This window comes from Elephas maximus, chromosome 8 (assembly GCF_024166365.1).
Source record: "Elephas maximus indicus isolate mEleMax1 chromosome 8, mEleMax1 primary haplotype, whole genome shotgun sequence".
NCBI lineage: Eukaryota > Metazoa > Chordata > Mammalia > Proboscidea > Elephantidae > Elephas > Elephas maximus.
The window spans coordinates 82,359,720-82,481,615 of NC_064826.1; the positions used below are offsets into that span (position 1 = coordinate 82,359,720).

The 121,896-nt window shown below is 38.4% G+C and overlaps 1 protein-coding gene across 1 annotated transcript; it reads left to right on the forward strand.

The window, feature by feature from the left end:
* Positions 1 to 23,575: 23,575 nt before the first annotated feature.
* SP4 (Sp4 transcription factor) lies at positions 23,576 to 120,895 on the forward strand. Its single transcript, XM_049893522.1, has 6 exons — positions 23,576 to 23,775; positions 24,180 to 24,295; positions 24,787 to 26,341; positions 68,158 to 68,386; positions 76,772 to 76,971; positions 117,429 to 120,895. Exons 1-6 carry the CDS (start codon positions 23,769 to 23,771, stop codon positions 117,674 to 117,676), a joined length of 2,355 nt encoding a protein of 784 aa, XP_049749479.1. The 5' UTR covers positions 23,576 to 23,768; the 3' UTR covers positions 117,677 to 120,895.
* Positions 120,896 to 121,896: the final 1,001 nt, after the last annotated feature.

Genomic DNA, 121,896 nt, shown 5'->3' on the forward strand with positions numbered 1-121,896 from the left:
ACTTTGAAGGTCAGCACAATTTTGCACACAGAGCCCAGTGAAATGAAATGGTTGATGGAAGCAAGCTGAAGAGGGAAGAGAGACTATCACAAAATTATCCCTTTGATCAAGTTACTCCTTTGGTTGAAAACTTTCAATTATTTTCTAATGCCCACAGATGAAAACCCAAATTACTTATGCTGATACTCATAATTCTGCTTTAGATGTAAATTTAATTCAAAAGTACATGCACGGAACATAAATAATCCAGGCATGCGTGAAGAGCTGTGATATAGTCCTTGACCTCAAGTAGCTTATGGTCTAGCAAAGGAGACTCATAAGTAAGCGAGAAATTTCCATACAATGTAATAAATGTAAATAAGGATTAAGCATAAGATCTACGCCAGAACATAGGGCATCATACCTAGTAATTCTAGGTGAGGAGGGTTAGAAAAGGCTCCCCAGAGGCCATGACAGTTTCTGAAAAAAGATGAATAGGTAACAGTTATCCTTCAGTGGAAAGAAGTGTATCCCAGGCCTGGGAACAGATATGACAAATGCCAGCAGCAAGAGAGAGCTCAGCCTATTTGTAGGCCTCTTTAGTAAATCCAGGAACCCCTGAGTGGTGCAGAGGGTTAGTGCTCTAGGCTGCTAACCAAAAGGTTTACGGTTTAAGTCAATCCAGAGGTGCCTCAGAAAAAAGCCCTGGCAAACTAATTCTGAAAAATCACCCGTTGAAAACCCTGTGGAGCACAGTTGTACTCTGATACACATGGGGTTGCCGTGAGTCAGAATCTACTCTTTGGCAACTGGTTGGTTTCAGAAAGACTGAGGGCAGAGAGATGAGGCTTGGATTGGGTATCTGGAGACTGTACAGAGAGCAGTTTCAGTGAATAATGTGGAGTGAGGAAGTGGGCATAAAAGGAATAAAATTTTTTTTCCAATGAATTTGGCTGTGAAGAGGAAGAGAAAGATAAGGCAAGATAAGGTAGAAGGGGCTGTGAGTAGGGGAGTGTTTGAGGTTGTTTATGTGTGTGTTTTTCTCAGATAAGAGAGACCCGAACAAGTTTAAATGCTAAAGGGGAGAAGTGAGAGTCAGGAGAAATAGAGACAAATATGGAGCAAGGTGCCTAATGTGGGAGAGGGTGAGAACCAGAGCACAGGTGAAGGCATTAGTGTCATTTTTGGAAGAGGAAGAGGAAGGATGGATGTGGTGGATAAGTTGGCAGAAATTTGTTGGACTTCATTTTCAAAGCTAGTGAGGGGGTAAGCAGGAGAGCGGATGGTTTGCAGAATGTGAGGAATGTTAGGAATAATTATAATGACTATAGAAGGACTGCCAGGAAGCGTGGGTTGTTGAGTTGTTGTTGTTGTTAGGTGCCATCAAGTTGTAGTTGTTAGGTGTCATCAAGTTGTTGTTAGGTGTCATCAAGTTGTTGTTAGGTTTCATCAAGTTGTTGTTGTTAGGTGCCATCAAGTTGTTGTTGTCAGGTGTCATCAAGTTGTTGTTGTTAGGTGTCATCAAGGTAGATCCAATTATTCATAGCCACCCTATGCACAATAAAACCAAACACTGCCCGGTCCTGTGCCATCCTCAAAATTGCTGCTACATTTGATCCCATCGTTGTAGCCACTGTGTCGATTCATCTCCTCAAGGGTCTTCTTCTTTTTTGCTGATCCTCTACCAAGCATGATGTCCTTCTCCAGGGACTGGTCCTTCCTGATAACATGTCCAAAGTATGTGAGATGAAATCTCGCCATTCTTGCTTCTAAGGAAAATTCTGGCTGTACCTCCCCTAAGACAGATTTGTTCATTCTTCTGGCAGTCCATGGTATATTCAATATTCTTTGTCAACACCATAATTCAAAAGCATCAATTCTTCTTCAGTCTTCCTTATTCATTGTCCAGCTTTTGAATGCATGAAGCAATTGAAAATATCATGGCATGGCTCAGGCATACCTTAGTCCTCAAAGTAACATTTTTGCTTTTTAACACCCTAAAGAGGTCTTTTGCAGCAGATTTGCTCAATATAACACATAGTTTGACTCCTTGACTGCTGCTTCCAGAGGCATTGACTATGAAGCCAAGTCAAATGAAATCCTTGACAATTTTGATCTTTTCTCCTTTATCATGATGTTGCTTATTGGTCCAATTGTGAGGATTTTTGTTTTGTTTGTTGAGGTATAATCCAGACTGAAGTCTGTAGTCTTTAATCTTCATCAGTAAGTGCTTCAAGTCCTCTTCACTTTCAGAAAGCAAGGTTGTATTTTCTGCATATCACAGGCTGTTAATGAATCTTCCTCCGATCCTGATGCCATGTTCTTCTTCATATAGTCCAGCTTCTTGGACTAATTGCTCAGCACACAGATTGAATGAGTCTTGTGGAAAGATACAACCCTGACGCATACCTTTCTTGATTTTAAACCATGCAGTAACCCCTTGTTCTGTAAGAACAACTGCCTCTTTCTTGGTCTATGTACAGGTTCCTCATGAGCACAATGGAGTGTTCTGGAATTCCCATTCTTTGCAATGCTGTCCATAATTGCTTATGATCCACATAGTCAAATGCCTTTGCATAGTCAATAAAACACAGGTAAACATCTTTCTGATATGTTCTGCTTTCAGCCAAGATACCTCTGACATCAGCAATGATATCCCTTGTTCCATGTCCTCTTCTGAAATCAGCTTGAATTTCTGGCAGTTCCCTGTCGATGTACTGCTGCAGACACTTTTGAATGATCTTCAATAAAATTTTACTTGTGTGTGATATTAATGATATTGTTTGATAATTTCCATTCTATTGGACCACGTTTCTTTGGAATGGGCACAAATATGAATCTCTGCCAGTCATTTGGCCACGTAGCTGTCTTCCAAATCTCTTGGCATAGATGAGTGGGCAGCTCCAGTGTTGCATGTGTTTGTTGAAACATCTCAAATATAATTCCATCAATTCCAGGAGCCTTGATTTTCGCCAGTGCCTCCAGTGCAGTTCTTCCTTCTTCTTTCAGTGCTGTCGGTTCTTAATCATATGATACCTCCTGAAATGACTCGACGTCGACCAATTCTTTTTGGTACAGTGACTCTGTGTATTCCTTCCATCTTCTTTTGATGCTGCCTGTGTTGTTCAATATTTTCCCCATAGAATCCTTCAATATTGCAACTTGAGGCTTGAATTTTTCCTTCAGTTCTTTCAGCTCATGGATTCTGAAACATGTTCTACCTTTTTTCCTGCTTCATTTTCCTAACTCCAGGTCTTTGCACATTTTATTATAATACTTTGTCTTCCCCAGCAGTCCTTTGAAATCTTCTGTTCAGCTCTTTTACTTCATTGTTTCTTCCCATTTGCTTTAGCTACTGTATGTTCAAAAGCAAGTTTCAGAGTCTCTTCTGATATCCATTTTTGGTCTTTTCTTTCTTTCCCATCTTTTTAACGACCTTTTGCTTTCTTCGTGTATGATGTCCTTGATGTCATCCCACAACTCGTCTGGTCTTTGGTCATCAGTGTTCAATGGATCAAATCTATTCTTGAGATGGTCTCTAAATTCAGGTGGGATACACTCAAAGTTGTATTTTGGTTCTTTGAACTTGTTCTAATTTTCTTCAGCTTCGACTTGAATTTGCATATGAGCAGCTGACGGTCTGTTCCACAGTCGACCCTGGCCTTGTTCTGACTAATGATATTGAGCTTTTCCATCGTCTGTTTCCACAGATGTAGTCAATCTGATTCCTGTGTGTTCCGTCTAGTGAGGTCCCTGTGTATAGTTGCTGTTTTTCTTGTTGAAAAAGGTATTTGCAATGAATAGGTCATTGATCTTGCAAAATTCCATCATCTAATATCTGGCATCTTTTCTTTCATCCAGGCCATATTTTCCAACCTCAGGGTTGGAAACCCTGAATTCAGCATAATATCAATCTAAGTGGTTTCTGATTTTCTACAGTGGTATGTGTGTAAGTGAGAAGTCAAATAATTGGTTTGATGCCTGTCTAGAAATTTGCAAGGTCATTGTCACCAAAAGACAATGGGGCAAGGTAACAAAGGATTTTTGGAAAAAGGACAGTTGAAATTAAGAGTCATAAAGGTAATAAGTCAAGAAAAGGCAGGAAGGAGTTTATTAGAGAGAACAGAGAAAGAGTTTTTTTTTTTTTTCCTTCCATGAGAGGGCATGGCTAAACTAGGAGTAAATAGGTAAGAAAAAGACAGGATATTTGAGAATGGAATATGTCATTATCTCAGAAGTAGAGCAATCAAAGGTAATGATAAGATCCTGACCTAGCAATTGGACTGAGTGGCTGATTGTGAAGGTGTCAGAACTGAGGAAGTCAATGAACTGAGAAGCCAAGGAGTTGAATGGAACATCCAAGTGTGTACTAAATTCCCCTGGATGATGGCAGGTCTTTGGGAAAAGAGGAAGATTGTGAAGTAAGGGCCAAGATCTTCAATGAATGTCAGGGAATAAGTAGAGTTACGAAAGTGACTTGCTAGATTCATACTTCATACATTCCAGGTTCCAATTATTAATGGATGTTTGCAGCTGTTTCTTCCCATTTTCAGTCATGACACATCAGTGAATGAAGGTCCCGAAAACTTTATTCCATCCACGTCATTAAGGTCGACTCTAATTTGAGGAGGCAGCTCTTCCCCAGTCATCTTTTGAGTGCCTTCCAACCTAGGGGGCTCATCTTCCAGCACTATATCAGACAATGTTCTGCTGCTATTCATAAAGTTTTCACTGGCTAACGCTTTTCAGAAGTAGACTGCCGGGTCCTTCTTCCTAGTCTGTCTTAGTCCGGAAGCTTAGCTGAAACCTGTCCTCCATGGGTGACACTGCTGGTATCTGAATACCGGTGGCATAGTTTCCAGCATCCCAGCAACACACAAGCCCCCACAGTATGACAAACTGACACACACGTAGGGGAAAATTGTCAAAAATGAAATGGAATGCGTAATCGTCTATATCCTAGGCATTAGTGAACTGAAATGGACTGGTATTGACCATTTGGAATCAGACAATCATATAGTCTACTATGCTGGGAATGACACCTCGAAGAGAAATGGTGTTGTGTTCATCGTCAAAAAGAACATTTCAAGATTTATCCTGAAGTACAACCCTGTCAGTGATAGGGTAATATCCATATGCCTACAAGGAAGACCAGTTAATATGACTATTATTCAAATTTATGCACCAACCACTAGGGCCAAAGATGAAGAAATAGAAGATTTTTATCAGCTGCTGCAGTCTGAAATTGATCGAACGTGCAATCAAGATGCATTGGTAACTACTGGCGATTGGAATGAGAAAGTTGGAAACAAAGAAGAAGGATCAGTAGTTGGAAAATACGGCCTTGGTGATAGAAAAAATGCTGGAGATCGAATGATAGAATTTTGCAAGACCAACAACTTCTTCATTGCAAATACCTTCTTTCACCAACATAAACAACAACTATACACATGGACCTTGCCAGATGGAACACACAGAAATCAAAATGACTACATCTGTGGAAAGAGACGATGGAAAAGCTCAATATCATCAGTCAGAACAAGGCCAGGAACCAAATGTGGAACAGACCATCAATTGCTCATATGCAAGTTCGAACTGAAGAAAATCAGAGCAAGTCCACGAGAGCCAAAATATGACCTTGAGTATATCCCACCTCAATTTAGAGACCATTTGAAGAATAGATTTGGCCCATTGAACACTAGTGACTGAAGACCAGATGAGTTGTGCAAGGACATCATACATGAAGTAAGGAAGAGGTCATTGAAAAGACAGGAAAGAAAGAAAAGACCAAGATGGGTGTCAGAGGAGACTCTGAAACTTGCTCTCGAACGTTGAGCAGCTAAAGCAAAAGGAAGAATTGATGAAGTAAAAGAACTGAACAGAAGATTTCAAAGGGCATCTCGAGAAGACAAAGTAAAGTATTATAATGACATGTGCAAAGAGCTGGTGATAGAAAACCAAAAGCGAAGAACACGCTCGGTGTTTCTCAAGCTGAAGGAACTGAAGAAAAAATTCAAGCCTTGAGTTGCAATAGTGAAGGGTTCTATGAGGAAAATATTAAACGATGAAGGAAGCATCAAAAGAAGATGGAAGGGATACACAGAGTCATTATACCAAAAAGAATTAGTCAATGTTCAACCATTTCAAGAGGTGGCATGTGATCAGGAACCAAAGGTACTGAAGGAAGAAGTCCAAGCTGCTCTGAAGGCATTGGCGAAAACCAGGCTCCAGGAATTGATGGAATATCAATTGAGATGTTTCAACAAACAGATGCAGCACTGGAGGTACTCACTCGTCTATGCCAAGAAATATGGAAGACAGCTTCCGGGCCAACTGACTGGAAGAGATCCATATTTATGCCTATTTCCAAGAAAGGTGATCCAACTGAATGTGGAAATTATAGAACAATATCATTAATATCACACGCAAGAAAAATTTTGCTGAAGATCGTTCAAAAACAGCTGCAGCAGAAATTCAGGCTGGTTTCAGAAAAGGACGTGGAACCAGGGATATCATTGCTGATATCAGATGGATCCTGGTTGAAAGCAGAGAATACCAGAAGGATGTTTACCTGTGCTTTATTGACTATGCAAAGGCATTTGACTGTGTGGATCATAACGAATTATGGATAATGTTGTGAAGAATGGGAATTCCAGAACATTTAATAGTGCAGAAACTTTACATAGATCAAACGGCAGTTGTTCGGACAGAACAAGGGGATACTGATTGGCTTAAAGTCAGGAAAGGTGTGCGCCAAGGTTGTATTCTTTCACCATACCTATTCAATCTGTATCCTGAGCAAATAATCTGAGAAGCTGGACTATATGAAGAAGAACGGGGCATCAGGATTGGTGGAAGACTCATTAACAACCTGCGTTATGCAGATGACACAACCTTGCTTACTGAAAGTGAAGAGGGCTTGAAGCACTTGCTAATGAAAATCAAAGACCACAGCCTTCAGTATGGATTGCACCTCAACATAAAGAAAACAAAAATCCTCACAACTGGACTAATGAGCAACATCATGATAAAGATTTAAGTTGTCAAGGATTTCATTTTACTTGGATCCACAATCAACAGCCATGGAAGCCGCAGTCAAGAAATCAAATGACGCATTGCATTGGGTAAATCTGCTGCAAAGGACCTCTTTAAAGTGTTGAAGAGCAAAGATATAGCCTTCAAGGCTAAGGTGCACCTGACCCAAGCCATGGTATTTTCAATCGTGTCATGTGCATGTGAAAGCTGGACAATGAATAAGGAAGACCGGAGAAGAATTGATGCCTTTAAGTTGTGGTGCTGGCGAAGAATATTGAATATACCATGGACTGCCAAAAGAAGGAACAAATCTGTCTTAGAAGAAGTACAACCAGGATGCTTCTTAGAGGCAAGGATGGCGAGATTGCATCTTACATACTTTGGACATGTTGTCAGGAGGGATCAGTCCCTGGAGAAGGACATCATGCTTGGCAGAGTACAGGGTCAGCAGAAAAGAGGAAGACCCTCAACGAGGTGGACTGACACAGTGGTTGCAGCAATGAGCTCAAGCATAATGACGATTGTAAGGATGGCTCAGGACCAGTCAGTGCTTTGTTCTGTTGTGCATGGGGTCACTATGAGTTGGAACTGACTCAACCGCACCTAACAACAACAACATGACAGTGACAGTGAAGTGGCAAGGATGCTACAACTGGAGGGCATGGCCCTTAAAGATTCAGCTTTCCTATAAAAGAATGAAAAAATGATCCAGAACCTATCCCTCTGATTCCATTGTTTATTCCCCACACAGCCGCTGGGTTGGTTATTTGTTTTTTATTTATTTAAAATATAATTTTGACCATGTTATTTCTCTACTTGAAACCCTCCAGTGGCTTTCCACCTTCCTAGGAGTAACTCCAATAGCTTCACTGTGGCCTACAGGGCCCTGTACTATCTGGCCTGCCTGTATTTCTGGTCTGATTTCATTTCCTACCATGTTACTACTTGCCTATTCTGTTCTAGTCACACTGGCCTCCTTGCTAACATGATAAAACCCATCCCACATCAGGGCCTTTGCACTTGCTGTTCATAGTACCTGGAAGGCTCATTCTCCAGTGGCCCTCTCCCTCATTTCCTTCAGCTCTCTGCTCAAATGTCAAGTTCTCGACAAGTCCCCCTGATCTTCCCCTATGCCCACCCCCTCAAAGAAAACAAACCCGTTCCTGTCAAGTCAGTTCCTGACTCATGGCGATTCCATGTGTTTCAAAGCAGAATTGCACTCCCTAGGGTTTTCAAAGGCTGTAATCTTTTCAATGAACCACCAACCTTTAGGTTATTAGCCAAGCTCTTAACCGTTTGTGCCACCCAGGGACCTCCCACCTCCCCGGATACTCCCTATCCCACATTGCTGCTTCATTTTCCTCCATAGCACTTATCACCACCTAACTTTATATATATTTACTTTTTCCTAGCAACCCTACTGTATGCCTCCACACCTATGCTCAAACTGTTCTCTCTGTCTGGAATGCCCTTTTCCTCCATTACATCTATTCATATTTTTGGCGTTCTTCAAGATCCAACTCAGACTCAGCTTCCCTGACAAAGTTTCCCTTCAAACTCCAGCCTGAAGGGACTGCTCCTGACCTCGAACTCCTATAGCAGTTATTGACTGTAGAATTCACTTAGGGACTAATCACATACAACATTGTGACATCTCTTCAGTTATCATATTGAACTGTTATTTATACCTTCTGTCTTGTATAACTTGTCTTGTGATGGGGCTTCTCGTCTGTCCAGCTTCCCTGTAGGCTCCTTGAAGGCAGAGGCAGGTTTTGCTCGTCTCTGGAGCCCCCACATCACCTGATACGGTCCCTTACACAGAGAAGGTATTCGGAACATATAAGTTGATATGCTTTAATTTAATGATCATTAACATTCCAGGCCAACACACAGATAATAGTGCTATTGCGTGCGTGTGTGTGTGTGTGTTTTAAACATGCTGAAGACATTTATTCATAATTAACATGATATTAGTTGCCCATTAAAGTTTCGTTCACTTATTTTTCGGCTAGATCAAAGTAGTAATTTCATTTCGTCAGTTCACTTTTTTTAAAGATCATTTTCAATTCACATGCTGGTTCTAGGAAAAAGCGTGCATCACATATGGTAAAATGAACCAAAGGACCCAAGATTAAGTAACAATAGGCATTGACCATTATATAAATGATTAAAAAAAAAAATTGTTACTAAGTAGAATTATTTTCTCTAATTAATTGTTAGAGAAGGTGGCTGTTGTTTTGGAAATGAGTTGATTTCTGGAGTTGTCAATACAGGTTTAAGGCTATTTCAATGGTCACATGTGATACAAAGTTGATAGAAAGGGGAGTAGCCCAAACCTGAGCTAATTCCTCTATCTATAATAGCTTCCCATCTCTTTCAAGTTCTAGGTTCTATTTCTGTCTTAGGCTGATTTTTTTTCCCCCCATAACGGGATGGTGCCAGTAGCTGCAGGAAGGTCACAATATCAGGAGTCAAAAGTAATGGGTTCTGGGGCAGTTCTCTAGCTTATTCGTATGGTGAACTTTGGCAAACTATAAAAGGTTCATAAGTTTTAGCTTTTTAATCTTCTAATATTGACCTTGCCTCCATCCCAGGTTATTGTAAGCCCCAAAGACATAATGTAAATAAAAATTCACTGTAAGCTTGAATGTGCTATGCAAATGTAAAACATGTATTGTTAAGGCATCTTCAACCTAGTGAAACTTGAGTGTTACTTCAGGCATATGGAGACTCTGAAGTCTAGTTTATCATCAAATAATTAACATAATGGTAATATTGTAATATTTTTTCTTACTACAAACACTTTATACACTCTCCCTTTTTTATTCACAGATGCTTCCAGTAATCAATGCTGTTGATTTCATTGCTGAAAAATTTTATCTTAATTTTCCAACAAAGGCAGGAGAACTTGGTGGATAGAGAACACCTTTGTGATCGTTAAGGTTGTGTGTCAACTTGGCCGGGCCATGATTCTCAGTCATTTGGCAGTTATGATTGGTTTAGCAGTTGTACAATAATGTGATCACCTCCATGATGAGATTTGATATAATGTGATCACCTCCATGGTGGGATCTGCTGTGAGTAGCCAATCAGTTGAAGGGGAGTTTTCTTGGGCATATGGCCTGTGTCCAATATAGGTAGAGTTTCTGGCAAGGCTCATGGGCTTTTGCTCTCTCTGGATCCTGCAGCTGGCTTCCATTCCTCTGACCTCCGGTTCTTGGGACTTGAGCTTACCTACCATCTTGCCTGTCGATCTTGAGATTCATCGGTCTTTGCAGCCTGTGAACCAGAGCCCTGCTACATGAATCAGGGGAAACCTCTAGCCTGATCCACGGACTTGGGATATTCGAGCCTCTACAACCACGTGAGCTATTTCCTTCATATCAATTTCTCTATATATTTATGTGCTTTATCGGATTTTCTTCTCTGGAAAACCCAGCCTAAGATGAGCTTCTAGAACCAGATGTCCTGGTTTGAAGTGGCTCTGCCACTTCCTAGAAGGTTGAGCCCGAGCAAGTTTTTGAACTTTCCTGTACCTCAGTTACTTCATCTGCAAAATGGGGATTATCATAACACTCATCCTATAGGATTCTGGAGGGATTAAAAGAGTTATGCCTTATGAAGTTCTTAGGTCACCATTTGATGTATGGTAAAGCCCTTGATCCATACTTGTTAGCTGTTATTTCTGGGTAGCTAGAAATTTCCACAGAGTCCCTGGGTGGTGCAAAAGGCTAGCATGCTTGGCTGCTAACCAAAAGTTTGGAGATTCAAGTCTATACTACAGGCACCTCAGAAGAAAGGCCTGGGGATCTGTTTTCCAAAAAAAAAAATCAGCCATTAGAAACTCTATGGAGCACAGTTTACTCTGACACACATGGGATTGCCGTGAGTCTGAATCAAGGGCAACCGGGGAGGGGGGGAGGTGGAGAGAAATTTCCACATTAAAATTATAAGGTTCTCATACCTCTTTACACCCTGCTTTTACCAGAGAGGGACAGAGAGCAGATGGTGAAGCTAAAGTACTATGAGCTCTACTTGAGGAGACCAGCCCAATCTAAACTCTGCCATTACTTTGTGGGTTATTTTAGACAAGATACCCAACTGTTTTGAGGAGTTATAAAGATCAGGGAGTAAACACCTGTGAAAGCACTTTATAAACAGCGTCCTTGCTTTACCAAAAGCAAAGAACTATAGTTGAGAACAGGAAACAAATTTAATTGATTCCACTTTGAAAATCCGACCCTTAGGACATTTGCTTTGGGAAAAGAGTAACTCTTTGTCTCACTTTGGTTGAATTATCCTGATTAACTTCTGTGGCCTTCATTTTTTTTTTTTTTTTTTTTTAACTAGTAGTGCTGTGAGAAGTCTTTCTGGGTCTATGATATGCTTCCTTTTCTCACTTGTTAATCTGGTTGGCATACCAAACAAACAACCACATTAACCCAAGTTATACACATTTTCTGTGGTTTAAAATTTGTTGCTGCTCTTTGACAAAAGAGTGCTTTAGGAAACAGTAATGCAATTAGAATGGTCACTGTCTGGGGGAGCGGAAACACCCAAATCAGTCATCCTTCCCTTCAGGGATCCTGAGAGAAACGTCTCAGAGGCAGGCTAAAAGCTAGGTCTCTGGTGTAACACACCTGGGTTTGAGTTCCAGCTCTACCACTTATTTTCTGGTTGACCATGGAAAATTTCTTAGCCTCTTGACTGCCTCAGGTTCCATATCTGTAAAATGGGAGTAACTATAATACCTACCTTATAGGGGTTACTGGGAAACCCTGGTAGCATAGTGGTTAAGAGCTACAGCTGCTAACCAAAAGGTCGGCAGTTTGAATACATTAGGCACTCTTTGGAAACCGTATGGGACAGTTCTATTCTGTCCTATAGGATTGCTGTAAGTCGGAGTTGACTCTACGGCAGCGGGTTTGGTTTGCTTTTTCGGGGTTACTGGAGGATAAAATGAGTCCATATAGGTAAAGTGCCTATAAAAAAACAAACAAAAAAAAACCAAACCCATTGCCAACAAGTTGATTCCAACTCATACCGACCCTATATACACAGCATTAAAAAACAAAAAAACAATTCTGACTCATGGCAATCCCTATAGGACAGAGTAGGACTGCCCATTAGGTTTCCAAGGCTGTAATCTTTACAGGAGCAGACTACCACATCTTTCTCCCACGGAGCGGCTAGTGGGTTGAACCACAAACCTTTCGGTTAGCAGCCAAGCTCTTAACCACTGTGACACCAGGTCTCCTTTATAGATAAAAACCAAAAACCGAACCTGTTGCCATTGAGACATTCTGACTCATACACGTTGCTGTCGAGTGAGTCTGACTCATAGCAACCCTATAGGACACAGTAGAACTGTCCATAGAGTTTCCAAGGAGTAGAAGAGCAGGCAGGCCCGACTCCATCTCATCTCTCCAACTTCACAAAAGGAAATGCATTCCAAGAGCCCAAAGAGAGATGTGGGCAGAGGGGATGTTTACATTGTAGTTTAGATCAGCGTTTCCCAAATTTACTGTGCCTGGAATCATCTAGGGATCTTGTTAAAATACATGGCAGGGGGTGCATTTTTAACAAGCTCTCAGGTGATGATACCATCACTGCCAGACAGAGGACCTCACTTTGAGTAGCAAGAGTGTTCTAAATGAATGGTGTCCTAGACTGTGCGACTCACAGAGACTCCTGTTAAGCTACTACCCCTAGATAATATGGCCCATGTGTGTACACTTGAACTTGGCCGCTTGCTTCTTGGGAATGGAATGACAATAAGTGGTCCAATCCTGATTCTGATCCAAACTTTGAAATAGCGAAGAGAAGTGAAAGGTGCTTATCCTGGCTAACCAGTTCAGTGAGTGATTTTCCAGTCTGTTCACAAGCTAGGGTTGGCTAAAGTAATTCTAGTATGAATTCTGCCGCTTGGTGACATTTCTTGAACTCTTGGCTTATGCCTTAAGTTGGAGGATATGGAACAATGTCATTCATTATATTCATGGTCACAGATGATAATTCTAAATGGCACTTTTAAGACCGTTTTCCTTATGACTATCAAATCTTATTAGCCCTTCAATTTACGTATCATTAATTACACAGTTCTTATACACTGGTGGTTTATATACATAATTTTATTTAATTTTCTGAAGCAACACTTTAGAGATAACCACGTCCATTTTACAGATGAAGGGATGGCAGCTCAGGGGGGTTAAATAGTTTGCCCAAGTCTTCCCAGCTATAAAATGTTAAAGCAAGATCCCTAAGTCTAACTTCACTTAGACCCAGGTAGGTCTAACTTTACTTCCTCTCCTCTTTCCACCACCTCTATGCCATCCCGTGGAAAACAGAATAATTATTTTAAAAATCCAGTAGAATTATTCATCATTTAAAAATAAATCCAAATCCCATCATTGTTTGATACCAACCAATTCCTCTGAAATGAATTTACTGGGAAGCTAATGAAGCTTGTGTTTTGAAGCCCACTCACTTGTAAAAGCATCTTTCAAGGCTTTTTATCAATAACTTTTTATTCTTTTTCTTAAAAAGGGCTCCCCAGATTGTAAAAACTTTAGGGCCCACAAAACTGGACCAGCTTCTCCTGCTATCAGATACACAAGTCCTCTTTTACGAGATTCCTAATAAGTAGGTGTTCAGCCTGTGCTTGAATACCTCCAACTAGGAGGAGCTCACTACCCCAAAGGGAGTTTATTTCATTTCAGGTAGTTCTAATTCTTCACAAGTTCTTTTGATACTGTGCCAAAATCTACCTCCTGATAACTTCCACTAATTGATCTTAATTCAGCCCTCTGAAACTACGTAAAACAAATCTAACCCTTCTCCATTCACTAGGGAGTACGTGAGTGGTGCAAACAGTTAACACATTTGACTGCTAACCAAAAAGTTGGAGGTTCGAATCCACCCAGAGTTGCCTCAGAAGAAAGCCCAGGCAATTCACTTCCTAAAACTCAGTCATTGATACACACGAGGTTGCCATTAGTCAAAATCGACCTGGCAGCAGTTTTTTTTTTTTTTCCCATTCAATTGGTCTTCAACTATTTAAAGACTATTACTGTTACCCTATCCCAAATCATTCTCAACACTTAACAACCATTCTCCATCTCTTGCCATGCTGGCCCATCTTCTCTTCCAGTTGTTGAAGTCCTTAAAAAACATGCCAGGTTTGGTTCTATTGACAGAGAATAAAGTAACTCTGTTGCTATACTTGTTTGTAAAAAACTTCGCATCTGTTACTACTGAAATTTATCATTGCTATTATATTCGGCTCATTGTTTCAGTCTTCCCAATCACTTTGTACTCTAATTTTGTTTTCCAGATTCCCACTCACGAGAGATGCTTCCTTGTTTTCCTTTGGTGATGGACTTTCTCACCCATGTGATCTGTCAGGAGTTGTTAGAGGTCAGGGATTTGGCAGGATTTAGCAAGAAGGTTTCCTGGTACATTCTGGACACATGCTCTGGGAAGATGGCACAGCTACAATTGTCCCTGCATATAATACTGCCATCTCTCTACCACTTGGCAGGGGTTACTCTCTCCGTGATCATGCTCTTAACCCAGATTTTCTCAAACTACTTATCACATTTGGAAAATACGAAAGAAGTCATACCCATTGAACAGAATGATTAGGACGTTTTTTCTTTCTCTTCTTTTCGTCACATTTGCCATTTACATACTTTCGTACATCAATTCCTCTCAACCCTCCTGCCTTCTAGTTTGTTTTTATCAGTATTCCCTCTATCCTGTCTGAAAATTCCATCTTCTCTGGTGATGTATGACTTAGAGAAGCATCCCAAGCCTGTGGACTTTCTGCACTGAGTACACATGTGCAGACGACATGCCCCCTTAGAGGGAAGCCAAACAGTACCTTCCCTGCAAGTTTCAGTTTTGCTATGTCATTGCCACACTCCCTTTTCTGTACCCTAGCCCCTCTTCTCCCCCGACTTTTGTTCCACATTGCCTTACATATGCTAGGGAGTCCTGCAAATCACCCTAAAGTCTTTTCCTTTTAGTACAAACACCTCAATCAGTCTTTTAGGTAGAGGTGTTAGTCAAAGTTCAGATTCTTTTGGGGATAAGTGGAGACTCCTTTTCCCCATTAAATTTAAATTGAATTGCCTTCTGTAAGCTTTATAGAAAACTGATTTTAAAAATTAAGTACACGTAGAACCTGAAACCCAAAAAGGTCAGTGATGACCCCAGGAGCCATAATTTGCTCATGGAAAACACCTTGTACCAACTTATACTGCTCACTACATTTTAGAACTAGAAGAGTAGCAAAATTAAGACTGAGTTTTCACGAAGGATAACATAAACACTGTGAACCAGAAAGGAAAGGCATCTAAAATTAATTATCAAGTGCCTGTCATGAAGATTACCTCATTTAATTTCCTAATAACTTTATAGGGTAGGAATTATTACCAAGATTTTACATACAGAGGAGAAAGCTCAGAGAGGTGAAGTAATTTGCTAGGGGGCTGGGATGGGAGCCCTTGCTTGCCTGGCTCTGAAGCTAGCCCGAGCTCATTCTACTTGACCTTGCCAACTCGGAAATGACTATTACTCAAGCTGTGTGAACTCTACTATTGATGTTCCTAATAAATCTGCATTTTCACAGCTCCCCACACAGGAATCTGGGCAGGCAGGAAGAGTAGTGGCCTGACAAACCACGTAACAATCCTGAACAGATAAAACAAATGCAGGACATCCCCCCCGCTCCTCTTTATACAACGTCTTAAACTTTGAATTCACTCTTATGTGAATTGGGTATTTGTTCCGAGAGCCCTGCTGGGCTAGTATGCTTTAGACTAAAGATTTGGTGTTAACACAAAACAGTAGCTTCAGTGCATAACTGGTCCTGATATTAGAGAAAAAGGTGTGAAATTAAAATCTAAAATCTTGGGCATTGGCAGAAATTCTTAAGCATCTAGCTTGAGTTGACTCATTTAGTAATCTTAAGGGCGTCATTGTGAATTTGTTAAATGTCCAAAGAACCTTTTGGACAGTTTGGAACAACAAATTTACAGATTATTAGATTTTAAATTAACATTCGCTTTATTAAAGACGCAGTTTGTTTTCTCAGTCTTGCAAGTTCAATTTGCAAATCTTATTGTTCTATTTTTATGTCTAGAAGTATTTCAATAAAAAAGTACTTTCACTTGAACTTTGTTTAATGCTGTAGTAATCTCAAAATAAACACATAAACTTCCTCTAAATAGTTAATCTCATGTAGGGAATCAATTAATTCCATTAAATATTTCAAACATTCCTAAATTCAATATAATTAATGGTTCCAAGCATTGTAAATGCCTGAAATCGCAAATTCACATCTCTAGCAAGCAAGTGGCATTTGTGAAATAGCTGTTAGTCTTTGGAGCCAGGAAGAGCTTTGCTTTCTCTGAGAAACTGGGTTTTTTTTCTCTTTTCTGATAATGAGAACTGTGCAACTAATCATGCTTCTTTTTTTGCTCTGCTGCTAGGGAGCTCAGAGTCAAAACTGAAGCTCAGATAAAACATGTATGTTGATACTATCAGTGGTAATATTTTTTTCTCCTCATCATTGGACCTGATTTTCTACTTCAATTCATATTTTACTAGTTTGTTCCATATGATTTAGGTCCTTGTAAAAAGAAAGATGTTATAAATGAAAATAAATAAGAAAATAGCTGTCCTCAGGATAAGAAGCAGCCCTGGTGGTGCAGTGGTTAAGTGCTTGGCTGAACCCACCAGCCACTATGTGGGAGAAAGCTGTGGCAGTCTGCTTCTGTGAGGATTACAGCCTTGGAAACCCTATGCGGCAGTTCTACTGTGTCCTATAGGGTCGCTGTAAGCATAAATCGACTCCATGGCAATGGGTTTCTGGTCCTCAGGATAGCTGAAACAAACCCTAACCATCAGTAAAAAGCAATGCTTGCAGGTGGTAGGGAAAACAACGTTTATCATTTGGGGGGTGTTCTCTCCACCCCCACTCCCAATAAATGTCACAGTCTATGTTTTAATTCATACCTTTCCAAATAGTTTCCACATTTGATAAAAATTATTCTAGCCATTCTGCTATGGCAGAATAACCATTTTATTTGTATAGATTCTCATATACTGAAATTTAAAAATTCTTTTACTCAATGCATGGAATTTTACCATTGGCCAGGCATTTAGGATATAGTTGTGTATGGAGGCCAGATAATAATCCCTTCCTATTTTCCACGAAGAAAACAATTTTACCTAAATAATATAAAATGTACATTATCCCTCTGCTTTTAAATATATTTTAAGGAACTATGAAACGCATCCATTAACATTGGTATTATCCTTTCTGAAATAGGGTTCAAACATTATATAGACTATATGGCAAAAGACAAAACTATATAACATAAAAAGATAAATAATAGATTGGGGACATATATTAGCAACACAAATTACAAACAAGGCTTAGTATTATAATATATAATCAGCTCCTAGGAATTGATAAGAGAAAGATGAACAATACTACTATCTGAAATAAAGAAGCAAGGGTATGAACAGGCCATTTGTTGCAGTGGAAATGCACATGGAACTAAGCAAATGCAAAGGTATTCAACCTCTCTAGCAGTCAGGTAAATATATTCTTCATCCATCTGATTTGCAGTTATTTACAAGACCAGGAATAATGGGCACCAGTGAAATTACAGGGAAATGAGCATTCTCATGCATACCAGCTGGACATGTGCAATAATCCTTTTTTTTGTACAGTGATCTTGCTGTATATAATAAAATTCTAAATATGCATATACTTTGTGACTACAACCCCACTGTTGGAAATCTTTCTTTCTACTGAAATGAAAGTACCAGCATAAAAGAATACCCACGCCAATACTAGCACAACTAAGTTTATTGCAAATTATTTATGGTAGGGTGAAAACAGTAAGCAACTTGAGTGGTTATCAACAGGAGTATTTCTGCTGAATAAATTCTATTTATACTATGAACTAGTGTATTCTGTTAAAAATAACCCATTGCCACCCAGTTAATTCCAACTCATAGTGGCCGTATAGGACTGAATAGAACTACCCCATAGGGTTTCCAAGGTTGTAAATCTTTACAGAAGCAGACTGCCATATCTTTCTCCCATGGAGCAGGTGGTAGGTTTGAACCACTGACCTTTCAGCTAGCACACAAGCATTTAACCACTATGCCACTGGAGATCCTCTCTATTAAAAATAGTGATTTCTATTTTTTGACCTAGAAAGATGGCCATGATATATTAAAGTAAAAAAGCAAGTTTGTGTGTATATACGTGTGTGTGCATATGTGTGCATGCATGCATGTGTATGTAATTTTATATCAACACACTTGCGCATGCACACACACACATAAAAATTTTGTAAGCCTGGGAAAAGTGAGGAAGGATATTTCAATGGTTAGCACAGATGAATTTAGTGTTTGGAATAGAGATGGATGAAAAAAGAGAAGATTTTTACTTTTACACTTCCGTGTTTGGTTTGTTGCAACTAGCCTATTGTAGAAACAAAATTAATAATAATAGTAAAAGTGATACATAACATTTGATGATAACATTTGATGAGCATTTACCATGTGCCAGAGACTCTTCTAAGACTCTTCTCATTTGATTCTTGAAACATCACCATGGGAGATTGGTATTATTATCTTCACCATTTTATAGATGAAGGAAGAAATGAAGCTCAGAAGGGTCAAAGTCACTTGCCAAGACTATATTTTAGTAATCAGCAGACAAGAATTAAAATCCAAGTAGTCTGGTTCTACCGGAGAAGAATTAACAAAGAAGAATTCATGCCTTTGAATTGTGGTGTTGGCAAAGAATATTGAATATACTGTGGACTGCCAAAAGAACAAACAAATCTGTCTTGGGAGAAGTACAACCAGAATGATCCTTAGATGCAAGGATGGTGAAATTACATCTCACATACTTTGGATGTGTTATCAGGAGGGATCAGTCCCTGGACAAGGACATCACATTTGGTAAAGTAGAGGGTCAGTGAAAAAGAGGAAGACCCTCAAGGAGATGGATTGACACAGTGGCTGCAACAATGGGCTCAAGCATAACAATGATTGCGAGGATGGCGCAGGACCCTGCAGTGTTTTGTTCTGTTTTATATAGGGTCACTACGAGTTGGAACCGACTTGATGGCACCTAACAACAACAACAACAGTCTGATCCCAGGACTTATACTCTTTATAAAAATCCAATGAAAGATTCTTTTACTAATTAAAAATATAATATATCGAGCACATGAAATTGGAATAGTGCTTTGGAGAGTTACAACTGCAAACACCCCGGACATTTGTGCTCTATATTTTCATGATGGTCAATCACTAACTTTATATACAGTCTTAAGAAAATTAATGTCTCAACTTCCTCACTGACCAAATACTCTTTTTTGTGGCAAGAATGAGTCTCATTATATTCCTTTCAACATACAAATTGATATAAAATATTGAATACATGTTATTTATACTATGTTCCCTTAACTGACAATAGCTATTAATTTTGTTCCACTATGAATTAACAATAAATATATCTGGGCTAAAATAATAAATTTTACACATTTAAAAATTGTGGGTTAACTCTTCTGAAGTTGTACATGAACACACCATGCACGAGCTAAGGGCTTACATGGAATAGTGATGCCACCAACTTCTGCTGGACGAACATAGTAAGAATGAGAGTCTATCTTTACTTGTTATTTTTCAATGTAGTTTAAAACATTACTTATAACCCTTAAAAGGCATAGACATAGTCATCTCTTTTGCCTATTTTCATATAAATGTTCTATATTCAGGTCCCAATTAAACTTAAATTTCTAAAACTATCTTTAAGATTTTCTCTGCTTTCTGAAAACAATGTTGGTATTTAAGAAATTCATCTATTTTAAATGTAATTTTATATACTATCTGGGTTTTGTTACGGTAGGTCTCCTAGATGTACTAATGATGTAACTTGTTTTAAACAAAATATGCTCATTGAGACTGTGTCTAATTCCTGGTCAATGCACTTTGGAGCAGAGGCGGATCAGATGCTAAACTTTGGCCTTTCCCTGATTTGTGACCTTTCCAAATCTTTTCCTTTCTGCTTCCCAAAGACAAAATGAAGCAGCTTAGCAGTTATTTCAACAAGTAGCTTCCTGATAGATACACTCAAAAATGGTTCCTTTCTACTACTCAAATCACCTGTCATGTCTGGGCCTCAGTTTTTTCACCTATAATATGAAACTAAATAACCTCTAGAGAGAGCAGCTTCTATCACATTCATCCATAAGCATATTAGTCTCACCAAATGCATGCTCAGCATTGTAGGGGATTAAAAACCCTAGCCTATGTCTTCAGGGAGCTAAGGGCTTGCACTGGGGGGAGAAGTCAGCGATGGTTTCAGCACAATTATATACGGCATTCAAGACTTGTTGATTTAATGAACCGGTCAATTGAAAAATGCCAGGTCCTTGAAAGTGGGAACTAGCAGATGTTATATAACTGAAAAGGACCTGTGAAAAAGTCAGCGATGTTTTTCCCAAATGTAGACAGAGAGCTGATTTAGGTGTGCAGAGCAATGCAGAGGATATCTGCCCAGATTCAGGACTTGTTCTGCAGTGTAATTAGAAATATGAACTTTCTGCTTCTACAAAGCAGAAGGATCAACGGCAGAAGGGAAAAAGCCCACAGAACACTGTTTTTTCAAACTTTGGGTTACTACTAGAATTTTTAAACGCAATGGGTAGTAAGACAAAGTATTTTTCTTGAAGCTTTGTTTCAGTCAACATAATTGGTTGATACTCAACTGATAGTTCTTCAGATGGCTCTACAGCTGTTACCTCTTGACAAATAACTAGTCCCCAAGTCCCCTCCCCACCCCCAATGTTTGCTCTCCACTGTCCAGCAACCACAAGGGTAGTGCGTGACAGGATGCCTCTAGGACTCTGCTTAAGCTTGATGGCAATGTTTGACCTGATTGGTCAGTTCAATAATCTTCAATATTTTGCATAAAAATGCTGATCTTGGATATGTGTGCGTGTGTGCTGTGTGTACACATATTGGGTTATAATATAAAAATATTTATCCTTGTGGATCAGGATTAAAAAAAACTTTGTCAACCACTATTCTGTACAGGAAGGAATCTTTTTAGGTCAACTGCTTCCTCAGGGAATTGACCACTCTGGCAGGCCTGAAACTGAGAATTTCTTCAGTTTATACTTGCACTCATTCTCTGTGGCAAATGGTACTGATAGAAACTTCCCTTCTTGTATACACCGGGAAAAAAGGTAAATTGGTTTAAAGAAAAACATTAAGTAAATCACAGTATAAATGGCGCACGGCTTAAATTGGGAAGACACTATGAGAATGACTACGATTTTGGAAATTCCTCATCTAGCTAAACCTTCTGTTATACAAATAATAAAAAGACGATGCCTGAGAAGCGATGAATTCAAGTCACCTGCCCCAGGTTTCATGGCTCAGGCAAGGACTCGGAGCTTTTTGGTAAACCATAAAAACTAGGGCTTGTTAACTATGCCTTATCACTTATCTATAGGGCACAGAATATTTAGCGTACTTTGCAGATCTATATTGCACAGATAAGCATTATTTTTATCCTGTGATTCAGTCCCAGTGACATTACCTTTCTGAACGTTTTTTACGGTAAGGAAACTGCAAGGAAAGCCTTAATTCATGACTGTAAATGCCGTCCTTTATTCATCATGGTGAACTAGCAATAAATAAAACCTGAGGATAGGTAGTATATCTGTAAATGCAAAGAACGCTTTTGAGCATTTATATATTGTACACAGTGGGGGAAAAAAGCAGGTTAAGGATCTTAGGCTCATTTTGTAAAATGGGGGTAGACAATACTATTTAATTCCTCATCCGAATTGCTTTGTCTTGCTGCGCTGCTTTGTCATCAGCTAATGTTGCAGTTACTTTAACAAGGAAAGCAAATGCCAGGCAAGTGCAGCACCTGGGACCTCCTCACCCTTGCAACATGTCAGGCCTCAGGCAGGAGACAAAAAGGTCCAAGGCTGAGTGTGGAACCCAGGTAAAAAGGGTGGCTGTGATCCTCAGTGTGTAGGGGTGCCTTGTCACCAAGGCCAATATTTATATTAGTAATTCGCCTCCACCTTTGGTACACTTAATCAGGCGCTGATTATATTGCCTGACTTCAAGATATTGGAGGAAAGCTGGGGGCAGGAGACCGCTCCCATGCATTTGACAATAAAAAGCTTTGTGCAGCCAGATTCTACCTGCCCAGTAGCTTATACTTGAGCTTATACGTGAGCTGCGTTGACCCACATGGAGCTGGGTTTTCTTCGCCTCGATAATCTCGTGAAGCCGATCACCGTGAGAAGTCCACCAACTACGCGGGCTATTCCGCAAAATACGATGCCACCTTGTCCAAGGGGTCATTGCTCTGCTCCAACAGCCAGGCAGAGAGACAACAAATAAAATGGAAGATCCTTTTCTGTAGGAAAACAGGCCTCGCATTCGAAGCGGGGGGCCTGAGCGGGTAAGGCGAGCAAAGAAAGGAAAGACGCAGTCACTGCTCTGAGAAGCCGGGTTCATTCAAACCCTGAGGACAGCAAACCCCGCCTCTCCACGCCGCCGCCCGCTCAATCGCCGAGCGCTTCGGGTGTGAGCTCGCCCCGCGGGGAGCGGCTTGGAGCCGAGGAGGCGGTGGCAGAGGTGGTTTGGGCAGCCCCGCGCGGCGGATAGGCCCAGGCAAACAACACCCATTCCCCCTCCCCCCCGCTTAGTTCAACTCCCACTCGGCCCCGGCCACGCCCTGCCGCCACCGCCCCCTCGGGCAGCTTTCCGCTTGGCAGCCCGGCCTCGGTCGGGGGCGGGAGCGAGGCGGTGCCTTGGAGGTGCCGCCGCGGCCGCCGGAAACTACTAAGGCCGACAGGCTTTGCGGAGGCGCCCCGCCCCCTTTCTCCCACCACTCAGCGCGCGTCACCACGGGCTCAGCCAATAGGGAACAAGCCAAGGAAAAAGGGCGCCCGGGTCCGGATGCGCCTCAGGAAAGCCATGCTCCCTGCGCAGGGGCACCGGGCGTTTCACCCTCCACGCCGGGCGGTTGGCGGTCCGTGCGTCCTCACGTCCGCCCCCCTCGCTTCCCTTGAGCAAAAGCTCTACTTTTTTCTTCAGTGGCAATTCGAGGGGCATGCCGGAGCTGGTTTTTGAGGGGAGAGCGCTGGGAAATGAGTAGGGGGCGGGATATCCTGAGACAACAAGTTTGGCTGTATGGAAGGCCTACCGGCAGCGCGCCTCAGCTAGAACGCCGAGAGAAAGAGCGCGAGAGGAGCCGAAAGAGAAAAAGAAAAGCTTCTGAAAGAATCACCCCGAGAAAGGGGGTGGAGAGGAGGCGGCCCCAGCGCCCCGGCCCCCGGCAGGTCGGCGGCCAATCCGCTGGGGGAAGGGGTGGAGAGTCTGCGGCTCCGGCGGAGACAGGCCGAGGGGGGTGGGGAGTCGGCCGGGCTCGCACCGCCCTGGCCCCGCCCCCGGCCCGCGCCGCGGCTGTCAATCAAGGGCGAGTCAGCCGGGCTCGGGCGGAGAGAGGAGCTGCTACGCCACAGCCCAGCGGCGGCCATTCGCGGAAAAAGAGGCAGAGCCTGTGCCAGCTACAGCCTCCTCCGAGCCACCGCGGGCGGGCGGGACCGGCCTCTCCTCCCGCCTCGCCCCCACCCCCACCCACCTCTATCCCAGTGTCTCCATCTGAGGGTTTGTCCTGTTAATGCGGGATGAGCGGTACGTATTCTCCACCCCCCTCGGTCTCCTTCGCCACCTCCCTCCCGAGACCCTGCTCGGTTCTCCCCCCTCCCCTGGGGCCGCTGAGATGCTTTAAGGGGGGGAGGAGGAGGAGAGGGAGGGAGGGAGCGAGGGAGGGCTGTGTTTTGTCTTAATGTCTGAGAGAGAACAACCTCTTTCTGGGTGTTGCTCTGGAGCCGATGGGTCGGGTTTCAAACCACGTTTTGTGATATCCCCCTCCTCCCTTCCCTCCTTTCCCCCCACCTCCTCCCGTTTGCGTGGATCGCGGGTTTATGGAGATTAATGCTCGGGGGGGCGGGGGGGAGGGGGAGAAGAGGGGAGGGAAAGACGAATAATAATAATCCTAATAACCTGTTGTCATGTACGTGGGGGGTTTGTTGCAGACCAGAAGAAGGAGGAGGAGGAGGAGGCGGCAGCGGCAGTGGCGATGGCTACAGAAGGAGGGAAAACCTCTGAGCCAGAGAATAACAATAAAAAACCCAAAACCTCAGGCTCCCAGGTAAAAGCAAGCATATAAAAAAAATGCATTCCGAAACATTAGGGGAGAGAGTGAGTTATATCCTTTAAATGCCCAGAAGTGCAGAACAGAATAAAAATGTTTATCCACTCAAAGCATCTTCCTGAAAGTGAGGAACTTAAAAATTAAATTGTAAATTCATACAGATTTCACATATTTGAGGGTATAACATTGTTTAAAATTACATCAGGAACTCAGACTATAAGAAAACGGTTGTTATTTTCCCGAAGGCATTTTAAGTCTAGGAAAATAACACTTTAAGAAAGTTTGTTAGAAATTCCCTTTTATTTAAACTTTATGTATGGCAGATCACTTATTGCTTTTGTTCATGTATCTTTTTGATTTCTGCCCCCACCTCCTGAGTAAGTTCTGATATTTAGAGCTGTCAGAAAACAAAACATCCCAACTACTGGCTTCCACTAAATCTGCCCACTTTTTTTTCCTCCTCTCCTTTACCATCCCATTTTGGGTAGGACTCTCAGCCCTCTCCTCTGGCTTTACTGGCAGCTACTTGCAGCAAAATAGGGACTCCTGGTGAAAATCAAGCAACTGGACAACAACAAATTATTATAGATCCAAGCCAAGGACTGGTGCAGCTTCAAAATCAACCACAACAGCTAGAACTGGTAACAACACAACTTGCTGGAAACGCTTGGCAACTTGTTGCCTCCACTCCCCCTGCTTCAAAAGAAAATAATGTTTCTCAACCAGCTTCTAGTTCATCTAGTTCTTCTAGCAGTAATAATGGGAGCGCATCTCCTACAAAAACGAAATCAGGTAATTCTTCCACCCCTGGTCAGTTCCAAGTCATACAAGTACAAAATCCAAGTGGTAATGTACAATACCAAGTGATTCCGCAACTTCAGGCAGTGGAAGGCCAGCAAATCCAAATCAGTCCTCCTACTAGTTCATCTCTGCAGGATTTGCAGGGTCAAATTCAGCTCATCTCTGCAGGTAATAATCAAGCTATACTCACGGCTGCTAACAGGACAGCTTCTGGGAATATTCTTGCTCAAAACCTGGCAAATCAGACAGTTCCAGTCCAAATTAGACCTGGTGTTTCAATACCACTGCAATTACAAACCCTCCCTGGTACTCAGGCTCAAGTTGTAACGACCCTACCAATTAACATCGGAGGAGTGACTTTAGCTTTGCCAGTGATAAACAACGTGGCTGCTGGAGGAGGGACTGGACAGGTTGGCCAGCCTGCTACTACTACTGATAATGGGACTTCCAATGGAAATCAGTTAGTTTCCACACCCACCACCACCACTGCTTCTGCCAGTACTATGCCAGAATCTCCATCCTCGTCCACTACTTGCACAACCACTGCTTCAACATCTCTGACTAGTAGTGACACATTAGTGAGCTCAGCAGATACGGGCCAGTATGCAAGCACATCAGCTAGTAGTTCTGAACGCACCATTGAAGAATCTCAAACACCTGCTGCCTCTGAATCTGAAGCTCATAGCTCTAGTCAGCTTCAGTCTAATGGACTACAGAATACACAGGATCAATCAAATTCTCTTCAGCAGGTGCAAATTGTAGGCCAGCCTATTTTACAACAGATCCAGATCCAGCAGCCTCAACAACAGATTATTCAGGCCATTCCACCACAGTCATTTCAACTCCAGTCAGGGCAGACAATTCAGACCATCCAGCAGCAGCCTTTGCAGAATGTTCAACTTCAAGCAGTAAATCCGACTCAGGTGCTTATCAGGGCTCCAACTTTAACACCTTCAGGGCAAATCAGTTGGCAAACTGTACAGGTTCAGAATATTCAGAGTCTTTCAAATTTGCAAGTTCAGAATGCTGGATTATCCCAACAATTAACCATCACCCCAGTGTCTTCAAGTGGTGGCACAACTCTTGCTCAGATTGCTCCTGTGGCTGTTGCTGGTGCCCCAATAACTCTGAATACTGCCCAGCTTGCTTCAGTGCCTAATCTTCAGACAGTGAGTGTTGCCAACCTGGGTGCTGCAGGCGTTCAAGTGCAGGGAGTTCCTGTTACAATCACTAGTGTTGCAGGTAAGTTACTACATTTTTCTCTTTAAGTACCTTTTAAACAGTTTTAATAACTATTGTTGCTTTTTTTGGCTACCACTGAGATTTGTCATAGCTGTCTTAAGTAAACAGATAATTATAAGGAATAAAAAACAGTAGTATTAAACTACCAACTGTAACTCTGTAATGATCAGTGTGAATTTTTTTGTAGATTTTAGTATTGCTTTATGTGTTAAATTTGTTAGATGGACAGTTTATGAATATTATTCTTTTGTAGAACTGTCTCTGATTAGAATCATAATTGTCTTCTGAATTTAGAGGTTGTACTTGAACTTTTCAAAAAGAACCCTAGTCAAAACGATGTTTCTCTTCTTTAAGAGAAAGTAGATTTAAAATTGTATTAGTATAGATCTTTGAGTCTGTTGAAGTTTTAATTCTCCAGTGTAATAAGGTTAACTTTTTTTTTTTTTAATTGTAAGTTTCTTTTTCAGCTGAAGTATCTTGTCACCCAGGCTTTTCTGTTTTATTATACTGAGTTGTTTTAAACTAGATACTGGTGTAGTTGGGAGATAAAATTTTAAGTTGCAAATTGTTCAGTTAACTTTTATAGCTACTTTTTTTACTAGAATCAGGGTTTGCTGAGGATTTCGAATTAAAGTTATTGAAGTAGGATTGTGACATCAAAAATAGTCCTTTGTTTATAGAATTATATTTGAATAAACCTTATGGTCATTACATTGATTAGTTATAGATGTTTTAGTGTGTAGTTTTGGAAAGAAATTTTTAAAAAGATGATAAGATATCACTAATTTGAATTAATGGGGGAAAGGTCATTCTCAAATCACTTATAAAGCAGTTCTTATTTGTTAATAGGGACTTCTGAAGTACTTGGAAAATTAGTCTAATTGTTTTAATTTTTCTAGGCCACAGTCTTATTTTACCTAATATCTTGTGCTTTCTAATAATTAAACATCTCTCACTGATTCTAACCTAGTTCTGGTTTTAGCATCTTTGATATGTTCAGAACTCTCTAAATATTTGTTTTGCTAATCTGAAATGTGTAATATGGTCATTTTTGAATGACTTTTCTTGAAAGAAGTTACAGGAAAACTCGATAGGGTTCTTGTGCAGTTAATACTTAAAGAAGATGTATATATGTAAAATGGAAAATTGCCGGATAGCACCTTCTGATTCAGTAGAACCAAGGTTACATTTTTTATTAGATATCCACTATCTCGGGACCAGTGCTATCCAATAGGATGTTTTGTTGTGGTGGAAATGTTGTGTAACTGTGTTGTCCATTGTGTTAGCCACTAGCCATATCTGGATACTGAGCACTTGAAATGTGGCCACTATGACTGAGGAACTGAATTTTTTATTTTATTTTGTTTTAATTAATTTAAATAGCAACATGTAGTTAATGGCTACGGTATTGGACAGCTCAGTAATCTACTCAGTGTATTCTGAGTGTAGTACTTTTCCCCCTAAAACTATTGCGGTATGGTTGTGTGAATTTCTCTGGGTTAAAATTCTTAGCTTTCTTTGTTCCAGCTCTCTCTAAACATAGACAATAACTTGAGTATTTCAAAAAAATATCTGGTCGTTTGAATGACAGTTTGAACTGTCAAAGCAAAAGTTACGTCACTGACATTTTGTCTTGCCTATTAAGTGTTTAAGAGCGCAACTGCTAACCAAAGGTCGTCAGTTCAAATCCACCGGCTGCTCCTTGGAAACCCTGTGGGGCAGTTCTACTCTGTCCTATAGGGTCGCTGTGAGTTGGAATCACCCTGACTTAACGGGTTTGGTTTGGTTTTGGTTTTTAAGCATTAGTGAAATATGACTAAGAGAATTGAGTAACTTACAATTTAAGTTAGAAATATCAATTATTTGCCTCTCTAGTTGATATCCATTATAATCTAGAATTTTTCCTTGCCCATCGTGTGGCTAAGCCAGTTATTCAAAATATCTTCTTAATTGCCTGACTCAGATTTGCTTGAAGAGCCCATTATAAACACAGAATCCAGCATCTGGAAGTACAATTTTTTGTGGTTGGCGGTCAAGGATTTGCATTTCAAACAAATTTTCTTGGTGATTGTAAGGCTCGCTAGTCATCAGCAGTGACCAGGCTTGAACCAAAAGGCAGGATGTATAAGCAGGTGGGCATGGAGCTAGTTCGCATGTGCCTCAGAGTTCCTGTCAGTGCATGGATTTGGATGGTAAATACAACTGTATAGTTTTTATTGTACATGTGTGTATTGATTGGTGACTGTGCTAAGCTCTCCAAGATAAGCTTTTTTTTCTTTATCTTCAGGGATAATTTTTTATTTTTTTCCTTAAAGAAGTGTTTACATAGTTTGGGGGTCCACTTAAGTATGAGGACATTTGAACTTCATATAGTTGGATTTTTTTTTTTCCTGAAACTAAAAATTTTTAATTTGTTAATGTTGAAGGGGTAATGTTCTAATAGACATGCTTAAACATTTTGAGAAGACTGCTGTGAGACCAGAAAGGTACTCTGATTTAGACAAGTCAGTGCAGTTAACATGGGCCTAGTTGTTTGCAGATTTTACCATACTGCCTTGCCTAGTAGATGCTTGACAAATGTTGCCAGAGTTAAGGTATAAAAAGTGATGGAGAAGATTGCAATTTGGAATTGGGAGCAATGCCTCAAAGTGGTTTTAATGAAGCTAATTCTTTTGGCTTTGAGTTTTTAAGACATGAACCAGTGGGGCACAAGGTATTTTACTGGAGAAAGGTGAAAATGAGCATTAAGGGCCTGGGGCAGTTCTGCTTTGTCCTGTAGGGTCGCTGTGAGTCAGAATTGACTCAGTGGCAGTGGGTTTATATCTCTTACATTTGAGCCTGGAAGTTCAGATCTTTTACTTTGTGTCCCCACTGGCTTTTCAGTATTTCCTTGGTCATTTCATGTTTCCCCCTGGGAGAATGAATGGTGGTGTTTAATTTTGTTAAATTCATTGAAAAAAAAAAGTTGCTTTAAATACTTAAGATAGCTATCACCAGGGCTTGAAAAAAATTATCAGCTTTGATAGAGTGTAATGGCTAGCCTAGGAACAGGGGACTAAAACTTCTGCATCATCCTCACTTTATTCTTTGTGGAGTAGAGAAGGGCTCTGAATAATGTGGACAGAAAAGAAAAAAAAAAAGTATGTAAGACAGATCATACAAAACCAGTGCTTGAAGCCAGGGAACTTCATGCTTAGTTTTATGAAATAATGTTAGCGTCGACCTGAGGGACCTCTTTCTCTCCTTCCTTGATATGTTCAGCATGATATGTTTCTGTGTTTTGATCTCAACTGAAAATCCTTAGTTCCAGCCTTAGCATCTAGCTAAGTAACTGTAAAAAAATAAAAAATATATGTATATATTTTTTACATGTAACCCTACATTTTATTTGTTTTCTTGTTGGGATTCTGAGTTTGCCTTTGACTCAAGAAGGAGCAGAAACCCTGTTAGAAATTAAGCCCAAAGGTAACACCTAACTGTATTGCTGGTTTAGGAGCATTCTTTGTTTTAACTGAGGAAAGGGGAGGGTATTCTGCTGAAAAAGAACTACCTGTTTTTACAATACCCTCTGGTAGCCAAAGAGCCCGAGATAAGTGAACTTCAGGAGTTATACCCTCTTAGTAATTCTAAATTCTAATTAAAGAATTTAGAATTTACAGAGACCACTGATATCTAAATCTAATTAACTTGTAGTGGTCAAGAATTTGACTTGTTTGACCCTAATCACCAGATATAGTTAACACATTATACTGTAGGCCTTTTGCTTGATCAATAGATATTTGTCAGTTTTAGTGGCAATTAACATTGTTATGCTAGTTGTGTCACAAAAGAAGTTCAGACTTGTTGATAAAATGTTGTTGACCCATAAAGAACTTGATTCTTACCTTCCTTTTCTTCTCCAGGGAATTAAAGTAGGAACCCTGGGCATGTAGCAGAACCAGGAAAGGGAGAGCCAATTCTTCATTATTGGTGAAAATGTGGACCAAAGAAAATAATTGGAATTTATATTTAATCTAAAAACCTAACTTGATCCATTAGCCAGTGTCTTACTCCAAACTTTTTTCCAGATCTTCTAAAAATAGGAAATTGGGTTGTCATTTAATCCAAATGTGGTTTTCCTTCCCTTTCTGTATATGTTGTATAAATTTGGATTTCCCTAGTAGACATCTTAAAATAACATATTTGTGTATGTATATATATATATATATATAGGTTTTTTTTTTTGGTTTATATACATATACTCCTGTGTTTGGTTATTTCTTTTTACAGAGAAGTTAGGTATATCCCTGGAATTTTATTTCTTGAAAATCTTAGGGTCTTTTTTATATCGATTGAAATTCATTATGAGGAACTGACTTATTTTACCCTGTATAGGTTCTGAACTACAATGTTGGTTTTACCCATTAGATGATATATGCCATGACCTTTAAAATTTGGTGATGACCACGTGACAATATCATTGTCTTTTTTTAATTTTTTCATGGAAGATGTAAAAGTACTCAGTGTAGAGCCAGATTAATATTTGTTTTAAAGGCGTCTTTCAAACAGAATTTCAGGATAAGAGGGAGGAGCAATGAAATACAGAGCTTTAATAATCTGTTTTTCAAATTCTAGATCAGGGAATACATAACAAGTAATACTTTAGGACTATTGGGGCAGGCATAAAAGCAGGTTGAAGAGAAAGAAGGCGACATGATAAAGAAGGAAAGTAGGAAAAGGATGCTATGCATAAATCTTACAGAAATAACATGTTTTTAGTTGTCCTTGGGTCAGTTACGACTCATGGCAACTCAGGGTTTTCAAGGCTTCATAGGGTTTTCAAGGCTGTGGTCTTTTGGAAGCAGATCACCAGGCCTGTCATCTGAGGTGTCTAGGGGTGGGTTCCAACCATCAGCTTTTCCTCTAGTAGTCTAATGCTTAACCATTTGCACCACATAGGCTTCCCGAAGTATTTAAGTTGGAAGATATACAGAGAACTGCTCATCAATTGTAGCTTTTTGTGATATTGTTGCTAACGTCTCCTTATAAAGACGTTTTGTATTTTCACTGTTTTAGATGTAAGCAAGCTATTTCCTCTCTTTAGTTGTTCCATGGACCTGGTCCTGCACCCCTACATTAAGTTCTTGGAGATGATATAGTAAAGATGGACAGTAAAAGGGTAACCTAGCCTGATACCAGGCCATACATATGTATGTGCTCTTCTGATCTAGGTATGAGTTAAGATTGAATGTTCGTAATGCTGGTCATTTTGCTACCTAGTGAATGAGCAAATTGTGGCAAAGGAAAGCTGATGAATGACAAATTGCTTATATAAGTATGCGGTGACATAAAGGGTTAGTTTAGTGAAACCGTAGTTAACTCAGATAACTTAAAGATAAGCAAGCGTCTTTCCCCTTCATTTCTTCAACCTTATTTTTTTAAAGGAGGGAACTGAAAGCTTCCATGACTTGCTTGCACTTTGTGGCAAAGTAGGACTAGAATCTTGGCTTCTACTCCAGTTGTCTTTCTACTGTATTTCTGTGTTTGTCAGCAAATCTTTTGCTAGTAAGTAAATTTAGCTGAGGTTTAGGGAACACAGAAGAGCACCCAACTTGAGATTGGTTACTACCAGATAGGTTGTCCCTGTCTTTGCTGAATATTCAGCGCTGTATATAGAATATACTGTTAGTAAAAAACACAATTCTCTGGTCTCCTTAGTATTGAATTTAATGGTAGAACCCAAGTGGTATTCTGTTCTTTCCTTAAAAAGCAAATTCAGAACTGAAGAGGTTATTAAATTCTACTTGTAGGTAAGTGGTTCCTCAAAAAGTTGAGACGTCTTTGTATCTTTTCCCAAACTACAATTAGACATGAATTTATTTGTTATGAAACTGATGAATTAAAAAAACAAACATTTATTGCTTACCTATTATGTGTTGCGTGCAGATTTAGGTATTTACCTCATGTAACTCCCATAGTATTCTCATAGTATAGATATCGTTGTGCCCATTTTACAGGTAACCTTACCGAGTTTTAATTTCTTCAAGAAATTTGCCCTCCCATGAGTGGTAGAGTCATGATTTAAAGTAATCTCTGATTCTAAATTTTAGTTCTTGTGATATAAGCTACGAGGATAAGTCCACAGGTAAGGGCTATTTTTCACCCTTTTGTATCTGATTAGTTAGCATACTTAAATCCTTGAAAGGGTAAGTGATTTTGAAAAATGAAATACTGTGCAGTTAAGGCCTCTTTCTGCTAATGAACTGAAGCTAATAAAAACTAGTGTGGCTGCATAGAGACCTTTGTGTTAAGCTCAGGTTTTGGAATATTGTATTTGGACAATGAAAAGAAGGGCACAGGATTAAGAATGAATACAAAAAGCAGCATGAAAATTTCAGAGTATTGTCAAGAAAGCAGAAACTCATAAGAAAGGAAAGCTTTTATAATTATTTTAAACAACATTATGGCTTTAACTTTGAGCAAGAAAGACACCCATTGCTTGAACAAAATGGCGTAATATTAAGAGAAGTGAGAAAAGGCAGCACTTCTCCTCCCTGTTTCTCTTAACAAGCAAGGAAAATGCAGTTCCAACTGAAATGACTAGAACTGTAACTCGCTCTGAGATATTTGTTCAAGATAAGTGAGACAATAATGTTTAGTTGCTTTTCAAAGTGAAGATGATTCAGATGCTTGCTATGATAATACAGTCAGAAAGGGTTTCCAGATTTGGTTTTGGGCCAGTGTCCGTAACTCCGAAATCATGAAGCATGGAAAAAGTTCCAGAATATTGAGTATGAATAAGCACCTCAGTTTTTCAAAATATCCTAAACCACAGACAAATGAGCTTGATAACTGTCCTTAACAAAGTTCTTGAATGAATTATTGAATGATTGGCCCCTGAGCATTTATAAAAGAATTCAGGGATCATTGGGAGCCAGCGTGGGTTCACTAAAAAACTAGGTTCGTATCTTTTTCTTTAGGGTTTAGAGGTGAGTATACAAAGAAAATAACGTCAGTGCAATGTATCGGGATTTCATTGTTGATGATCATATCTTTAAGGGCTCATAGCTGATTGAACAATTGTATGAAAGTGCTAATTGATTGCCAGTCTCAATAGAGGTATCTGGTGTTATGATACAGGGTTCTATCCTTGATCTGGTCCTGATGAGCAGTTTTTTCAAATACCAGGCTGAAGGATGGTCTATTCATTGAATTCAAAGATGAGATTTTGCTAATATGATAGGGGATGGAATTGAAATTCAGAATGATCTTAGTAGGCTGGAATGCTGTTGTGTGTCATTGAGCTCACAGTGACCCTATATGACAGAATAGAACTGCGCTATAGGTTTTCCAAGGCTGTAAATCTTTACAGAAGTAGATTGCCACATCTTTCTCCTGCAGGGCGGCGGGTGGGTTCGAACCACCGACCTTTTGGTTAGCAGCCAAGCGCTTAACCACTGCACCACCAGAGCTCTTAATAGGCTGGAATACTGGGCCAGAATTAGCAGGGTAAATGTAACAGGTAAAATTCTCTATTTAAAGAGGGGTTGAGACATTGTACACATGCAAGATTAAGGGAAACCTCGCTTGGCAGCAGGGCATGTGAAAATGATTTGAGATGTATTGGCTTACTATGAACTAACAGTAGAGTAAAACTCCTACTGTACTTTATGCTAGTCAGACGACATTTGGAATACTGTGTGCAGTTCTAGGTGGCACATTTTAAATGGGTTATTGACAAACTGACAAGCGTATCATGAGGGGTTCCTAGTGTGAGGAGTGTGGAAAACATTTTGTACTAGCAATAATTGAAGAGTAGGGATTTTCTGTGTTAAAAGAAGACTAAGAGAATGTGTGACAGCTATCTTCAGATAGATGAAGGGCTGTTTTTTGGAAAATGAATTAGTTCTCTTTTGTTTGGTGGAACAGTTGAATGTGTGTGTGTATATGTATACAATAGTGGTGTCTTGGTCATCTAGTGCTGCCATAACAGAAATACCACAAGTGGATGGCTTTAAAAAGAGACATTTATTTTCTCACAGTCTAGTAGGTTACAAGTCCAAATTCAGGGCATTGGCTCCAGGGGAAGGCTTTCTCTCTGTCAGCTCTGGAGGAAAGTCCTTGTCCTCAATCTTCCCCTGGTCGAGGAGCTTCTCAGGCACAGGGACCCCATGTCCAAAGGATGTGCTCTGCTCCTGGTGCTGCTTTCTTGGTGGTATGAGGTCCCCAACTCTCTGCTTGCTTCTCTTTCCTTTTGTCTCTTAAGACATAAGAGGTGGTGTAGGCCACACCCCAGGGAAACTGCCTTTATGTGGGATCAGGGAAGTGACCTGAGTGAGGATGGTGCTACAATCCCACCCTAATCCTCTTAACATAAAATTACAATCACAAAATGGAGGACAACCACACCATACTGGGAATCATAGCCTAACCAAGTTGACACATATTCTTTGGGGGACACAATTCAATCCATGACAAGTGGAATGGTTTGTTTCATGAGGTCGTCATCTCCCTATCATTACAGCATTAGAGGCTGGCTGTCCGTCAGAGGTACGTAGAAGGTAGAAGAATTTCTTGTACTATATAGAAAGTACTAGATAAATTACGAGATTTATTTTTAAAATTTATTATTCTGTAAGTATCTGAGTACATGGTCTTATTCTCAGGTATTTCCATCCAGCATATGGTCAGAGTTCTCTATAAGTCTTAGTTGAACTTACTGATTAGTATTTAGCGTTTTTGTTGTAGAGGGGGGTTAAAGGTCACGTTTTTCTTTTCTTTAAGCTTTGATGTTCTTACATTAACCATTTTTCTTATTATAGAAGCAGCATAATTAGGGTGTATTCTATTAAGCAATAAACACAACACTTTAAAAAATTAATAGATTTTGTTCTTCATTAATTGTTAGACTCACTGTGCTTAGATGCTACTTTTTCTATGTTATTTACCCTTTTATTCGGTGAATACTACTTTTAAAACACAGCTGTGTTCAGTGTCTCATACCTCAGTGCCCCCTGAAGTTGGCGTATTTGAACTAGCCTGTGTGGTTAGGCTGTCTGACCCCAGGAGCTCTGACCGTGGTCAGGCTCCGGTGCTGTCACGTCAGGATGGACATGGGGTTCTCTTTCTCTTGAGTGGAATTAGAGGGCAGCTGGAAAATCCAGGACCCTAACGGGGACAAGCTCGGGGAAGTATCCCACAGCCTCAGATTTACTGACTTAGTCTATGAAGTAAGCACGGCTGTGTTTCTTCTTTTTTTTTTTTTTTTTGCCTCTGGATATCTAGCCCGTATGTGTTTTTTAGAGATAATTGGGACCTTTTTAAATAGAAAAATGATAATTCAGATACACGAAGGTTCCTTTTGGGGGGGATATTGATTTAACTAAGGAATAGAAAATATACTTGATCCAGAGATGTGATTCAAGTAGTCGGTTTATTGTTACTGCAAACATAAGTACTAGGAGACTTAATAGAGCAAAGGACTAAGAATTGGGACCCTTGATTCTTGCCTGGGTGCTGCCCTGATTCTGTTTCATCCTATGCAAATATAATTGGAGCTTTACTCCTTTTCTTCATTTGTAAAATAATGATATTAACTCCTTCCATTTTTCCTTCATGGAGTTGCAAAAATCAGAGGAGATGATATGTATAATAATGTTTTGAACATTGCAAAGGCAAATATATATGGAAGATGGTAACCTGGTAAAATCTCTGCATAGTGACACCCTCCAAAAGAAGGAAGTAGTAAAGTGGGAGAATGAGTAGTTTCCGGTATAGATATTAAAAAATTAGCTGGAATTAAATATCAGAAATAGAGGAGAAGGTTTATGTATAGAAGGAGTATCAGAAAGCTTGGTGAAGTGAAGTGCAGTTGAAGATAGGGAGAGAGAGATGTATACAGGCGGAAAAGAAGCAGTGTATTTCAGTGTTGTGTGCTGTCGAGTTGATTCTAACTCATAGCAAGCCTATCGGGTGGAGTAGAGCTGCCCTGTAGAGTTTCCTAGGCTGTAATCTTTACAGGAGCACATCACCAGGTTTTTTCTTCTACGGAGCCGCTGACGTTTTGGTTAGCAGCCGAGCACTTAACCATGGCGCCACCAGGACTCCTTGTATGCTGAGCCCCAGTTAGAGTCTGATCAAAGTAGTGTTGTTAGTCGTAGTTCCGACTCATGATGACCCCACATGTGCTGAGTAGAGCTGCTCCATAGGGTTTTCAAGGCTGTAGCCTTTCAAAAGCAGATTGCCAGGCCTGTCTGAGGTGTGGCTAAGTGAATTTCAGCCGTCACCCTTTCCGCTAATAGCCTAGTGCTTAACTGTTTGTGCCACCCAGAAACTCTGAAAGTACTAACCTGCCTTAAAAGGGAGAAAGGAACCCTTGTGGCACAATGATTAAAGCTCTCAGTTGTGAACCACAAGGTTGGTGGTTTGAAGCCATCAGCCACTCTGGGGGAAAGATGTGGCAGTCTGCTTCTGTAAAGATTACAGCCTTGAAAACCTTATGGGACAGTTCTTCTGTGTCCTGTAGGGTCGCTTCGAGTCGGAATCTTCTTGGTGGCAGTGGGTTTCATTTTTTGGCTGATATGTTAGAAATAATTCCTGCATACATGGGACAATTATATGCAACTGCATATGAGAGCTCATAATTAAGTACTGGGTTTGGAGGTATAGAAAACAAGTGTGAGAGCTCACAGACAGGTGAGATCAGTGGATTGGAGTAAATAAGGAACGCTTTCTCTGGTGGCGATAGGACTTGAACTAGGCCTCAAAGATTGGTTTGGAAAGTGGACATTTGGGGCTTTGAGGGTAAAGAGGTGAGGAGAGAGGATGTGTTAAGCCAAGCTACTGAACTTGGAATGATCTTGACAGAGACCAAAGATTGGAAAAGCATAAAGCCCCTCCCATGGAAGCTTATGGCTAACACAAGTAGTGGTGGTCTCTCTGTTCTGTGTTCCATAGAGGAACATAGGTGTCCCACAGAAGTAGCTCAGGGTTTGCCAAGTGAGCGTTCTTCCACTCCTGCCTTACCCATTATCAAGCTGTTTTTTAACATTTTGTTTGAGGAAAGGATTCTGCCAAAATTATAAGTGTGAAAAACCTGAATCTAGGGGATAAAAGGGATCGAATGGAAAAATTTGTGATGCAAATGATATGTTAGCATGTTTCTCTATAGATAAAACTGTGGGAAAGTTAGAAATCAGGATCCTGATAAAAAGGATGTTGTAGTAATTTAGCCATGAATTCACCGTGGCCTCTAGAAAGGCTATGGCAGTGAAGTAAATGGTTGCTTAATGTGAAAAACAAGTTGTTGCACTTCTCTTTAGTACACAAGATGGTGACATAAAAGGAATAGTAAGGGATTAGGTCAAATCACCAGTTTGCTTTTCCTTTCTACTATCCTATATCAAGCATGGCAATAGTCATTGAGGAACTAAAGATGAAGTGAGGCTTGTGTGCTACCCTCACAATATACTGTTATCACGGAAGACGCATTGTGTTTTTTTGCTTCCAAGACATACTTTTTTTTTTTTTTGTGGATATTTTAGCCTGCTTGAAATTGAAGTCCTCTGTATCATCAATGCCATGTCATAGTTTAATTAGCAGCATTTTTCCCATTAAGACTTAATGGGATATGGTGTATATATAGTTAATTAAAATACAATGTGGTGAGTGCTCAGTTTATAAAAGCTATGAACGACGTGCTGTGGAAGCTCAGAGGAAAGAAGAACTTGTTCCACTTGAAGGATTCTGGGAAGGCTTTCATTGAGGGGGTTATAGCTGAGCTGCGCCTTAAAGAACAAGTAAGAGTTTACCAGGTCAGGAGGAGGAGGAAGGCCGTTGCAGGTTATGTTGGATTTCACATCTAGTTTGGAAATTCAATTAAGGAATGTTTTATAAATATTGCAGAGTTCAGGCTTAGATCAAGGAATATTAGTATACACTAAAGTTGAACAGTAAGCCTCTTGTAGGCAGGGGCTGTGTCTTAAATTTTTTTTCTATGTTACACCTTGCTCAGTATTGAACTATGAGAAGGGGCTTAGGTGGAGAACTTTGACTTCATAGGAGAATGAGATGGATAAATGCTTGAAATAGGTGCAGAATGTACACTTGAAAAGAAGTCAGTTTACGGTCATAAAAGGATAAGAGATCAATAAAGTGAAACAAAGGGAATTTACATCTGATTGTTTCATGTTTTGGTGGACAGTTGCAGGTGAGAATCTTAGCAGTGAGGGGAATTTTGAGGAGAAATTGAAGGTGTTTAAAGTTTTCAGGTTGTTTCTGTCCTGAAGTTGTTATGTAGCTGCCTTATATAGTGGCAGATCAGAGAGGGTTTAGTACAGTTCTGTAAATAATGAGTCAAATCACCATAGCTTTTTGTTCACAGAAGCGGAGCTGCTTTTGCACAGGAGTATAGGAACCAGATAGTGATCTGTGCTGTGGTAAGTGGGTACCTGTGCCTGGTGTGGGGTTGTGGGAGGGGGTGGATCCTTGTTTGGGTGTTGTTGAGGGTGTCTAGAATAGGAATTTGAGGGAGAAGAGGGAAGAGGAAAAAACTTGATAAATATGGTGACACTAACTAGATTTATGTAGGAGAAAGAATATACCTAAAGTGATTTATAAATCCTACAAGTTTCCCCAAATATTTAAATCTCCATAGGAACCAATTTGAGACATTAACGTTGACAGATACTTTTCATAAATTCTGTAAACTATGATAATGTGCTTATTGAAGCAGAAATTTGTGATTTTATTAATATAGTTTTATAAAGTTAAAACTTAACTGCTTTTTTATTTCTAGGATTTCTCTCACCTTTTTTCATTGGTAGGATGTCAGTACTTATATTGATTTTGATGATTGGTAAATGGTTTTAGTAACCTCTTGATAGACTTTTATCTATTTTGTGGGCTCCCCACTGGCAGACTGTATTGATAAATTCAGACAACAAATAGATATTAAACATCTATATTGTGAGGCTTGATGTGTTCCCTGTAGGCTGAATAACATAGGACTGAACTCCCTCTTTCATAATGTTCTAATGGGGAAACAAATCATACAGTCATCTTTCATGAATAAAATGGTATGCATAGGGTACTCCTTTAATCCTTATGTTTAATTTTTTGCCTGATATTTACTGCGTGTTTATAATATGCCCGAAGCTGTATGTAGCACTTGATATATTAACTCATTTAATCTTTGAATACCCTGTAAGGTAAGTATTGCAGTCATTCCTGTTCGAAAACTGAGCCCCAGAGAGGTTAAGTAACCCGCCTGAGACTCACATTAAATGATGGAGCCAGAACTCCAACACATTCTGGCTCCAGAACCCTGAGCTTTAACCATTACCACTTAAAATCTCACTATACACTCCCCATACACTATGGTGTTTGTTTCCTGTGATTATTTATGGAATAATTGTAATTTTTTTTGCAAGTATTTTATTGTAATTACTGTAATATATTCCACAAGGCACTGATTCCTGTATCTTTAGGTGAGTGCTACATGGCACGTATGCCACAGAGGGAATTAGAATAAGAAAAGTATTATTACTTGCGGTAACCGGTGTGGATTGGTTGAGGCTAATAAGAACATTTTCTTAACCAAATATGTGTGCCACAAACATAATTTTGAGTGAACTCTTTAAACAGATACCAAGAATGTGAGCCATATAAGAGTATTATATCTTGTTTTCATTAATATTTGTAACTCAAAAAAGTATACACTGTATGAGGATTATATTTCATGGTTGCTTCTTGGGCAGAATGTGACGTGTCAGCAGATACAAATTTATGCTTGTTTTCTGAAGGTGACTACGTTAAGAAATGACTTTAAGAAAACCCAGAGACCATAAGAACTGTACCTTAAAGTTAGTATTCTTAAGATACACCTGCATGTCATTTTTATGTAGCATTAGTTCAGTTGACAGAGATGGTCTGTGATTTATTATTGTTTTCTGGTGGATAAATAAGAAATAAGGAATACTGGAATACCTGCCGTTGTACACCAGGCATAGTTCTAGGTGCTGAGGAAACAAAACAGACATATTCTCTAGTTATGGAGCCTGCCTTTGTCTTAGGTGAGTTATTATCACAGTATTAGATTATTGTTGTCATCTTAGAGATCAAAAGATTGAAACTCAGAAAAGTTGAGTAACTTACCCAGTGTTATAGAATTTAATACATAGGGATGTTGGGAAAAAAACCCAGATTCATCTGGCTTCAAAATTCTTTCTGCTTCATCATGCAGCCTCAGAGCCAAGGAAGTCATAGTTTCAGTGAAAGGTGTTAAGAGATCCTTTCTCATTTTTTAGTAACAAACTACAAGAAATAATTTACATTTTATAAGAGATTGATAATGATACACCAGAGTACCTTCAGAGTATATGAGAATGGAACATACATAGTTTAGTCCTGTATTTCCAAAGGGTGTCATTGGGTTCATTTTGTGTGCAGGCTTGTGTGTTTGTATACTTTTACTCACTAGAAACATAGCCACAAAAACTTACAGGAATTATGCATTATATCTATGAACCTATTCATCACCTTCCTTGTTCTCTGTATCTCACCCTATAATTAAAGCTTCCAGCCCATTTTGGGGTAATTCTAAAAAATAGCACACACCCTTACCTCCCCTTGACCACCGCAAGCCACAAAGAAACTTGATTGTTGAAGCCAAAGTATTTGGACAACTTTCAGTGCTTTTAAAAGGATTGTTTGGCAATTTTCTGAATGGTAGTGATAACTGTGTATAATTTTCAAAGTGGAAGGTAAGCATGTTTCATTCCATAAACAGTTTATGATGAGCAGAGGTCACTGTGATACATTTAAGAACAAAACTGTGCTGGGTAGCAGGTTGTCTTTGCCATTAAACAGTTGTGTGATCTTTGGAAATGAAAGCTTTGGTGTTTTTCTTTGGTATAATGAAATGTTTATTTTTTTGGAAAATGAAATATATGGGGTAAATATTTTAAAGTCCATTCCAGTGTTAAAATCCTGTCGAAGTCAAATTGAGCTTGATTTTATTTCAGTGAGCCAAGGGAAAATACCCTTTAACAATATTACTTGTTCTAAAATCAAATCTGTTACTTTTTGGAGTAAAACTGTGAATGAGGTATATTAGTATTTGTCAAAAAGCAAGGTTTTTGGAGTAAAATCTGATACGGAATCTAATGCTGTTCACCATTAAAGTTCAGTTCTCTAGGTTCGAATCATTATTAAGAATTTACAGAATTTATTTAGAAAATGATTCATCAGTGTCCTTGTAACTAAGCACATGCCCAGCCTTCAGTAATAGTAAAGGTCCCTAAACCTTTGGGCATTCCGATTGCCATCTGTGGCCTCACCTGACTACTACAAATGTCCTTGCCAGAGGATACAGCCATTTAAGATGGCTGGTTAGAGACCAGCTGCTCTTTTAATTAAGGGTGTATGACTACTTGGGCCTGAGCTTCTCAAGTTTACAATATAGCCCTATGATAGCAACTACTGCCACAGTAACTTTGCAGAGAGCTTTCTGACCCAGTGTTGCCTTCTAGCCTTTCTAGAAATTAATTCCTGCTCTTCAGGCCAAAAGATTTTACCGTAGTCCTTGCTACCTTCTTGCTTTCCAACTTTTCAGTAACCATCCCAACCTACCTAATCATTTTATTACCTTAGCACCTCATGACTTGGACTTCTAGTCAGCCTGCCCGAGGAACAATGGTGGAAAGCCTAGAAATTTAGAAATAGAAGAGTTTGGTGTTATCTCAGTCTTTGAAGGAGAAAGCTGTACTTCTTATTCTGGAAGGTGGGGAATATGACAGGCGCTTTGTAGTCTAAGAGGTATTATAAGAGCTGTGGTGTCTTCAGTTGCTGGAACTTTAGAATTTTATGCCACAGATACTAAAGTCAAGGAGATGATTTTCAGCCTTGCAGCTACTGGCACAAATAAAGTTTAAAATCTGATTCTAGCTGCTACCTTGAAAAGAAAGTGCTTCTTTAAATGCTGGTTTGCACTAAAGTCAAATTATACATTTATGGAATGGTTCCTTTGAAGAATTCTTTTGGATAAAAATAAATACAGGACTTTTAAAAGCAGTGTTTAATATTATATTTGCTTGGATTTCACGTTTTAGGCTAATCTAAATTAATAGAAACACTTTTAAAAAATACAAGTTTAATTACCTATGGTTACTAAAAAATACTGAGCTGTTTGAGAATCATATCACAGGAAGGTTATGTCAGTCTAGTACTCGATTATTGTACAGAATTGTAAAAAAGGGAATAGAAAATTGTGCTACAACCACCACCTACAAGCAAACTTAGTAAAGAATTTGTGTTCCATTGGTTATTAAGAATCCTACATGGTTTTCAACGTGACATTAGCACAAAAAAAAAAAAAAATTATTTTTTTTTGGTGCAGTATAAAGGCCATTGTAAATCCTCAGTAGTTATGAATAACTGTTTATTTGTTTCTGCATAATACTCTATAGATTTAACCTAAAATGAAGGAGGCATCATAGTACTGGTAGAAATGGACCAAGAATCAAGACCTGGGTTCAGTTCCCAGGTGTAACAGTTATCTGTGATAGGGGATGTCCTTTAGTTTTCCTGAGCTTCAATCTTAATCACTTTTAAAACAAGGATAATAACCTCACAAGGTTTTTCTAGTTATTAAGTGGGATAAAACCAAAAACCAAACCCATTGCCGTTGAGTCGATTCTGACTCATAGTGACCCTAAAGGACAGAGTAGAACTGCTCCATAGGGTTTCCAAGGAGTGCCTGGTGGATTTGAACTGCCGACCTTTTGGTTAGCAGCTATAGCTCTTAACCACTATGCCACCAGGGTTTCCATTACTGCATGTATGAAAATGTTTTGTAAATGCCAAAGTACTAAATAGACATAAGACATGATTAATTATTGCAAGTTACCTTTACCCTTTTCTTCTAAATTGTGTTTGTAGTCTTATTTTCTATTACATGGTCATTTTTATATCTGTAGCGTATAGTGCAGTGCTGGTATATAGTGAATGCTCAATAAATAGTAGAAATGAGACTTCTCAGTTACTTAGCTTAATTGGATTACTAATTTTTTTTTTAAATCTTGATAAAATACGTAAAACAAAAAGTTTGCCATTTTAACCATTTTAAGTGTACAATTCAGTTGGGCTACCGGTATTTTGCCAAAGATTCTTACCGTTAAGAAATAGTACTAAATGATGTTAGGTTTAAAGCTTTCTTTAGAAGTAACTTGAATAGAGATTCAGATGGTATTGAGACAGATATATGTGTCTATGTAGATATATATATCACTTTTTTTTTTTTAAGCTTCCAAAATCAAACCAAACCCAACCTGTTGCTGTCGAGTCGATTCCGACTCACAGCGAACCAATAGGACAGAGTAGAACTGCCCCACAGAGTTTCCAAGGAGGAACTGATGGATTCAAACTGCCGACCTTTTGATTAGCAGCCGTAGCACTTAACCACTACACCACCAGGGTTTCCTTTTTAACTTTACTGGATGACAAATCCTGGGTTCTAAACTACCTTTAGAGGTCATCTTTGGTTCAGCTGTTTTTCTACATAAATCAAAAAGCTGAGGCCCACAGTGGACATGTGGTTTCTCAAATCAGACCTTAGTTGTTGACAAAGCTGGGATAACCCAGTTCTATTCCTTGAGGCTTAGAATAGACATTCAGATGTTGTAAGCTTTTTATTAGGAAGAAAATTATAGGCAAGTTTTTCTTGTTTCTCCCCTTTCTCAAAGGAGTAAGATCTTAAAGTTAATTTTGTTTTCTCCCATCCCAAGTGGCAGGTACTTTCTTTTAAACATTTTCCAGTATTTGTAGTTATGATAAATTGGATTGAATCAAATAAAAATAATGTGAACAGAGATAATATGGGGAGGAATTGTTGACTAGAGAGCTCAGTGGATTATAGTGAACCAAAAAATAATTTAGGAATGTTAATTTTGGGGGGGGGTGGGCATCGTAAGAGGTAAATATACAAGATTCGTGGTGAAATAGCTTTCTGCTTCTCTAATCCTGGGCCCTTATATAAATATTAGGTTAAGTTTTCTCCACATTTTAGAAAAGAGAGAAAGAAATGAAAGCCTGAAAGGTGGCTTAAAAATGATCCCCCATACAGATGCTGGTGATAGTTCTCCATTACCTCTGAGAACTGAACAAAATGTAACTTAATTAAATTGGAGGTAGAAATTTAGGTTAAATTAAAGAAATATGTTCTTAGCAATACAAGTGATTAAAGAGGGTATAACTTAATGCGGAAGGGTGTTAAATCTTTGCCCATGAAACTCTCTCAAATACTACATTAGCTTGTTCTAGACTTTGATGTCAGCAGCTGCCCAGGGAGTCTATTATTTCCTAAGTAAGAGAAATTACCTTTTTTGATCATATCGAATAAAGCATTTAGCAGCTTCATTTTATAGTACAACCTTAAATCATGGGGGAATAATATAGAATAATCTGCTTCATTTGAGAAATCACAGATTCTTTTTTTAATTTTCTGTTCTCTGCCAGATTTCCCATTCGCCCTGTTCTTGCCAACTTTTATACTTGATTTGCTTGAGGTCTTGAGATACCCTTGTTGCCACAACCTTTAGGTTTTTGTAATAGAAAACAAACAGACTATGAATGAGAGCTAATTAAGTAATGGTACACTATATTATTTTTAATAGTGCCGTAATTATCTTTTTTTCCTCTAGTATACATAGACTGCCTTGCGTATGGTTAGTGCTTAATATTTGGTGAATAGAAGCAGCTCTGTTGAAAAATTTTTTTATTATTTGATTCCATTTTCTGTAAGAATATGGGCCTTTTCAAAACTTATCAGTTTTAAGGAGTAATACTTGTCTTCAGCTGTATTAAAAATACAGACAATTTGGAAATCATCTTTTGGAATGTCTTGCCTCTTTTGTTAAATGACTAAAAGGTGATCATTTTATTATTCCCCTAGCAGCATGAAAATCTCAGTATTCTGTATTACTGTGAAATGTGATTTTATTTAATGATGTGTATTTATTTTGTATTGTGTTTTATAACTGCTAATAAAAGTTATATTAAACAATTAAGTTTTTCTTGTGTTTTAGTGTTATGTAGTTCCTTTTCACGGTAAAACGTTAGATACTTATTAGGACAGCTATACTCTAGGTACTGTAAATCTGACCAAATTTTTTTTTATACAGATTAGGATTTTAAAATCATTTGCAACATTTTATTAATTAAAAAAATTTTTTAATGTGACACAAATCTAGTAGCATCCTTTGGAAGAACTCACATTAGTAATTTTTCAGGTTTCCTGACAAGCATCACTAAATAATTTTTTTATTTTGTTTTTTAAGCCATTCACTAAGTTTATAGTATTTATCAGGTCTAGAAATAACACTTGCATGTTTCTTTTCAGAATCATCAAGGGTAAACAGACAAGAGTAGTCTTTTACAGTGAGTAGATCAGTGTCTGCCCAAGCTAAATAAAGCACATTGAATTTTTCCAATGGACAATAAAATAGAACTATAAAGTTATAATTAAATCCCCCATTGTGACAAAGGGGAAAGGGGCCTGTGATCCATTGTTTTTTTCCCTCCATCAGTTCTTTTAGTATATACCATTCATTTCTTCTCCATTGCCATATATCATCGTTAAATGCATGTATAAAAATATTTTTGAGATATTTTAGCTGTAAACAATTAGTGAAATTAATCACTAGTTCTTAAAATGGTAATACAGGTCTGCAAATTCATGATCTTTTAGTGATTTATTGTAATGAAGAATTTAAAAGAACAAAATACATAAGCAAGAATTCTTATAACTATTTTGAAGAGTGATTCAAGAGATCATTTGTTTAAAAGTATTAGAATTTATCACTGCTTGATTACAATTTTATAGTGAGGTTCATTCCTTTCTTTCTCTGAATACCGCTTTAAGTTATCTCAATTAGTCTTTTCCATTGAGTGCATAAATGATTCTCCTGTCCATCTGTAAAGGTTTATTTATATAAAGTTTTTTTTTTTTTTTGGTAATTCATCAGCTTGAAGAAGTATAAAACTTTCTGTTAGTCTATGTCTAATCTTTATTTTTAAAAAATGCTAATTATGTTTATATTCAAGAAAGTCAGTATAATAAAAAATTAACCCACCTTTCCCTCCAAATATGTGCTTATACTCATCTCACTTTAACTGCAAGTGTAAAGAGATGACTAGAGCTAAGTTCAGTTGCAAGTGTAAAGAGATGACTGAGTTCCTTACAACTGAAGATAGATTTGGGTTGCAGGATGTAGGATGGCTCTTATATGGTTAGAGTGATCCCTGGTAAGAAATAAGTACAGTTTAAGCCTGTCAGACATGGGATGTATAATGATGTATAACTGGAAACTCAGCAACAGAAAGGGGGAAGGAGGAGCAAAACAGAAATAGAGTTTTAGAATGTTAATGTTATATGTTACTTGTTTGTATGCTAGAAACCCTGGTAGTGTAGTGGTTAAGTGCTGTGGGTGCTAACCAAAAGGTTAGCAGTTCAGATCCACCAGGCACTCCTTGGAAACTCTATGGGACAGTTCTACTCTGTCCTGTAGGGTTGTTACACGTCGGAATTGACTCGATGGCAATGGGTTTGGGTTTTTGGTTTGGTTCGTATGTTAAATGATGGCAGCAATCTGAAATAAGTTGCTGCAGTTGTAAGTTGTTCAATGTAATATTTGTGGTAACCACTAAGAAAACACTTAGAAAAAAATACACAGAAGGGAAGAAGGAAGAAATCAAAAAGGCTTGATAGCAAAAAAAAAAAAAAAGCCAGCAAAATAAAAAAAGAATGTGGGAATAATGGGACAAAGAAGATATGATACAAAAAACAGTTAACAAAAGTAATGAAGTAGGTGCTTCCTTTCTAGTAATCACCTTAAATGTAGATGGTCTGAACTCCCCATTCAAAAGACAGAGAATGACAGAATGGATTAAAAAAAAAAAAAAGATCCATCCTTATGCTGCCTACAAAGAGAGACACACCTTAGACACAAGGGTAAAGACAGACTGAAAGTGAAAGGATGGTAAAGAGTATTCCATGCAACTGGGTCCAAAAATGAGCAGTGGATGCTATATTGGTGTCGGATAAAATAAACTTTAAGTCAGAACCTGTTGTAAGTGATAAAGGAGGACATTGTATAATAATGAAAGGGTCAACTCATCAAGAAGACATAACAATTACAAACTTATTTGCTCTAACATCAGTGCTCCAAAATACATGAAATACTGACTGATGCAAAAGGAGTGATAGACAACTCCACAATAATTGGGGACTTCAGTGTACCACTTTCAATTCCGGACAGAATATCTAAAAAGACGATCAGTAAGGGCATAGAAAACCCGTTGCTGTCAGGCCAATTCCAACTCACAGCGACCCTGTAGCACAAAGTAGAACTGCCTCATAGGGTTTCCAAGACACTAAATCTTTATCGGAGGAGACTGCCACATCTTTCTAGCGGGTTCATTTGCTGGCTGACCTTTGGATTAGCAGCCAAGGTACCATAAACCAACTAGACCTAATGGACATATATAGAACACTCCACCGATCGTCAGAACAATAAACATTTTTCTCCTGTGCACATGGATCATATTCCAGGATAGACCATATGCTAGGTCACAAAACAAGTCTCAACAAATTTAAAAGGGCTGGAATTATACAAAGTATCTTCTCTGATTACAAAGGTATCTGATCACAAAGCTATACCATTAGAAATTAACAACAGAAGGAAAACTAGAAAAAATAAATTCATGGAAATTAAGCAACAACTTAAATAACTTTTGGGTCAAAGAAGAAATCAAGAATGAAATGAAATAAATGAAAATTCATCATACCAAAACTTACGGGATACATCGAAGGCAGTCCTCAGAGGAAAATTTATAGCAATAAACGCCTACTTTATAAAGGAGGAAAGGTCTTAAATAAATAGAATGATCCCCGCTAAGTTTTTAGAGAAAGTCTGTGTAGTTTATCTACCCTTGAAAGTAGAAAGCTAGTATTTCCTGGTTGCCTAGTTTGCTGTTTAGATGTGCAGCTTAAAATAGCCATCTATGGGCTAGACTGATCCATGACAGCTTAACAGTGTTCGTCCAGCCTCCCTTGGCCCTAAACTATGCAACTATTTTAAGCTGACCCTAAGAATTGACAGGGCATACTGTATCCACTTAGCATGGAATACCAGTTCTGTATTTCCAGGGCTGGTCAAATCAGCTGTAAACTTCCATGGAGTTAACGTATCATTCTAGTATTTGGGATTCTCATTTCTAACTGTGCAAGTTACCAGCTTGTCTTGATATGACAGATACCAGTAAAATAGATACCATTGTCCAAAAAAACCAAACCCACTGCCATCAAGTCGGTCCCGACTCATAGCGACCCTATTGGACAGAGTAGAACTGCCCTATAGAGTTTCCAAGGAGCGCCTGGTGGATTCGAACTGCCAACCTTTTGGCTAGCAGCCGTGTAACACTTAACCACTACGCCACCAGGGTTTCCAATACCGTTGTAGAAGAAAACAAAATAAAAAACCTATTTTTTATCCATTCGAATATTGCTTGTTTGGGTATACTTCCTTTGAAACAGAAGCATCCCAAGAGTCATTTGATGATCACTGTGATAACATGATTCTGTTTTTTCAGTGGCCAGTCCACTAGTGCCTGATTCTGTGATTGCCTTTGCTCTTATTTCCTACCCTCATGTCAGATTGCTTTTTCATACTCATTTCCCTTCCTCTTTTTTCCTATAATCCCCGTGTAATTGTTAGTGTCCTTGGTTGCTTACTTTTACCTGTCAGGAGACCTTAAAACAACTGATAAGATTTAATGCATGAATATAGAGAACAAAGATAATTTAAGGGTAATTCTTAAGAGTTTGAGGCTAGGTGACCATGAGAGTGATTAAAAGAAACGACATTCAGAAAAACAGCGAATACTAGAGAAAGAAGGTAATGAACCTGATACTAGGTATTTGTTAAGTGTGAACTAATAGTGAAATACTGTATTATAGATGACTAGCTTGTAGTTGGAGATTGGGTCCGAACAGAAGAATAAGATTTGACATTGTAGATTTGAAAGTCGTCTGCATAAAAGAAATAGTTAAATTATGGCATTATGTGAGCTGGATGAGGGAGATAATTTTCAGTTTGAAGTGCAGGGTGTGGTGGGGTGAGGACTGGACTTAGAATTACACCTAGCCCTTTGGGACCAAAAGGAGAAAGTGGAGTGAAGAAAAGGGATAGCGGTTAGAGATTGGAAGAGAACAGGGTGGTGTGTTATCAGCTAAGAAGAATTTCTGGGCATGTTGAATGTTGTAAAGATGACTTGGAGGAGTGTTGAGAAAAATTCTTTGGATTTTGTGATTGAATCATTCCATTAGACCTCTGAACTGGGCTATTCAGTATGGAAGCCACTAGCCATATATGGCTATTTTAAGTTAAAATAATTAAAATTAAAAATTCATTTCCCTAGTTGCAGTAACGGCATTTCAAGTGTTAGTAACCACATATGGCTAGAGGCTACTATATTGGAAGCACAGATATAGCACATTTTTATTATTACGGGAAGTTCTGTAGGATGGTGCTACTTTAGAAAGCTTAGGGAATGCTATAGCAAAACTACAAGCATTTAAATGGATGAATGAGTGGTGAAAATATTGACATAGCAAATACAGGATACACTTTGGGAAAGTTTGAAAAGGAAGAGAACAATACCTTGAGGCTTAACATTAGAAAAGCTTTTTTTTTTTTTTTTTGAAAGACTGATTATGTTCATTCGTTTAGTAAATGTTTATTGAGGGCCTCTTTTGTACCAACTACTGTGTTTTTTTTTTTTTTTTTTTACTGTATTAGGTATAGAGACCATAGTGCTAAAGGAGGCATTAAAAAACTATAAAGTGTGTAACTGGAGCAGGGATGTTGGGGATGGGGGTTGAAAATCAGATTAGTTATGGTACATCATCATAATACTTTAGATAGAAGGACCCCTCTTTTGTGAAAACATAAGTGTGGTATACAATCAAACTAGGAGATTTGCGTGGAAGACTTCCTGGAGGAGAGATGATATAGGATAGCTCAAGTAGCTTGACTAGAAATTAACCAGGTTGAAAAAGAAAGGACATTGCAGGCATAGGTCAGAGTCATGTAATATACTGTAACTGGAGAATTTGAGATAGTTTCATGTGTTTAGAGCAAGAGTGCATGTACTGTAGTCATGTAGGCAAGGGCCGAGGTCATGCAAGTTCTTCCTTTGTAAGGAATTTAAACCGTATCCTGAAAGCCACAGACAGCCTTCGAGGGACCTTAAAGAGTGGAATATCATGGTCAAACTTAAATTTTTTTATTGCACATTGTGGACATCGTACGAGAGGAGGCTAATATAGGTTCAAGGAATTTGCCATTAGAGGAAAATGGAACCCAGTGGAGAGGGAAGAGTTGCAGAGACAGTGGGGAATAAGGAAATAACTGAGCATGTTTTCTGAGGAGGTAGTAGGACATGAAATCATAAGTGGAAGTGCTTCTAAGGTGAGACAAAAAAATGAGTCAGGATTTGGAGAAATAGATGCTGGTGATAGAGACAAGGGAAGATGAAGAGGCTCATTCTGGGTGACTTTAATCTTCTCAGTAAATTAGAAGGCTGTCTTCTGATTATAAGGTACAAGGCAAAGGGAATGAGGACTTGAGGACTGAGAAGGAGTTGAAACAGCCAATAAAATACATATATACGTTACCGACGAGGGATGAATGAAAGGATACAAAGCCACAGCAGTGGCCCGGGCAGTGTTCGTTGGAATAAAATTTTAGTGGTTAAGAGCTCGGCTGCCAACCAAAAGGTCAGCAGTTCGAATCTATCAGTTGCTCCTTAGAAACCCCATGAGGCAGTCCTACTCTACCTATTTGTCACTATGAGTCGAAGTTGACTTCATGATGAGTTTTATGGATTTTTTATCAGCCCTTTTGCAGGCTGTTCCCTTTGGTGTTTGGCAATCTAAGAGTAGGAGAAAGTGAATGGTGATAATTTCCACCAGATATGGTAGAAATTCAAATAGCCAAGGGTTTAACCCAGCTGCCAAGTGAAGCTAGAGGAAGGTTCTGGGATTGGGGGTATGTGTCTAGCCACGCGAATGGAGAACACAGTAAAGATGAAGGTGAAGTGCAGAAGTGTTTGAAGTCATGGAAAATTAAATGGTAGTGGTCAGGGGAAGGGGTAGTGCTGAGCTTGAGTTCTTGGAGATGGACCATTTCTAATTGATGACAAGGTATATGAGCTGGGGTTATGCTTGTAGGAAACATCTTGAGTGCAGAGATGATTTTTCTTTCCAAATCTGCTTCTCCTCCTGGATTCCTTTGTCTTAGTTAATGGTTTAACCCTCCTCTTTAGTGTTCATACCAGAATCCTTATAGATGGATTTGATTGCCGTAACTTACTTTAACCGAAGTTTGTAGTTTTATACCTGAACGTTGGAGTTAGAGTGTGGTTCAAGTCTTTGTGTTACCACTTAAATCTTGGTCAGTTATCTGGATCTGAATGTCGTTTTCTGTAAAATGGTAGTAACAGTGTTACTTTAGTGGGATAAAATATGTAAAGTACTTTGCACAATACTTTAACACATGAAGTTTTTATTAAGCGCTAGTGTCTCTTTTTCCCACATATCTGTCAGTTTGTCATACTGCGGGTACTGTGTGTTGTTGTGATGCTGGAAGCTATGCCACCAGTGTTCAAATACCAGCATGGTCACCCATGGCAGACAGGTTTCAGCTGACCTTCCAGACTAAGACAGACTAAGAAGAAGGACTGGTGGTCTACTTCTGAAAGGAATTAGCCTAGGAAAACCTTATGAATAGTAGCAGAACATTGTTTGATATAGTGCTGGAAGGTGAGCCCCTCAGGTTGGAAGGCACTCAAAAGACAACTGGGGAAGAGCTGCCTCCTCAAAATAATGGCATGGATGGAGTCAAGTTTTTGCCTTCATTTGCTGATGTGGCAAGACTCAAAATGAGAAGAAACAGCAGCAAACATCAATTAGTAGCCAGAATGTGGAATGTACGAAGTGTGAATCTAGGCAGATTGGAAATTGTCAAAAATAAAATGGAATGCGTATAAACGTCGATATGCTAGGAATTAGTGAACTAAAATGGACTAGTATCGGCCATGTTGAATCAGACAGCAGTGTGGCCTACTATGCCCAGTGTGACAAATTGAAAAGGAATGGCATTGCATTCGTTGTCAAAAAGAACATTTCAAGATATATCCGAGATACAAGACTCTCAATGATAGAATAATATCCATACGAATACAAGAAAGACCAGTTAAAACGACTATTATTCAAATTTATATACCAACCACTAAGGTGAAAGATAAAGAAATTGAAGACTTTTACTAACTTGTGCAGTGTAAAATTGATCAAACATGGAATCAAGATGCATTGATAATTACTGGTGATTGGAATGCGAAAGATGAAAATGAAAAAGGATTGGTAGTTCGAAAATATGGCCTTGGCCATAGAAATGACATTGGAAATCTCATGAAAAAATTTTCCAAGACCAACAGCTTATTCATTACAAATACCTTTTTTCATCAACATAAATGGTGACTATACACATGGCCCTCACAAAAAGGAATACACAGGAATCAAATTGACTGTGGAAAGAGACTATGGAAAAGCTCACTATCATCAGTCAGAACAACACCAAAGGCTGATTGTGGAACAGACTATCAATTGCTCACATGCAAGTTCAAGTTGAAGCTGAAGAAAATTAGAACAAGTCCATGAGAGCCAAAGTACGACCTTGAGTATATACAACCTGAATTTTGAGACCATCTCAAGAATAGATTTGACCCATTGAACACTAATGACCTAAGACCAGATGAGTTTTGTGGAATGACCTCAAGGACATCATATATGAAGAAAGCAAGAGGTCATTAAAAAGACAGGAAAGAAAGAAAAGACCAAAAATGGATGTCAGAAGAGGCTCTGAAACTTGCTCTTGAATGTCAAGTAGCTAAAGCAAATGGAAGAAAGGATGAAGTAAAAGAGCTGAACTGAAGATTTTGAAGGGTGCTTCCTTCAGAAGTAAAGTACTATACTGACATATGCAAAGACCTGAAGATAGAAAACCAAAAGGGAAGAACATGCTTGGTATTTCTCAAGCTGAAAGAACTGAAGAAAAAAGTCAAGCCTCAAGCTGCAATATTGAAGGATTCTATGGGGAAATACTAAATGACACAAGGAGCATGAAAAAAAGATGGAGGGAATTTACGTAGTCACTGTATGAAAAAGAATTGGTTGATGTTCATCCATTTCAGGAGGTAGCATATGATCAGGAACTGATGGTACTGAGGGAAGAAATGCAAGGTGCACTGAAGGCATTAGCGCAAAACAAGGCTCCAGGAATGTACAGAATATTAATTGAGACGTTTCAACAAACAGATGCAGCACTAGACGTGATCACTGCCTATGCCAAGAAATTTGGGAGACAGCTACCTGGCCAACCCACTGAAAGAGATCCATATTTATGCCTATTCCAAAGATGACCCAACCGAATAAGGAAATTACCAAACAGTATCATCAATATCCCACACAAGTAAAATTTTGCTGAAGGTCATTCAAAAGCAGTTGCAGGAGTACATCGACAGGGAACTGCCAGAAATTTAAGTTAGATTCAGAAGAGGACGTGGAACGAAGGATATCATTGCTGATGTCAGGTGGATCCTGGCTGAAAGCAGAGAATACCAGAAGTTTATTTGTGCTTTATTGATTATACAAAGGTATTCGACTGTGTGGATCGTAACATTATGAATAACACTGCAAAGAATGGGAATTCCAGAACACTCATGAGGCACCTGTACGTAGATAATAGGCAGTCGTTAGAAAAGAACAAGGGGATACTGCATGGTTTAAAGCGAGGAAAGGTGTGCATCAGGGTTGTATCCTTTCACCATTCCTATTCAGTCTGTATGCTAAACCAGTAATCCGAGAAGCTGGACTGTATGAAGAAGAAAGGCGCATCAGGGTTGGAGGAAGACTAATTAACAACCTGTGTTATGCAGATGATGCAACCTGGCTTCCTGAAAGTGAAGAGGACTTGAAGCATTTACCGATTAAGATTAAAGACTACAGTCTTTAGTAAATTACTCTTCAACATAAAGAAAACAAAAATCCTCACAGCTGGACCACTAAGTAACATGATACATGGAGAAAAGACTGAAGTTGTCAAAGATTTCATTTTGCTTGGATCCACAATCTACACCCATAGAAGCAGCAGTCAAGAAATCGAAGAACACGTTGCATTGGGCAAATCTGCTGTAAAAGACCTCTTGAAAGTATTAAAAAGCAAAGATGTCACCTCGAAGACTAAGGTGCGCCCTAACCTATGCCGTGGTGCTTTCAATTGCCACATATGCATGTGAAAGCTGGAAAGTGAATAGGGAAGACCAAAGAAGAATTGACGCCTTTGAATTATGGTGTTGGTAAAGGATGTTGAATATTCCACAGACTGCCAGAAGAAAGAACAAGTCTGTCTTGAAAGAAGTATAGCCAGAATGCTCCTTAGAAGCAAAGATGGTGAGAGTTTGTCTCACATTCTTTGGACGTGTTATCAGGAGGCATCTGTCCTTGGAGAAGGATGGACATCATGCTTGGTGAAGTAGAGGGTCAGTGAAAAAGAGGAAGACTCTCAATGAGATGGATTGACAGTGGCTGCAACAATGGACTCAAGTATAACAACAATTGTGAGAATGGCGCAGGATCAGGCAGTGTTTCATTCTGTTTTGCATAGGGTTGCTTTTAGTTGGAACCAACCTGTTGGCACCTGACAACAATAACAACAGTGACAATTTTTATATAATAACTTCTTATATCCAGTTTTTCCTTTTCTGTTGTCATTGTTCTTTCAAGACCTCATCAAGTGGAAGGTAAAAAGCTTCTCTCTTAACTGGTTTCTCTTCCTTTAGTTTTTCACATCTCTGGTGTGTATTTGACAATCCAGAGTTTTCCTAAAACCCAGATCTGACTATGCACTCGATCTGCCTCCTCGAAAAAAAACTTTCATAGGTTTCCAATTAGACTTTTCAAGTAATTAAAACTTTAGTACACTTCATTTTTAAGAATTGATACGCTAATGCAGGATAGAATTTTGTGATAGAGGCCATACCAGTTCAGTACTACTTGTGATGACTCAGTTTACTTTGAAAGGACTGGAAGGGGCTTTAAATTTTTAAAGACTATTGAACGAATGTGGTTCAATATATAATGAATAGAATGAGGGGGGAATTAGAAGGCTAATTCAGAGTCGTGTAGTTTCTGATATTTATGGAGATTCATATAGTGTATAGTTTTTCTAGGTATCACACAAAATACCGTATTTTAGTTTTTAATATATTTGAGTTTTGGTTCTTGTTATTTATAATGGTAGGAATAAATGAGTTGAGGTATTTTAAAGATCATTTTAAGCAGGGTTTCTGAACTTCAACATGTCATGGATTGAAATGTGTCCCCCCAGAATATCTGTAAACTTGGCTAGGTCATGATTCCCAGTATTGTATGATTTTGTCATCTGATGAGATTTCCCTGGGTATTGTAAATCCTGTCACTATGATGTTATGAGGTGGATTAGTGGCAGTTATGTTGATGAGATCTACAAGATTAGATAGTGTGTTAAGCCAGTCTTTCTCTAGATATAAGAGAGAAGCAAACAGAGAGACATGGGGGCCTCATACCACCAAGAAAGCAGTGCCAGGAGCAGATCACCCCTTGGACCTGAGGTTCCTGTGCTGAGATGCTCCCAGACCAGGAGAAGGCTGATGATAAGGACCTTCCTCCAGAGCCGACAGAGAGAGAAAGCCTTCCCCTGGAGCTGATGCCCTGAATTCAGACTGGACTATGAGAGAATAAACTTCTTTTTGTTAAAGTCATCCACTTGTGGTATTTTTGTTAGAGCAGCACTAGGTGACTAAGACGGAATTTGGTAGAGAACTGCAGCAGCAGAGGACCAGCAGCAGCAGAACCAGGAGCCCAGCACGAGACAGCACCGGAGCTGACCCACAGAGCAAGAGAGCTGAGTGCCTGTGAGCAGGAGGCCTCCTGGCGGAGTGGGGTGCCTCTGGGCACTTAACAGTGGAGCTGGGCTTGCTGACCCATAGAGCAAGAGAGCTGAGTGCCTTGCAGCCGAAGTTTACCGGTGGAGTGGGGTGCCTGGTCCAGGCGCTTATGGTGGAGCTACAAAGCTTTGGAACACTTGTCCCAGCAGGGCAGATGTGGGTGTGAGGCCCAACCAAGGGGCCAAGAGGCCAAAGAACCAGAAAGCAGAAGCTGAAGAGAGAAGGAACACAGGAAGCTGAGCTGTTTCAGTCTCAAAAGGTATGGCCTTGACCTCTGGGGTTTTTAAGGGTGGAGCCATGGTCTGGTGTTTCTAAGGGTGGAGTCACCACTCAGATGGACTAGGAGAATGGTGTGTCTACAGCTGAGGGAGCAGAGTTGCCATCCCCCTGGGCCTGGAAGGTGGAGCTGAAACCCAGAACCGAAAGGTGTCCACTAAAAATCTTGAGAGTGTGGCCAACACTTAGAGTCTAGAGGGCAGGGCCATTGTGTAAATGGTCTCAGAGAACAGAGGATTATTTGCAAAGCATTGAAGGCTAATGTAATGTGTTCTGCTAACTTGTTTGGTGCTTGTTATGCCTTCTTTCCCTCCAATTTCCCCCATTTGTAATGGAAATGTCTAGCTTGTGCCTGTTCTTCCATTGTACTTTGGAAGCAGATAACTTGTATTCTTAAGATTTCACAGATGAAGAGGAATTTTTGCATTTTGGACTTGGTGTTGATTTAAGGCTTTTACTATGATACGATGAGGTGAATATGTTTTACATGTGGCAAGGACATGAATTTTGGGGGGCCAAAGGGTAGAATGTCATGAATTTTGTCTCCCAAAAATATCTCAACTTGGCTAGGTCATGATTCCCGGTATTGTATGACTTCTGTTTTGTCTTCTGATGTGATTTTCCTATGTGTTGTAAATCCTGTCACTATGATGTAATGAGATGGATTAGTGGCGGTTATATTGATGAGATCTATAAGATTAGATAGTGTGTTAAGCCAATCTCTTTTGAGATATAAAAGAGAGAAGCAATCATAGAGACAGGAGGACCTCATACCACCAAGAAAGCAGTGCCGGGAGCAGAGTGCATCCTTTGGACCTGAGGTTCCTGTGCTGAGATGCTCCCAGACCAAGGGAAGACTGATGACAGGGACCTTTCTCCAGAGCTGTCAGAGAAAGTCTTCTCTTGGAGTTAGAGCCCTGAATTTGAACTTCTAGCCTAATGGACTGTGAGAGAGTAAACTTCTCTTTCTTAAAGCCATCCACTTGTGGTATTTCTGTTACAGCAGCACTAGATGACTAAGACCGATGCCCCAGGCATTTGGAGCTGAATAATTCTTTGTTTGGGGAGGGGCTTGTCCTATTCAGTGAGGAGTCCCTGGGTGGTGCTAACAGGTAAGTGCTGGACTGCTAACTGAAAGGTTGGCAGTTTGAACACACCAGAGGCACCTCAGAAAACAGGCCTAGTAATCTGTTTTCAGAGGGAAACCTTGTACCCATTAATAGTCACTCACAGTTTCTCCTTCCCATTCCACAGGCCTACACATATCTGGTATCTTTTTTTTACAAGATCTTCTTGTTTGGTTTAAGCCAGATTATAATGCAAACTAAATCCTCTTTCCAAATTATTTTTTATTGAAAATTATTGGTAATGTAAGAAGACATTAATGTAGTCAATCCTTTCTATACCTTCAGAGCCCCTTAGGCTTTTTGTATTGTTTTTTAAGGGAGATTCCACGTTTAACCTATAAAAGAAGTAAGAATCATTTTGTTGTTGTTAGGTGCCACCCAGTCAGTTCTGACTCATAGCGACCCTATGGACAACAGAATGAAACACTGCCCAGTCCTGCACCATCCTCACAATTGTTACACTTGAGCCCATTGTTGCAGCCACTGTGTCAGTCCTTCTCATTGAGGGTCATCCTCTTTTTCACTGACCGTCTACAAAGCATGATGTACTTCTCCAGGGTCTGGTCCGTCCTGATAACATGTCCAAAGTATATGAAACGAAGTCTCACATTCTTTACTTGTAACGAGTGTTTTGGCTGTATTTCTTGCAAGACAGATTTGTTCATTCTATTTGGCAGTCCATGGTATATTCAGTATTCTTCACCAATACCATAATTCAAAGGCATAAATTCTTCGGTCTTCCTTATTCATTGTCCAGCCTTCAGATGCATATGAGGCAATTGAAAAACACCATGGCTTGGGTCAGGTGCACTTTAGTCCTTAAAGTGAAATCTTTGCTTTTTAACACTTCAAAGAGATCTGTTGCAGATTCGCCCTATGCAGTGCGTCCTTTGATTTCTTGAGTGCTGCTTCCATGGGCATTGATAGTCGATCCAAGTAAAATGACATTGTTGACGACTTCACCCTTTTCTCTGTTTATCATGATGTTGCTTATTGGTCCAGCTGTGAGGATATTTGTTTTCTTTATGTTGTGGTATAATCCATACTGAAGGCTGAAGTCTCTGACCTTCATCAGTAAGTGCTTCAAGTCCTGTTCACTTTCAGCAAGCAAAGTTGTATCCTCCGTTATGTCACAGGTTCTTAATAAGTCTTCCTCCAACCCTGATGTCCTGTTCTTCATACAGTCCAGCTTCTCAGATTATTTGTTCAGTATACAGATTGAATAAGTATGGTGAAAGGATACAACTGTGACACACACCTTTCCTAACTTTAAACCGGACAGTATCCCCTTGTTCTGTTCGAACGACCGCCTCTGTTTCTAAGTACAGGTTCCTCGTGAGCACAATTAAGTGTTCTGGAATTCCCATTCTTTGCAATGCTATCCATAGTTTGTTATAATCCGCACAGTTGAATGCCATTGCATAGTCAATAAAACATAGGTAAACATCTTTCTGGTATTTGCTGCTTTCAGCCAGGGTCCATCTGACATTAGTAGTGATATCGCTGGTTCTATGTCCTGTTCTAAATCTGGCTTGAATTTTTGGCATTTCCCCGTGAATGTACTGCTGCAACTGCTTTTGAATGATCTTAATCAAAATTTTACTTGGGTGTGATATCAGTGATATTGTTCAATAATTTCTGCATTCTGTTGGATCACCTCTCTTTGGAATAGGCAAAAATATGGATCTCTTCTAGTCTTACAGATTTCTTGGCGTAGCGCTTCCGCACTGCATCTGTTTGTTGAAACATCTTGATTGGTATTCTATCAATTCCTAAATTCTGTTTTTCTACCAGTGCTTTCAAGCGCAGCTAGGACCTCTTTCTTCATATCCTTGTTTCTTCATTGTATAGTACCTTCTGAAATGGTTGAATGCTGACCAGTTCTTTTTGGTACAATGACTGTATATTTCCTCCATCTTTGATGCTTCCTGAGGTGTTCAGTATTTTCCCTGTAGAATCCTTCAGTATTGCAACTTGAAGCTTGAATTTTCTTTTCAATTCTTTCAGCTTGAGAAATGCCAAGCGTGTTCTTCCTTTTTGATTTTATAACTCCCAATCATTGCACATGTAGTTATAATACTTTGTCTTTTGGAGTTGCCCTTTGAAGCTCTTTTACTTCGTCCTTTCTTCGATTTGCTTTAACTACTCCATGTTCAAGTGCAACTTTCAGAGTCTCTTCTGATACCCGTTTTGGTCTTTTCTTTGTTTCCTGTCTTTTTCATGACCTCTTGCTTTCTTCGTGTATGATGTCCTTGATGTCATTCCACAATTCATCTGGCCTTAGGTCATTAGTGTTTAATGGGTCAAATCTATTCTAGAGATGGTCTCAAAATTCAGGTGGTGTATAGTCAAGGTTGTACTTTGGCTTTCGTTTACTTGTTCTGATTTTCTTCATCTTCAACTTGAACTTGCATATGAGCAACTGATGGTCTGTTCCACAGTTGGCCTCTGGCCTTGTTCTGACTGTTGATAGTGAGCTTTTCCTTAGTCACTTTCCACAGATCTAGTCAGTTTAATTCCTGTGTATTCCTTCTGGTAAGGTCCATGTGTATAGTTGCCGTTTATGTTGTTGAAAAAAAGGTATTTGCAATGAATAAGTCATTGGTCTTGCAAAATTCTATCACGCGTTCTCCTCTCCTGCATCGTTTCTATCACCAAGGCCATGTTTTCCAGCCACCGATACTTCTTCTTTGTTTCCAACTTTCACGTTCCAATCCCCAGTAATTATCAATGCATCTTGATTGCATGTTTGATCAATTTCAGATTGCAGATGTTGGTGAAAATCTTAAATTTCTTCATTTTTGGCCTTGGTGGTTGGTGTGTAAATTTGAATAATAGTTGTATTAACTGGTCTCCCTTGTAGCCGTATGGATGTTATCCTATCACTGACAGCCTTAGACTTTAGAATAGATCTTGAAATGTTCTTTTTGATGATGAACGCAATGTCATTCCCCGTCAGTTTGTCATTTCCAGCATAGTAGACCATACGATTGATTCAAAACAGCCAGTAGCAGTCCATTTCAGCTCACTGATGCCTAAGGTATCGATGTTTGTGTGTCCAATTTCTTTTTTTGACAGTTCTTAATGCTAAGAAGCATTTTAGTATTATTTAAAACTAAGAAGTTCACTTCATCCATCTCTGTTGATAATGGGGTTACTTTATTTAACATTCATTGGATAGATAGTTTTTTGTTTTATTTTACTTTGTTTATTAATTTGTGGGTCTGTCTTGTGTAATAATGTTACCTACTACTCAGTATTAAAGAATTGCAAATGATTTTTTTTTTTTTTTTTTTAGTAAAAAGGAAGACCCAGTGGATTATCTTTGGTCTGTTTTCTTATGTATAAAATGGAAATATCTAACCTACTTACCTCAAAGGGTTTGTTTGAAATGCTAAAGGAATCAAATTATAACAACTGGAATTTGGCAATAAGATTGTTCCTTTATCTTATATTATTTCTAGTTTTCTACCTGTAGTCCCTTATTTTTTAATATTATTAAGGTGTCTCAATTTTTTTAATGTCAGTTATAACTGGCTTCCACCACCCATATGTCAGTTTGTCCTACTATGGTATCGTGGTGGATGTTGATGTGATGCTGAAAGTTATGCCAGCAGTATTTCAGATAGCAGCAGGGTCACCCATAGTTGACGGGTTTTATTGGAGCTTCCAGACTAAGACAGAGTAGGAAGAATGGCATGGTAATCCACTTCCCAAAGTTAGCCAATGACGACCTTATTGATCACAACAGAACATTATCTAATTGATTTCTTTGGACATGTCATCAGGAGGGCTCAGTTGCTCACAGAGGCCATCATGTTTGGTGAATTGGAGGGTCAACAAGGGCATGGAAGACACTCTGTGAGATGAATTAGCACAGTAGCATGATCATGGATGTGAATATGCTGACGATTGTGAGGATGATGCAAGACTGGGCAGTGTTTTGTTCATAAGGTCGTCATGAGTTAGAGTCAATTGGACAGCAACTAACAACAATAAAAATAGCTGACCTTGCAGAGATTGAACAAGCCACATTTCCTTTAGTTTTAGTGTATAGTTAAATTTTACACAGCATATAAAATATTTGCAACTATAAGACAAAGGTTCCTTAATATGTAGAGCTTCACAAAGGGTAAGACCTCCTCCCCCCGACCCCCCGTCACCAAATGTAAATGGGCAGAGTTCACAAACATATAATTCAGAAAGAACATTCGAACAGCCAGTAAACGTTAGGAAATTTCAGCTTCGTTAGGAATCAAGTAAATGCAAATAAAAGCAATAATGAAATGATGTATTTGGTCTACTAAATTACCAAAGCTTCCCCCTCCCCACCCCTTTTAAGTTTTTCCTTTTATTTAAAAAACTAGTTGCCATTGAGTGGACTCTCACTTATGGTGACCCCATGTGTGTCAGTGGAAATGTGCTCCGTAGCGTCTTCACTGATTTTTCACATCTTGGGGATCTAGATGTACTGAAATTCAAGTAAGTAATATTGGTGAAGGCTTAGGCCTCCTGTATTAAAATTCAGAGAATGAGTCCCTTTTACTAGTTAGGCTTGTTTTCTCTTCTTCCTCTAATCTTAAACTCAAGTCTCAGGTTTTATCATTGTAGGGAGATAAAAGACCACGCTAGCTGATGCTAAAGAAAAATATTAAACGGTGTGTCCAAAATATCCTTTCTAGACATTTTTGAATATCTGACAACATTAGTCTTGCTACCTGCCAACCACCTGCCCCCAGGTCCAGTTACCCTTGGCTAAACTTCTATATACAAGAAAGAGAACAGATCAAAAAACAAAAGGGAACAAGAAAGATGACTTGGCTGTTCTGTCAGCTTTCGAGTGCTTTTACCTCTGACAGCACTAAAGGAAGGGAAAAGTGTCATCCTTAATCTGTTCCACCGTAATGCATAGTTACACTCCCAAGAATTTTGAGTTATTTTAAAAATTGTGTTATAAAATAGTTGATTCAGTGATAAGAAAGGGGGTAGAGACTAGAGTTTCAGAAGAGGAGTAATAAATTACTTTTTTCCTTTAGATACTTCAATAATTATCTTTTATAGCTACAAATATATAGTTTTTGCTTCTTACTGACTTGCCCTTCCCCCTTATCACCAGTGCTGTCATTGGCACAGCTTCTTATATTTTTTAATGTCTTGGTCATTGGTTGTTACTTGCTAAATTGAATGCAGAGGCATTCAGCAAGCCAGACATTTTTCTTATACAACAGCTTTTTTCTATGCTTGTTTTTTATTACAGTCCCAATTAACATATAACTAGTTGTGGCCCCGTAAATGATAAGTCATGCTGTATCCAACTCATCCTATAAATAGTCACACATTAGGAGAAATTTCTGTACCTACTGTTATTCAACACAGTGACAGCATACACTAGCGCATGAGCCAGTTATTTGTTCCTAAGCCTAACCCACCCAAGCAGTGTATTTTTGAGAAATGGAGAACTAAGGGAGGCATATTGAGCTTCCCAAAGACCAACAATTTATGATTTAGTTGAAAAAAACAAAACAGATGTTTACAATGTACATTTACCATTTAATTTTCACAGTGTCATGATAAAATTAGGCATATGATATAATGGGAAAACAAGAAAAAGAGATAATCTGATGCAGATTCAGAGGGGGACTTACCAGGAAGACTTCCCACAGGGGATGATACATGAGCTAAGTTCTGTAAGATGAATGGGCATTTGCCAGATGGAGGGAGATGGAGGGAGATTTGAGGTGGGAGAACGTATTGGATACCAGCTATATTGTTCAAAGCCCCAGAGAAAATCAATCATGGAATGTTAGAGGAAATAGTTGTAGGTAGGAGTGGAAGAGGAATGCCAAGCAATGAAGCTATGAAAGAATGTAAAAGCTAGATTATGAAGAGCTTTATGTACCATGCTTAGAAATACTGACCTCATTGGAAATACATGGAGGGCCCATTGACTTTTTGGAGAGAACCAGATTTATATTTGGAGTATGGAAAATGAATTGGAAGGGGAAAAACTGGTCTAATGGTGATAAGGGTCTGCACTAATACATAGGCAGTAGTGATGAAGAAAAATGGACAAATTTGAGATATCTTGGAGAGGTAGACTCAACGGGGATTAGTGATCAACAGAGATAATATATATGGTGGAAAGAACAAAGCCTTTGGAATTAGCCCTCAGTTTAAATCTCAACTCTGTTTTGTGACTTTACCTGTTTTGTGACCTTAGACATTTTACTACGTATTTCTTAGAACTTGAGTTTCCTCATCATAAAATTGGGACAGTAATACTCAGCCCATAGGGATGTGAGGAGTAAGTGAAATGATAAATGTAAAGCATCCAGTAAAGTGCCTTGCCATACAATAGTGTATAAACTAATAGATGCTGTTATTGTGGGGTATGAAAGAGATTGAGAGGAGTCAAAAGCGATTTCCAGGTTTCCAGGTTGCACGATGAGAAAGAGCTAGTTCAGGAGAGTGGGGTTTGGGGTTAGTTCTTTGATTCTAAAGTTGCTGGTGAGAAAGCTGGGTGGAATTGTCCCCTGACAACTGACAACAAGAGTATGGTACTTATGAGAGCTATTTGAGCAGGAGGTATAGATTTGGGAGTTACCATCTTACACGTGGTAGTAAAAGTTATGAAAGTGAATGAGATCATCCAGGGAGAGGGTTGGAACGAGAAGTTAGAACTCTGAAGAGTAGCTAGGAATAGTGGAGGGAGAGAAGCCTGGGAAGGACACTGAAGTGCAGGTGGTTAAAGAAGGAGTAACACCAGTGATGAGTAGTATCAGTGAAGTACAAGGAGGAAAGAATTTCGAGAGTGGGACTAGCAGCTCCAGGTGTTCCAGAGTGGTAAGAAAAGATCAAGAGGAAGAGGTATCTTTGGGTTTAGCAGTAAAGAAGTTATTAGTTACTTCTGTCATGATTTTAGGGAGTGATAGGATGGACACCTAGTTTCAGTGGTATGAGAAGAGAATGAGAGATGAGTAAAGACAATTAGTATATGTAATTGTTTTAAGACGCACAAGTAAAGTGTATGTTTAAATACTGATAAGAAAGAGCCAACAGGAAGGCGTTTCTGAGGATGTAGGGAGTTAGCTTAGAAAGTGAAGTTTTAAGGAGAATGGAGTACTCAGTGATGTCAAATGTAGCAGATCAGTGCTGTCACGATGAATGAGAACATATCCATTGGATTCGGCCATTGGGAGGAAGTCTGTGAATCAGGAGCCAAGTCCTTCTGGTGAAGGATGAGTACTTTCAGTGCCAACCTTTTGCCAGTGGGGGAATGATGGGAAGTTATCGAGCATGGAAGTGATTGGAGAAGGGAGTTAAGAGGCCATTTAGTCTGGTAGAAGCATGAAGTTACAGGGGCCTATGGTCCTGGCAAAAGAAGGTAAGATGAATACAAGAGCTGTTACCTGTATTGCAAAGCACCTGTGTAACTTGGCAACAACTGATGTAATGAGTAAAGAAGTAGCCTAAAAGTTGACTTTATGGTTTTTGAGTGTGAATAAGAAGAAGAACGTTAGTAGTGCTTACAGAAATGGGGATGTTAGTCGAAGCACAATTTGAAGATGAGTTCATTTCTAAACCTTCATTCAGTTATTCAGCCTGTATTAAGTGCCTGCTGTGTGTTGGGCACTGTTACAGATGCTTGAGATGTTAACAGTGAGCATAATAGGCAAGATCCCTCCTCTTGTGGCACTTTCATTCAGATGTGAGGCCAAGACAGAAAGAAATAACAAACGAACAAGACAATTTAAGACAAATAAGGCAATAAAACTAGATGATAATATAAAGATGGACTGAGGGAAACCACTCATGTGGTCAGGAGTGACATTTCTAAAGAAGAGACATCAGATTATTACTAAAGAGTCAGCTATGCAAAGATCTGGGTGCAAGTCCTGTTGCCCAGACTGAAGAGTATGTACAAAAGCCCTACGAAAGCAATGATCTTGATTTGTTTGAGGGCCAGAAGAAAGTCCAGTGGGTCAGGTGCGGAGTGAGCAAGGGAGAGGCTTAATACAAGATGAAGGCAGAGAGGTGGATGGGGTAAACTTAAGCAGGGCCTTGGAGGCCTTAGTAAGGAATTTGATGGCTTATTCTCAGTTGGTAGCAGTGGAGATGAAAGAAAAATAGTGTTGGTCCTATATTTGAGCTGTGAGACATTGCAGCAAAAAATTGAGACTTATCAGGCTTAAGTTTATAAATATAAATATGATTTTCTTATTACTGTTTATAAAGATAATTTGCCAAGTCATTTAGGCATTGAACAAATAAGTGTTCATAATCTGGAGGCTTGTGAAACCAGCCTGTCAAGAAAATCGTCAAGGAAACAGGTAATGCTCAGCCAGCAACCAGGGATCTGTAGCAGTTCTTTGATCTCATGGAGGGCATCTTAAATATCATTGCAACCTGAAAGGAATGACCAACAGTTATATGAAGTAGTTGGAAAAATTATGACCAGATACTTCTCATGACTTCTGGGAATTTAAAGAATACTTGACAACTTAAAATACCTGTATCTCTAGAGGGACCATGCTGTAAAGACTGTTCTGATTCAGATTGAATTCTCATTCACAGAAGTGCATTTGTTACGGTAAGCAGGATATATGTATATCACTGTACTTCTAGGTGCACAAAGCAGTTTGGATAGTTTGCCTAGCCAAGGGATCAGCATCTGTTGAATATGTAAAGCTTACATTTACTGAAGAACTGTAGTGTGCAAGCCTGTGTGCTTGAAACATACATGGAGGCATAATACACTTTACAGTTATGTAGACAGTCAGTTGGCGCTTTAAAAACAACTCCTTGAGGTGGATAACCAGTTGCTGTTAAGTTGATTCTGACTCATGGCAACCCCTTGTGTATCAGAGTAGAACTGTGCTCCACAGGGTTTTCAGTGACTGATTTTTGGGGCATAGATCTCCAGACCTTTCTTCTGAGGCACTTCTGGGTGGACTCAAACCTCCAACCTTCTGGTTAGCAGCCAAGTGCGTTAACTGCACCACTCAGGAACTCTTGAGGTGGATAGGGAACTGGAATTCTTTGGGGTCAGCGTTATTATTTTAAAGATGAAGAAACTGAGACTCTCCAAGTGCCCTGTCACAGACTTCATTTGCATTACTTTTCCTATCACACCTTGCTAATTCAAAGGTGAACAAAAATTTAGACTTCAGTAGAAGAGGTATAGTATGTATTCTTACTAAAACAATGGCAAAAAACATCGTATTTTTATTTGTTTTATAGTTAAGGATGCTACCAAAGGTTTCAGAGTGCTGAGAGTACACATAGGAAGGAAGGTGGGATTTACTTTGGTTGGGAGAGTCAGAGGTTTGAATTTGTTTAGAAAATGTGTGCTGTTTTCTTACTTGATAATTTTTATTATTTTTTGTTGTCCTTACTCCATATGTTTAAAGTACTACATATGCAACTTTACAATGAGTCCTTTTATTTTGTTTCTGCTAGCATATTTTTTTTTTGTATTGCCACCTAACTCAGAGGTGGGAGTATTGTTTTCTGTCCATTCACGTATTTACTATTCTTACACTTGATGGAGAAAGTAGAACCTTGTTTAAAAAGGCATCTCCAGGTGTCCTTCAGGATAAAGTCAAGCTGTATGTAAATAGGTACACTTTTTGTCATATTATGCATTATTTATCATATTTTTCCATAATTAAAAAAGCCAAACTGGTATATGTACTAACCTCAGAGGTGAAGCCTGAGATACATGAGTGAAGAGGATGATAATGTACTAAATGTCTTTTTTATGATTATAGTGACTGTATGTAATAATCATGGATGGTTTTACATTTAAATAAAACATTTCATGTATACTAGAAAAATAACTCATCAGTGAAGAGGTGTTTGTGTAATTTAAACTATTTAGAAATAAGAAATGACCATATTTTCTCAGAATGTATATGTTGCTTACTGTGGAAATAGTAATGATAATACTTTGTATTTATATAGCATCTTTCCTCTAGGGTCTCAGAGTGCTTTTCATGTAATGTTCATGAATCCTCACCACACTTTGGTGAGGTAAGTAGGTGGCAAGTATTACTACCTTCATTTTACAAATGGAGGAATTAAGCCACAAAGAGTTAAAGGCTGTATGTATAGTCACACAAACTAGACATAGAGGCAACCTGAGCTGCTAAAGTAAGACTATTATATTTCAGAGAGATTGGCATAGGATAAGTCATTAACTCCTTTTGCTTTTACACATTACATGTATCTTTTAGAACAAATACGTTAGCTTTAAAATGTCCACAGGGACATATTTTTTATCCTTTCTTGAGGAATAGAACTTATTGTAATACTCTTTTCCGCCCTTTTCAGGTCAGCAGCAAGGACAGGATGGAGTAAAAGTCCAACAAGCTACTATAGCTCCTGTAACCGTAGCAGTTGGAGGAATTGCTAATGCAACAATAGGTGCTGTTAGTCCTGACCAACTCACTCAAGTGCATTTGCAGCAGGGCCAGCAAACTTCTGATCAAGAGGTGCAGCCTGGCAAGAGGCTTCGAAGAGTTGCGTGCTCCTGTCCTAATTGTAGGGAAGGAGAAGGAAGGTAAATGCACTGTTATCAAGTCTATCTCTCTGGAAAGCATACAATAGTAGTTAAAACCAAGTCATTGGCTGGGTATTTTGAACACTAGAAACTCACCGACATTATTGCCTAGAAGTTGAGTTAGACTCTACATATATATTTGTTATGAATAAGGTTTAGGTGGGCTATCCTAGGAACGGGATTTGAATGGTCCTCTGCCTTGTTTCTTCTTATAATTTTCTTTTTTCATTTATTATGGAAATTTTTAAAACAATTTGAGATATATTCACATCCATAATTAACCCATTTATACTGTAAAATTAAAAAGTTTTTAAATGTATTCACTGAATTATGCAGCCATCACCACAGTTTTAGAACATCTTTATCACCTAAAAAAAAAAAACTCTAGTACCCTTTAGCTACCAGCCTTCTATCTCCTCATCTTCCCCCAAGCCTTAAAAATTACTCGTCTACTCTCTGTCTCTCTAGATTTTCCTACTCTGGACGTGTATTGTAAACAGAATCATATAATATGTGGTCTTTTATGTCTGGTTTCTTTGACTTAGCACATTTTCAAGGTTGTAGCATGTATCAGGACTTCATTTCTTTTTATGGCCAAATAATATTCCCTTGTACAGGTAATATATTTTTTAATCCATCAGTTGGTGGACATTTGAGTTCTTCCCACCTTTTGGCTATTATGAATAATGCGGTTGTAAACACATGTAAGCTTTTACACGGTCATATGTTTTCACTTCTCTCAGATAGACGCAGAGGAATGGACTTGTAGGATCATATGGTAACTCTGTGTTTAACTGAGTGACTGCCAGACTGTTTTCCAAAGTGGCTGCAACATTTTACATTCCCACCAGCAGGTTGTGAGGGTTGTAATTTTCCACCTTGTCACCAACACTTATTATCTGACTTTTTGCTTATCACTATCTTAGTGTGTGAGAAGTAGTGTCACTTTGTGGTTTGGATTGCCATTTTTCTGGTGACTTTTAATGATAGTGAGCATCTTCTGTTCATGTGCTTATTGGCTCTTTGTAGATTTGGGGGAATGTCTACTGAAATACTTAGCTCATTTTTTTAATTAAATTTTTTGTTATTGTGGTACAAATGTGTATAACAAAGCGTTTGCTAATTCAGTAATTTTTACATGTACAATTCAGTGACATTGATTATAGTTGTCATATTGTGCAGTCATTATCATTGTCCTTTTTCCAGATAGTTCCACTACCATTAACGGAAATTCATGGCCCCAAGTAAAGATTCTCTGTGTTCCCCTTTCTCATACCCCCACTAGTCACTAACAAGCTTTAGTCTCTATAATAATTTACCTATTTCATGTCAGTGGGATCATACAGTATGCCTTCTTATGACTTAGTTCACTCAGTGTGTTTTCAGGGTTCACCCATGGTGTAGCATATATTTAAGACTTTGTTTCTCTTTATGACTGAGTAATATTCCATTGTATGTATAGACTGTCTTTTGCTCATCTATTCATAGACCTTTGTTCATTATTAAATTGGGTTATTTATCTTTTTATTATAGTTGTAAGACTGCTTCTCAGCCTTTGGTTAAGATCAAGTATAGTTAGTTGCAAGAGTTCTTTATATATTCTAAACACAAGTCCCTTTTCAGATACATGATTTGCAAATACTTTCTCCCATTCCATGGGTTGTCTTTTCACTTTCTTAACAGTTCCCTTTGAAGCACAAAAGTCTTTAGTTTTGATGTAGCCTAATTCATTCTTCTTTTTTTTTCCCTTGCTCATGTTTTTGTTGTTATGTCTAGGAATCCATTGCCAAATGGTCGTGATGATTCCATGTTTTTTTTTTCTGAGAAATTTATTGTTTTTGCTCTTACATTTGTCTTTGATTCCTTTTGAGTTAATTTTTGTATATGATGTGAGGTAAGGGTCCAACTTGTGAATGTAGCTATCCAGTTTTCCCAGTACCGCTTGAAAATACTCTTTTTTTCTCTATTGTATGGTCTTTTGACAACCCTTGTCAAAAATCATTTCATCATAGACACATGGGTTTATCTCAGGACTCTCAGTTCTATTCTATTAATTTATATCTATCCTTATACCAGTACCAGAAAAAGAAATAAAAGGCATCCAGATTGGAAAAGATGATGTAAAATGATATTTTTAGATAACCTGTATATAGGAAACCCTAAGGGATCCAACTGGATGAATGGACATGAGGAACCCAGGGTAGAAAGGGAGAGAGTGCTGATACATTGTGGGAATTGCATCCAGTGTCACAAAATGCTTTGTGTATAAAGTTTTGAATGAGAAACTAATTGACGCTATAAACTTTCGCCTTGTGAAATCAATTGTATTTTTTATACTTGCAACAAACAACCTGAAACTGAGATAAAGAAAATGTATTTCAAAAGCATCAAAAAGAATCAAACACTGAGGAATAAATTTAACAAAATAAATGTAAAACAGCATTGTTTAAAAAAAAAATAAAAATCTACATGGAAAACATTTAATGTTCATGGATCGGAAGACTCGATATTGTTAAATGGCAGTACACCTCAAATTAATATACAAATTAAACACAATCTCTATCAGATTTCAGGCTGACTTCTTTGTAGAAATTGACAAGCTGGCTCTAAAATTTATGTGGAATTACAAGTGTCCTAGAAAAGAAAAACTGTCTTGAAAAAGAACAAAGTTGGAGTACTCGATTCAAAAGTTAATACAAAGCAAAAGTAGTTAAGACAGTGTGGTACTGGCATAAGTGTTTTCATCACGGAACAATGTTGGATTTTGTCAAATGCTTTCTCTGTGTCTACTGACATGATCGTGTGGGGGTTTTATTTTGGTTTTTATTCCACTAATATGATGTGTTACTTTAATTGGTTTTCATATATTAAACCATCTTTGCATTCCTGGGATAAAGCTCACTTGGTCATGATGTAGAATTATTTTAAATGTTGTTGGATTCACTTTGCTTAATATTTTGCTGAGGAATTTTTTTTAATCCATATTCATAACAGATATTCATCCATAGTTTACTTGTGATGTCTTTATCTGTAGTTTTTTGGTATCAGGGCAATACCGGCCTCATAGAATGAGTTTCACTATGAGTCGGAATTGACTCGACTGCAGTGGGATGGGTAGAATGAGTTGGGAAGTGTTCCTTTCTGTATTATTTTTTGGAAAAGGTTGTGAAGAATTAGTTTTAAGTCTTTAAATGTTTGGAAGAATTCACCAAGAAGCTTCTCTTCGTGGGTAAAATTTTGATTACTAATTTAATCTCTTTGCTTGTTATAGGCATATTCAGATTTTATATTTCTTCTTGTGTCAGTTCGATAGATTGTCCATTTCATCTAAGTTATCTAATTTATTGTCATATAGTTGGTCATAGTATTCCTTTATAGTCCTTTTGATTTCAGTAAGGTCAGTAATCTTCTCTTTCATTTTTTATTCTAGTAATTTGAGGTTTTTTTAATTTTTTTCTTTTTCCCTCTTTTATCATTATAAAATGTCCCCCTTTATCTCTAGTAACATTTTTTGTTTAAAGTCTGTTTTGTCTGATGTTAATATAGCCACCCCAGCCTTCTTCTGGTTGCTATTTACATGCTATTTCTTTTTCCATTCTTTTACTTTCAATCTGTTTGTATCTTTGAATCTAAAGTGTGTTACCTGTAACCAAAAAAAAAAAAAAAATGACCAAACCGATTGCCATTGAGTCAATTTTGACTCATAGCAACCCTATGAATACTTTTGAACGTTACGACTATGTTATACCCCTGCTTTCTAAGCTCCGTTGTTGTTGATGTGAAGTCAGCTGTTCATGTTACTGGAGTTCAGTTGTAATTCTGAGTCATTTTTCTCTTGCTGCTTTCAACATTTTCTTCTTGTCTTTGGTGTTTAGGATTTTAAATGATAGGTCTAGATGTAGATTTCTTTGCATTTATCTTGCTTGGAGTTCATTGAACATCCTGGATTTGTCGATTAATGCTGTAAGTAAATTTGGGACGCTTTCAGCCATTATTTCTTCAGATATTTTTTCTGCTCCTTCCTTCTCTCTGCTGCTTCTGGTACTCTCATTATGCATATATTGGTGCACTTAATGGTGTCGCACATTTCTCTGAGGGTCTGTTCTTTTTTTTTCATCCTTCTGCTCTGTTTTTAGATTGTATACTCTGTTGATCTATTCACAGTTTATCCTTTGGTTGAGCCCCTCTAGTGAAATTTTGTTCGGTTACTGTACTTTTCTACTCCAGAATTTTCATTTTCTTTTTTATAATTTCTGTATCTTTATTGATATTCTCAACATTGTCGTCATACCTTTCTTTGCTTTTTAAGTTGATTTCCTTTAATTTTTAACATGTTTTTAATGGTTACTTTAAGTCTTTGTTAAATCTAACATGTGGTCACTTTTTTTCTTTTTTAATATCTTACTGTATTTAAGGTGAGATTTTACATGGGAAATTGGGTTCCCATTTAACAATTTCTACACAAATTTTCAGTGACATTGGTTACAGTCTTCACAATGTGCTACCATTCTCAATCATTCCATTCTGGTTGTACCACTTCTGGTACTCTAGTTTCCTTGCCCCTCTAACCTTCTCACCTTTGCCCTAGAGTGATTTTTGACCATTAGGTCTCCTATAGTTGATTTTTTTTCCCTAAAGAAGCTCATTACTCATGGGTGATATTCTTTATTTTATGATCCAGTTTGTTATTTAGCTAGCAGGTGACCTCAAGGGATAATTTTAGTTCAAGGTCTGAAGTGTTGATGAGTGATATCACTCATCAACACTTCAGACCTTGAACCAAAATTATCCCTTGAGGTCACCTGTAGTCTCAACCAGTCTCAAGAGGAATTCCTGTAGTCTCAACCAGTCCATTAAGTCTGGGTTTTTTAAGAATTTGAGTTCTGTTTCACGTTTTCATCCCATTCTTTGAGGACCCATCTTCTGTGGCCCTGATCAGAATGGTTGGTAGTGGTAGCCGAGCACCATCTAGTTCTCCTGTTCTCAGGGTGGATGAGGTTGTGGTTCATGTCAACTATTAGTCCTGTAGTCCTTTCTTCCATGAGTCTTTGGTTTTCTTCTTTCTCTTTTGTTCCAGACAAGCAGAGACCAATAGTTGTATTTCACATGGCCGCTTGCAAGCTTTTAAGACCCCAGAAACCACTCACCACATTGGAATGTAGAGCACTTAATAATATAGTACACTTTGTGAACTGTATTATGCTAATTAACTGAGTTGTCCCATGAGACTGTGGGCCTAGGTCTTCAAACCCTGAATACCAGTCTTCCCAGGTGTTTGATTATGTCTAGGAAGTGTCCGTACCTGTGTCCCTTATGTGTTTTATTATGTATATGGATATCCATGCATACACTTACATACCTGTATATACATATGCCTGTAGATACATATGTACCCACATATTCATACTCAAATACTTATTTGTATAACCACACTTTTATTTTTTTGGTTGTTGGTGTTGTTTCCAAATTATATGTGTCATTTCCTTTACCAAAGACATTCTTTTCGCTTGTGCTCTTCATAGTGACCTTGTTTGCCTTGGCCAAGCTGTGTGCACTTCACCCATATTTGATGGTGTCTTTCCCATCACCAGAACTAAGAAATGTCTAATATCTTGTCCCTGCTCCCCACTTATTCACCCCCACCCCATCTCTGGCAGCCACCAATGAGCATTTGTCTCTGTATGTATATCTATTCTTGCCTTCTTGTGAAAGCGTGATCATTCAATATTTGCCCTTTTGTGATTGACTTATTTCACTCAGCATAATGTCCTCCAGATTCATCCATGTTATACAGTGTTTCGAGGACTCATCATTATTCTTTATGGCTGCATAGTATTCCATTGTATGTACATACCACATTTTATTTATCCATTCATCTCTTGATGGGCACTTAGGTTGTTTCCGTCTTTTTGCTATCGTGTGAATAATGCTGCAACAAACATAGGCGTGCATACGTCTATTCGTGTCAGTGGTATTAGATCTACGGTATATACCTAGAAGTGAGATTGCTGGATCATATGGTATTTCTGTTCCTAGCTTTCTGAGAAAGTGCCACACCGTTCTCCATAGTGGTTGTACCATGTGATCACTTTCATAGGCAGTTTCTTCTGCCTGCCTTTTATTCCAGTGTATGAGTCATACTTTTCTGTTTTTTTTTTTTAATATCTCACAATTTTTTGTTGGAAACTGGACATTTTGGGTAATATAGCTACTCTGGGTACTGGTTTCCCTCTACCCATCCCCCCAGCCCTCTGGCTTGTTATTTTTATGTGGTTGTTCATTTGTTTAGTGACTAGCTAGATTAATGAAATTCATTCACACACACAACAGTGCGAAGCATCTGATGTTGCTCTTCAAGGGGTACAACTTTAGGTATACTCACAGCTTCCCTGGAATGACAGTGGTTTTGGCAGTACTCTCTTTGACAGACTCTTTCCCTGACCACATCCCGCTCTTATGCTCCAGGAATTATTAGCTGATTGCTCGGTTGCTTTCAGCAGTCCACTGCTGAGGCATACATTGCTCCACAGGTTAAAACAATCAAACTGTCAAATTAGACCAGTAAAATTCAGGCTCTTTTTAAGGGATAATTTCTGAAGTCAGTGTTTAAGATTTGTTCTGACCCTAGGCTGGGCTTATCACAGTTATCTCCCTCTGGGTTTCTCTGGCAAACTAGGCAGCTTAGAGTTTAGCCTATCTCTCCAATGAATCTATCAATCTCCTCCTAATTGCCTTTCACCACAGTACCCACATGTTTTGGAGAGAAACTTTAGGTTTGTACTTCCTCATATTCTGATGCAAATGAAGTCAGTTCCTTTGGGAAGAGATTTGGACCTCACTGTTTTATGGTCTGTTTCTCCCCCTAGGCAAAATCTAAGCATGGTTTTGGAGCCGGGGATTGGATTAATGATGCATTTCTCTGAGTGACACCCAGTTTTAGGAGCTGAGTGCCTGGTAGAGGTGGGGAGGCAGATGCCTCAGGTGCTCTTGGCTTGCCTCTCCTGGCTTGGAATCTCTGATTTATGAACTACTAATGAGCAGGAGGAAACCCCGGTGGTGTAGTGGTTAAGTGCTACAGCTGCTAACCATGAGGTCAGCAGTTCAAATCCACCAGGCGCTTCTTGGAATTCTATGGGGCAGTTCTGCTCTGTCCTGTAGGGCTGCTATGAGTCGGAGTTGACTCGACAGCAGTGGGTTTTTTTGGGTTTAATGAGCAGGAAGGGAACCTAGTGGTAAAGTGTTCAGCTGTTATCTGAAAGGCAGTGACCCTATAGAACAGAGTAGAACTGCCCTATAAGGTTTCCAAGGAATGGCTGGTGGATTTGAACTACCATTTTGGTTAGCAGGCAAAGGCTTAACCACCATGCCACCAGGGCCCCATCTGAAAGTGGGTAGTTCAGATCCACCAGCTGCTCTGCAAGAGAAAAGACCTGATGATCTGCCTAGGAAACCTTATGGGGAAATACTCCTCTGTCCTTTAGGGTCGCTGCGAGTCAGAATTGCCTCAGTGGCACACAGCAGCAACAATGAGCCAGAGCAAGGGCCATCTAGGCTCCAGTATTCTCAGCGTACCTCATCCAAGATAGAGCTTCCTTCCCACAAGTGGGGCTAGATGGAAGAAAGGAACCACCACTTCTCAGCTTCACTGCCCCAGAACTTCACCTCAGGAGCAGGTAGCTAGGGTTAGGGGGAAGAACTGCTAATGTTTTGCCCCTCTTGGAATGGTAACTCTCCGACTGGGAGGTTGGCAGAGACCGAGCCCAGTATTCTTGACTGCACCAGTCTGGAGTGCAGTTTCTGTCGTAGGAAGCTGGGAGGAGGAAAGGAGGGAGAGGGCCTTGGTTCAAATACTACAGACTTGCTATTTTTACTAAATTTTATTAGATTTTTTTATTTTAATAAGTGTGTCTTTGCTGCGTGCCTTTAAGACCATTTCCAGAGACTTTAAATGGTTCTTTTCACCAGTTTCTGTGGATAGCAGGTTCACAGATGTTCTCAGACTGGTATGCCAGAAGTAAAACTTTACACCTTGAACTTTTAACTGGGAATTACGGTCCTTTTGGAGTTTCAGAGGAGAATTTTTATTGTGTTGAATAACTTAAAGAAATTCTTTCCCAGAGGCAGAGCCTACTGGGGAAGGAACTTGACTTACAGGGTAGATTGTAAACCCTGAGATTAACACATTTTCACGATAGTTTTGTGTTTAGTGTACAGTCCTGTTTTGTTTTATTACTGAAATGTTTCTTATTTACAGTTGTGGCATCCTGATTTTACAAAACCTATTCAGAAACGCATCTTTTAGTTACCTTGATTCCCTTTTATTTTTCCGTAGTTATAGCTTGGTGTTTGGGAGTGTAATTAATGTTTGGTTTTGGTTTTTGTTAGAGGCAGTAATGAACCAGGAAAAAAGAAACAACACATCTGTCATATTGAAGGATGTGGAAAAGTGTATGGCAAAACATCTCACCTACGAGCACACCTTCGCTGGCATACTGGAGAAAGACCTTTTGTATGCAACTGGATGTTTTGTGGAAAAAGATTCACGAGGAGCGATGAGCTTCAGAGACATAGAAGAACCCATACAGGTTAGTTGGTTTATTTTAGGAGATGTACTTTTTATTTACTTATTCAGTGTTTTAGCTTATCTTATTGGCAATAGGCAAATGAAGTGGGAAGAATTCACTTCAGTGGTCATATGGAAGATGTTTAAGATAAAAAACTTTTTAACTCATTTCTAAGTGGCATTTTATTCTACATTTTGTAAGTTATTTCACTATACTTAATATGAACTGGAATTTATTCCATGTGCTTACATTGTAGTCTTAGCATGTTGAACTCCTATGTTATTTTTTTTTTTGTCAGTATTTGAATAAGGAAAAGTGTTATGATCTTTATTAGTCCTTTTTTGTTCTTACCTTTTAGTAAAACAAACACTGGTAAATTTGGCATTCTCTCTGTCCTCCTATTTGTCAAAGACAGCAGCTGCCATAAATTTAATGTGTATGTTTTTAGTACATTTTTAATACTCTTGCATATGTTGTTCATGGATATATGTAAAGTATCTTGTGTGTATTATTATATAACTGATACATTACAGTCTCACAGTTTCACCCATCATGATGTTTTGATATCTGTCCAAGTTGATGTGTATGTATATATGCATATGTGTATTTCTTTTAATTGCTATATAGTATTTTATCATAACACTACCACATTGTATTATTCATTTACCAAACCCTTTAGGTTATTGCAGGTTTTTTGGCTATCACAGACTTTGCTGCTATAAACATAATGCTGAACATATATGAGAAGTGGAGTTATTAGATAATAGAGGAAGTACATGTTTGTTTTTCCTAGATAATGGCCAAGTAGTCCCTAAACTGGTTGTTACAATCTTTACTCTGTAGCAGGGATTGAGAGTTTCCATTTCGCTGCGTGCTCACCAACACTCAGTAGTGTCAGACTTAGAACATTTTTATCAATCTAAAATGGTATTGAGTTGCAGTATTTGAAGGATTCTGTGGGCAGAAAATTTCCATGAGCAAGAAACATCAAAAGAAGATGGAAGGAGGAATACACAGAGTCAGGTACGAAAAAGAATTGGTTGATGTTTAGCCATTTCATTTCAGGAGGTAGCATATGATCAAGAACGAACGCTGTTGAAGGAAGAAGTCTGAGCTGCACTGCAGACATTGGCGAAAAACAAGCCTCCAGGAATTGATAGACTACCAATAGAGATGTTTGTACAAACACATGCAATGCTGGAAGCACTTACTCGTCTGTGCTAAGATATTTGGAAGACAGCTACCTGGCCAACGGACTGGAAGAGATACACATTCGTACCCATTCCAAAGAGAGGTGATCCAACCGAATGTGGAAATTATTAAACAGTATCATTAATATCACACAAAAATAAAATTTTGCTGAAGATTATTCAAAAGGTTGCAGCAGTACGTGGACAGGACACTGCCAGAAGTTCAAGCCGGATTCAGAAGAGGATGCGGAACAAGGGATATTGCTGATATCAAATGGATCTTAACTGAAAGCAGAGAATACCAGAAAGATGTTTACCTGTGATTTATGGATTATGCAGAGGCATTCAACTGTGGGTCATAACAAATTATGGATGACGTTGGGAAGAATGGGAAGTCTGGAACACTTAATTGTGCCCATGTAGAACCTGTACCTGGACCAAGAGGCAGTCGTTCAAAAAGAGTAAGGGGATACTGTGTGGTTTAAAATCAGGAAAGGTGTGTGTCAGGGTTGTATCCGTTCACCATACTTATTCAATCTGTATGCTAAGCAAATAATCCGAGAAGCTGGACTCTACGAAGAAGAACACAGTGTCAGGATTGAAGAAAGACTCATTAAAGCTTGTGATATGCAGATGTTTGGTGAAAGTGAAGAGGACTTGAAGCATTTACTGATGAGGATCAAAGACTACCGCCTTCAGTATGGCTCCCACCTCAATATAAAGAACATAAAAATCTTTACAACTGGACCAATAAGAAACATCATAATAAACAGTGAAAATATTGAAATTGTTAATGATTTCATTTTACTTTAAATCCACTATCAAAGCCCATGGAAGCAGCATTCAAGAAGTCAGTTGATGTTTTGCATTGGGCAAATCTACTGCAAAAGACCTCTTTAAAGTGTTTAAAAAAAAAAAAAAAAAGGTCACCTTGAGGACTAAGGTGCATCTGACCCAAGCCGTGGTATTTTCAGTCGCCTCATATGTGTGCCAAAGCTGGACAGTGACTAAGGAAGACCAAAGAAGAACTGTTGCCTTTGAATTATGGTGTTGGCAAAGAATATTGAACATACCGTGGATTGCCATAAGAATGAACAAATTTGTCTTAGAAAAAGTACAGCCAGAATACCCCTTTGAAGCCAGGATGAGGAGACGTGCAGGGCTGAAGGAGAAATAAACTGGCATTTATTGATCAGCTGTCATGTATCAGATGCTTCAAATATATTATCTCATTAGATTCTGACAACACTGAGATAAAAATTAGATCTGTTTTAATGAGGAGAAAATGATCCCAGAGAAGAAAAAATTGTTGGTAAATCTATCAAATGTGATAAATATGAAGTTACTTTGTTTGATATACACATAATTAGTAACACAACTGCATATTGGCATACTGTCTGAAACCTCAAAAGAGTTAGCATCATGTTGAAACTAATATTTAAAGAAGTATTTTTAAGCTTTCTATATTAGGTATTGGAAAACCTGATAGCTTAGTGGTTAAGAACTATGGCTGCTAACCAAAAGGTCAGTAGTTAGAATCCACTAGGTGCTCCTTGGAAACCATATGGGGCACTTCTACTCTGTGCCATAGGGTTGCTATGAGTTGGAACCGACTCGACAGTAATGGGTTTTTTGATATATTAGGTATTGCACTGGATATGCTGATGCCACCTCATCAGTGATATTTTGGCAAATATAATGTGGTCATAAATTAATCCCCTTAACAATGTTGATGTCTATGTTAGAAAAATACTCTGCTGCTTATGTCAGTGTTAAGAGAATGCAGTATTTCTCTCCACCTAGATTGGCAGTGGGACAGGTTAGGGAAGCCCAGAAAAACTGCTGTTTTCCCTTAATTAGAACCTCATATTTGGATTTCATTTTGTTTGAGAAACAATGAGTTTCTAAAGTCTCTGTCACTCACCCACGTGTATACATATATACAATACAAATTTATTATTTAAAAGATTCATATACACGTATACTCGTGTCACCTTGAAAACTAAGGTGCGCCTAACTCAAGCCATGATATTTTCAGTCCACTCATACTCATGCGAAAGCTAGACAGTGGTTAAGGAAGAACAGAGAAGAACTGATGCATTTGATTTATGGTGTTGGTGAAGAATATTGAATATACCGTGGACTACCAGAAGAAAGAATAAATCTGTCTTGGAGGAATACAGCCAGAATTCTGCTTATAAGCAAGGGTGGGGAGACTTTGTCTCACATACTTTGGACATGTTATCAGTAGGGACCAATCCCTGGAGAAGGACATCATGATTGGTAAAGTAGAGGGTCAGCATAAAAGAAGAAGAGCCTCAGTGAGATGATTGATACAGTGGGTGCAGCAGTGGACTCAAAGATACTAACAATTGTAAGGGTGGTACAGGACCCAGCAGTGTTTCGTTCTGTTGTTGTACATAGGGTTGCTGTGAGTTGGAACCAACTTGATGGTACCTAACAAAAACAGTACTTCAAAACCAGATGTTAATGATTTGGGGCATATCTTTTTTTTTTTTTTTAATGATCCACATCATTATCATCTTTTCCTTGGCTCAGTGAAGTCCTTGGGTTGTACACACAGTTAACACACTTGGCTGCTAACCTAAAGGTTGGAGGTTCAAGTCTACCCCCAGGAACCTTGGAAGAAAGGCCTGGTGACCTACCAAAAAAATCAGCCATTGAAAATTCTGTGACACACAATTCTGTACTGGCAAACATCAGCTCACCTTGAGTTGGAATCAACTCAGCTACAACTTGACAACTAGCTTGAATAATTCAGAGTTGAGTAGACTTCAAACTTATTCCAGTGTTTCAAACATTTTGAATACTTATGTAAAATTATTTAATTAAAACATGTTTAGCTGAAAAAAACTTAATGTCAGTATAATTATAAATGATACTTTTAAAGAATTGACATACTGACTTCTGAAGATTTACTAAAGTTGTAGAAAATAATATGAAACCAAATATCTTTTGAAATAAGTAAGCATTGATTAAACATATAATATGCTAAGTTGAAAGCTTTGGCCCTTCACAGCAAGGACCGTGTTTTTATTCAATGCTCAAGCACTACACTTAGAACTCAGTGACTTACTGACCTGCTGCAATCAAGTCAGTTCTGACTCATAGCGACCCTATAGGACAGAGTAGAACTGCCCCATGGTTTCCAAGGCTATACATCTTTAGGGGAGTAGATGGCCACATCTTTCTCCTGTGGAGCAGCTGGTGGGTTTGAACCGCCTTTTGGTTAGCAGCCGAGCTCTTTAACTACTGTGCCACCAGGTTTCTTAATTGACTTACTGTGAATGAATAAATAAGATATTTTTATTTACTAGTGAAAATAGTGAAGATTTATTTGCTGTTTAAAAAATAAATTTTGAAAAGTTTTCAAAATGATGCCTGCATACGATACTTAAAAATCATATCATATGGAAGTGCTTACAGTGTTAAAAGAGTGGCACTTTGCCCCAGCCTCTGTTCTCCCCAGAATCATATTTAATCTTTTAATATTCCTGCATTGTTATTCTTCTTTTGAGAACTGCCATATATCTAAAAATATGCTTATACTGTTATTTATCAGTTTATTAAGTTTAGACACGGTTAACTTACGAGTCAGAATCAACTCAATGGCAACAGGTTGTTTTGGTTTTATCAACTTCTTATATTAAGAGTTGAGGATTTTAGTATAAACTGAGAAGAACATATTCTTTTGTGGTTATAAGGCGGGGAGGGAGGCAGGGTGGCAGAGGGTTATTTACTGAGTAGTTAGTAGATAAGAACTACTTTAGGTGAAGGAAAGGACAATTCAATACAGGGAAGGTCAGCTCAACTGGACTGGACCAAAAGCAAAGAAGTTTCTGGGATAAACTGAATGCTTCAAAGGTCAGCGGAGCAAGGGCGGGGTTTTGGGGACTATGGCTTAAGGGGACTTGTAAGTCAATTGGCATAATAAACTCTATTATGAAAACATTCTGCATCCCACTTTGAAGTGTGGCATCTGGGGTCTTAAATGCTAACAGGCGGCCATCTAAGATGCATCAATTGGTCTCAACCCATCTGGTTCAAAGGAGAATGAAGAACACCAAGGTCACATGATAACTATGAGCCTGAGACAGAAAGGGCCACATGAACTAGAGACTTACATCATCCTGAGACCAGAAGAACTAGATGGTGCCTGGCCACAACTGATGACTGCCCTGACAGGGAATACAACAGAGAACTCCTGAGGGAGCAGGAGAACAGTGGGATGCAGACCCCAGAGTCTCATAAAAAGACCAGACTTAATGGTCTGACTGAGACTAGAAGAATCCCAGCAGTCATGGTCCCCAAACCTTCTGTTGGACCAGGACAGGAACCATTCCTGAAGACTCCTCATCAGACATGGAAGGGACTGGACAATGGGCTGGAGAGAGATGCTGATGAAGAGTGAGCTACTTGTATCAGGTGGACACTTGAGACTGTATTGGCATTTCCTGTCTGGAGGGGAGATCGGAGGGTAGAGAGGGTTAGAAACTGGCAAAACGGTCACGAAAGGAGAGACTGGAAGAAGGGAGCGGGCTGACTCATTAGGGGGAGAGTAAATGGGAGTATGTAGTAAGGGGTATATAAGCTTATATGTGACAGACTGACTTGATTTGTAAACTTAAAGCACAGTAAAAATTATTTTTAAAAAAAAGAGGAGTTGAGGATTTAGCTCACTTTGAACCATTTAAAGACCGAGTTTTTTTTTTTTTTTTTTTAAAAACTATGTACAGGCCAGACATTATTTCTTGACTCACCACTCTATGATACAGATATTACAATGTCTACCATTCATACCCTGTCCCCTTTACCTCTCAACTTCTCTTGCCTAAATTTTACTGTCTTCTCTTTTTCATGAGGTTACTATTACTTACATTCTCTTCAGTAAACAGTAAGTCTCCTCTTTATGGCTTAGTTCTTAAAGTGGAAATTAGTAAGTAATACTTATATTATGATTATGTAATATACTGTGATAACATGTCCTTTCATGTATGGTTTTTGTTTTTTATTGAATTGTCTGATTACCTTGTTTTTTTTTTTTTGCATAGCATTGAAGTAAGTCACTGAGTTTAGTCCAAACTCATGAGGAGGGGAATTAAATTCCACCTCCTGGAGAAAGAAGTATCAAATAATTTGTGGGCATTTTTTAAAGCCACCACCAAAACAACACACTGCCATCGAGTCAATTCCAACTCACAGTGACCCTATAGGACAGAGTACAACTGCCCCCATAGGGTTTCCAAGGCTGTATATCATTTTATATCTTTAGGGAAGCAGACCGCAACATCTTTCTCCTGCAGAGTGGCTGGTGGCTTTGAACCTCTAACCTATCAGTTGGCAGCTGAGCACTTAACCACTGCTCTACCAGGGCTCCTAAAGCCACCACCAAACCAAAAACCAAACCCATTGCTGTTGAGTTGATTCCAGCTTATAGCGACCCTATCCACAGTCATTAGTAAATGTTTTGGGGGAGATTCTTTGAGTCTATACAGATATCTTGTTTCTCCTTAAAGAAGAATGTTCAAGGTTCACTTTTAGCATTCCTCAGTGACTCTGGCCTGCAGCAGTTATTACTGTGGTGGTCTAAAGGTCATTTTCTATTTTCATTCCCTCTACGTTTTTCATTTGGAATTCTTGTGTAAAAAAGATTTATACCTTCTTCCCAACTTACTTATTCAGTCATTTACATTTGAATGGGTATTTATTTTGTTCTTTGGGTAATAATCCAATACTATTATTTATTTTTTTTATTATTAGTATGTATTTTCTTGCTCGAATTTTTCTCTCTTTGGCCACTGGGAGTTGTTTTACCTTGGCTCCTGTGCCCTTTTGACATGTCTCCATTACTTTTTTTTTCCCTTTGAACTATAAGAGCTTCCTTTAATCCTTGGTATTCTATTAATTTCATAATAAGGTATCTAGATATTCATTTTCATTTACTGTATTGGCTGTTTGAACTCTTCCACTCTAAGTTATATTCTCTCTGCCTGCCTGCCTCTCTCTCTCCCTATCTTTTTAATTAATATGCTTCCCTTTTCTTTTTTTCTCTATTCTTTCTGGATTATTAGATGTATGTTGAACTAGACATATATTGGACTCCCTAGATTGATCTTCTATATGTCACAGCTTTTATCTCTTTTGTCTTTTTATTTTTTAGTGAGATTTCTTAATTTTATCTTCACTTTTTTTTTTTTTATTTTTAAGAGTGCTTTTTTCGCTGTTTTTTTTTTTATTGCATCCTGCTCTCAATAGTATGGATGTTAAGAGCTTCCTGAAAATCTGAGTTTTCCGTTTTTTCCCTGTTTCTTCCTGGATATTTCTTTTTTCTGTATCTTGCTTTTTCTGATGTTGTAAGCTTTCCTGAATTATCCAGTGATCCTTGGCTTTTGTTCAGATGATGGTGATGATGATTGAGGAATATGTTTAATAAAGGAATAAGAAACGATTTGGAAGTTTTGTATATCTAGAAGACACTTGTCAGCTGATGAGTTTCATTTGAGGACAATTAGGTGGGGCACTGTTTGTTACACTGGAAGATATGTTATTGCCGGAGTACAGTAATTTGTTGTGGGACCATGTTTCTTTAGAACAAATCTTCAACTATTTTGCTCACATTTTTTTGATGGTAGGCTTGATATTCCATGTACAGCTTTAATTCCCTGTTTTTGCTTCATGTCTTCTTAACATTTTGAGTCCCACATTTCTATAGGGTTCTGCAGAAGACATTTGCTCTTTTCTGGAACATATCACCTTCCTTGATAATCTATTCTGGTTTCCAGAATTCATTACAAGCACTGTTTTGCTAATGGCTTTCCTTTCCATTCTTTTTCTTATTGTGGATTTAACCCTTTATATGCCTTTATGGTTATCTTAATGGATGTCTCAGGAGGGAGAAGAAATAAGTAGGTATGATCAGGCTGCTATTGTGAACTGTAAAGATTTACATGTTTTTCATAGTAACTGAGAAATATTAAAATGTAAGTGAAGAATGTATATAACAAGGATGTTATTAGATGTACACATTTGATATGTTTATTAATAAAGTTTACCTTTGTGAATGTTTTGTAGATATTTTATATACTTAATGTGCTGTTTCATTTTATTTGCCATTCATACTCCGCTGAACAATAGGTATTCTAGGGATGATTTCTACTAACTAATTTTGTGGGGCGTTCACATCTTCAGCCATACTTCTAATTATTTTTCACCTGCTAAGAAAATATCTAAAAGTTCTCTAAAGTGTTCCTTACAACTGCAGTATGGGTTCTTCATAATATATGACAACCTTAATTATTTTGTCCAAGACAGAATTTCATATACATTTATATGTATTTGTAATTATATTAATAATTTTACACTTTAAATAGAAATGAAACAGATAGTGTAAAGGTTTGGACTGAAACTTCTACTTCTTTTATAAACTAAGGAAATTCTGTATAAAGAAGGATAAAGCAGAAAACTCCCATCAGTTACACTGAATTACTCCCCCAGAATTTTTTATATGGATGCTTCAATTAGTATATGAAATGATCAAAGCCCTTGCCTTTGTTTCTGGTGCCAGCGAAGATAGATTAAGCTCCCTATAGCCTGTGCCCTCTACTGATTACATTAGAACACTGGAAAGAATTTTGTTTTTAAATCATCTAAATGAGAACCCTGAAAAGTAAACAATAGCAAGCAACTGAGGACTGAAGTAACAATGTATATAGCCCAGGTGAGTTTCAGAGGTTTTTTTTTTTCCTCCTTTGTCTTCCAGCTTTGACCCGAGGGCAGGCTGCTCCAGGTTTGACCCTGTAGCACAGCAAAGCATCAGACACTCTAGGAGAATTCTCCTATATCTATCTAGAAATCCACAGCCGGCCCCATTCAGATTGCAATGCAGCAGTGGCTGCTGAAGCACCTGAAACCTGAGAAAATACCTGTATCTTTGGACAGAGAAATCAGGAAATGGGACCCTTGTTCTCTGTAGAGTGTGAAGGGAATCACACTCTTTTCTCTTACCACTGCACTCTGATGGTAGTCTGAGTCACGGTGGAAATGTAGGACAGTACAGAAGGCCATAACCCTCAGAGAAACTAGATTTTCTGGCCAAAGGATACAATAAAAGGGGCCGACGGGGTTGGGCGTGGGGGAGATACTGGAGAAAATCCTTAATTCTCTGTGAACAAAATAAATCTTAGGCTCACCCCTGAGCTGCACATGAATAGAACAGACTCAAAGAATTGTTAACAATGGCCTCGAGAATTAAAGTGTGATATGAACTTCTGCCCATTTCCGAGCATGTACTGGGCAGACCCATGTGTTGTAAACAGATGCTTTGAAAGGTGAACTAATATGGAACTACCACCCAAAGAAGGCAGGACAAAACTTTTAATCTTAACCTAAATGGGTTGATTGCCTGCTAAGACAAAAAAAAATAAATATTCTCCGGAGCATTTTTAACAGGATGCAGAGTTTCCATAGCATAATATCCAATGTTTAGGATTTAATCTGGAATTACTCAAGATACTATGAGTCAGGTGAATCTCAAGGAAAAGACACAACAGATGTCAAGATGATCCATATGTTGGAATTATCAGAAAAAGACCTTAAAAGCAGCTAACATAACCTTTATCAATGGAGTCAAGGATAGAAGTTCTCAGTAGAGAAATTGAAACTTTTTTTTTTTAATGAAAATTTTAGAACTGGAAAAATACAGTATCCAAAGTAAAACTTTTTCTGAATATGTGCAGTTGCTAAGTGAAAATAATAAAGAAAAGATTGAAGTTAGACCAATAGAAATTATACAGCCGGAATGAGAGAGAAAGAAAATATTGGGGAAAAGAAACTGTGCCTCAGGGACCTGTGGAACAAAATTAAAACATCTAAAATGTTTGTCATTGGAGTCCCAGAAGGAGAGGAAAAAGATTGATGTAGAAAAAAGTTGAAGAAATAATGGCTGAAACGTTCTATATTAGGTGATAGGCATAAGGTGTGAAAGTGATTGATTCGAGAAGTTTATTGAATCCCAAACAGGAACTGAAAGAAAATCATGACAAGACGCACCATAATCAATGTGCTGAAAATCAATGATAAAGAAAAAATCTTGAAAAGGAGCCAGAAAACATACAGGGTTACAACATTTCAAATGGTGGCAGATTTCTCCTCAGAAGTTACGGAGGCCAGGAAATACTAGAACACAATCTCTAAAGTGCTAAAAATAAAGAACTGTCAACTCAAAATTTTGTATCTAATGAAAATATCCTTCAGCAAAAAGGCAAAATATATTCTAAGATAAAGGAAAACTAAGAGAATTTGTTGCCAGAAGATTAATGGCAAAATAAACACTAAAGGAAGTTCTTCAGGCTGAAAGGAAATGATACCAAAGAAAAACTTTGAATTAAGAATAAAGAGCAACAGAAATGGTAAATACCCAGATAAATACAGCAAACTCTTGTTCCTCCACTTAAATTCTTTAAAATATGTTAGATTCTTTAAAAATTTTAACACTGGTGGGTTTTCAGTGCATATAGATAATACGTGTGGCAGCCACAACACAGAGTATGGAGGGTAGAGAAACCTATATGGCCAAAAAACTTACTCATTTCATTGTGAAAATATGGCAGTCGTTTTATACATATATATACACATATATATGTGTATATATATATATATATATATATATATATAGTGAAAAGTTAGGTATGTATTGTAATCCCTAGATCATCTACTAAAAATAATACTACAAAAGACTCCAGGGGGAGGGGAGAGGGAAAATTGAAATAGAATACTATAAAGTATTTAAAGAATACAAAAGAAAAAAGAAAGGGAAAACAGGAGAATGGAAATTAAGGCACGAACAATAAAATGATAGACTTAAACCCAGTCAAATCCATAATTACCTTAAATGCCAATGTTCTAAACAAAAGTTAAAGATTGTCAGATTATATCATAAAAAAGACTCACCTGTACACTGTCTCTAAAACTTTAAATATAATCTAATGGATACGTTAAAAGAAAAAGAATTAATTTATATCATACAAAGACTAACCAAAGGAAAGCTGTAATTGCTATTATTAATAACAGACAAAATAGACATCAGAAAACCAAGGAAATCATCAGGGATAGTGGAACAATCCATGATGATGAAAGGGTCAGTTCACCAATATGACATAATAATCCTAGTCTAGATCACCTGACAACAGAGCTCTAAAATATGTAAAGTAAAAACCGATAGAACTGAAAGGAGAAATTGGCAAATCCACAATTATATTTGGAGACTTAAACACTCTTCTCTCAGTAATTGATAGAATAAGAAGAAAATCAGAAAGAATATAGAAGATCTGAAACACATTATCAACTTGTTCTAATTGACATTTATAGTGTACGCCAGCCAATTGCAGCAGAATACTATTAAGGAGCACGTGGAACATTGACAAAGATATACCCTATTTCTCGGCCATGAAACACTCCTTAAGAAATTTAAGAGAATAGAAATCATATAATTTATGTTTTCATACCATATGTTATTAAAGTAGAAATTAATAATAAAAATATATGAAAAATCCTTGTATATTTGGAAATTAAACACACACTTCTAAATGTTGTGCCAAGAGTCCCATGCCATGGGTCAAGAGGACATCTAAAGAGAAATTAGAAAATATTTGGAACTGAATGAATTTATATACCAAAATTTGTGAAATACAGGTAAAGAAGTGCTTAGAGGGAATTTATAGATTAAATGCTTTTATTAGTAAAGAAGAAAGGTCTCAAGCCAATAACCTAAGCTTCTACCTTTGCAAACTATAAAATGAGCAGCAAATTAAACCAAAAGTAAACCAAAGGACAGAAATAATGAAGAGTAGAAATCAATTAAATTGGAAATGGAAAGGGAAAAAAAAGAAAAATCAAACCAAAAGCTGGTTCTTTGAAAAAATAAAATTGATATACTTTTAGACAGACTGGCCAAGAAAATTTACCAATGTCAGCAATAGAAAGGAATATCAGTATTGGTCTTAAAAACATTAGAAGCCTAATAAAGGAATGCTGTGCATAATTCTGGAGTCCCTGTTTGGTGCAGTGGTTAACAATCTTGGCTGCTAAGCAAAAGGTTGGCAGTTTGTGCCCACCCAGAGGCACCTAGGGAGAAAGGCATGACGATCTACTTTCAGATATTAACAATTTGAAAACTCAATGGGGTACAGTTCTACTCTGACATATGTTGGGATTGCCATGAGTGAGATTTGACCTGATGGCAACTTTTTTTTTTTTTTTTTAGCATATTATGAAGAATTATATGCCCATAAATTGGTGAATTGAGATGAAATGAAACAATTCCTTAAAAGACACAAACTACCAATATTCATTGAAAAAGAAATACATAATCTGAATAGTATTTTACCTGTTTAATAAATAGAATTTGTAGTTAAAAACTTGTGACATTGAAAACCTCAGGCGCAGATGCTTTCATTGGCAAATTCTACTATTTATAAGCGTAATACGTCGTAGCTACTTAGGAATTATCCAAGAATGAAAGGCTGGCTGAACATTAAAATATCAATAAATGCAATTCGCTATATTAACAGACAAAAGAAAAATCACGTGATCATCTCAGTAGATGCAAAAAAAAATATTTGACAAAATTCTTCATACATATTGATAAAAACTCTCAGAAAACTAAGAATTGACAGGAATATCTTTGACCAGATGAAGACATTTACAAAAAACCTGCAGTTAGCATCATACTTAATGAAGAAGGACCTAATGCTTCCTTATAGGATAAGGAACGAGGCATATGTGTCTTCGCTTATCATTGTATTCTCCATAGTACTGAAAATCCTGTTGTTAGATGCCATCGAGTTGGTTCCGACCCACAGCAACCCTGTGTACAAAAGAATGAAACACTGCCTGGCCCTGCACCATCCTCAAAGTCAATGTTATGCTTAAACCCATTGTTGGCAGTCACTGTGTCAATCCATCTCGTTGAGGGTCTTCCTCATTGAGGGTCCTACCCAGTGCATTAAAGCAGGAAAATATCATAAAAGACAGACTAATTTGAATGGAAGAGATAAAACTGCCTTTATTTGTAGCCAGTCTGGTTGTCTGTATAAAAAATCCCATGGACTCTTCCAAAAAAAAAAGCTCTGAGAACTAATAAGTGAGTTTGGCAAGGTTGCATGATACAAAGTATACAATAATAAATTGTGTTTTTGCATACTAGCAATGAACCAGAATGCTCCGTAGAAGCAAGGATGGTGAAACTATGTCTCACATATTTTGGATACGTTATCAGGAGGGGTCAGTCCCTGGAGAAAAACATCATGCTTGGTAAAGTAGAGGGTCAGTGAAAGAGAGGAAGACACTCAACGAGATGGATTGACACAGTGGCTGTAACAATGGGCTCAAGTATAACAATGATTGTGAGGATAGCACAGGATCAGGCGGTGTTTCATTCTGTGGTACATAGGGTTGCTATGAGTCGGAACTGACTTAATGGCACTGAACAACAGCAACAACAGCAATGAACAACCGGAAACGCGAAGTTAAAAATGGTCCTCTAAAATAGCATGAAAAAAATGAAAGACAGCCATAAATTTAACAAAATATATGCAAGATCTACAAGCTGAAGACTCTAAAACACTGATGGAAGAAATCAAAGAGGACCCAAACTCATGGAGAGAGAAACCATATTCATGAATTGGTTGGCCCAATAATGTTTAGATATCAATTTTCTCCAAGTATATCTGCAGATTCAATGCAATCCCACTCAGAATTGCAGCAGCATTTTTCAGATATCAGCAAGTTGATTCTAAAATGTGTATGGAAAGGCAAAGCAGTTAGAATAGCCAGAACAGTTTTGAAAAGAAGAACGAAGTTGGTCTATTCACATACTACGTGGCTTCAAGACTTCCTGTAAAGCTACAGTAATCAAGACAGTGTTTCTTTTTGTGTTTTTTTTTTATTGTAACTCACATGAAGGCTTACACAGCAAACTAGTTTCTCATTAAACAATTAATATATACACTATTTGGTGATACTGGTTGCCAACCCCACAGCATGTCAACACTCTCCCCTTCTCCACCTTGGTTTACCCATTACGAGCTTTCCTGTCCCCTCCTGCCTTCTCATCCTAGTGTGTCTGTTTAGTCTCATTTTGTTTTACGGGCCTGTCTAATTTTTGGCTGAAGGGTGAACCTTAGGAGTGACTTCAATACTGCACTATAAGGGTATCCGGGAGCCATACTCTCAGGGTTTCTCCAGTCTCTGTCAGACCAGTAAGTCTGGTTTTCTTTGTTTTTGTGAGTTAGAATTTTGTTCTACATTTTTCTCCAGTTCTCTCCGGGACCCTCTATTGTGATCCTGTCAGAGCAGTCAGTGGTGGTAGCTGGACATTATCTAGTTGCACTGGACTCAGTCTGGTGGAGGCAGTGGTAGTTGTGGTCCACTAGTCCTTTGGACTAAACATTCCCTTATGTCTTTGGTTTTCTTCATTCTCCCTTGGTCCAGACAGGGTGAGACCAGTGGAGTATTTTAGATGGCCACTCACAGTCTTTTAAGACCCCAGATGCTACTCACCAAAATAGAGTGTAGAACATTTTCTTTATAAACTATGTCACGTCAGTTGAGCTAGATGTTCCCCAAGACCGTGGTCCCCAGAGCCTTCAGCCCAGTAATTGGGTCCCTCAGGGAGTTTGGATGTGTCTGTGGAGTTTCTGTGACCTTGCCTTGGACATGTTGTGCTAGCTTTCCCAGTATTATGTACTGTCTTACCCTTCACCGAAGTTACCACTTATCTATTGTCTATTTAGTGTTTTTCCATCCCCACACCTCCTCTCCCTTGTAACCATCGAAGATTATTTCTTTTTGTGTGTAAACCTTTTCATGAGTTTTTATAGTAGTGGTCTCATACAATATTTGTCCTTTTGTGATTGACTTTTTTCACTCAGCATGATGCCCTGCAGATCCATCTGTATCGTGAGGTGTTTTACAGATTCTTTGTTGTTCTTTATCATTGTGTAGTATTCCATTGTGTCTATGTACCATAGTTTGTTTATCCATTCATCTGTTAATGGGCACGTGGGTTGTTTCCATCTTTTTTGCTGCTTTGGACAATTCTGCAATGAATGTGGGTGTGCATATGTCTGTTCGTGTGATGGCTCTTATCTCTCTAGGATATATTTCAAGACAGTGTAGTTTTAAGAAGAACATGTAGAGCAGTAGGATAGAATAGAATACAGAAATTGACCCACACAAATATGGGACAAAGGAAATTCAATGGAGAAATAGTAGTTTTTTCCACAGAAAAGGTATAGGAATTGAACAGCCATATGCAAAAAAGAACCTTGGCCTATATACCTCGTATCTTATACAGAAATTAACTCAGTAGAACTTTTACTACAATGCAAAAAGCACAATCGATATAAGAGAAATTAGTTACACACACTTCGTGAAAACTAAAATGTTTTGCTCTATGAAAGATCCTGTGAAGAGAATGAAAATACAAGACACAGAGGGGGAGAAAATATTTTCAAATTACGTATCTAAGTACTTGTATCCAGAATATATAAAGGATCGTCAAAACTTACTGATGAGTAAGCAAAGAGCCCAGTTTTTTAAAAAATGGGCAAAGGACTTAAACGGACACTTCCCCAAAGAAGGCATACTTGTGACAGATAAGCACAGGAAGAAATGCTCAACATCATACAGCTATAATTTATTTTCTTATTAGGGTTTTAATTTTTTTTTTTCCTGATACATTTACAATAAAACATGTTATGGGAAAGCAGTCTATTTCTGGTCCCTCTTGTGAAGATACCAGGGATGAGTATTGTAACATCATATCTGATTATTTTATTGTACTTTAGATGAAGGTTTACAGAACAAATGAGCTCCTCATTAAACAGAACACATATTGTTATATGACATTGGTTAACAACCCCACAACGCATTACCACTCTCCCTTCTCAACCTTCAGCACTCGCCCTTCTCGACCTTGGGTTCCATATTATAAGCTTTACTTTCCCCTCCTGCTTTCTAGTCCTTGCCCCTGGGTTGGTGTGCACCTCTAGTCTCGTTTTGTTTTATGGGCCTGCCTAATCCTTGGCTGAAGGGTGAGCCTCAGGAGTGACTTCATTACTGAGCTAAAAGGGGGACCAGGGGCCATACCCTGGGAGTTTCTCCAGCTCTGTCGGGGGACCTTCTGTTGCAATCCCTGTCAGAGCAGTCAGTGGTGGTAGCCAGGCACCATCTAGTTGTGCTGGACTCATTCTGGTAGAGGCCATGATAGATGTAGTCAGTTAGTTCTTTGGACTAATCTTTCCTTATATCTTTAGTTTTCGTTATTCTCCCTTGTTCTCGAAGGGGTGAGTATCTTAGATGTCCACTCAGGTTTTTGAAGACCCCAGACGCTACTTGCAAAAGTAGAATGTAGAACATTTTCTTTATATACTGTATTATGCCAGTTGAGCTGGATGTTCCCCGAGACTATGGTTCCCACAGCCTTCAGCCCAGCAATTCAGTCCCTTGGGGAGTTTGGATGTGTCTGTGGAGTGTCCATGACCATACGTTGTACAAGTTGTGCTGGCTTCCCCAGTATTGTGTAGTGTCTTAGAGGTTTTTAACTTTTTTAGGGTTCTGTCTTACATAACTGTATTGGTTTTCTGTTGCTGCCTTGGGTAAACTTGGCTGCGACTTCTGTTTAGGGTGTCATGAACCCAAAATCAAGGTGTCAGTGGGGCTTTGTTCCTTATTGAAGATTCTGGAAAAGAATCTGCTTCCATGCGCATTGAGATTGTGGGTCAAGTTCAGGTCCTTGCAGTTGTAGGACATAGGTCCCTGTTTCCTTGCTGGCTGTCAGCTAAGGACCAGTCTTGCTGCCCTCATTCTTTCCCATATTTTCCGTGTGGCCCCCTCAGGCAGTAGCAGGTCAGATCTCTTAACACTTGTAGTCTCCCTAACTTCCTCTTTCCCTTGCATCTCTCTGACTCCAGCCAAAGAAAGGTCACTGCTTGTAAAGATTCCTGTGATTAGATTGGGCCCACTTGGATAACTCAGAATAGTCTCTCTATATTAAGGTTCGTAGCTTTAGTTATATCTGCAAAGTTCTTTTTTCCGTGTAATGTAACAAATTAGGGTGTAGACCTCTTTATGTTGCCATTTTTCTTGCCATAGTAACTAATATCTACAGTGTGATAATTGTGAATCTTGTGGATAATTACGAAAATAATTCAAATAGTTATAAATATAAAAAAGATATACATGGTTAGTTCAAGCACTCTGTACCTTCTTGAGATAAAGTATAATAATCATGTTTGGTAAAGATAGAAAATTAGATCTGTCTGACAGACAACACTTCATAGTAGAAGAGGGTAATAAACTGGCATGCATTATTAGTCTTTCAATAAAAATTTAATTATATAACACAATTTACTCATTTTGAGATTCTAGTTTTTTTTTTTTTTTTAGTCAGCTTTTATTGCTGGAAATTAACTGAATACCACCACCACTTAGGAGTAGACAGAATAAAGTCCGAACACACACACTATGTCTATATCATCTTCCAGTTTGCCCCTGAGTAGCTGGGGACTTGATTTATTTTTTTTCTTAATTAGTACTGTTTGCTCTCCATGGTTGAAAATGGCTTTCTCGAGAGAATGTAAGCTCTTTTAAAGTCAGGGGCTCTCACTTGTTCATTGTTACACCATTAGTGTCTGGCACATTGCAGATGTGCAGCAAATATTTGTTGGAAAATTACTGACTTCAAGAACATCAAAATTAACAAATATTTATTAAGTGGACACAGTGTACAGATTGGTCACCCAGCTGTGTAGTTGATCAGTGATTCCATGTCTTCAAGCTGTCACTACCAGAGTTCCTTTTTTTTTTTTTTTTTAATTGTGCTTTAAGTAAAAGTAATTTTTACTTTTACTTAAAAGTGAAAACCCTGGTGGCGTAGTGGTTAAGTGCTACAGCTGCTAACCAAAGGGTGGGCAGTTGAAATCCACCAGGCGCTCCTGGAAACTCTATGGGGCAGTTCTATTCTGTCCTATAGGGTCGCTATGAGTTGGAATCGACTCGACGGCACTGGGTTTTTGGGGTTAAGTAAAAGTTTACAGAGCAGGTTAGTTTCTCATTAACCAATTAATGCACAAATTGTTTTGTGACTTTGCTTGCCAACCCCTCGATGTGTCAGTGATTTTTCCTTCTCAACCTTGAGTGCCCCATCTCCATGCATACAGTTTTTCCGCTCCTTCCTTCTTGCCCTTGGTTTTGGACCGGTGTGCCCATCTAGTCTCACGTACATGGTTGTTGAACTATGTGTGTTATTGTTTGTTTTATAGGCTTGTCTAATGGCTAAAGAGTGAGCTTCAGGAGTGACTTCAATATTGAGTTAAAAGGATGTCTGGGGGCCATACTCTTGGGGTTTCTCCAGTGTCTGTCAGACCAGTAAGTGTGGTGTTTTATTGCGAGTTTGAATTTTGTTCTGTATTTTACTCCTGCTGTGTCTGGGACCCTTTGTTGTGATCACTCTCAGAGAAGTCAGTTGTAGTCCATTAGTCCTTGGGACTGATCTTTCCCTTTTGTCTCTGGCTTTCTTCATTCTTCTTTGCTCCAGACAGGGTGGGACCAGTAGATGTATCTTACATGGCTGCTCACAAGCTTTTAAGACCCCAGATGCTACTCATCAAAGTAGGATGTAGAACATTTATTAACTAGGTTATGCCAACTGAACTAGATGTCCCCTGAGACCATGGTCCCCAGCCCTCAGCCCAGTGACTTGGTCCCTCAGAAAATTTGGATGTGCCTGTGAAGCTCCAAGGAAGACCAGTTAATACAACTATTATTTAAGTTTACGCACCAGCCACTAAGCCCAAAGGTGAAGTAGAAGATTTTTAATGACTTCTGCAGTTGGAAAATGATCAAACATGCAATTAGGGTGCATTGATAATTACCGGTGATTGAAATGCAAAAGATGAAAACAAAGTTGGATTCGTAATTGGAAAGTATGTCCTTGGTGATAGAAATGACGCCAGAGAGCACACGATAGAATTTTGCAAGACCAACAACTTCTTCATTGCAAGTACCTTTTTTCAACAACGTAAATGTTGACTATATACGTGGACCCTGCCAGATGGAACACACAGGAATCAAATCGCCTACATCTGTAGAAAGAGACGATGGAAAGGCTCAATGTCATCAGTTAGAACAAGGCCAGGGGCCAACTGTGGAACACATCTTCCGTTGTTCATAGGCAAGTTCAAGTTGAAGCTGAAGAAAATTAGAACAAGTCCAAGAGAACCAAAGTATGACCTTGAGTATATCCCACCTGAATTAGAGACCATCTCAATAATAGATTTGACGCATTGAACACTAATGACTGAAGACCGGGCGAGTCGTGGAATGACATCAAGGACATCATAATGAAGACAGCAGGAGATCGTTAAAAAGACAGCAAAGAAAGAAAAGAGCAAAATGTATGACAGAAAAGAGTCAAACTTGCTCTTGAATGTAGAGTAGCTAAACCAAATGGAAGATATGATGGAAGTAAAAGAGCTGAACAGGAGATTTCAAAGGGTGGCTTGAGAAGACATCATAAAATGTTACAATGACATCTGGAGTTAGACAACCAAAAAGGATGAACACATTCAGCATTTCTCAAGCTGAAGGAACTGAAGAAAAAATTTAAGCATCGAGTTCAAATATTGAAGGATTCTGTGGGGAAAACATTAAACAGTGGAGGAAGCAGAAGCATAAAAAGATGGAAGGAAAACACAGAGTTGCTATACCAAAAAGAATTGGTCGACATTTAGCCATTTCAGGAGGTAGCTTATGATCAGGAACCAGTGGTACTGAAGGAAGCGGCCCAAGCTGACTGAAGACAATGGTGCAAAACAAGACCCCAGGAATTGACAGAATACCAGTTGAGATGTTTCAACGAACAGATGCAGCGCTGGAAACACTCACTCGTCTATGCCAAGAAACTTGGAAGACAACTACCTAGCCAACCGAATGGAAGAGATCCATATTTATGCCTATTCCAAAGAAAGGTGATCCAACAGAATGCAGAAATTATGGAACAATATCATTATTATCACACACAAATAAAATTTTGCTGAAGATCACGCAAAAGCATTTGTAGCAGTACATGCACAAGGAACTGCCAGAAATTCAGGGCAGATTCAGAAAGGGACATGGAACAAGGGATATAATTGTTGATGTCAGATGGATCCTGGCTGAAAGCAGAGAATAGCAGAAAAGGTGTTTACCTGGTTTTATTGATTATGCAAAGGCATTCGTCTGTGTGGATCATAACAAATTACAGATAACATTGAGAAGAATGGGAATTGTGGAACACTTCTTTGTGCTCGTGAGGAACTGTACATAGATTAAGAGGCAGTCGTTTGAAAACAACTGGTTTAAAGTAGGGAAATGTGTGCATCAGGGTTGTATCCTTTCAACATACTTATTCAGTCTGTATGCTGAGTAAATACTCTGAGAATCTGGACTGTATGAAGAAGAATGGAGCATCAGAATTGGAGGAAGACTCATTAACAACCTGCATTATGCGGATGACACGACCTTGCTTGCTGAAAGCAAAGAGAACTTGAAGCATTACTGATGAAGATCAGAGACCTTCAGTATGGATTACACCTCAACATAAAGAAAACAGAAATCCTCACAACTGGACCAATAAGCAACATCATAATAAACAGAGAAAAGATTGAAATTGTCAAGGATATCATTTTACTTGGATCCACAGTCAACACCCATGGAAGCAGTTGTCAAGAAATCAAATGTTGCGTTGAATTGGGCAGATCTGTTGCAAAGTATCTCTTTAAAGTGTTAAAAAGCAAAGATACCATCTTAAAGACTAGGGTGCACCTGACCCAAGCCATGGTGTTTTCAGTAGCCTCATATGCATGCCAAAGCTGGACAACGAAAAAGGAGGCTGAAGAAGAATTGAAGCCTTTGAACTGTATTGACAAGGAATATTGACTATACCATGAACTGCTAAAAGAACGGACAAACCTGTCTTGGAAGAAGTACAGCCAAAATGCTCCTTAGAAACAAGCATGTTGAGACTATATCTCACATACCTTGAACATGTTATCGAGGGGGTCAGTCCCTGGAGGACATCATGTTTGGTAAAATAGAGAGTCATTGAAAATGAAGAAGACCCTCAATGAGATGGATTGACAGTGGCTACAACAGTGGGCTCAAACATAACAACAATTGTGGGAATGGACCAGGACCAAGCACTGTTTTGTTCTGTTGTAAATAGGGTCACTATGCGTCGGAACCCACTGGATGGCACCTAACAACAACTGTGAAGCTTCTATGACTTTGCCTTGGTCATGTTGTGCTGACTCCCCCAGTATTGTGTACTGTGTTGCCCTTCACTGAAGTTATCACTTGTCTATTGTCTAGTTAGTGTTTTTCCCTCCCCACACCCCTCCCTACTTCGTAACCATCAAAGATTGTTTCTTTCTATGTAAACTTTTACAAGAGTTTTTATAATAGGGGTTTCATACAGAATTTGTCCTTTTGTGATTGACTTACTTCACTCAGCATAATGCCATCCAGATTCATCCATGTTGTGAGATGTTTCCCAGATTCATCATTGTTCTTTACCATTGCGTGGTATTCCATTGTGTGTATGTACCATAGATCGTTCATCCTTTCACCTGTTGATGGACTCTTAGGTTGTTTCTATCTTTTTGCTATTGTGAATAATGCTGCAGTGAACATGGGTGTGCATGTATCTGTTTGCGTGATTGTTCTTATTTCTCTGAGATATAGTCCTAGGAGTGGAGTGGGATTGCTGGATCATATGGTATTTCTATTTCATGTTTTTTAAGGAAGCCCCATATAGTTTTCCTTTTTTTTGCATTCCCATCAACAGTGCAAAAGAGTGCCAGTCTCTCTGCAGCCTGTCCCAACGTTTGTTATTTTCTGTTTTTTTGATTCATGGCAGTATCTCATTGTAATTTCGATCTGCATTTCTCTAATGGCTAGTGATTGTAAATATTTCCTCATGTGCCTTTTAGCACCCTGAACATCTTCTTTAGTGAAGTGTCTGTTCATATCCTTTGCCCATTTTTTAATTGGATTTTTTGCCTTTTTGTTTTAGAGGTGTTAGATTCTCCTATATATTTTAGAAATTAGACCTTTGTTGGATATGTCATAGCCGAAAACTTTTTTCAAGTTTGTACATTCTCTTTTTACTCTTTTGGTGAAGTCTTCTGATGAGCATAAATGTTTTAATTTTTAGAGGGTCCCAGTTATCTAGCTTATCTTTTGTGTTTATGCATTATTAATTATGGTCTGTATCATATTTATGCCATGTATTAGAGCCCATAGCATTTATCCTATTTTTTCTTCCATGATCTTTATAGTTTTTGATTTTGTATTTGTCTTTGATGCATTTTGAATTAATTTTTGTGTATAGTGTGAGGTATGGGTCCTATTTCTTTTTTGTTACAAATGGATATCCAGTTTTGCCAGCACCATTTGTTAAAAAGACTGTATTTTTCCCCATTTAATGTACTTGTGAGCCTTTGTCAAAGATCAGGTGGCTGTAGGCAGATAGATTTGCATCTGGATTCTCAGTTCTGTTCCATTGACCAGTGAGTCTGTCATTGTACCAGTGCCAGGCTGTTTTGGCTACCTTAGCTGTGTACTAGGTTCTGAGGTAAGGTAATTCAAGGCCTCCTTCTTCATTCTTCTTCTTCAGTAATGCTTTGTTTACCCAGGGCCCTTTCCCTTTCCATATAATGATTTGTTTTACTATCTCTTTAAAGAATGTTGTCGGATTGTATTGTATTTCTAGATTAAATTGCTTTGGGTAAAATTGACATTTTCACAATGTTGAATCTAACTGTATGACCACGGTATGTTTTTACATTTGTGTAAGTCTCTTAGTTTCTTGCAGTAGTGTTTTGTAGTTTTCTTTGTATAGGTTTTATACATTTCTGGTTAGATTTATTCCTTTTTTTAAGGGGTATTATAAATTATTTTTTTCCCACTGATTTCCTTTTCATAATTCTCTTTATTGGTGTATAGAGATCCAACTGGTTTTTGTATGTTTATCTTGTATCTTGCTACTCTGCTGAATCTTTCTATTAGTTCCAGTATTTTTCTTGTGAAATCTTTAGGGTTGTCTATATGTTGTATCGCTATGAGTTGGAATCGACTCCATGGCAGTGGGTTTGGTTTGTTTGTTTATTTTTACGTAGAGTATCATATTATCCTCAAATATGGATAGTTTTACTTCCTCCTTACCAGTTTGGGTACCTTTTATTTCTTTTTCTTGCTTTACTGCCCTAGCTGGGACTTCGAGCACAGTGTTATATATGAATAGTGATAAAGGGCATTTTCTTGTTCTTGGGGGAATGTTTGCAGCCTCTCTCCATTGAGAATGATGTTGGGTGTTGGTTTTATATACCAAAAAAACAAAGCTGTTTGCTGTCAAGTCGATTCTGAGTCATACCAGCCTTCTAGGAACAGTGTAGAACTGCCGCACAGGGTTTCCCAGGAGCAGCTGGTGGATTCAGACTTCTCACCTTTTGGTTAGTAGCTGAACTCTTACCCACTGTGCCACCAGGGCTCTGGGTACCTTTTATTATGTTGAGGAATTTTCTTTGTGTTCCTATTTTATTGAGAATTTTTATCAGGAATGGACATTGGACTTTATCAAATGCCTTTTCTGCGTCGATTGAGATGATTGTGTGATTCTTTTCGTTTATTTATGTGGTGGATTGCGTTGATAGATTTTGTAATATTGAACCATCTTTGCCTACCTGGCATGAACCCCACTTGGTTGTGGTGGGTTTTTTTCATTTGTTTTGTTTAATATGACGCTGAATTCTGTTGCCTAGGATTTTTGCATCTATATTTATGAGACATACTGGTCTATCTTTTTTTTTTTTGGTTGTCTTTGCATGGTTTTCATAGCAGGGATATGCTGGCTTCATAGAGTGAATTTGGAAGTACCCCTTCTTTTTCTGTGTTCTGAAATAATTTGAACAGTGCTGGTGCGAGCTCTTCTCTGAATGTTTGGTAGCATTCTCCAATGAGGCCATCTGGGCCAGGATTTTGTTTTTATTGGGATTTTTTTTTTTATTATTATCTTTTCAATCTCTTCTGTTGTTATGCGTCTGTTCAGATTTTCTACCTCAGTTTGTGTGAGTTTAGGTAAGTGGTAGAAATTTGTTCGTTTCCTCTAAGTTTTCAAATTTGTTGGAATACAGGTTTTTATAGTACTCTGTTATAATTCTTTGTATTTCATTTGGGTCTGTGGTGATGTTCCCTGTTTCATTTCTTATTTGGGTTATTTCCTTCCTCTCCTGTTTTTCTTATGTCATTTTGGCCACTGGTTTGTCAATTTTGTTGATCCTTTCAAAGAACCAACTTTTGGCTTTGTCAGTTCTTTCCATTGTTTTTTGCTTCTGTATTTCCTTTATTTCTGCTCTGATCTTTATTAGTTTCTTTTTTCTGGTGGCTGTAGGCTTCTTTTTCTCTCTTCATTTGAGTTGTAGCGCTTACATTTTGATTCTATCCCTTTCTTCTTTTTTGATGTGTGCACCTATTGGTATAAATTGACCTCTGAACCTTGCCTTTGCATTGTCTGAAAGGTTTTGGCATGATGTGTTTTCAGTTTCATTTGATTCCGGGAATTTTTTATTCCATCTTTGATTTCTTATGTTAGTGATTTTTAAGCAAGGTGTTGTGGTATTGTTTTTTTTTTTATTGTTCAGTTTCCATGTTTTGTTTTTTTCCCTTGCTCTTCCGTTTATTCTACTTTTATGGCATTGTAATCAGAGAAGATGCTTTGTATTATCTAAATGTTTTGGATTTTGTTGAGGGTTGCTGTGTGGCCTAAGGTATAGCCTATCCTGGAGGACGTTCTGTGTGCATTGGGAAAGAATGTGTACTTTGCAGCTGTTCTGTGGAGTGTTCTGTATATGTGAGGTCAAGTTGGTTGATTGTGGCCTTTAGATCTTCTGTATTTTGGTTGCGTTTCTTTCTTGATGTTCTGTCTGTTATGGATTGAATTGTGTCCCCTAAAAATGTGTATCATCTTGGCTGGGCCATGGTTCCCAGTGTTGTATGATTGTACATCATTCTGTTATTTGATGTGATTTTCCTATTTGTTGTAATTCCTGCCTGTATGATGTTAATTAGGCAGGATTAGAAGCAGTTATGTTAATGAGGCAGGACTCTACAGTATTAGGTTGTGACTTAAGTCAATCTCTTTTGAGATATAAAAGAGAGGAAGCAAGCAGAGAGACAGGAGTACTTCATACCACAAAGAAACAAGAGCCAGTAGTGAGCACTTCCTTTGGACCTGGGGTCCTTGCACTGAGAAGCTCCTAGATCAGTGGAAGATTAATGACAAAGACTTTCCCTCAGAGCCAGCAGAAGGAGAAAGCATTCCCCTGGATCTGACACCCTGAATTTGGACTAGCCTCCTAGACTTGTGGTATTTCTGTTACAGCAGCACTAGATAACTAAGACACAGTACTTTACCAAGAGTGGTGTGTTGAAGTCTGTTATTATTGTGGAACTGTTAATTTCTCTTTTCAGTGCTGTTAAGAGTTTGTTTTATGAATTTGGGTACCCTGTCATTGGGTACATAGATATTTATTATGGTTATGTCATCTTGGTGGTTTGTCCCTTTAGTCTTTATATAATGTCCTTCCTTGTCTATTATGGTAGATTTTGCCTTAAAGTTTGTTTTATCTGAGATTACTGTTGCCACTCGTGCTCTTTTTTGGTTAGTGTTTGCTTTGTATGTTTTTTTTTCCATGCTTTGATTTTTAATATATTTGTCTTTGTTTCTAAGGTGTGTCTCTTTTAGACAGCATATTGATGGGTTATGTTTATTTAATCCATTCCTTCACTCTGTGTCTCTTCATGGGTGCATTTAAGCACCCATTTATGTTCAGTGTGATTATCGGCAGGTGTGAGTTTATTGCTGTCATTTTGTAGTGCTTTTTTTGTGGTGGTGACATTTTCTTTATTCCTCTTGCTGTCTTGTGCAGAGTTCTCTTTGTGGATTTTCTTTTTGTTTGTTTTGTTTTTTGTAGATTTTGTATTGCCTGAGACTTTATGTTTTTCTTCTTTATTTTAATAAGTTGGTTTGTTAACTTTCTATGTGGTTACCTTGAAGTTTACCCTTATTTTCCTACATTTGAACCAGTCTTTTATTTGATACTGTCTTGACTTCTTCATTTGAAAGTTCTGTATCTATACCCTTTTATTCTTGTTTTTATTGTTTTGATGTTGTCATTTACAGACTGACCTCTCTGGTTCCCTGCTGTAAAACTTCTAGTTTTGTTTTATCCTTCAGAGTTCATTACCTAGGTTGGTATCTGACTGATGCTGTGTCCTAAATTCAGGTTGTGGTCTAATGTTATTGGTTCTCTAAGTGAAGGACTCCCTTTAATAATTCTTGTAAGTTTGGCTTAGTTTTTTACATATTTCCTTAATTTCTTTATATCTGGAAATATCCTAATTCCACCATATTTGAGTGAAAGTTTTGCAGAATGTATTATTTTTGGTTGGCAGTTTTTTTTTCTTTCAAGGTTTTATATATGTCCTCCCATTGCTTTCTAGCCTACGTGATTTCTCCCAAGTAGTCAGAGCTTAGTCTTATTGTTTCCCCTTTGTATGTGACTTTTGCTTTTTTTGAGCTGCTCTCAATGTTCTTTCTTTGTCTTTGGTTTTGACAAGTGTGATTATGATATATCTTGGAGACTTTCTTCAGAGGCCTATCCTATATGGGGTTCGTTGAACTTCTTGGATGGTCATCTTTTCATCTTTTATGATATTAGGGAAGTTTTCTGTCAGCAAATCTTCAGTGATTCTGTCTGTGTTTTCCCATTTCTCCCCATTCTGAAACTGATCACATACAAATTCTTGCTCTTGAATTTATCCTACATAGTTCTTAGGTTTTCTTCAACTTCCTTCTTTTCTCTGGTTTTTCTTCAAAGTGGTATCCATGGATTTGTCTTCAGTTTTGCTGATCCTGTCTTCAGTCACTTCAGATTTGCCCCTAAACCTTCTATTGTGTTGTCCATTTCTAAAAATCTTGTTTATCTTTTGGATTTCTAATAGCTGTATTTGTATGATTTCTAATTATTTTGATATTTTGTTCTTACATTATATTCCTGAGTTGTTCTTTTGCGTTGGCTTTCTTTTCCCTGATTTTTTCTGTATTTTCCATGATTTTGTCTATTTTTTCCTTGTTTTTTTCTGTGTTTTTCTTGATTGTTTTTCTGATCTCTTGGAGAGACCTGAATATTAAACTGTCGAACTCCCTTACAGGTAGTTCCAATGCTTTATCTTCTACTGGAAGGTTGTTTGGTGGTTTATTTTGGTTCCTTACTGGAGCTATCCTGTCCTGTGTTTGTATATGTTTTGATATTGTCTGCTGTCTCAGAGACATTCAGGAGTGATTGTCCTCATTTATTGATTGCATGTTTGTTTGTTTCATCATGCCGTTTTGTTTTATTTGGTTACATCTGGGTGGGTGGGCTGAGTGTGTTTTGTTGCTAGCTTGTCTGTTGACAGAATAGTTCTCAGCACCTTGTCCAGATGGGCAGGGCTGGTCAATAAGCTGTGGTGCAGTAGGGCAGGTCAGAGAAGAGCAGGTGGGGCAGGGATGGCTCATGTATCTACAGCAAGAACTGGAGCCAGTAGGTCAGGACTAGGGGCAGCGCAACAGGGCAAGGTCCAGGCATCCAGAGGTCCATGTCGGCCCCGCTTGGGGGGGCGGTGTTCAGTGGGAAGGGGCTGGGGCAGCACAGGGCTGGGTCCACGGTTCCACTCCTGTCCCACACAGGGACACCCAGTACTCAGTGGGGTGAGGCCTGAGTTCAGCACAGGGCAGGGTCGAGAGGTCTGCACTGGTGCCACTCAGGGGCATGGTACTTGGTGGGGTGTGGTTGGAAGCAACACAGGATAGGTTCTGGGGGTCTGCACCAGAGGCGTGATGGCTTGGTGGAGCAGGGTCCGGAGGTTCATACAGATTGCATTCGGGGGAACAACACTTGTTTGACAGTGCAGAGAGGCAGAAGGGAAGGGAGAGGATGTGATATGCAGAGCTAGGTGGGAGGAAGAAAGAAGAGAGAGAAAGAAAACCAAAAAACAAGGAAAGTGGCAACTCAGTAGGAGCCAACGAGTGGGGGCAGGGCAAACCGTGGAAGGCCACGTGCCAGTGACTCTAGCTGAGCAGTGCGGCATGGCCATCAAAAAGGGGCGTTGGTGGTGTACGGGGCTAGGTGGGCAGTAGAAAGGAAAGGAAGAAGGAGAAAAAGACAAGGGAAGGAAGAAGGGGAAAAAGACAAAAGATATAACAAAAATACAGCATCGAGGGTCAAACTGGCCATTGAGGGCGGGGCAGATCTGGGATGAATGTGAGCTATATTTCTCTTGTGGGGCAGAGCAGCACGCCCCATCAGGAAGTGACAGAGGCAGTGTAGGGGGCTAGGTGAAAGGGAGAAAGAAAAGGGAGAAAGGGAAAGAGAAATACATATAAAAAAATATATGTATGGCACTGAGGGAGCTGGTCAGCAGGGGCAGGGTGGACCTAGGGCAGCATTGAGCTGGTCTCATCCCCAAACAACCGTGGTCCTTTGGAAAGCAGTGGAGGCAGCATGCAATGTAGAAGGGTGAAGGGTGGGAAAGTGAATATCTCAGGTTACTAGTACTCTGTTTCCTGTTGGGAGCTCCGTAAAGTTGCCTTCGTGTACTCCCTGTCTGGAGTCGTTGTTGGCTTTGCTCCCAGATAACAAAGCTGTGCCATATTAGCTGGTAGGGGACCTCCACTCCGTAGCTGTACTCATTCTCTGTTCTCTGTCAGTTTCTTCTTCCATTTGCTGCTTTATCTAGCTCTTATCCCTTCATTTGGTGCTTAGGGTTCTAGGATTGACATTTGTATCTGTTTTACTTAGTTTTTCAGGTCTCTGCTGCAGAGGGACAGCATGGTGCTTCTGTCTGGAATGCCATGTTGGCTCCACCTCTCCAGGATTCTTTCTGGTAATTTCTGTACATTGTTGGTATAAAAGAACTGAGATTTCTAGATGAACTCTAGTGGTGTAGCAATAAAGAGTCCTTACTAGAAGTTGATGTTGTTGTTGCTGTTGAGTCAGCCCCTGGCTCATGGCGATCCCATGTGCAACAGAACAAAACACTACCAGGTCCTGTCCCATCTCTGTAACCTGTTTTCTATCAGACCATTGCGATTTGTAAGATTTTCATTGGCCAGTTTTTGGAAGTAGATGTCCCAGGCTTTCTTCGTAGATTAGAAGTTAGATGCCTTGAATCATGCTCTGACATTAAGTTGTATGACTTGCAAGCATATTGATCTCTGAGCTTCAACTTACCCATATATAAAATGAAAGTGTTAAAAATGGATTTTTAAGGTTTCTTCTAGCTTTAAAAATTGTAAACTTAAAATTTTTCTTTTGAACTGAAATGGGAAACTTGAAAGGTGAAGGAGTTTAAGATGGATTCTTAACTACCTATAATTTTCTTGCCCTTATCTAAGTTTCAACATCATAAAATTGAAGTCACTTACCTTAAAGCTTAAATGCCTTCATTGTTTTTTTCCAGATACAATGATGTTGCTTATTAGTCCACTTGTGTGGATTTTTTTTTTTTGTACTTTAGATGAAACTTTACAGAACAAACTAGTTTCTTATTAAACTTTCAGTACACGTGTTGTTATGACATGGGTTAACAACCCTACGACATGTCAGCACTCTCCCTTCTCAACCTTGGGTTCCCTATTACCAGCTTTCCTGTTCCCTCTTGACTTCTAGTCCTTGCCCCTGGGCTCGTGTGCCCCTTATAGTCTCGTTTTGATTTATGAGCCTGTCTTAATCTTTGGCTGAATGGTGAACCTCGAGAGTGACTTCATTAACAAGCTAAGAGGGTGTCCAGGGGCCATACTGTCAGGATTTTTCCAGTCTCAGGCCAGTAAGCCTGGTCATTTTTGTGTGTATGAGTTAGAATTTTGTTCTGCATTTTTCTCCAGCTCTGTCCGGGACCCTCTATTGTGATTTCTGTCAGAGCAGCCGGTGGTAGCCGGGCACCATCTAGCTGTACTGGACTCAGTCTGGTGAAGGCCATGGTAGATGTGGTCCCTTAGTCCTTTGGACTAGTCTTTGCCTTGTGTCTTCAGTTTTCTTCGTTCTCCATTGCTTGTGAAGGGTGAGACCAGTGGAGTATGTTAGATGGCTGCTCACAGCCTTTTAAGACCCCAGATGCTACTCACCAACATAGAATGTAGAACATTTACTTTATAAACTATGTTATGCCAGTTGAGCTAGATGTTCCCCGAGACCATGGTCCCTGCAGCCCTCAGCCCAGCAATTCAGTCCTTCAGGGAGTTTGGATATGTCTGTGGAGCTTCCATGACCTTGTCTTACACAAGTTGTGCTGGCTTCCCCAGTGTTATGTACTGTCTTACCTTCACCAAAGCTACCGCTTATCTATTGTCTATTTAGTGTTTTTCCATCCCCACCCCTCCCCTCCCTTGTAACCGTGAAAGATTGTTTCTTTTTGTGTGTAAACCTTTTATTGAGTTTTTACAGTAGTAGTCTCATAAATATTTGTCCTTTTGTGATTGACTTATTTCACTCAGCTTGATGCCCTCCACATTCATCCACATTATCAGATGCTTCGCAGATTTAATCATTGTTCTTTATCATTGTGTAATACTTCATTGTGCATATGTACCATAGTTCGTTTATCCATCTGTCTGTCGATGGGCATATAGGTTGTTCCATCTTTTTGCTATTGTGGACAGTGCTGCAGTGCACATGGGTGTGCATATGTCTATTCGTGTGATGACTCTTACTTCTCCAGGATATATTCTTAGGAGTGAGATTGCTCGATCATATGGTATTTCTATTTCTAGCTTTCTAAGGAAGAGCCATATCATTTTCCAAAATTGTTGTATCATTTTGCATTCCCATCAGCAGTGCATAAGAATTCCAGCCTCCTCGCAGCCTCTCCAACATTTGTTATTTCCGGGTTTTTTGTTTGTTTTGTGCCAGTGATATTGGGGTGAAATGGTATCTCATTGTGGTTTTAATTTGCATTTCTCTAATGGCTAGTGATTGCAAACATTTCCTCATGTGTCTTTTGGCCACTTGAATGTCTTCTTTGGTGAAGTGTCTGTTCATTTCCTTTGCCCATTTTTTAATTGGATTATTTGTCTATTGTACAGATGCTGGATTTTCTTGTAGGTTTTAGAGATTAGACCTTTGCCTTATTTGTAATACCCAAAATTTTTTCCCTAGTCTGTAGGTTCTTTTTACTATTTTAGTGAAGTCTTTTGATGAGCATAACTGTTTAATTTTTAGAAGATCCCAGTTATCTAGTTTGTCTTCTTGAATTTGTGTGTTATTGGTTATGGTTTGTATCCTGTTAATGCCATGTTGTATTAGGGCCTCTATCATTGATCACAGTGTTTCTTCTATGAACTTTTTATAGTCTTTGGCTTTATATTTATGTCTTTGATTCATTTTGAATTAGTTTTTATATACGGTGTAAGGCATGGGTCGTGTTTCTTTTTTTTGCAGATGGACATCCAGTTTTGCCAGTGCCATTTGTTAAAAAGATTGTCTTTTCCCCATTTGATGGACTTTGGGCCCTTGTCGAAGATCAGGTGACTGTAGATGGATAGATTTACGTCTGGGTTCTCAGTTTTGTTCCATTGGTCGAGGTATCTGTTGTTGTATCAGTATCAGGCTCATTTGACTACCATGGCTGTATAGTATGTTCTGAGGTAGTGCAAGTCCTCCTGCTTTATTCTTAAGTAGTGCTTTTTACTTACCCAGGGCTTTTTCCCTTTCCATATAAAGTTAATGATAAGGTTTTCCATCTTTTTAAAGAATGTTGATATTTGGATCGGGATTGCATTGTATTTGTTAATTGCTTTCGATAGACGTGTCATTTTCACAATGTTGAGCCTACCTATCTATGAACATGGTATGTTTTTCCATTTATATAGATCTGTTTTGGTTTCTTGCAGTAGTGGTAAAAACCAGTGGTATAGTTTTCCTGATTCCTTTTCACCATTCTCTTTATTGGTATAGGAATCCAGCTGATGTTTGTGTGTTTATCTTGTATCCTCCTAATCTGCTGAATCTTTCTATTAGTTCCAGTAGTTTTCTCATGGAGTCTTTCAGATTTTCTGTGTATAGTATCATATCATCTGCAAATATGGACTGTTTAACTTCTTCATGACCAATTTGGATGCCTTTTATTTCTTTTTCTTGCCTTATGGCTCTAGCTAGCACTTCCAGCACAGTGTTAAAAAGGAGTGGTGATAAAGGGTATCCTTATCTTGTTCCTGTTCTCAAGGGTTATGTTTTCAGCCTCTGTCTGTTAAGATTGATGTTGGCCATGGGTTTTACATAGATGTCCTTTATTATGTTGAGAAATTCCCCTTCTATACCTATTTTATTGAGTTTTTATCAGGAATGAGTGTTGGACTTTGTCAAATGTCTTTTCTGTGTCAGTTGAGATATCATGTGATTCTTTATGTGGTGGATTATGTTGATTGATTTTCGAATGTTGAACCATCTTTGCATACCTGGTGCAATTCTTACTTGGTCATGGTATATTCTTTTGATATGATCCTGAATTCCATTGGCTAGAATTTTGTTGAGAATTTTTGCATCTGTGTTCATGAGAGATAATGGTCTGTAATTTTCTTTGTTTACAGTGTCTTCATCTGGTTTGGGTATCAGGGTTATGCTGGCTTCATAGAATGAATTCGGAAGTATCGCTTCCTTTTCTATGTTCTGAAATGGTTTTGAGTGGTACTGGCATAAGGTTTTCACTGAATGTTTTGTAGAATTCTGCAGTGAAGCCACGTGGGCCAGGGCTTTTTTTTTTGTTGGAAGTTTTTTTTTTTTTAATTACCTTTTCAATCTCTTCTCATGGGTCTTTTCAGATTTTCAGCATCATCTTTTGTTAGTTTGGGTAGGTAGTGTGTTTCTAGAAATTTACCCATTTTATCTAGGTTTTCAAATTGGTTGGAGTATAGTTTTTCATAATAATATGTTTTGATCCTTTTTATTTCAGATGGGTCCGTTGTAATATCCCCCATTTCATTTCTTATTTGGGTTGTGACCTCTCCCGTTTTCCTTTTGTCATTTTGGCCAGTGGTTTGTCAATTTTGTTGATCCTTTCAAAGAACCAACTTTTGTTTTTTTTGATTCTTTTGTTTTTCTATTCTCTATTTTTATTTCTGCTCAGATCTTTATTATTTTCTATTTTCTGGTGGCTGTGGGCTTCTTCTGTTGCTCTCTTTCTATTTGTTCAAGTTGTGTAGCTAATGTTTTGATTTTGTCCCTTATTTTTTGATGTGTGCATATATTGCTATAAATTGACCTCTGAGGAGTGCCTTTGCTGTGTCCCAAAGGTTTTGGTATGATGTTTTCATTCTTGTTTCATCTAGAAATTTGATTCCATCTCTGATTTCTACTATTACCCATTGGTTTTTAAGCAGGGTGTTATTCAATTTCCATGTAATTGATTTTTTCCCTTACTCTTCCTTTTGTTAATTTTTACCTTGATGGCATTGTGGTCAGAGGAGATACTTTGTATTATCTCAGTGTTTTGGATTTTATCACGGGTTGCTGTGTAGCCTAAGATGTGGTCTGTTCTGGAGAACGTTCGTGTATGTTGGAAAAGAATGTGTACTTTGCAGCTGTTAGGTGGAGTGTTTTGTATAAGTCTATGACGTAAAGTTTGCTGATTGTGTCCTTTAGCTCTTCTGTATCTTTGTTCAGTTTCTTTCTAGATGTTCTATCTTTTACCAAGAATGATGTGTTGAAATCTCATATTATTATTGTGGAATTTTAATTTCTCTTTTCAGCGCTGTTAGAGTTTATGTATTTTGGAGCCCTGTCATTGGGTGCGTAGAAGTTTGTTACGATTATATTTTTACGATGAATCATCCCTTTAATCATTACATAGTGCCCTTTGTCTTTTATGGTGGATTTTGTTTTAAAGTGTTTATTAGTATTGCCACTCCTCATTTTTCGTAGCTGTTTGCTTGATATATATTTTTTCCATCCTTTAATTTTTAATAAATTTACATCTGTATTTCTAAGGGATGTCTCTTGTATACAGCATTTTGATGGATCCTGTTTTTCTTATCCTTTTGTCACTTTCTGTCTCTTTATGAGTGCATTTAGGCCGTTTACGTTCAGTGTAATTATTGATAGGTGTGAGTTTATTGCCGTCACTTTGTAGTGCTTTTTTTTGTGGTGCTGATGTTTTCTTTGTTCCTCTTTCTCTGCTGTGCTGAATTTCTTTTGTTTGTGGATTTTTTTTTTTTCATTTGTTTTTATAGATTTTGTTTATACTGAGACTTTGTTTTTTTTTTCTTTATTTTGGTGAGTAGATTTGTTTACTTTCTTTGTGGTTACCTTGAAATTTACCCTTTCCTTCCTAGGATTGAACCAGTGTATTCTTATTTCGTATCACCTTGCTTTCCTCTCCTTTAGAAAGTTCTGTATCTACAGTGTTTATTCTCTTTTATTGTTTTGACATTGTTGTCATTTTCAGATTAACCTCTGGTTCCCTGTTGTAATTCTTTTGGTTTTGGATAGTCCTTCAGAGTTCATTTCCTAGGTTGGTATCTGACTGGTACAAATCTTGCATCCTAGATTCAGGCTGTGGTCTGATGTTGTTTGTTCTCACACCAAAGGACTCCCTTTAATAATTCTTGTAAGTCTGGTTTTTACATATTCCCTTAATTTCTGTTAATCTGGAGATGTCCTAATTTCACCATCATATTTGAATGAGTTTTGCAGGGTATATTATTATTTGTTGGCAGTTTTTTTCTTTCAAGGTTTTATATGTGTCATTCCATTACCTTTTTGCCTGCATGGTTTCTGCCAGATAATCAGAGCTTAGTCTTTACTGTTTTCCCTCTGTATGTGACTTTTCGTTTATCTCAAGCTGCTCTCAGGATTCTTTCTTTGTCTTTGGTTTTAGCGAGGGTAATTATGATATTCCTTGGTGATTTTCTTTTGGGGTCTGTCCTATATGGGGTTTGTTGAGCTTCTTGAATGGTCAGCTTTTCATCTTTCATGATATCAGGGAAGTTTTCTCTTGGCAATTCTTCAGTGATCTTCTCTGTGTTTTGCATTTTCTCCCTATCTGGAACTCTAATCATTTTGCTTTCTTTTGTATCACATGTAATTTTCAGGGTTTCTTCATTTCTCTTCATTCTTTTTTCTGATTTTTCCTCAGAGTTTTATCCAAGTGTTTGTCTTCAATTTTGGTGGTCCTGTCTTCCCATCATTGGAAACCTGCTCCTCAGCCTTTCTATGTATGACACTGTCCATTTCTGAAATCTTGTTGTTCTGTCTTTTGGATTTCTAGTTGTTTTTGTATGATTTCTGGTTGTGAATTTACTTTGGCGTTTTGTTACTGTGTTATTTTCCTGAATTCTTCCATTCTTTTTGTCTGTATTTTCCATGAATTTGTCTGCCTTTTCCATGAATTGATCTATTTTTTCCTCATTTTTGTCTGCTTATTGCTTCAACTCAAATAGATCTGAATATTAAAGATTTTAACTCTCTTTTTTTATCAGGCAGTTCTAGTGCCTTTTCTTCTACTGGAATGTCATCCAGTGTTTTATTTTGGACACCTACTGGAACCATCCTGCCCTGTTTTTTAATATGTTTTGATACTGTCTTCTGGACATTCGGTAGTTATTTTCTTCACTTATTGATTGTAGATTTGTTCGTTTTGTTCTGCTTTTTTATTTGATCTTTTCTGAGCAGGTGGGCTGTGTGTTCTTTGTTGTTTGCTCGTCTCTGGGCAAGATACTTTTCACCTTCTGGTCCAATGGGCAGGGCCAGTCGAGCTATGGTGCAGCTGGGTAGGCCCAGCAGGTGCTCTGTGTCCTGGTGGGAGCTCTGTGAAGCTGCTTTCCTGTACTGCCTGTCCATCAATCTCTAATGTGGGTGGGGCGAATCCAAGCAGGACAGACCCTACGCTTCCTGGGCAGGCTAGCGACTGCAGCCAGTTAGGAAGTGGTGGAAGTGGAGCAGGGAGGAGAAGGATGGGAGACAGGAAAGTGTATATTGCTGGTTTCCTGGTGCTCTGTCTTCTACTGGGAGCTCCATCAAGCTTCTTCCTGTACTCCCTGTCCGCTGATCTTTGACAGGAGTCCAGCATAGTGCTTTGGGCTGTGTTAGCTAATAGGGGACCTCTGCATGTATCTCACCTCACTCACTGTTGTCTGTCAGTTTCTTACTCCATTCGGTGCTTGGCTGAGTTCTTTATCTCTTCATTTGACACTTAGGGTTCCAGGATTGATGTTTTTCTCTGTTGTACTTAGTTTTTTGGGTCTGTGCTGTGGAGGGACAACGTGGTGTGTCTGTATATAGCGCCATGTTGGTTCTGCCTCTCAGTTGTGTAGATTTTTGTTTTCTTTATGTTGAGGTATAATCCATGCTGAAGGCTGTGGTCATCTTTAATCTACACCAGTAAATGTTTCCAGTCCTCTTCACTTTCAGCAAGCAAGGTTGTGCCATCTGCAAATCGCAGGGTATTAATGAGCCTTCCTTTAATCCTGATGCCACATTCTTCTTCATATAATCCAGCTTCTTGTATTATTTGCTCAGCATACAGATTAAATAAGTATGGTGAAAGGATACAACCCTGATGAACACCTTTCTTGACGTTACACCACGCAGCATTCCCTTGCTCTGTTCAAATGACTGCTTCTTGTTCTATGTACAGGTTCCTCATGAGGACAGTGAGGTATTCTAGAATTCGCATTCTTCTCAGTGGTGTCCATAATTTGTTACGATCCACACAGTTGAATGCCTTTGCATAGTCAATAAAACACTAAACACCTTTCTGGTATTCTCTGCTTTCAGCCAGGATTCATCTGACAATCAGCGATGATATCCATTGTTCCATGTCCCCTTCCGCATTCAGCTTGAATTTCTAGCAGTTCTTTGTCAATATACTGCCACCGACCGCTTTTGAATGATCTTTAGCAAAATTTTACCGGTATGTTGTGTTAATGATATTGTTCAATAATTTCCGCGTTCTGTTGGGTCACCTTTCTTTGAAATGTGTACAAATATGGATCTTTTCCAGTTGTTTGGCCAGGTTGCTGTCTTCCAAATTTCCTGGCATACACGAGTGAGCATCTCCAGCACTGCATCTGTTTGTTGAAACATTTCAACTGGTATTCTGTCAGTTCATGGAGCCCTGTTTTTCACCAGTGCCTTCAGTGCAGCTTGGACCTCTTCCTTCAGTACCATCATCGGTTCTTGATTGTATCTGAACCTCCTGAAATGGTTGAACGTCAACCAATCCTTTTTGGTACAGTGACTCTGCATGTTCCTTCCATCTGTTTTTGATGCCTCCTGTGTTGTTTAGTATTTCCTTCGAGAATCTTTCAAGATTGCAACTTGAGGCTTGAATTTTTTCTGCAGTTCTTACAGCTTTAGAAATGCTGAGCCTGTAACTTTGCTTTTGGTTTTCTATCTCCATGTCTTTGCACATTTCTTTATAATACTTTGTCTTCTTGAGCTGCCCTTTGAAAATCTTCTGTTCAGCTCTTCCACTTTATTTCTTCCATTCGCTTTAGCTACTTTATGTTCAAGAACAACTCTCAGAGTCTCTCCTGACATCCATTTTGGTCTTTTCTTTCTTTCCTGTCTTCTTAATGACCTCTTGTTTTCTTCAGGTATGATGATATAATTCCACAACTCTTCTGGTCTTCAGTCATTAGTGTTCAGTGCATCAAATCTGTTCTTGATATGGTCTCTAAATTCAGGTGGGTTATAGTTAAAGTGGTATTTTTGCCCTGTGGATTTGTTCTGATTTTCTTGAATGTCAGCTTGAACTTGCATATGAGCAACTGATGGTCTGTTCCTCATTCGTCCCCTGGCCTTGTTCTGATGGGCGATATTGATTTTCTCCATTGTCTGTTTCCACAGATGTAGGTTATTTGATTCCTGTGTATTCCTTTGGGTGGGTTCCACATGTATAGTTGCCATTTACGTTGGCGAAAAGATATTTGCAGTGAAGAAGTTGTCATCTTGCAAAATTCTATCGTGCTATCTCTAGCATCATTTCTATCACCATGGTCATATTTTCAAACTACCAGTCCTTCTTTGTTTCCAACTTTCACATTCCAATTTCCAGTAATTATTAATGCATCTTGATTGCATGCTTGATCAGTTTCAGACTGCAGAATTTGGTGAACATCTTTAATTTCATCATCTTTGGCCTTAGTTGTTGGTGCATAAGTTTGAATAATGGTCATATTAACTGGTCTTCCTGGTAGGTGTATGGATATTTTCCTATCACTGACAGTGTTGTACTTCAAGATAGATCATGAATTGTCCTTTTTGATGATGATTGTGATGCCATTCTTCTTTAATTTTTCACTCCTGGTGTAGTAGACTATCCCCCTCCCAGCCCCAGTGCCATCCTAGACTATATGATTGTCTTATTCAAAATGGCCAATACTGGTCCTTTTCAGCTCACTAATGCCTAAGATACCAATGTTTATGAGTTGCATTTCATTTTTGACAACTTCCAATTTTCCTAGATTCATGCTTCATGAATCCCATGTTTTGATTATGCTTATAGCTGCTGTTTCTACTCATTTTCAGTCATGCTACATCAGCAAATGAAGGTCTTGATACCATCTACATTATTAAGGTCGACTCTACATAGAAGAGGCAGCTCTTCCCCAGTTGTATTTTGAATGCCTTCCAACTTGAGGGACTCATCTCCCAACATGTATCAGACATTGTTCCACTGCTATTCATAAGGTTTTCAAAGGCTAATTTTTTCAGAAGTAGACTGCCAGGTCCTTCTTCCTAGTCTGTCTTAGTCTGAAAGCCCTGCTGAAACCTGTCCTCCATGGGTGACCCTGCTAATATTTGAAATACCAGTGGCAAAGCTTCTACTATCACAGCAACACACAAGCTACCACAGTACGACAAACTGACGGACATGTGGTGGAAGAATTGATGCCTTTGAATTATGGTGTTGGCGAAGTATATTGTACATACAGTAGATTCCCAGAAGAAAGAACAAATCTGTCGTGGAATAAATACAGTCAGAGTGCTCATTGGATGCGAGAATAGTGAGACTTCATCTCACTTTAGACATGTTATCGGGAGGGACCAGTCCCTGGAGAAGGATATCAAGCTTGGTAGAAGATCAGCGAAAAAGAAGAATACACTCAAGGAGATGCAGTGACACAGTGGCTGTAACGGTGGGCTCAAATATAACAAAGATTTTGAGGATGACTCAGGACCAGGTGGTGGTTCGTTCTGTTCAATTTAGGGTCGCTATGAGTCAGAATTGACTTGATAGCACCTAAGAGCAACAACATCCATTGTACACAAAGATGAAATGGCTTTTTTTCTTTTTAGTTATCATAGAAACGTGTTAGTTTTTATTACAAAGCATGTTGTTGTTTTGTGCCATCAAGTTGATTCCTACTCACAGCAACCCTATAGGTCAGAGTGAAACTGCCCCATAAGGTTTCCAAGGGGCAGCTGGTGAATTCGAACTGCCGACCTTTTGATTAGCAGCCTGGGCTCTTAACCGCTTTGCCAGCAGGGTTCCATTACAAAGCAGAGAAGTGTATCATTCCACTAGAAATGTTGTATTTTAAAGAGAGTGTGTTTAAGGATTACTTTATATTATAGAACCTGGCAGTCTTATTATATTAAACCTGAAAGCTCTATTAACTTTGAAATGCAGTTTGTTCCTACTTCCCTTTTTTACCTTGTGAGAAACTTAATACACTATTAAATTATTACATTATTTTATTTTAAATAATTTTAATATATGCCTCTAAGGGATTCAAACTAAAACCCAGGTAAGTAGTTTTAAGGAAGGGGAGATATGAGCATTGAACATTGTATTTTTGTTACACCTGGAAGAGATTTTTGAGATCATCTGTTAGAAGTCTCTTATTTTGTAGATAGGGAAACTGAGGCCCAGAGGGATTACTTGCTCCAGCTTTTATTTTCAGCTTCTGTCAGAACCAGGACTTTAACTCAGCTCTTTTATTCCCTACCACATGCTCTTTCTCCTGTACTGCACTGCTGCTTCGATAGCATTTTTAAATAAAATGGAAAGAATTTTTTTTGCAATTAGTCAAAAGTTAAGCAAAAAGTACAGCATTAACCAGAGACAAGGTATTTAAAATTATAACCTTATTTAAGTAAAACATACATTATTTACTATTTTTCTGTCCAGGTGAAAAGCGATTTGAATGCCCGGAATGTTCTAAAAGATTTATGCGGAGTGATCATCTCTCCAAACATGTCAAAACGCACCAGAATAAGAAAGGTGGTGGGACAGCTCTTGCCATTGTTACCTCGGGAGAACTGGACTCATCTGTTACAGAGGTGCTTGGCTCCCCGAGAATTGTTACAGTTGCAGCCATTTCTCAAGATTCAAACCCAGCAACTCCCAATGTTTCAACCAATATGGAAGAATTCTGAGAAGCTGTTTATACAGAGACCTCTAGTGCTGCACTTAAGTTTACACACCTTTGAAAATCTGGAAATGGGCTGGTCAAGTGAATTACAGAGTAGTAGGAAATCATGTTTTTGTTCCTGGATTCTTTATGTACTCCAGCGTTTTGGGTCAACACGCGAAGTGTTGAATTTTCACGATTACAAAAAGCAAACTGATGTACTGGAAACATATGGAAGAGTATTTCCTCCGTACTATAAGTTGTAGTTATTTGAAAATATATCACATAACCTTTAATCTGAATCTTCCCCTCTCAATATCATGTGTTAACATGTTTAAAAAGACAGACCTCAGTATTTTGTAGGCTGGACCTTAATTAGACTTGTTTTCTTTCAAAGTACTTTATTATAAATTCAGTCAGTAATAATTTATGTGTATTTCCTTTTTTTCTATAGCACAGAAAAACATAGTTAACTGATGATAGGGATAATATTGTATTTCCTTTGCCTGATTTCTGGAAAATCAACTGAAAACCGTTTTGGCCGTCTTTTCTAAATGTTAGAAATTGTTCAGCAGCTGAATTAGGTAAATTCCAAAAAAGTAATCTGAGGTGCATCTCAGATCTTTATTACCACTACATTGTAGTAGTGTGTATGCAGACAATCAGTGGAGTCCGGTTACTTCTCCATGTGGAGACACGAGGAATTTAGAACTGAATCTTAGGTTAAATTTTAGATTGAAACCTTAGGAAAATGCTGGATAAAATGGTTAAAACAGAACTCATAATAGCTTCAGAAAAATAACAAAACAGCTTAACATGAAAAGTTTTAAAGTTAGGATTGATTATATTCCTAACCCTAGGTTGAACCACAAATTCATTTTAAATGTTTATATTGGAAATATTTGCATAGAGTATAAATCATTCTGTAGTTTCATATTCTGTAAATATGAGTTATGTTGACAATGTGCAGAATTCTTTATGCTTTGACTTTGTAGCCAAAGAAAGAATTATCAAATTAATTATCACACTTCTTTTAAGGCCAGCAGAAAATTGTCTTACGATTCCATGATTATTTTCTTTTTCCTCTCTCCAAAAAATTGGCCAATTTCATTTTATTTCTTGTACCGTGTTAGAAGATTGATAAGGAACTCATAACACAGTAACATCTTTATGTTATGTCAGTTACTGAATTTTCCATTTAAACAGCCTAACAAATATATAATAGATTTGCTATTACAAAGCAAAAATTATTTTTTAAAAATCAGAATAATTCTCAGTCAAAAAAAAAAAATGTATTTCATTGTTTATGCAAGGAAACTTAGGAAAGATGGCCAAAAGTTTGATATGAAAAAATTTGGATTATGCCAACAGCTTAAACATTAGTAAGCTATTTCATGTTTCTAAAAAGTATTTCCACAGAATCATAATTGGATTAGCCATTTGAAAACTAAATTTTTTACCTACTTGGTTGATTAACATCATTAGTTTGGGGACTGTGAATACAGGTCCATATTTTCCTGTGCATTCTCCATTATTTCAGGAAAAGTACTACTCAGAATTTTTGCATAAACAAATAGTTTATGCAAATTCTTTTCCAAAATTGTGATGTTTTTGTGTACTTTTGATGAAGGAGAAATACTGTAATGATCACTGTTTACACTATGTACACTTTAGGCCAGCCCTTTGTAGCGTTATATATAACTGAAGGTCTTTTGTGCTTTCAGTTTGTATAAAAAAGCTTTGAGATTAAAGGAAAAAAAAAAATTTTACACTGTGGTTATAGATTTCAAGTTTCTTAAAGCTTTTGTAGACTTGTAACAGAGTCTTTAAATTTTAGTTGGATTTTGTAAATTGTTTTGTATATTTTATTTAATGTACTCTTAACAACTGATGTACCTGGCTTTAAAACATCAGAATCAAATTTTTGTTGTTTTGTTTGGTACAGAGGAGCATTTGGTAGTGTTAATTTTAATTTTATTATATAGGAGCTGAAACATCAGATATATATTTTATCTATCATTATGCTACACAATCAGTGCTATAAATTTTTTTATGCAAAGAAACTTTCTTAATGTTTTAATCATGTTTCCTCAGAGTGACTTTTTGTTGTTGTTGTTAATACCAGGTATGAAGCACTCTGCACCATTATCCCATGAACCAGTTTTAATGCATACTTAGGTAAGCTGATCAGAAAGGAAAGTTATTTTTTAATCAACAATGAGGCCTATTATAAATTTATCAAACCGAATCTGGATAGCTTTATAGCGTATAAAATATATTAATTTGTGTTAGCAGGTGCACATTTCACCACTGGAATTAGAAATATTTTGACAGTCTGTTCTGCATACCATTCTGAGTCCACTTTTTCTGTCTTATAAGAATCGTAAATTTCAGTGTCCTTTATTTGACTCAGTGGGATATAGCTGTTATAAGTAATAGGGCACAGATGTGCAGTAGAGTCTTGTTTAATGGCATTTCACTGTTCATTCCCTTTGCAACCATTATAAAACTTTTCTTTATTGTAATTATCAGTGCAAAGCTATGTATTTATCATGGTAGAACTCCAGTGTTAGAGCAGTTTTTCCTTATAGTATACTTTCTTTGGTTAGGTTTGTGTATGTGTTGCTGATTACATTAGAACTTGATGTTAAGTCATTATTTATCACACTCTCATGAGAGCAGTAATAAAAGTGTGTAATCTAGGAGAAAAAGTTAATTTGTCAAACTTAGATAAGCATGATGTTTAGGTCCTATTTTTCAATTTTATAACTGTTTTATTGCAACAATATTTGTATTTAAGTCTTCATTTTAATGCCTTGTGGTGTTTTTTTTATGCATGTCACTAAGTTGTCATCCCACATAAATTGATGTGCAGCATAGGGTATTAAATCTACATAATGATTTTAAAACAGAAATAGTTGATGGTAAAATGTAAATGTTTTGCAAAAAATCCTTATAAAAAGTTTTGTAGTAACATTTCACTTGTAAATTTTTTTGTAAAAAAAGAAAAGAAAAAAAAAAAAAAGATGATTCCAGAAAAAAAAACCTGTTTCCCATATCCTAGAATTTAGACAATTATTCTGCCAGCAAAGCCTCTGGGGCTGTAATTGACATTTTTACAGTGCTGATTTGTATAAAATTTGTTTTTTGTGGATTTGGAAATAAAATCATGTACAAGTTGTTGCCTGCAATAACAATTGCAAGTAACCTATTAAAAATTCCCTTGAGTTTAACATGTTTCTTCATTTAATTATGTACAGTATGAAGCAGCAATAAATTGTTCGAACTGTCAACACTCTTACCACAATGAACACTGGAAAGCAAATGCTTCTCAGTAGAAAAAGTATTGACAACCCTTCATAATCCCATGGTATTAAGTTTTGGTCACCATTTTCTCTGAATTTACCACCAAAGAACACCAATTCAAATTTAATGTTAATTTGTAGCCATTGCTCTTGACATTTATGGAAATTAGAATTTGATTTAGGGATTTTTTAGCTTTAATATTTTTAAGCAATAAACGTTAGGAGATTGTAGGAAGATCTAAAAATGAAAGCATAATTTAAATGTTCTTTAATCTCACAGAGACCCTGAGAAGCAATAGAGGCCACACAGATGCCACAAAATCTATAAGCAAAAGCCATTGCCTTTTTCTCCTCAGAGAGCCCTGCGGTTCTCATGCAGAGCCTTACTGATATAATGGATGCATTCCTGTAACAGCTTCAGTTACCAGATCTCCCAGCCTTTACCAGATCACCAGATTGGATACAGCAAAGTGGGTGCGTGTGTGTGTGCGTGTGTGTGTACAGAGACGACAGCAAATGCGTTAGATAGCAAGGAAAGTACGCTGGCTGACTGACAGATGACTCCAAGGAAAGTTAATTTGTAGTCTTCAGGGGCTGTACAGTGTATGAGCAGATAGGTTTGTACAGCCAAGCCTAAAGGCATGGTTATATTACCACTTGTAATAATAGTGTTTAATGACTACTCTGAATCAAAAACAGTTAAGGTTATATTACTCTGCCAAATAAGACAGGAGTGCAGTTTTCAAAAGATTTGGATCAAAAGTAAAGATGTATCTTTCAGTGACCTGAAAAATTCACGTGTTTGGAAGCATCAGGAAGATACTGTATAAAGGGGGGTAGTGTACTTAGAAAAAAAATTTAGTTGTGTTTTTAATTTTCAGTGTGATAGTAACTATCTGGTTCTTGGACGTCGAGGAGCCACAGAACAACCACGAACAAT

Coding starts and splice junctions, on each gene's coding strand:
- SP4 (XM_049893522.1), top strand. Junction 26,342..68,157: donor TACAATCACTAGTGTTGCAG/GTAAGTTACTAC, acceptor CGCCCTTTTCAG/GTCAGCAGCAAGGACAGGAT. Junction 68,387..76,771: donor TGTAGGGAAGGAGAAGGAAG/GTAAATGCACTG, acceptor GGTTTTTGTTAG/AGGCAGTAATGAACCAGGAA.